The 109658-nt window shown below is 44.4% G+C and overlaps 1 protein-coding gene across 1 annotated transcript; it reads right to left on the bottom strand.

Moving 5' to 3' along the window:
* Positions 1–25882: 25882 nt before the first annotated feature.
* zeb1b (zinc finger E-box binding homeobox 1b) lies at positions 25883–87178 on the bottom strand. The gene is made up of 8 exons (XM_049564879.1): positions 87052–87178; positions 43687–43842; positions 36751–36912; positions 35418–35620; positions 34756–34861; positions 32587–34295; positions 30581–30761; positions 25883–29820 (listed from the first exon to the last, which is right to left on the bottom strand). The coding sequence occupies exons 1-8, from the start codon at positions 87107–87109 to the stop codon at positions 29084–29086; spliced, it is 3312 nt and encodes a 1103-aa protein (XP_049420836.1). The 5' UTR covers positions 87110–87178; the 3' UTR covers positions 25883–29083.
* Positions 87179–109658: the final 22480 nt, after the last annotated feature.

Below are 109658 nucleotides of genomic sequence, written 5' to 3'. Positions count from 1 at the left end.
AGAGCTTTTTTTTGCTGCCTATAGAGAAATTGATAGAGACCGAACCAAAGCGGTGCAGTTGCAGGCTGTGAAAGAAAAAAAATTAGCCAAAAGGGGCTAATTCTGGGTGGGTTTGTCACTCCAAAAAGTGGCTATTTTGGCAGCAATTTTAGAATTAGTCTTTATGGAAATGCTGATTAGTTTTAGTGAAATTTTAGTCTTTTTTTTAATCATAGTTTTAGTCTTGTTTAAATCAACAAAAAATTTAGTTAAGTTTTAGTCATTACTTTTAGTCAGCATGCTTTTTTCTCTTTAAACTAGTCCAGTTGGGCTAATACAGGTATAAGAAGATAGCGTCAGGCTACATTAGTGATGGCCAAATGAAGCCTCATGAAGCATTTTCTTTATTTTCTGAGCCCACTAGATGGCAGCTTTTTCTTCAACAAAAGGTTGAAAGCACACTGAATTGCCATTCTTTGAGCCTCTCTCTTTAAACCATGAGCGCCATCTAGTGGGCTCAGAAAATAAAGAAAATGCTTCATGAGGCTTCATTTGGCCATCACTAGCTATAGTTCCAGCCCTTCCCCACATATCTGGATCTGAAGCTTGACAAAACACATTTCCACCGAGGCCTTGGTGCTTTCAGCTGCCGAATGCTCTAGACTGCTGCTGTAGCCCCAGTGTCAAGAAGCTGGACACCGCACTCAACGCCACCCTACAGAATGTCTGCGGATGTCTACCTAGCCACCCCAACAGACCAACTGCCTGTCGTCGCTGGTATCACTCCAGCAGAGGTCAGATGAGAAGCAGCTTTGAAAGGCACAGACGAGTGAATCCCACCTCCTCCACGAGATCACTACAGAGACACCACAGCGCTTGCTTCTTAAGTCCCGGTGCCCCTTTGCTACACACGCCCAAGATCTGCTTCGTACAGCACCATCTGATACCTCCAAGGCTGCCTGGGTCAAGGCAAGATGGAGGGACCAGTGGAAGTCAGCAGAACCATCAAGGCTCCACCACCACGTTGAAGACCCCAAAGATGTTCCTGGCCAGCACCTGCCCAGAAAGCAATGGACGACCCTCAACCGCCTGAGGACAGGCGTAGCACGCTTCGGGACAGCTGTGCAAACATGGGGTTTGTGGACAGTGCCCATTGTGAATGCGGGGATCCACTACAAACTGGAACACATATAACCAGCTGCCCCAAACACCGGCCACGGAATGGTGATCGTGGCCTGCTTGACCTGGACAATGACACACTGGACTGGCTCGCCTCAACGGAGCTGAAGGTCTAAGGACATATGCGAGAAGAAGAAGGTATAACAAATTGGAATCAAGGTGACGGGTTGTATAAAAATTTCTTTCAGATATCATTTTTTTTAACACCTACAATTAATTTCTACACACTGCCAAATTGTATGTCTCCAACAGTTTTAGTCAGGTTGAAGGGGTCATTTTTCAAGATGCACCACAGAGCGCCACAGGAAGTCATTCTTGCCAGTGGCCATTAACCTGTGCAGCTGCTCCCTCAGAGTGTCAGCTGCTCTGAGTCAGTAGACCGGCTTTTAGACTTTATTAACCCACTGCATTTATAATTCATTATTACCTATAGGATGCAATAATTCAACTGCTGCAATATTCTGTGCAATATTTTTCAGTTTATTCTCACAAACACCTCTTGAATGTATATATTTATTCAGCATACAATGCACATCACTGTACATATGTCATATGTTTACTATTATTCTATTAATGTATATATTGTAGTTAAATTTTCACACTTACAGCCTCAGCACCGTGACGATATATATTTTATTTTGGATTTTTAATATCTTAAGTATTAGTGTTAAACTCTGTTGCATAATGCACATTTTCATTGCTATTGTATTTTTTTTGCTTTATATTTACATACTTCTATTTCATAGTCTTACTTCTTTATAATTCCCTATCCTTTACATTGGAGAGACCTCAGGGAATAATAAAGTATATCTGATTCTTATTTATGAACACATACTTATTGATCATCATTTGAAAAGCTTAAAATATCTCTCTTTATTGTCGCAAAAACTTTGACACCACAAATTACTTATCTACGACAACTAGGATTTGTCCCCAGGTTCAAACTTTGACTGTTAAGAAGCAGAAAAATACCTTCTTTAAAGCCTGAATTCTTTCTTAATCTGCAACATGTTAGTCTGAAAGCTTAAACTTGTGTCCTCTCACAAAGTCGCTGATTAAAACCAAACTTTTTGCTCTGTCAGAGAAAACTGATCTGCATTCAATTTACTTACAGCACAGCTACACACACAGAAAACTGAGCCTCCTACCTGCCTGTCAAACACCATCAAACCATAATCCTTCTTGAGACAGTCCTGATCTGGCTGGTGGCTGCTTGCTCTGCTGCCATTCACCTGCTAAGAAGTGGAGCTAGCTGCTAACAGCCACCACTGCAACAAACAAACTCAACAAACCCATTCAGCAGCTCCACCACTCACAGTCAGACACACAGCTGATTATTTACTGCTGAATTACGGCTCACAACTCGCGCCAACAGCTGACGCTGCTCCCGTGTGAGTGTTTTGCTGTCTAGCTGAACATCCTGGTGCTGACTATTTACTGGAGTTTACAGCCTGTCTGCGCTCTGATCTCATAGTGCTCATACAGCATTAAAGAGATAATTGAAAACACAGCTGTTATCTGCTTTCTAGTTCAAAACATGTGTCTAGGTTGTTTATCATCCAGTTCTCTCCTCACTTTGAATGTCCAATAGTCCATCACAAACATTTTCATCTGATTAGATTTCAAGTTTTTCGTATTAAGATGTAATTTTAGCTAGACAACATCTCGTCTTTGTCATGGAAAAAAAGGTTGGTGATGAATAATTTTCATCATAGTTTTCGTTGACGAAATGAACACTGACTCCAAGTGATACCTTTAATTTGATCCGTTGTTAATAAAACAAATATTCATGAGTGTATTGCTCTGATGAAGGCTGTTGATATTGTGTGCAATATCCAGACAAATGAAGACACTACTCAAGTAATATTAAGCTTTCATTAAGTTGGGAGACTCACAAAAGAGAGAAACAGATGAAGCAATAGCCGAGATATTCTGATTTGTAGAGTTATATTCAAGAAATAATGGATCCTACAATTCCCATAATGCAATTTAAAAGCACTTTCATTCCTGTGTGGTAAAAGCTGATGTATTACTCCATGGCCAGAGACCGTAACAGAAGATATCTTTAAAACAAAAAAGTTGTCAAGCCTAATATGAGATGACCCTGCTGACATCATTGGGGTTATTTCCACAGACACAAAAAAGCTCCTCCACAGATATGGAGGACATTATACAACTGTTTTCACAGGCCGAGTAGCGCTCCTTGTGACAAGTAAGCTGCTCTCCATGAATTAAATTAATGGAGTGGCCCTTCAAACGCTCAAAAACTGTGAGCACTGCAAATGTTAATTCCATTCACCTCCATTGTTTTAGGGTGGAAGTAGGAATCACAGAAACAGACATCTCCAAACGTGGACACATAAAACTACAACTACCCTCATGGCTGCATGCTATTAGCAGTAAGTGATAAAATGTGTCCTTTTATCATTTTTGTGAACTTCTCCTTTAAAACTAACTGCAACACTACCCGGTACAGTGTACCAGTCATGTTAATAAAATGGTGAAACTCCAGGGTAATGAAGCTATTTCTGCAAACACGTAGGAGCCTGCACACTTCCTGCACTCCTCTCCCTGCATGATCAAAGATAGCATGAGCACTTACAAGCACAACGCCATGTGCGAGAAGAAGAACTGACTCCAGTTGCAGAAATAACTCATTTGCCGGCGCGCTTTAATTCAAAGCCATCCTTTTTCCAAATGTGCTGTCATAGCTGCAGCGCATGGCAGACTGCGCTGTGTTCTCGCATGCATGGCAATGCTAAGTAAGCGTGTAAGTATTCCAAATGTCAGCCCGGCTCATCGTTGTTATTAATGAGCTTCAGGCGGCAGGAGTGGATCATTTTCCATGGAAATTCAATGCATTTTAAATAGCAGTGGATCAACATTCCAGGCCAGGATTTACATAAGGTAATTGCAGGATGCTGAAAGTACCTTGTTGCTGGCAATGGATTTTTTTCCCCTCCTTACCTTCAGTAATACAATCAAGTCCATTAAGTAGGCAATAAATACAAGGCAAGACTGTATGACAGATAATGGCCCCTCTCCAGAATATCTATTTATTTACCCTTGGACAGTTACAGCTGCTGTTCTCGCAGACACACGTGCCTCCATAGTCTGAGTTAGCGTCCTTTTCTTCCCCACCTGCTAAAGAAGATTTGACAGCCTCACTCCTATGTGGTATTGTTCCCCGCTGTGATTGAGTATTGAAACGAGCTGGCTGTTAGCAAAGGAGGGCGTGTGGGAGAATTGAGATGAGGCCCCGTGTTACACCTCTCTGAGGTCTACCTGCAGCAGCTGCTATGGGGGTCTGGGGAAATTAACTGTAGATAGAGAGAGAGAACACAAAGACAATAGTGCCATGCTGGATGTATGCAGAGGTGGAGGGGGACTTCAATCAACTCAACACTCCTACTGTTGCTAAGAAAAAAACCAACACATTTTCATCTCTGGCGTTGTCAACTGGTGGTTATAACATCTTCCTCCAGGCTGGAATATTAAACACACTGTCTGCCTTTTTCATGAAGTGCAGCACCATGGGCTTTAGGTGGTAGTTAGCCTCTGTAGGTCTGTGACACGGCCTGCTCAGCAGCTCATTAGAGAAATGGGCTGAGCTGGCTGAGTGCCCCTCCTTCCTCTGCACGCTCTTCCCCCAGAGACCCTGGGATTATGTGTTGGTGGCGTGTATGGGTTTTTGGGGCCGTTAAGTGATGATTACACTCAGAAAGTGCTCTGTGTATTTCTTTTGATTAAGACTGATGGAGGGACGAGGTGCAGCCAACGGAGGAGGCACAGGAGTCCTGTTTGGAAATAAGAGCAGCAGTGAAGTGATCCTGCAGCCTGGATGGAGATGTGAGGTTGAGGTTGGCCGTGATAAGAACTGACAGTGAGACAAGGAGAACTAGGTGCTCTGATTAATGTGAAAAGGGGGGGTGGCTGTCTGTTTTTTTCCTCTCTGTCTCATTAACACTGTTGGCTCTAGAATCTGTTAGCTAACAGCACATGTATTCCCCCGGTGCAGCCTTTCTCCACTGAGGCTGTAATTAGGACATTTCTTCCGCAGCCTTTTCAACACAGCTGTCTGATTGGAGGAAAGGCCCCGCGTAATTACAGAGGCCCTGGGCCCCCGACGCGGCCGGGGGGGACCCTAAACAAATCACAAACAAGAATTTAATTAAAGGATCAACAGCCTCACACGTGGACGTCTGCGTCTGATCAGACAGTTCTCGATCAGGAGCGTTTCTGATCTGAAGTCAAGTAGAAGTTTTCTCTCGCTCACCGCAGGTAGACCTTTCAGAGGGAGGGCCCCGACTACTTTGCCAGCTCTCTCATAAGCTCATTGGATTTGCTCCTGTGCCAACGTCTTACTTAATTAGCCTGCACATTTTTACGGGCATAAATCGCTTTTACATCACTGCCAACGGAGCGCACCGCAAAGTGGGTCGATCATATATTATGTTGATCCTCCTTGGCGCAGTTAAAGCCATACATTACATTTGAATTTGTCGAAGAGCTGAGAGCCCCTGGCATAATTCTTCTTTGTTGTGCTGTCAGCGCTAATCTCTCCCCAGGGGTCTCGGCATCAGCTCCCTCTCCCTCTCTCTCCCGCTCTCTCCCTTGACGCTGCCCCCAGATCGGATGAGTAAAGGGACGCAGGGATTGAGGCGAGCCAGGAGGGCACCCACACATCTCTCCATCACCCCACCGCCCCTCCCGACGCGTAAACCTGCCTCCCACCTCCCCCTCACTCCTTCGTCAGAGAGCTAAAGGCATCGACTCGGAGCGTTTGTGATTCTGCACTCACAGACTGACGATTTGGGAAAGTTTAAAGCTGCACTAATCTTTATGTGGTGCAGGTTTTTTTTATAAACAGACAAAAGATCTGCACACTGTGTAAAAAGCCCCGAGCAATTTTAATTGTGCAGCATTTTGATCTAACAGAGATCTTCGCCAGACACACTCAAGTCTATTGAAATCCATGATTTGACAAGATCTCTGTTGGATCGAAACACAGTTAGAGCTACAGTTGGTAACTTTTACAAAAATAACTTTTTGTCGTGTTTGCTGAAACTGTCACTACATCTACACAGACGTACATGGATAGATCAGATTCAGGTTCCTCCTCCTACTCAGTTTTTTTCAAATGCATTTGCTAGAATCTACCATGGCTCACAGAAAACAACCAATCAGAGCTTAGGACTCTCTAAGCAGCTCTCAATCAATGCATAACCTTTTACCTGGCTGGTGGACGGAGCTTAGTTTTCAGCACAACTGTTTCCAAAATGGCAGTTGGGTCACAAACTTTCTTATTTCACAGCTGCGTTAGAGACTCCTCGGCTCTGATTGGTTGTTTTCCTTCACGTGCCAATAGAGGCGCTGTGAGGCAAAAGAGAAGGCAAAGAAACTGGATTGAAACTGTGTAACTATGGTGACGGTATCAGCAATTATGGTACAAAAGTTATTTTTTATAAAAGTTACCTACCCTTCCATTTTTTCTCCAGTAAGGTACAATATGTAACTGTAATATTTCACTATAAATTACATTATTTTCCCCTCACAGGCTTTTACTGTGATTTTACCAAATTTTATTGTGAAATTCATGCAGGTAAATCCATATATTACTGCTAAATCACAGTAATACATGGAGTTTAACTGTGAGATAATACAGTACTTCCATGGGAGCATATTGCTAATCAAATTCACAACATAAACATAACATAAACTGGGAAATTACAGTTAAATTTAGTAATTTACAGGAACTTACTGTCATATCAGTAATGTAATGTGCTTTAACTGTGAGGTTACAGTTAAATATAGTAATTTTACAGGAGCACACTGCTGAATCACAGTAATATGCAGGCACAGCTACTGTGACATCACAGTATTCAGCTGTCATGTCACAGTAATTTACTGTGAAAAATGAAGAGTAATTTACTGTGAAAGTGATGCAACGAGTGGCCAGTAATTTAATGTTAATGTACAGTCAAATATTTTACAGTGTACATCTATAAAAGTGCTGGGAGCTTTTAATAAAGCACACAGATCTTTTGTCTATTGCCTGAGATTGTGATCCAGCACCTGTGAAAGTTTTGGGATGTGTGTACCCTACACCCTGGGCTGTTTTTCCTATAAACAATGGATTAGCTGACCACCTGTCATGTGGAAGGTGTTGCCCATAGTGACGAGACCACATAGAATTATCACGCAGACCCACAGTCCTCCTCAGCTCTGCAGAGCCTTTTAGTGCCTTTTTCCAGCAGCAGGTCTGAAAACACTGTACACTACCTGCTCAGTACTAAACAGCAGATGTTGAAGGTAAGCAAGCATTTACTCAAGTACTGGACTAATTTTGAAGATCTTGTACTTTGAATATGTACATGTATCCCATATATTTATACGTCTTATCCTCCACATTTCAAAGAGAAATATTTAAATGTTTTTGCCAACCACTTATTTTGCAGATGAACATTTTTACAACAGAACATGTGATGAGTTTAAAGAATATGATGTATGGTTTTAGATTACACTACTCAACAGTTTATAAAATAGTAAAGAGGAACTTCATCTTGATCAGTTACAACATCAAATTGCTGCTTACAAATTAAGGCGTCAATAATGATGCTTATGAAGCATAAGTTCAATCAGGAAGATTCTCTTTTTGCTCCATTCATTCACAATTCCCCCTCTCTATCTTATTTCTCTCTGTGTTTCTTCTAATCAGCTGAGTCTGGGTGATGGCTCTTCCAGTTAAACTAATTGAATTTTGCCACAGGAGTCCCTGCACGGTCACAATGGCTATTAACAGTTCTCATACTTTTGAGCACATGCAAATAAATATTATTTTATTCAGAATGAATCTTTCCTGATTGAAATAATAATCCAGTGACGTAACACCAAAGGGGTTCATTGTGCATTATGAGTAGGTTTCAGTTTTGATGCTTTAGGAACGTGATACCTGTGTATTATAGCTGAAGTACTCTCACTAGTTGTAGCAGAGTGTTTTTACCTTGAGGTATTAGTATTTTTATTTGAGTGAATCTGAGTACTTCTTCCTCCACTTAACAGCAGACAAAATGATCAACTAGCTCAGCAACCTTTACCATCAAAAGAACCATATTTTAATAATTTAATTTATCATCAATACATGTTTGTGCCTTATAGTGACGGCAACACAGCCTATTTAATCTACATTAGCCTGTAAACATTCCTAATAGATCTAAATGTGCATTCATTGATATGTTTTACAAGCAAGTAGCTACACTGCAGTGGCTATTTGGTACTTAAACTTTGCAACATAAGTGGTGAACGCAAACAAATTGGAGGAGACCAAAAACAGAGCCAAAACAAAGTGAATATAGTACCGACATTCATCAGGTGAACACAAACACCTCTCCAAATGAATTATTATGTTACTCTGTGTCTGCTGAGTTTGTAATTAGGCACCTGTTTGCTAACATGTTCCCCATATCAACTTTATCAGGTGATAGTATGTCAGTGTTGTGTTTACAACCTGTGCAGCCCCCCGAGTAGTCTGAAAATCAATTAATGCAAGTTAACAACTGCTACAAAAGACCATTAGGCACTCTGGGCTGAGACGGCTACATGTACATAAAGTGTTCATAACGTCTGCTGCGTCCAAGTGAAGATTTAGTGTCGCAGATTCACATCACAAATGTACCTTAATGTGTTGTACTAACAGGAACTGAAACAAGATGTACTCTGATGCGACTGTGGAAAGATGCTGCTGATGTAGAATCTGGGCAGCACACCGAGACAAAGCAAGATTTAATACTGCGTTTAATACTTCTGTTTTGTTCTCCAAGATGTTCCTGGAGCTGTCATCGCTTCCAGCGTTTTATGTGTTTTTTCCAACTGTGAGTACTTTACCTTTATTTCCTTTGTGCATTGCATTGTGGAAAAACAGTCCATCAACAGCACCTTATAACACAGAGCAGGTTCAGTCTGCATGCCGACATATCTGAGCGTAGCTGAGGTGTGCCTTGGGGTTCACAGAAGTCGACATCTGTTGACACTTGGAGACAATTCTCACATCTGATATTGTGTTTTTAATTTGAATTGATCCTATTTCATGGCATTTATCCTTGTTTTATTGTAAATGTTTATCATTATTTTCTCTCACAGAAGGCATCTGCATGTTACGCATGGATCCTGATATAGAAATTTAATGTACTTTTATTGTTTTCATTACTTTATTTAGTCACTTTTCTTGGTAAAGAGACTCAGTTCTGTTGCATTTTTATAAATCTTGACATTTTACTTGATTTGTTTCAGATGACACATTTGTAAACTCTAACTGAACCTCCCAGTGGTGCTGAAATTTGTTTTAATTTTACTCTGCCGTGAGTGTCGTCTGCACCGCACTCCCGACTCTGTCATCTTGCTCCCTGCCGTGTCCCTCCTCTCCCACTAGGGTGTAGTGAAGAACACGGATTCACCCTCTTCCCCGCGACCCAGATGCGTACCTGCTCCAGGCTGCGCTGTTTATTCTCCTTGGATTAACTTCCCCAAACGTCCACCCTCCTCCTCCTCCTCATCTTCCTCCTCCTCTCCCACCTCCACACAGTGAAGGGAAAACAACTAGAGACACTTGGCTCCTCAGCACATGGCAAATCTGCTCTGACTGAGCTTGTAAACACACACACACACACACACACACACACACACACAGAGTCACAAAATCAAGCTTTTGCCACTGTTCCTCTCCGGTCCCCTCTGCATTAGCATGGAAGTCATCCATATTGATGCTAGGTGATTCATGTGCTGCCAGCCTCTTTGTTTTATCTTTTTTTCTTCTTGCCTCCTCGCCCTCTTTACCCAGGCAAAGCTTTCTGGGGATCAGGGGGTGATTAAGGCGAGGAGAGATGGAGGAGTGGTCGACCGTAGACCCCAGGGTGGTGGGGGTGGAGGCGGGCAGGTTTGTAGCCCCGGTCCCCCCGGTGATGAGGTGGAGCCTAATTGATTTGTCAATGTGGAGCCATCTGGCACAGAAAGATGGGGCTCCAACCTGTTCTCCTTCCTGAGGTGGGGAGCGGGGGGCATCAGGAGAGCTGGGTTGGATTACACACATGACACACACACATGCTCCTTGGGGTTTTATGATATCTCTTTCTCTTATTTTCCCCTCACCTTCGTTGAGGACGAAGTGTGTCCTCCTCTGCTTCTTCTTCTTCTTCTGGATCATTTATCCAGTTGCACCCACAACGCCCCCCCCAGCACACACCCAGTGAGTGATGTCATGGACAGAAGGCATGACAGAGCCCAGAGGGCGGACCCCCAGCCATAAAGGAAGCACACACACATAACCCTCACACGGGGGGCCAGTGGGGATCAAAAGGTCAGGCATGCTGATGGACGCCGGCGCAGAAACGAAGCCTCCGGTGTCTTAATGAAAAGAGCTTGAGGAAATGGGGACAGACAGAGACAGAAGGAGAGAATGGATGCTGCCCGCACTGATTAGGATCCCTCCTCATCATCTCACTTTATTCCCTCCCCCCCTTCTTCACTTCATTTCCCTCTATCACCCGTCCTCTGACTGGGAGCCTCATTTCTAGGGTCATTTTAAAGGTTATGATAAGAAAAGCAAATGAAGTGTGTCTGTGTGGTCGATACTCTGAGTAATGACGGGAATTAGCTTCCATTTCTGTCATTTCGGTGTATTTTAAACACAAAAATCACTGTCACGATCTCCGCTCTCATTGATACTGAGAGAGCGTATCTCCACTGATGTGTGGAAACCTCATAATTCACATTTTGGCACTTTTCGCTTCGTTTTAAGGAACAGGGGCTGAGATGAGACACTTTGGCATCCCCCGGGCGAGATGGTGATGTCTCCAAGTGAGATTTGTACATATATTTCAGGATGTGGTGCATCACTGTAAATCTTCAGATTATTTCTAAAATATACACTTTCAAAAATACAACAGGCTCAAGTTGCCCAAGGTGAGGGGGAAGTGGAGCTGAAGCACAAACTGCTTTGAACACCGACTGACATGCTGCTGCACAACAGGCACTGAAATGTTAGGAACACCTTCGCCTGATGTACAAGACACAGTTTCATAATGTGATTTTTTTAAAAGGCCTCCTGATGCACCGCTCTGTCAGATGAGCTACTTCTCTCTTTTCTGAAACTGGTGGTTCTTTAAAGCTGCACTCATAAATATTTTTACATAATTATTATTATTATTTTAAATGATTATTATTATAAAGTAATTGCGTACTTGCAAAAAAAAAAATGTCTGTGTCACTGCAGTTACACCACCAAAACGCAAATAGGCGGCGGGGGGTGTCTGTGAAGTGCTGTAAAGTTTAGTTGATTAAAAACACATTAAACACACATTAAACATGGCTTAATAGAGACAGTTTCAAACACAAGTACACAAATCAGCTTCACTATAACTCGCAGCATTCACAGACAAACACTTGTCTTTATCTGGACACATTTTCCCCACAAATACAACATGCTAATGTTATTAGCACAAGCCTATGGCATTTTACTTTGTATAAATTAGCCTAGCAGCTAGCAGACTTTTCCTCTACTCATAAAACCAGGGACAACAGCAACATTTAACAAAGGTAATGTTACAAAATTGGGCTCCATTACAGCTCACAAGGTTCACTGACAAAACAACTGTCTTATACTAAACACGTTTTTCTACACAAATATAAGACGCTAACGTTATTAGCACAAGCCTATGGCATTTTATATTGTATAAATCAACCTAGCAGCTAGCAGACTTTTCCTCTACTCATGTAAAACCAGGGACAACAGCAACATTTAACAAAGGTAACGTTACAAAATTCAGCTCCATTACAACTCACAAGGTTCACTGACAAAACAACTGTCTTATACTAAACACGTTTCCAAACAAATATAACATGCTAATGTTACTAGCACAAGCCAATGGCCTTTTACATTGTATAAATTACCCTAGCAGCTAGCGAACTTTTCCTCTTGTATAAAACCAGTGATAACTGGAACATTTAACAAAGGTAACGTTACAAAATTTGGCTCCATTTCAACTCACAAGGTTCACTGACAAAACAACTGTCTTATACTAAAGACGATTTCCAAACAAATGCAACATGCTAATGTTACTAGCTCAAGCCTATGGCATTTAACATTGCATAAATTAGCCTAGCAACAAGCAGAAATTTTCTGCTTTATAGGTCTGTGCAGATATTCATTGATAACAGTTACATCACTGCAGCCTGTCTACAAAAATCTAAACTTTTTAATATAGAGCAGGGTCAGTTTGTAGTTTTATTCATTTTGTACGAATTTATATGTTTTCTTTAACACCGCAAAAACAAAAAGTGATGACTATATACATTAAATAAATACTAATGTTTCCGAGGAGGAAGTGAGTATACTGTCTTGTATACGCCAGTGGCTTTTGGTGGGTGGGTTTACCCCGTATACCTGCGTATACCCTCGTAGTGGTGAATAGTGGTGGAATGTAACGAAGAAATAAAACTTTGTTACAGCACTTAAAAATGTTTTGGGGAGTAACTGTAGTTTATGTGATTTTTATACTTCTGTCAACTTCCACTTTAACTCCGATACAGTTCCCTTGAGCATCTCTGTTACTAATAGGGAAGGAGGGTGAGACAAAAGGAGGAAAAAGGGAGTAAGGAGAGGTGCATCCTCCCCTTGAAGAAATAGAAGAAATAGGAAGGAAAGTAAAAGTGTCATCATTTCAATTGTATTTAATATCTTAATACTTTAATAATTATCTTTGAAGTGAATTTGGTACCAAAAGTAAAATCCTTCTCTTACAATAACACAAGTAATAATAATAATCCAATAATATAATACAGAATAGTATAACAGTCATAGGGGCAGTTTTGAATTAAGTACTTTTACCTTTAATACGTACATTTTCCTGATTACACTTGCATACTTTTACTTAAGTAACCTTTTAATACAGGACTTTAACTTGTAACAGAGTGTTTGTACAGAGGTGTTAGTACTTTCACCAGAATACTTCCCCTACCAGTAGCAATGAACCCACACAGAAGCATTACCCAACCACTCTGCAGTTCCCCTCAGTGCTACGGAGAGTTTTAACACTTTAGCTCATTGTTTTGTGGCCCACGACTTTACTGTTTCTCTCACAGCTTTTATTGTTCCTGTTTCCAGCAGCGAACAGCTGTTTTCAGGTGAGACACTACAGGTGAATAGAGTAAGATTTTAAAATAATAGATATCATCATGAAACTTCCTCAGATGATTACTTACAGTAGTATGAAAAAAAATGTATTACAAGTTTTTTTAAATTTTAATGTTTGATTATGCAAATTAGGCATTATCTCATTAGATATGTACTAATTTGCATATATTTTAGGAAGATAAATCTGAACATCTGATAAAGCCAGGTGCAAAATTCTTTTTTCATTTTGTTTACATATAAGATGAAAAAAAACTAACAAAGAGATTTAAGGATATCTGCTTTTATTACCTAGAAAATCAAAATATACTGTCCATAGCCTTTAAAAAAAATCGATTTTCGCCCTATTTTTGGGAATAAGATGTCACATATAAATCAGGCTAGGAATGATTTATTAACAAATCCCTCTGTAAATATCTTCAGAATATAGCTAGGTGTATAAATGGAAAGTTTGGTGTCCATAGGTGCTACAGAGGCTGAGATGTTCGACTTGGAGTATGACAAAAAACTCACTTTAAGAAAACGGCATTCAAAGATTTACATTGGGGAATTTAATACATTTCTATTGGAAACAATTGTTCACAAACAGAATAAATGTTCAGGCCCTTAGTAATAATAATATAATATATTTCAAGCTCATGAAAACTGATCATTTAATAACATAACAGGCACATAAGACCTACAACTGTAGTAACCCAGCTAATAAACATATTGGGGAGAAACTTGCTGCTGCAAGTCGACAAACTGTAATAAAATAAATGATAAATGTTATCTTTATAGCAGTTTGAAAGAACACATATTCAAGGAGTAAACTAGCCCAAAAATCTCAAAATTGACGCATGAAAAATCGATGTTTTTGCCTGCCATGTCTCACTTTCAGCCAGCAAGCCTAAATGAATCCATTCTACCAGCACCAAACGGCAGATGACCAATGTAAGTGATGAGCTAATGAGCTATTTCTCTTCCTCATGTCTAAGTCAGTGTGGTATCCTCTTGACACTACCTGTTACTTAGATAATATACTGACCTTCCTTGATTATAAATGTCATCGTCATTATCAAAGTCATTTCCATATTTTATTTCAGACAGATTTCATCTTGGTAGCTGATTTTCACTTTGGAAAAAAAAAAAGAATCTTCCTAAGATTTACCTCATCTGATGAGATTACTTCTGCTTTGAAGAAATATTTGTAAATCATAAACTGTAAAATCTGTTGTCTTCAGTTCATTTTAGTCTGTATTAAATCAGGCCTGTGTTCCAGTGGCCCTGAAGTGCTTAAACTAGTAATATACTGTAGTCATATATTTTTAATAACCTCTCTCTTGTTTGTATGCTCCACTGCAGTCTGCTGCTCAAAGTAAATATTGGATGTTTGGGCACACAGAGCAACATTTTTGGCTTCATAACAGGTGGACACAAACAACCTCACAACACAGACTGAGACAATCTGATTGATAACGCTGTAAAACTGGTCCACGTTATTTATTTATTTTATTTTCATTTTAAAGGGATAGTGCACTCAAAAATGAAAATTCAGCCATTATCTACTCACCCATATGCCGAGGGAGGCTCAGGTGAAGTTTAAGAGTCTTCAAATCCCTTGTGGAGATCCAAGGGGAGAGGAGGTAGCAACACAACTCCACCTAATGGAGGCTGACAGCGCCCCAGATTCAAACATCCAAAAACACATAATTGAAACCACAAAATATCTCCATACTGCTCGTCCGTAGTGATCCAAGTGTCCTGAAGCCCTGACTCTAAAACTTCACCTGAGCCTCCCTCGGCATATGGGTGAGTAGATAATGGCTGAATTTTCATTTTTGGGTGCACTATCCCTTTAAGTCACATGTCAGGAATAGAAGCGTTGCATGTTTTGCCTGCAGAGTGGTCTTAATGTGACCGATGGAGTTAGCATCTGTCTGAGATCATTCGCAGGATAAAATTTAAATTGTGGAATAACGGCGAAATAGTCAAGTCAATCAAAAGTAATGATTACCACTACGATAAACCATAATCATAAAAATAATCAGCACCATCAGAGGAGTGAGTCGGTCCAGATCTTATGTTGTTTTTAAATAACATCATCCAGCAATTCAGTGCAGAGTAACAGCTTTAATTCTGTGTTTGTTTTCACTCCAGTGCAAAAACCATGGCACTCTTAACCCCTCATACCCCGTGTTCACTGTTTGAGTATAGTAAAGGATGTGCAACTGATTTCCCACAGGCTAAAATCACCTCTCTCTCTGTGGTTTGTCTTTTGTGTGAGAAAATTCTACCACGTTCTAGTGAGACCAGGAAAACACTTCAAAAAGCCTTTTAAAAATGCATCATCATCAAACAACAAACCCACTGTGCCTCTTTGATTCTGACATTTTCTGTTGGAAGGTATTCACCCAGAAGTGATGATACGAAATTATCACAAACAAGACTCCCTTTCTTAGTTACGGTCTCTAATTAGCAAACAGAGACTCCTTTCATTATTTGCACTTTTTACACCGTTATGTAAAAAGCTCTGGAGCTGCTGTCTTAGACACAACAGCCGGAGCTGTGAGGCCCCGCTGTTAGCAGAGGGGACGGAGACCATAACTGTTGATAATCGCTGGATTCGAAACAACAGGTGCTGTCCAAGCCTCTCGGCCCGACTCGCCGGAGGAGAGGCAGGAAAACCAAATATTTGAGGGGGGATATGTGTGCGAGGAGGAGGAGGAGTGAATGGACAATGGCTGTGAGGGAGAAAGCTGTGTAAGTACAGAGAGGTAAATGGAGGACAGAAGCTCAGGTACTGGTGAAGAAAAGAGGTTGTGCAGTGGTGACCATCCCCTCTTTTAACCTCTGCTCACATGAAACATGCACACACATGGACATCTCCCCGCGGAGTCAGACAAAGGCCAAGGTTAAAGGGCATCTCTACCGAGGCATGTACACCTGGGGAGGAACCAAAGGTCGAGCACAGTGGGGTGGGCGTACTGGACACATTCCTAATAGGAGCCATGGATGACGAGGAGGGAGGGGCGGAGAGAAAACGTCTCAGTGACCTGAACGTGAGAGGGCCGAGAGCTCAGCTGTCGGGGTGCTGAGTGACTCACGGCCCTCACATCTGGATGTTTGCTCCATGACTTTACTCCTCTTTCATTGGTCAGTGCAACACTGCTATCCTCAGGAGCAGGGCTGGAGCAACCATAGAAAAACAGAGGTCACACGCCCAAGTGCCCCCCCCCCCCAAGAGCATTTTATAGAGACCTGAAAATCTTTTTGAAACACTGATGATCAACAAGACAGAGGTAAAAACACAGACTGTATTTCAGGGCTGGAGATCCTGTAAGACAAACACATGATCAGAAACACTAAGCAGGTGTTTGTGGTGCAGAGCTGGGTTCATTCCACAAACATTTGTGTGATCATCAAGCTTTGGCAAATGTAGCCTGGCCTGCCTACAGTGTCTACAAGAGTCTATCAAGAGCTGATAGTACTGCTAGCAGCTCTGTTGGTTTATACTTGCTGCCGATAGACCCTTTGAGGACCGACATCACAATGACGTATTTTTATTCGCTGGACTCTCCACCACAGGGCTGTAGGCTACATAGCAGTCTTAAAATGTTGTCTAGGAATAGAAGAAGTCATGGCTTGAAACCAGCTGCCACTGCCCATCAACAAAAATGAAAACAGCTATGGTTAAATGCGATAAGACGAAAGGACTGGACGGAGGCCATCATCAAAAATGCTCGCGAGTGCGGCACGTTATCCAGAGCACCACACTCTCGGAGCAGCAGAGCACCGAGCAGAGTGACTGTGTGATTAACTTAACCGCTTGTTTATTCGTGTAGAAATATAACGCTCCGTATCTTCCACCAACAGGGCTCTCATTTTAGTGTAGAGCGTCACACTGAATTTACCAATGCACTATGTCAGGTCACTCACTCTCCGGGACCTAGGGTGGCTATACGTCTGGATTTAGGCCGGACAGTCCGGAATTTAAATGCCCAAGCTGGACGCTTATTTGTCCTCCTTTTTGAGTTGCACTTGAACGTAACGCAGCATATCGTCCAGTGCTGTAAGACTTTCGGTCTAACAAAAGGTTGGCAAAAAAAAATGATTGGCTGAAAGCGGTGTCAGTCGACTATCTGATCTATCATTGGTTGAAAATGTAAACAAGCCTCCATGTGCTAGCTGTGTCATATCATCACATTAACGGAATGTTAACATGCCAGAAAGACAGACCTCATTCAATGCCGAATGGTCAAAAGAGCACACATTTGTCAGCAAAAGTAGCAAAGACGGCTTGCATGCGTATTGTACGCTTTGTCGTTTTGATGTGGACGTTGGTACACAAGGAAAGGGGGCCATTGAACGGCATGCTAGCACGGAGAAACATAAAAGCAACAGACGAGCTGCAGGTACCTCTTCCCTAGTGATGGCCAAATGAAGCCTCATGAAGCATTTTCTTTATTTCCTGAGCCCACTAGATGGTGCTTTTTGTTCAACAAAAGGTTGAAAGTTTCATTGAATTGCCATTCTTTGAGCCTCTCTCTTTATTTACGGCTTCATTTGGCCGTCACTGCTCTTCCCTAAAGTTTTTTTTTCTTTTTTCGAGAAGCTACATCGCCTCAAGATGACAAGATATGCGCTGCAGAGCTTTGTAAAGTCTATCATGCAGTCAAGCATCACCAGCCACACGATATATCATAGATCAGATTGTCTTGTGATGAATAGAGTATCTCAGAATCACTGTATCATGATAATGGACAAAACTGTATTGTAGTGGGGAGTACACTAGAGTCCTGTGTTGAGATTTTTCTTGCTTCTCTAGTGTCCTCCTTTTTGGTGTTGTGGAAATGGCCACCCTACCGGCACCGCCAGTGTTACTTGAATAAGTAAACACTGACCAACGGGACCAGACTGGCCGACCCGTATGCTCTCACTCAGTGGATGGATGATGTCACAGGAAGCCAATCTTACAAAGGAGGACCACACTTGTTTGTTTTGCTATGGAAGCTAACGTTAGCTAATGTGCTAAAAAGTTACCAGTGACCAGGCGGAGGAGAATCTCGTTTGGTTACAGCAGAGAGGACGTTTGTCTCGTGTGTTTCCGCAGTCATCGCTGAGTGAACGACACAAAGGCAGTGAGATACAGTCCTTGTAGCACACGGGCCCCGTAAGGACAAAAAGGTGAAGATTTAAGGGAGTGTAAAGAGATGTCGCGCCTTTTTATGGGCTTATCCACTGACCTCCAGCAGCCAATCAGGTGGCAGCTTTGGAGGCACACTTGAAGGTCCAGGCTTCTCTGAGGAGGACAGGACAATGGGATTACACACACGCACACACACACAGCGGAGACACAGGGGAGAGGAGAAATGGATATTTGTGTGTGTGTGTGTGTGTGTGTGTGTGTGTTCATGCATGCTTTCCTGTATGTGTGGGAGGACCAAAGCATACAAGAGTGGGTAGTTGGGTGGAGGTGTGTTACTTATAACATAGTGCAGTGTGTGTGTGTGTGTGTGTGTGTGTGTGTGTGTTTGTGTGCAGGCAGGTGGGTGGTAGCTTTTCAAAGAGCAGACCATTTAATTGAATTCTGTGCAGCTCCTTGTTATTCTAGTCATGACTGAGAGCTGCTCCATGTTGTCCCAGCAGTGTGGGAGGGCCGGCCGTACCTGCAAACACTGGCTGGTTTGCACTCCGTGTGTGTGTGTGTGTGTGTGTGTGTGTGTGTGTGTGTGTGTGTGTAGAGGCAGGGGTTGTGAGGTGATTGTGGTTGCGCTGGTGTTTTTCTAGCGCAATTCGAGTCCCGATGTGGTAACGAGGAGGGGAAGTGGTGAAAGTCAGCCCTGAACCTCACCCTGAAAAGAAAGCACGAAACTGCCAGAACATTAATACTAAATATGTGTGTGTGTGTGTGTGTGTGTGTGTTTACGGTGAGAGAGAGTGAAAGTGAGAGATTTGAGAGTGGGTGCATGTAAAGCTATCAGCTCATTGTCATTACGACAAAGCAGCCCAAAGTGCACAAAAGAGGACAAACTAACACAGTCACTAACACACAGTCACTCCGGCAATAGAGACGATACGCTGTCTAATAAAATGAATAGAGTCTCTAAGCAATTACAAGCTTAAACGATGATGCATAAATTTCATTTATAGATAGATTTCACCAGGGCTTATCTCGGAGAAACACTGTAATAGGATTCAGCTGGAAGGCAAGAGAAGAAAGATGTGTGGACAGAGGTGTGTGTGTGTGAGTGAGAAGTGAAGCTTTATTAGTGATTGAGGTGATTGGTAAAAGGTGACCAGGATCCAGGATAATGACTCCCTGTGAAACAAGGACACCTAAAACCTCAGTGGATCTCGACGTGGTTAACGATTGGTTTCATATTACTGTAGCTGAAGGGTAATTCTCCAGGGAGATGTTTATGGTACGAGCTAAATACAGCACAATGACAATCCAATCAACCCTTTGCTACACAAATACACATAAGGATGTTCTCACTGACCTCCTCGGTTGTTGACCCTGGAGTCCTTTGACCACTGCGATTGGACGCACGCTTGTGTTTTGTGTATGTGGAGCAGGTTGTTTCTTAAAATCAAAGGCAACAGGACGACACAGTACAAAAAGTCGCTACTCCAAAGTGGCTCTAATATCCTTAAAGTGGGTGTAATTTTATTTCAATGTCCTAAATCATGCTGGATGGGTAATATATATATTCCTTCATGCCTTTCATAATGAGCAACTCATGGGGTTGATATGTTTTTTTCTTTCCATCTTATCTTATGCATCCATACATTATGTTAATCATAACATCAACGAGAATTAATTCTCCCATTGTACGTTTCAGCAAACCACAGATTTGTTACATTTGGATGTTATTATAAAGCGGATACGTTGAAACTTGTGGTGTTATGTTTAGGCACAAAAAACACTTGGTTTTGGTAAGGAAGAGATCATCTTTTGGCTTATAATACCTGCTTTTAGTGGCACTATTCTGGCAGAAAATGCAGTGATGTCCCGGTAAAAAAGAAGAGTACTATCCCTGATGGAAACACAGTGTCAGTTAGCTAAAATGCACCCTCGTTGGATGGCTAAAATGCTGCTGGAAACACAGTAATGACTTGCTAAAAAACAAACTGGTTTGTTATTTGTTGGTTTGAACAGTGGTCTGCAGCTTGGCAGGAAAAAATTTTTTTTGGGCTTAAAATCCTCACTGTTGGTGTCACAGTTCAGGCTGGAAATGCAGTGAAATCTTGGTGAAAAATAACTGCTATTCATGGCACTATCCTGATGTAAAACGCAGTGAGAGTTTGCTAAAAACCACCCTCGTTTGTTGGCTTACAAGCTGCAGGAAACACAGTGATGACAGTGGTCTGCAGCTTGGCAGGGAAAAAAAAAATTACTTTTTGGCTTAAAATCCTTTGCTTTTGTTGGCTCAATCTGAGGCCTGAAATTCAGCAATGTCTCCAAAAATAAGCCCATTTTGTGGCACAATCCCTGATGTGAACAAAGTGACCATTTGCTAAAAAACCCCACCCACATTCATTGTCAAAAAGCCGCTGGAAACACAGCAATGACTTGCTGAAAAAAAGGTTTTGTATTGGTTGGTTTTGAACAGTTGTCTGCAGCTCGGCAGGAAAAGATCATTTTTTTGGTTTAAAACACCTGCTTTTGGTGGTCCTATTCTGGCTGGAAATGCAGCGATATCTTGCAGAAAAACAATAGCTCTTTGTTGCGCTATCCTCAGAGGAAATACAGTGAAGGGTTGCTAAAAAAAAAAAAAAGTTTGTAAGCTAAAAAGCTGCTGGAAAAATGTCACAATGTCTTGGAAAAAAAACAATCACTTTTTGTGGCACTATCCCGTGAGAACACAGCGTCAGTTTGCTAAAAAGCAACCTCATCTGCTGGCTAAAAAGCCGCTGGAAACACAGTGATGACTTTCTTAAAAAGTGACTGGTTTTGTATTGGTTGGTTTTTAACAGTGGTCTGCAGCTTGGCAGGAAAAGATCTTTTTTTTCAGGCTGGAAATGCAGCAATATCTTGGTAAAAAATAACAGCTTTTTGTGGCACTATCCCGTGAAAACACAGCGTCAGTGTGCTAAAAAGCACCCTCATCTGCTGGCTAAAAAGCTGCTGGAAACACAGTGATGACTTTCCTAAAAAGCAACTGGTTTTGTATTGGTTGGTTTTGAACAGTGGTCTGCAGCTTGGCAGGAAATATCTTTATTTTTTGGTTTAAAATACCTGCTTTTGATGGCACTATTCCAGCAGGAAATGCAGTGATGACTTTTCAGAGCACTATCCTTGGTGGAAACACAGTGTCAGTTTGCTAAAAAGCATCCTTGTTTGTTGGCTAAAAAGCTGCTAGAAACACAGCGATGACTTGCTGAAAAACAGCTGGTTTCATTTTTGGTTGGTTTTGAACAGCAGTCTGCAGCTTGGCAAGAAAATATCTTTTTTTTCAGGCTGGAAATGCAGCAATATCTTGGTAAAAAACAATAGCTTTTTGTGGCACTATCCCTGCTGGGAACACAGTGACAGGTTGCTAAGAAACAAGCATGTTTGTTGTCTAAAAAGCCACTGGAGACACAGCAATGACTAGCTAAAAACAACCCGTTTGATGTTGATACTACGTCACTTTGGAAACGTTGATATGATGCGCAAGAAATGTGCAGATGTAAAATATCTGCTGTCATTTTCCTCTGCCGACTGAGCTGCATGTTTGGTTTTATGTAATATCATGCTTTGTTTTGCTGTTTAATTATGCTTAATTAAGTCAAGAAACGTATGAGGAAGTTTTGATTTTAAATTGAACGTGTAATTGTTGCTTCGACAAGACTTCTGTAAAGAGCAGCAGTATATTTATAAAATCTTCCTGTGTGTCTCACGGGTTATAAACTGTGGGTAAATAAATAGATTTTCAGATACGTGTGAGCCTTTGCTGACCAGCAGGTTAAATATGGAGCAGCTCTGAAATAGCAATTCGTCACATGAAGTGACAGATTAACCCGCCCCTTTACACATATGCACACAGTTACACAGCTACACACACACACACATAATGTCTGTGTGTTCGTTCTGCTATTTAGTGGTTGAGTAAATGAACATGATATTTAAGTGACTGCTATTTCCTGAGAGCAGGCTTTTCTTTCCTCCTCCTCCTCCCAGCTTTTCTCTAAATTTCCCCGGGGAGCTTCAGCCCCCTGGGTTTGGCTCGGTGTCAGAGTCCCGGCAGCCATGATACTTCATCAGGCTTTTGCACCATTATTGGCAAGAGCACTCCATATCCTCTTAGCAGTTATAGCTTTTCAATTTTCCTTTGAAATGCTGAGCCCAGCAGAACATATGGCAATATCTTGGCTTTAAGTCGCGGATTGGACTGAAAGCCTGTAAAACGGCCCCGCATCCTGAACATGCAGCCACAGGCTACACAATCTTTGACCTTTGTGGAGTTTCAGAGTGGTGCCTCTGCGTTGCTGTGACCACTGTTAAAGACATTTATAATAGGCACAATTACAAGATGCTGTTTGAATGCTTTGACACAGTAATGTTATGGTGTGAGCTGTCCTATAAAGCATTATTCCACCACCAACCCCCTCTTGCAAGTGTCTCTGGGGACCCCTTCAACATGATGACAGAGTCAAACCTTTTCTGTCACACCGTCTTCCCCCAACACACACACACACAAACACGCTCTGCTGCAAGCTCAGGTAGTTACACACTGCTCCCACTCCATCCACAGACAAAGAGGCTGTGGCAGGTTGAATCCCATCCCACTCACAACTGCTTTCCCTTCTTAAAAAGACGTTTCTGAAAATGCCCCCGAAAACCTTCCTTTGGATCGGAGGCAGAGTGAGTCAATGCTTCTGGGAAGACACAACCCATCAGAGAGAAGGAGGCAGCGAACGATCAAATATGGTCACCGGCTATTGTATCATTTTCAACTCCTCAACAGACTATGGATTTTTAGTCCATTCCATTACTAATTAATGCTGGTGGAGGGGCCGGGGGTGAGAGGGGGGCAGGAGGAGGGTCGACCCTCCTGGAAACCTAATCCGGATCAATAGGGTTGACCTTGGGCTGGGCTGCTAACAGGCAGGCTGGACTGAAAGGGGTGTTGTGACTGATAACTGAGGGTTATGTGCAGGTCCTTTATTCATAGAAATAAATATGATTTTGTTAACTTTAAAAGAGAAGCCTGATATTTTGAGATGTGCAGCAGCCTGTCTGCTCACCAGGACTAAACATCGAGAACACGTTACTCTGGTTTTAAAGGCTCGTCATCGGCTTCCCGATCATTTTAAAATGTTGTTTTTAGTTTTTACATCTCTTAACAGACTGGCTCCTGACTATTTATCTGATACGTTGGTCAAACACATTCCCTGCTGATACCTAAGATCCTCCACCTTTGGTTTATTAAATGTCTCCCAGAGTATGATCAAAACATATGGTGATGCTGCGTTCAATGTCATTGGCCATCGTCTCTAGCAGCCTCAAACGAAATCTTAAAACCGATCTTTTTAGACTTCCATTTTTGTAGCTTTTATTTAATTAATTGTCATCAAACCTAATTCGTATGTTTTTTATGTATGTGTGTGATCGAATCTTATCTAATCTATCTTCTTTAGGGTGTGTATTTTCTCATTTTATTATGTAAAGCACTTTGAGTTGCACTTGCTGTATGAACCGTGCCGTACAAATAGATCAATAATTATCAGTCAGTAAATCAGTAAAGTGACACCACTCTCTTGTTTGTATGCAAAATACAAAGCTGCAGCCAGCAGATTTTTTTAAATTCTTTTTATTTTTTTGGTTTGTTTTTTCATCCAAAACATTTAAAGGGAATAATGAGACTATAAAACTGTCAGTATTGTTTTCTTATTGCTGCATACACAAATTCAAGTGTACTTATTAGCAAGAAGTAAAAAAAAATAATAATAAAATTGCAATTTTTGTATCTTTAACTGTTTTCTGTTAAACTACAGTCATTTTATAATCGTTCTGATCATTTCTCGCATTCATGTGAGGTAACACAAAATAATTATTGCATGTCTTTTATGTTTTTAGGAGTATAAGTCCTTCCCTCTTAATAGGAAATGTGTTGATCAAATTAAAAAACAAACAAAAATGTTTGGTTAAAATTTGGGGGGTGAAAGAGTAGCAATCCATTCTACAATAAAATTATATGATTACTGTACATAAACTATAAAACCACAAATTAACTATAAAAAAAATATTTGACTGAAATAAATACTTGGTTATTTATATAGTATTTTTATCATATACAGATTTGTGCTGATGATTGTTGGGTAATATGTATGTTGATGTTGTCCAATGTGAAGTCGTAGCTAGTTTATATGTTTTTAGTTTTGCACTAGTGCCCGTGGAGATAACTTGCACTAGGGCCTGTCCTAACTACTATACACCACTGTGTTACACTGATGCATAAAGATTGTACTGTCCCTTTAAGTGACATCACCCAGAGGAAATGACATCAGCCAAAGTTTGAAGAAGATGGATGCTGGTGAGTTTGATTTTGTTTTGGGATATTTTTTGGCACATTTTTCCTTCATAACCCACTCTGTCAACCATAACCAGCTCAGTGGCCTAGTGGTTGAGTGTCAGCCCTGAGACTGGGAGGTTGTAGGTTTGATTCCCGGCTGGGTCATACCAAAGACTATAAAAATGGGACCCATTGCCTCCCTGCTTGGCACTCAGCATCAGGCGTTGGAATTAGATTAGTTAGATCACCACATGATTCCCAAGCGCAACGCCGCTGCTGCTTACCGGGTCAAATGCGGAGAACAAATTTATCAGTGGAACTTGAACTTGAACTTTACAACATATCCACCCTGCCAGGCAAAAAACTTTGGAGAACAGTTTTTTAAATTAAATTTTAAAAAATGTGTTCATAGTGAACATGATTTTTTAATTTAGCTGCACGGTAAGTGTGGCATTAGGTTTAACAGAGAGAAATTTGAGCGTATTATCTTAACGCCCTGTCACAAGCTGATATCTGGATATAATGGATTTTAAAAAATGTGTGTGAGGAATGTGTGAAATATCTCATGTTTTATATGAGCTGTGTGTGAAGAAATATTCCTTTAGTTCATCAGAAAGTCACAAAGACATCTTAGTTGGATGCCACAGGAACAGTTGTTAAGTGTGTTTTTGGAGTTGGTGAAGACGGCTGAATGTTTCCCTTTTCCTTTTTACTTTGTTGAGTGTTCCCTTAACGCAGTGGTTCCCAACTGGTCCAGATTTCTCCTCAGTCATTAGTTCAAGGTCCACACAGTTTGATGCATTTGGCTTCATATTTGTGTTTGGCCATGTTGTCGAGCTAGTTTGCTGTCAGGAAACGACACTTCAAAACAGAAGCTCTGTGCTGAAAATTCACTGTACTGACGAATTCACTTGCGGTCCACTCTGAATGGACCTGCGACCCACTTTTGGACCGTGACCCACCAGCTGGGAACCACTGCCTCAACTTAAATACTGCAGCTCAAGCAACACCTTCATATTGTGTGACTGTGAAATAACAGCATCATCACAAACCCAGCAGCTTGTAATTGATGTATTTTATTGTGAGATGGGGAGTCATAAAAAAATGAACAAAAAAAAAAGGTAACAAACAAAAAACAATCACTATAAAAAAAAGATGAGGGTGTTAAAGGGGGAGGGGCATATAAAAGTGGGCGAGGTCTTGACACTGACATATAAAGTAACAAATTGGCACAAATAAAAACATAAGAACAAACGTCAATATTATTTTGGCTTGGCAAAAAGGACAGTTTGTGTGGTTAAGGATAATCCTTCAATAAAACAGCACACACTCATGCTATTAGACATACGATTAGTTTTCAAAAGTTCAGTAGCTTCATATTAGAGAGGGGAAAGAAAACTAACATGAGAATGGATGCACAGAGGTCACAGGTTCCAATTTTCAGGCTTGCAGGGTGCGAGTTTTTTTTTTCCCCCTGAGGGGAAAACATCATTTTTATTTGTTCGAAAAACATACTTCAGTATGCTGGAGTCTCATTTTCCAGGCTTGTAGTTATTTGCCTTTGAATCTTTTTTTTTCCATACTAAAATATATTATCGTATTAATACAAACTACAGTATTGTACACTACATAGTGTAATAAATAACCATAAAGAAATATAAAAAATAAGACACATAAATATAAAAGTTCTCTATGACTAAACAGACATACCCATCTCCTTGGCGGTGGGGATAATACTGCCATTGCTGAAAACATACAGTACACACACTGAAACAGAACATAAAACAACATAAGAGACAAAAAAATAATACTGACAGGTAAAAACATGGTTGAATTTAACTCCTGGGATTCATATTTGCCTACATTTTGTTACCTGAAGAGACATCTGAGCGTTACATGGTGTGTTAAACAAGTGCACTGAATAAGCTTTGAGAAGGCAGGACACAGGTAACAGTTAGAAATCATACTTCGTTATCATCTGTTTGAGCACATGTGCATTGTGACTCTTTTAACTGCTCAGATAAGAACTAAAAGCAACTTCTCTAAAATCTAAGCCTACATGAATACGTGGTAGACTGAGCTCTACTCTCTCAGGTGTGGTGGCGAGCCAAAGTCAACAGTATTCCGGCGCGTTGGTTGATCTGGGACCCGGCAATACCTGATCGTAGCTGCTAAGCTTCAACAGCAATATTCAATGGCACTTTTGATATGCATGTTCCTCTTTTTTTAGCTTGATTTTTTTTTGCATATGGCTCGATGCTGGGGGGGGCAGGCATAGGGAGGGCCAGTTTTCTACATGCCCTTTCTGCTCGCTCTGAACTTTTGCAATAGTTTGACATTTTGGAAAATACACTTACTTGCTTTCTAGTCAACATGATCTCACAGAAATGCGTGAAATCACCACAACCTCTGAACACTGCATTACGGGTGGTGGTAGATAATGTATTAAATAACGTCATGGCACGGTTGTGTTTAGCCATCCCAAAACGATCCATGTTTTTGTTTTAAATAACTCTGTTTGTTATATACGGGACGTAAGGACAATGTAAAATGTGTAGTCATGTATCATAATGTGACATAACAACCTAAAGGATGTTAGTAAGTTAAATGAAGTTGAAATTTACTTTTAGTTTCACATGAAACTCCAACGCTGGTCTCCTGGATGAAAGTCCAGTGTTTGTTTGACACTTCCACCACCACGTGGACTTTCTCCCTGATATGCTACCTATGGGGTCTTAACATTAGCTCCTTCCCATTGCGTGTTGTCGTTGAACCAGGGACTTTGAGCGTCCACCATGACAAAGGAAACCTAAGTGCCGACACGTATTTCATGCCACCACCACAAAATTCCTGCATTCAGAGGTCGTGATCATTTAACATATTTTTGTGACACCAGCGATCGGCTATCACTGCTGTATCTGTCCGGTAAATATAAAGCTTCAGGCTGGAGATGATTAGCCTAGTGTAGCATAAATATTAGACACAGAGGAAAACAGCTAGCCTGGCTCTGTGTGGAAGTCACAAATAGTCCGGCATACATTACTGCCACCTGCTGGACTGGAGTGTGGAGCAGTAGGTAAGCAGGAAATAACTGCTAGCATTAGCAGCTTTAGATTTAGATTTAGCTAGCTGTTTCCCTCCAGGGATGCTGCTCAGCCTTGCTTCAAATTTTTTTCCAGTGGCCACTTGCGGTACTGCAGCCAACAAATCCAATGCAAAAAGCTTTTTTCTCCATAGACCACCAATATAAAAGAGACGTCTGTAAAACTGTTGACGGGAACCTTGAACTGCAAACTTTGTCTATCATGAATTTTTGATAAATGGAGGATTTATTTTGTTAAACTTCCCTCGAGACGATAAAGGTGGTTTAAAAATCTAATAATTCCTCCTTGGTTTACCCCTGTTTTGTTCCTCATGCTAACATAAGATAATCTAAGATAACCTAGTTTAGCTTAGCTGTATATTTAGTGGACAGATTTGTAGCGTCAATACTCTCACCAAGAAAAGAACCAAGCATATTTTCTAAAATGTCAAACTGTTACTCTGAAACACTGATTAGTAAAAGAAACTTGACAACAATAAGTTCAAAAGTCTAAAAGGAAGTAACTGACTGAAAAGACCCGTCCACTCTCCTTTGTTTTTCTTCTTAAGGCTCATAATCCAATCGAAAAGAAACGTAATGCTAACATCTGCTAGCGTGATGGCGTGGTATATCTAGTGCGGTAATACTGAAGGGTAGACAACACAACTCAACTGCTCAATCCAAAGGTAAACCAAGCCACTTGTAGTGCACAGGATTTTTCTTATTTTCCTTCCAACTTAATAAAATACTGACTTTTTTTGTTCATTGGCAATAAAAAGGTATAGAAATATCTCCCAACTGTACAGCTTTTTAAAGGTTAAAATATGAGTGATAAAATTAGTAACACTGATAAAAAGAAATGACCCAAGGTGTTTTAGTAATAAAACATTATCTAAAACGTGTCGGCTCTAGCTTCCAAAGTCTGTATAATGCATTTCCTTCGTTTGTTAAAATTTGTGTTCGTCTTCATCTTTTTCTTTACAAATTGATTTTTCTAACAGTGAGAAATCGTTCTCCTGCGGAAAAGTCACTAGTATTTTTTCAGGCACACCTGGATTTCTACACAGTAGTGAACTGAAACAAACTGTCAGAGTGACCAGACATCATCTCCTGCGTTCTTCCTCTGCGCGGGGAGAGGAGGAATCTGATTGTGTCTCATGGAGGAGTCTGATTCCTCTCTCAGTCAGTATCTCCTTCCTCCTGCGGCGTCTGGTTCTGCTCCCCAGAAACCGTGTTCCTGTCTGTTTCGCCTCCGCTCTCCTCTGTGACCTCCCCGTCTACTTTCCCATCTTCCGTCACCCCTTCGTCTGCATCCATTGCTTCTTCTTCCCCCATCTTGACTTCCTCCTCTTCCTGAATGCTCCCGAGCACCTCCTCCTGCCTTGTGTCAGCCTCCGCGTCTACCTCCATCTCTGTCTTCTCCTCCTCTCCTCCTACCTCCACCAATACTCTCTCTATCTCCTTGTCATTCCTCTCTTCCTCCTCCTGCTCCTCCTCCTCATCCCCTCCTTCGTCCCCTATCTGCACCACCTGGATGTCATCCATGTCCACCACACCGTCCTCCTCCTCCTCTTCTTCGCTCTCCTCGTCCTCTCTGGTGCTGCTCCCTCGCTCGTCCAAGTCCAGCTGGGAGTTGGCCAGAAGCTGCTGCACTCGGCTCAGGGCCTCCATCTCGGCCTGTGCCTCGCTGTCCTCCTCGGGGCTCTCCCGGCCTCCGCCTTGGCTCTGCGTCTCCTTCTTGCAGTAGGAATAGCGATGGTTCATGTGCTGGGAGTAGGAGCCTGAGTGCGAGAAGCGCTTGCCGCACTTATCGCACTGGTACGGCTTCTCCCCCGAGTGCAGACGCATGTGTTCGATCAAGTGGTGTTTGTGTTTGAAGGCCTTGCTGCAGATGCCACACTCGTGAGGCCGCTTCCCTGCGGAGAGAGAGAAAATAAATACGAATCAACATTGCTGTTTAAGAAAAATTGAAATGCTGTTGAGTAAAACGGCGCAGACATGGGAGGAAAACAACAAACACTTGCACAACAGTGCAAACGCAGTGAATCCCCCCACATTGTTGCGTGAAAGGTTGAGAGGCCCGTAACAGTATCTATCATCAATGTATCCAAGGAGAACATTTCAAAACAATACAACAAAATCACAACAATTGTGCTCGCAAACCTTCAAGGAAACTTTATCCAGGCAGGGAGCAGCTAGTTTCACCTAGGATGAGGTCATTTGGAGCCGAAAACTGTGGTTGGACGCCAGGTATCAGAGTAATAAAGCAAAAAAATAAAACTAAAACGCCTCTGAGAGCGCTGACCTGTACTTGGCCACAGAATCATCATCTTAGCGCAATCCAAATCACTACCAGAGCTCGCCTCTTGCAACATTTGGTGCTTCACATGAGAAGCTGGCAGTGCAGGGGTGGGGAGTTGGCGGAAAGAAATTCTCAGACCTCTTCTGTGCATGTTGAGTAATACCTGCTGGAATGGAGGTGTCCACCCTGCTTTACGCTGTAGCTCAAAATCCCCCTTCACTCGCATTCTGACTCATCTTTCCCTAGACCCGTCAGTGAGTGGTGGTGAGACAAGTTCCGGTTCTGCGCCTTTTTTTTTTTTACTCAGAGCCCATCTGTGATTTTTGGCTGTGTTCGGGTGTAGGCCTGGGAAACACATGGGAGGTTGTATCTACCTGTGTGTTCGTATTTGTGTCTCAGCAGCGAGCTGCTCTTCTGGAAGATCTTGTCGCACAGGTCGCAGGCGTACATGCCGCTGTCCGTCTTCTTCATCTTCTTCCTCGGCGGGCCCGAGTCAGAGTCGTTCTGCTCCTCCACGGTGGACACACCCTCTGAGCCCGTGTCCTGCTTCTCCTCCTGGAGAATATGAAATCACACATGGTTGAAATTCAAAATGTTTGACAATGAGTGACTCAGAAAAGTACCACTGCTGCTGAACAACTTGTGTGAGTGCTTTGCAGGAAATAATGTCGTGTCATATCCCGCTCATAGCTGTTGTGAAAGCAAAATCACGCACAACTCTAAGGTTATGTGTGAGCAATCTTTTCCTTGGCCTGGAACATAATGATGCTGTTCACTTATGAGCACACCTACAGTGTTCTCTTGTCCCTGTGGTGGTAAAACTCATCTACTGATGCAGTGGAGGAGGATGTGGGGCAATCTTAAGGAGAAGATATATACACAGAGCCCTTTTTTAACAAGGCAGGTCTATGCCAATCCACTTAACACAAAAGTATAATACAACAACAATAAATCAATGAGGCAGGCAGAGGTGTGCCGTTTAAACAGATTCCAGCAGATCAATAGGGGCTCTGCAGTAAAGTGCAGCCTCACGTCCTCTGGGTGACAGCCCAGGAAGATCACTCATACACCCACAGAGATCTACATCCATCATTACGGGCCCATTAGGTGTCTGCACAATGAAGAACTATTAAGGGCTATCATTTTTACAACGAGCTGAATTCTGACATTTCTATATATGACTTATTGATTACATTTTGGATGGATTCACACTATCTATCATGTTCCGCTGGTTTTGAACAATAAGAAGTAATGATCTGGACTCAAGGGTTTGACTGATCGCTCTAAAAAGAGAAAAGCCAAGTTGATTCCAACCCACTTGCTCCTCAAAATGGCCTCCGGATTAGACTCTGAATTCTTTCCTGCACTGTCAGTAAATCCATTGTTTCAGAGTTTCAGAGTCAAACCTGTTTGCTGTGGCTGACCTGATGAGGTCAACACTCCAGCAACACTAGTAGAGAGAACAGTTTTATGGTCGGACCTGTGCCAAAGAAACTAGAGGAACAAAAACTAACTCTAAAATGTTGATGGTAATAAAACCTTGAACATTTAAAAATAACTTCCTCCCTTACAGCTATTGCTTTAGACGGGGGCAGCAGCAAAAAGTATTTTAGCCACCTAAAAAAAGTCCAATCTGAAATAATCAATACCAGTTTACGTGTACAATATATTTGGAATATTTTCACTGCATTATCTTGCCATGACACAGTGATTTCCAATGGGGAAATTAAGCCGTTACGTTGTTCTCTTCAAAGCCAGACTCCATTGAGAAAAACAGTAATTTAACATCAACTGAATGCAGGAGCTGCTGGTCTACTGCTGCCTCGATCGTTTGTGTTACTGTGTGACTGCATTTTCAAAGGATTGACGCAGTGGTGCACCAGCATCTCCCGTGTTTAGCGAGCTAAAATGACTGCTTTTTGCACAGAGTCTGGTGGCTTTGACGAGAGCACAGATGGGGCACCGATGCTGTTAACGACTTCCCCGTTGGAAAGGGCTGTCCGCAGCAAGGAGACTTTTTTAGGTGGCTAAAATGCGGCCTCCGTCCACAGCAGTACATTGATTAGCTTCTGTGGCAGTACTCCTGCCTGCTTCTCTAAACTGGGGGCGTACAAACTGCCATCTACTGTATGTAATACACTGACTGAAAAGGTAGAGGTGTTAGTAGGAGGCTTTTGTTACCTTTGGAAAGAGCCTGGTCAGCTGTTTCCCCCTGTTCCAGTCTTTGTGCTAAGCTAAGCTAAATGGCTGCTGGCTGTAGCTTGATATTTAGCATACAGATATGAGAGTAGCATCAATACTCAAATATTTCCCAACATGCTAAACTATACTTTTAATAAACAGAGTAAAGCTCAACTGTGGGACATAAATAACTGCACACCTTCACTCCGTTGAGGTGGATGGTTTCCTGTGTCTCGGTCCCTGCAGGGCTGTTTGCTGTAGTGGTATAGGTGTAAGCCAGCTGGGGGATCAGGATAGTCTGTTTGTTGTTAGTGGCTAGTGCCCTTAGGCATTGCATTGTGGTCACAATGTCGAGGGGTTTGGCACTTGGCTGGCTGGGGTACAGTGCGATGGGGCTGGCGCCCATGGCTGAGAGTGGCGACGCCTCTTTCTTTGTGCAAGTTAAGTTTAGGGGTTCATCCACATTGGTAGAGCCAGAGGGAGGGGAGGGGTAAACGCAGGCTTTTGTCACCTCTCTCTCTGCTTCCTCTCTGGCGGGCTTTGGCAGCGACAGGTCTAGGGGTCCCTCAGTGCTCTGGGGAGGCTGGGCTGGGACGGGACCGCCAGCTGTCAGGTTTAGTGGTGAGGGAGAGGCCGGCGAGCTGTGAGTGCCGTTGACCTCAGCTGGGGTGGCTTCTGTAGGGCTGTCCTGGGTCACAGAAGGGCTCATGATGGCCGTGTCCTTCCCAGGGACCAGAGACACCACACTGTTAGCTTCACAGGTGTCCTCTTCCTCTGAGGGAGGTGTTGGGGCACCCAGTGATATCTGACCCTCCTGCATTTTGTCAAACCACTTCTTAACCACATGGATCGGCAGGCTGACTGAGTCAGAGATCTTGGCCAGCTCGTCCTTGGTGGGCTCTGCATTTAAGGCAAAGTAGGCCTTGAGCAGGGACAAAAGGTTCTTGGGCTGGTTACAGAGTCCTCCCTCTGACAGCAAGGCAGCAACAGCAGACTCAGACTTATCCAGGCCTGCTCCGTTCAGCCTGAGACCATCCTTCTTGCAGTGCTTGAGGGCATGGAGTGCTTCCAGCCCACCGGGACAGTTATCACACAGGAGACAAGTTTTAGTGGTCTTTTCCTCTTTTTCTTTAGTCTCATTGGGCCTGGTGCCTCTGATGGTGAGATCTTCTGGGAGTTTCTGGGACTTGAAGGTGTCAGTGGTGGTCTGACCTGGTGAGGCCGGCTCAGGCTCTTTCTTCAGGTTATGAGCTGTGAGCTGGCCCTGGTTGGGGTCCAAACTATAGTTTATAATGATTTTTGCATTTCCATCCTGACCCACAATAGGCAGACTGATGGCTGAGATGAGTTGCTGCTGTGCGGGATGGAGCATTCCAGTGGTTAACCCCGAGTTCACCTGCCCCTGGCCTTTGGCATTGCTTTCCAGCACTTGGCGGATAACGTTACCGTCCACCGCCACTTTGAGAGCATTCTGCAGGTCTGCCAGGTTGATGCTGATGGGCGACACCAGCCCCACAGTGGGCAGGACCACGGCCTGCACTGTGCCCTGCAGAGGAGCTGCAGCGCCTCCGTTGAAAACCCCGCCGTTCATGGCGGCCATAGCTGGGGATGTTATCACCGTGGGCTTGTAATCGTAGTCCACGGGCTCAGTTTTGATCTGATTGAGCGGCAGCTGCTCCTGCAGGGGCTTGCTGTGCTCCAGCTTCTCCCTAATCTGGGTGTGGAGGACTGAGGGAGGCGTGGGCAGCACAGGTGATGGACCCTGGGTCTGGGTTTTGGCGTTCCCCAAGCGCGGTCGGCCGTTTACTGAGATGACGCTGATGCACTTCTTACTGCTGATGTGGGAGCTGTATGAGCCTGAGTGGGAGAAGCGCTTCTTGCAGTTGGAGCACTCATAGGGTTTCTCTCCTGAATAAAACCACAATGTGTATAGCAGAGAGAGAAAGGAAGAGAGGCAGGGGGGGAGAGAAACAGATTTCCATTAGTGAATGAAGCTAAATGAGCAAGCTAGGCTATGAGCAGTACGGTAGGAAAAAGCTCTAATGCATTTCAATGATGCTTAAACGCTGATGTAATGGCACCATTGGGAAATGCCCTTCTCTAATTGCTGTCCCATAATGCCAAAAGAAACACAATTATGGCACATTAAGGAAGAGCACACAATAGACTGAAACACAATGACGGATATCTAAACACAGGGAATTGGCAAAAACATAAATAAAACATAAATATTGGTTCAATGGACAGACACTGAAACATCTGTGGCCAGCAGAGAATCACGGCATACAGTAGGCCAGCTCACGTGCACACACACCCATACACACACACACAGAATGCTACCATGGTGACGGGGGGGTTGTCCACTCACCGCTGTGGATGCGTAGGTGCTCCTTCAGATGGTGCTTGTATTTAAATGCTTTGCCACATTCAGTGCACTTGAATTTACGATTGCCTCCGGATTGTGCGATGTGTCTCTGTCAGACGTGGGGAGGGGGGGGGAGAGAGAGGGGGGACGTTCAGTGAGGCACACAATGAAAACACAACCTTTGAACTGCTGCTAATTCATGTCACAATGTCATTAATCAATCGAGGGCAAAAGTTCATGTTTATTTATCGTGTTTGGAAGCGAGCCGCCGAAGAAACGGGACTCAGAATGAGAGTTTGCATAATTCAGAATCACTTTGTCAGTGCGTAATTACTTCAGAGCTACAGAAGTAGAGTGACACTGAAAGTGATCACGAGCAATCCAACTGCACTGATTATTTGTGTAGACTGATATATTTTACATATTTAATATTAAATTGAAGCAGAGAATATCTGTCATACAAAAAATATGAATATATAAAATGACTGGTTTGCGTCAGTGCTGCAACATTACTACCAGAGTAAGTAGTATGCTCTTAAAACAGGAATCAAGGAAAAAATAAAACCAAAATATCTCCCCTGCATTTTCACTCGCAGCCTTAAACATTACGAACAGAAACACTAAATCAAACAGGACGTTATAGGAGTTCGTCGGCCACTTTTTACCTGATCCCGTCCGCCTTTGTGGACTGTCATATGCCTCTCCAGCTGGGCACGGTATGCGAAGCTGTAGCTGCACTCGGGGCAGTTGAAGCTCTCTTCAGTCTTCTCGTGCCGGTACTTGATGTGCTCCTTCAGGGAGCTGTAACGCTTGTAGCCACGCGCGCAGTACGGGCAGGTGAGCAGCTGAGAGAAGGAATCAGGAGTTCCTGGGTGGGGGGAAAGAAAGCACAAGAGGAGAGTGTTTTAATGACATATGTGAGAGTGAGGAGGTGGAGGTGGAGGAGAGGGGGTTAAAAACACATGGTCGGTAGGGAGGGCTCTTTGATGTTACACAAGGTCTGCCACAGTCACACTCCTCTGCTAGTTCACCAATCACTGAGAGATCCTCCCCCACAGGTAAACAGCCCCCAGGTAACCAAATGGATAAAAGCTGATTAGTGATCCATACTAACGCCTTCCTGCCTTTATAAAAATAGCATGCTGGGTTGCCAGTGCGGGACTGGAGTTTATTTTTGCTTTGTACTGACACAAAGCCCGGCGATTATAGCTTTCACATGCCTGAAACTCAATCATTTGATTGCCTATTGTGCATTTGGAACGTTTCAAAAACACCCACGCATGTAAGAAAAAGTGAGCTCTGTAAACAACCGCCGCCTGCCGAGATCCAACAGAGGGTCTCAGTTGGCCGGCTCCCACACAGGTAAAGCATTACTTCGTTAACAGGTGATGTATTAAGTTCCCCCGCGGGACAGGTGAGGGCCTCGGGATGGGAATGCACACACATTATCGCTCAGGTAGCTGTGAGTCACGGCTCGCACAGACGTGACAAATTTGCTCAGGTGTTGCTGTTTCTCTTCCTCCCCTCTCTCTCCGGCGCTCCCCTCCTCCCTCGCTTTTTTCCCCCCCTCTGAGGCAGCAGGTAAAAGCCAAAAGCCCGGGAGCAATAAAGGCCCCCGTGTGCTGCACTTAACAAATAGTGGTGTGTGTAATGATGTCGGAGAGTGGCGTTAATGGGGTGGAGTTAACACCTAAGGTGAGACAGGGAGCAGGTAGATCCATCCCCAGGGGGCGAGTAATTACTGGGTAGGTGCAGTAATAGTGTGAGAGCTCAGCGACTGGGAGCTCTCGAGTGGAAATAGCAGTGTGTGTTTTAGTGTGTGTGTGTGTGGCACACTACACCTTGCTTGTGTGCACTACTAATAGAGATATGAATGACATTTAAAGCAATCAATGCACAAAGGACATTATGTATTTCAGGAGAGGGATGTGTACACAGAAATGATCTTGTTAAGAGTGTTTTTATGTGTAACATGAAGGGACTGGCTGTGTGGTGTACCATTCTCGTCATGGACGCCAGCGTCAGGTGTGCCCTGGCGTTGAGGCTCGTCCTCCGGGGCCTCTGGGTAGATGACAGCCGTGTCTCCTTGCTGGAGCATCTCCTCCACCAGGGCGTCTGTGCTCACATCATCCTCAGCGTCTGACACACAATCCTCCTTCACTGTGAGGAGACAAACACACACTGATTAAAGTCATGCCTGCAGAAAGGTATTATCGATTACCCCGTTCTCTCAAGACGTACATGTTCTTCTGTCTGCGTTGGCTGCACATATGAAACCTTAACCTTTTGTATATGAAATGTGATAATCCAATAATGTCACGGTGAGTGTCATTGTAGCTGAACCGGATCCTACAGTCCGAGCCCTTGATCATGACATGTTCACCAGCCTGGAATGAGGCATGCGGCGCCAGAGGGAAAAAAACAAACATCCTGAATGCTGCTGTTCACAATAGGATGCGAAAACTAATTAGCATCAAAGGCCACAGGCTACTGTATGAGCATCAAGCTCTTTGTAAGAACTGAATGGCAACCCTCTATTTACAATGTTAGGTAAGGTACTTGTTGAGACTGGGACTGATAATTGGGTGATGAATCTTGTCCTGATGTATTGCGGCGTGTAGATATCACACAGGAACGGATGCATGTACACACACACACACACACACACACACACACCATGCTCGGCTCTCTGGAGAGGCTTGGCCTTCAGACTGTGCTTAATATCCCAGCAAATGAGAGTCTGCATGTGGGAGCTGCACACGTTCTTCCTCCACATCACATGAGCCCGTCTAGCTAGTCTAACGAGCACTAATTACCACGCTGCGGCTTATAGGAAGTGTAACCTGAGGATGGAGTTTAGGTGCACGAAAGCTTCCTTCCCTCTTCCCATCTCTGCTCTCCCAGAGCTTCCTGAAGTGGATACCGGAACCAAGTATAGTGTGTCGGCGATTAAACCGAGCATTATTCCTCTATGGATATGTTAGTGTGCCTATGTGTATCATTACAGGGAATAATTACCAGGGTGAGCTATCAGCTAAAAGCAAAGTTAGACTACTGTGGATGCTGCACTGGTGTTTACTGGGCAGATGTTTTACCGACTGATTTAAGCACTTCTCTAGCTTAGAGGAGATTTGAGGATTGTGCTTTGTGAATTGTGTGTGTGCTGAAGGACGGGGCCAGCTGTGTTCTCCTCGGAGATGGGAACAGGTGTAGCGCTTCATGACTCACCGACGCACAGTGAATACCAGTACTCTTACTCTGGCTTCCTCTGGTGCACCTTAACAAAGCCGTGAAACAATGCGAGCGCAGTCATTTGTTGCTAGGGTTATTAAAGACCATTCGCAGAAACCTCCCGCCCCGTTAAAACCCCCAGAGGTAGCAGATAACACAGAGAAACAGACCGTGTGTTGGTGAACATGTGTGTGTATGTAAAGCAGACGCCAACAGCAGGTGCTGAGAAAGTGGAATTGTGAGATTCTCATCATAAAGTGGAGGGTCAGGAAGACTTTAGGGGCTGCTAACCCCCACATATCACACGGCGTGTCTCCCATGACCAACAACACCCCCTCACATGTTTGCTGCATTTCTTCATCTTAAATAAATAGTTCATCATTCTGGGAAATACTCCCACCATTGTTTTTAATGAACTGTCTTATATTTGTCATTGTCCTGTGGGCTGTTGAGAAGACAGGTCACATCCACACTCATTTTAAAACTACATTTTAAAACACTGCACTGGTTTGTTGCTTAGTTACAGAAAATACTACAAAGATGGTGAAAAGCAAGACCAGACATGTCTTTGCTTGGACCGACAACAAGACGGAACTGTTATTGGCAGTCACATAAGTACAAGGTGGTCAAGGAGGTGGAAAACAGACTGGGAGTCATAAGAAAGCAAATATGGTGACATATCAGAGCGTACCAGAAGCAGCATCCATCACTGGAGGAATCTAAAATCTGAAAGAAGTACCCAGAAATGGGACCAAATCATTGTTTTGCAAGTCCCAAGTCCTAAACTTTAATTTTCGAGTCCTCAACAAGTCATAATGTGCTCTTCCTGAAATATAATGCCATGCTAACAACAGGGTAACAATATATTACATTTACAGTAATCATGATTTGATGAATCACGAATCAAGTTAGCTTAGCATTCGCTCGTAGCTAAGTATGCTAATTACCCTCGATTTACTGTTTTACGTGCAACCTCAAATGTTGAACGAAGCTGGAAGTTGTTGCGTCTTAATCCGTAATTTTTTAGCTGCACATTTTAGATGCTGCAATCCGTGTTTTGTCGACACCCGCGTAGTTTTTGAACGCAAACAAAATGATCCTTGGTCTCATTTTTCGGCGCCGTTACTTGCTCACCCTTTTTCCCCTTTAAGGGCGGTGGCCTTGTGGGTAACCTGTGAGTGTGTGACATGTGCTTCATTGTGTGTGTGGAGGGCAGCAGCTCTCTCGGGGCGTCATGGTGAAGACGCTTGCAGCAAATTGTGATGAAAGCAGCAGAGTTAAGTGTCGAGATGAGCTCAGGGTTTCTCTTAAATCTCATGAGACGGCCATGTTTGTTGTTCTGTGGTGAAGACTGCAATAAAGCCATTGTTAGTCAACAGGCACCCGAATGCCACGCCATCCTTTCTTCTGCAGAGTGGTCTGGACCGCTAGAAGCTAGCTACCACCTAATGACAGGCCAAGCTAAAGTTATGCTTAATAAGCCAGCGTGATCCCAACTATGGCTCGGAGCTGGTAGCTGTCACTTAGAGATGGTTCTCTCCTGCAACTTGATTGGATGCTGTCGGATTGGTTCAGGCAAAATAGAAATGGAGGATTAAGTGTTGATTTGCTGGTAATGAACAGTGTTTATGTTAGCTGATTCAGGAAACATAGCACATCTGGGCTTGTGGAAGGGTTTCAAGTATTTTTTAGTCAAAAATCTTCGAGATCAGGTGAAGTCCGAGTTGTTGATGTTCAAGTCTAAGTTGAACTGCAACTCTTTTTTGAATTTGTAAATTCAAGCCTATAGTAATCAAACTTGTGACTTCAGTCTGACTCGAGTCCGAGTCACGTAACTCAAGTCCACACCCCTGGGAGCACCCACAAAACATGGGTAAAATCCCAAAATCCCGCTTTAATGTTTTGGCTCGGTTCGTTGTGACTGATAAGATCCAATCAGGAAGTGAACGTGGGTGTCTGTGTCATCACTTCCAAACGTCTGTGTTTCCACACTCCAAACAAAAACACAACCCAGCAGTTTTCAAACCAAGACTGGGTGAGTAGAGTTTGAAAGGTCTCCATTTTAGGGGTTCCAAAATGCTGCAGTAGTGCAGATGCTCGGCATAAACATAGCAAGACATATTAGTGTGGCTGTGGCCAAACAGTGTTGCATGTGTGAAAGTGCTGATCTGACTGTGTTTAGCTCCCTTTCACTGCTCAAAGGCAGCATCCAAACACCCCAACACACCTCTAGGCTACTAAATGTTGAGCCTATGTGTGAAGTAGAGTCCCAGTCGGGGGTTTGTGCTGCAAAGGTATGACAAGCGGTTGTTTTCACTCCTTGTGTGTGTGTGTGTGTGTGTGTGTGTGTCTGCTCTTTGTTAAGTACAGAGCGAGGCCAGAAGGGTTCACAGCCTGGCTGAGGCGGCTCCGTGTTATCAGGCTGCTCCCCTGACATGAAACATCACACAGGCCATTTATGTGCTGACGCAGGGATGTGAATGCACCACTGCACACGTGGAAAATCAGTTCAAAAACCCCAGAACGACGGCCCCGTGAGGTTGTAGCAGGACATTGTGCTGCAGCTCTGATGTAAAAAAAATCGTTCTTCTTTATTTGTTTTACAGTGTAACCTAGCTATAGAACGTTTTCGAACAAAATCACCAGACCACCCACTCTGTCCTCCTCTCTTTCCCTCACTCCGTTCTCATCCTCCTCTGCCTACATCTCTGCAACATGATACAGCCGTATCCCATGATGCATTTCCTGCCCTGGCCAACCTTTGCCCCCACCGCTTCCTGTAGATGTGCATCCAGACCCGTTTGTAGATTCTATCTCGGATGGGAGAGACATATCAGTGATAAGGATTCGCACAAACAGCTCAAATATTCTACAATCATTAGTAAAGCTGTTCCACTTTATCTCCCATCAACAGGAGGTAAGACGGAGGATGCATGTGAGGTATTTCCAAATTCAGGATGATTTGCTTATCCTTGGCTTAGCGCTATCAAACATTTGTGCTGTGTGTCTCCACTGGACAATCCTCCCAGCTCTCTGGAGAGTCTCCCTTTCCTGTCCAGAGGGGTGGCTCACTTTCAACATCACGCGGTGACATAAGGCACGCAGGAATGTAGGTGTTCCTGTGTGTCCACGCTGATCCAAACGGATCTGTGACCAATTCTAAGAAACATCAAATATCATCACTGCATGTCAGGCCAACAGTGAGGAAATACTAAGTGTCATTGTGCGTGAGAGCCGTGCAGCTTCACTGCAGCACAGCACAAGTGCACCCAACACACTTCACTAACAACCAGCTCATCTTCCAGCAGCCTTAGACTGTATTTCCATGCAATTAAACCCAGCCTTTCGCTGTCATTAAGTGCCATTGCAGCCTCACAATATCAAAGCTCTCCATGTCCACCCTGCCCATTCTCTGAGATGTAATCATGCTCTACAACTCATGAAATATAAAGGACAAGCCCTCCCAGGTCAACGCTCTCTTTACCTTTTGATCCCCTGGAGTTAGTCAGCCTGTTCTTAGAGGAAAACAGGCAGCAGTTTACTGCACCGACACTGGGCTGCTCCACCACTACATAATCATTTAGGAGTGAATGAGTAATGACAGCGAGCAGGGTGCCCATGATACCATATAATCAAGAGGAATGATTCAGAACAAGAGAAACAGTGAGAGAGAGAACAGGAGTGTAAAAAGGGAAAAGGAGGGGAGGAAAGGAGAGACGGCAACGCAGTGAAAAACCACCTTTTGGTTTTGGAGCGCGGCAGTCTCAGGAGAAGGGGTGTCAAGGTTTTAATTTGAAGCAAACTGGGTGACGCTGAAGAGAAGATTAGTGGGTGGTGGTCACTTTTCAAGGCTGCACCAGAGACTCCTCTGTTCTCAGGAGTGAAAGCAACAGAGGGAGGGATGAAGGGATGAGAGACGAGAGAAGAGTGTTTGTTTAAAGGACTGCGGCTTTCCCCATGTTTCATCAGTCTGATCCAGAGCGACAGCAAAGATGTTGCTTGATGTATGATATGAGGGCTATAGACAGTGAGAGAGCAAGACACAGAGGTGTGTGTGTGTGTGTGTGTGTGTGTGTGCTCATGAGTGAGAGCAAAAGAAAATATGCCTGATCAGGCATAACTGTGGAGCGCAGCCAGCTCACTGAGCTGTTTCAGTGTAACTCATGCTTTTGAAGTGTTTAATGTTCACAAGCCCCGGCCAAAACCAATGACATTATTCTTCCTCCAACTTTCCCTTTATGCAAGGAGGTACAGCTGGAGAGCGGTGATGAAAATGACAGCATAGTCTGGGGAATAGGTGGCTACGCTGTGCACAGGTCTGTGCTTCAAGCGTGTTTATGTGCAACCGAAACCTCGCAACTGAAACTCACCGAGCTGAAACTCCTTGGAGAGGAGTTTCTAAAAATCCCTCCCTAAACTGAAAGTGATAGGTCGCTGGACATTTTCGTGTGTGCTAACTTGACCTCTTGCTAAATCAAAGCCCCCCTCGGTCTCACACATCTCTCACCCGAGAAAAATCCAGCCAAAATGTGCAAAGAGCAACACCCTAAAATAAATATTCTTGTGGCTGAATATCTAATTACATTTCATACGGGGCTGTCACAATGTTGCACATACTGTACTTGGCACAGGCCCGAAACTAACAGCTTCACACACGCACACACACACACACACACACACACACACATTTACATAGATTTATAGGCACATACAGTGTGAGGTCAGGAGAGCAGCGCTGAGGCCTTGGGCCCAGGTTGAAACACCGACATCCTTCAGCACCTGCGATTGTTGTTTTGAAAGGGGGAGGGTGGGGGGTGGGGAGTGATGTCAGCCCTTCCTGTGGCAGTGAGCTGCCTCTGATGTCACTTCCACATGGTTTGAGGTAAAAAGAAGTTCACTGCGGCCCCTCCAATGCCCACCAGTGCCATAAAGCTCTCCGCCGGCTCTTCGCCTGCGAGGCTATTTTCTGTGCTTGAAGGTCTCTCCCTCTGTTGGCATTGTCTTTGTTTAATATCGTGCTTCCTGCCTTAGTTGGAAGCCCAGCACGTGTAGTACCTGTTTCCTTGCACTCCGTGTTTCACAATGAGACAAAGCCTGGTGCTTAACTTTGCACAGACGTCAGCGAGACATTTCTTAACTTAGCCCGCTTCACGTCGGCTGAGGTCAAAATGAGACACCAGCAGTCGAACAATTAATGTCGTAACAGTAAATAAAGAGGCTGCGTGACACAACTGCGTTCATGTGCTGGAGGCATTTGAAGTAACGCTCTTATCCTGAGCAGATAGAAGTAAGGTTCAAAGATATTCTGCCAGCCTAACGATGGCAGGACTGACCATGAAAGTAGACACAACGAAAATATACATCTTAGGAAGTCAATTGTTCTTATACAGAAAAATCAGTCAGTGTAATTTGGATGATGATAGCGAAAAACCTTACTGTGCCATGTCTCAATAAACTGGCACTAACCTAAAGACAATTCTGGCAAACTGTGAATCAAGCGCTGTTATCCCCCACTGGCATCATTTTAAAGATTTTAAAGCAGAAAATAAGATTAAATGAGCACTTGTGCTGAACTTTTCCGCAATGCAGAAAAGTGGAACAGAGCAGGAAATGGTGTGTAGGAAGATGAGAAGTGTGTTTGCATGATTCAGCGTGTGATAATAAGAATAATAATGTGCCCTATGAGTGAACGTGTGGTCTCACCTCCGTCCCAGCAGCGCTCCCTGGGGTGCTCCTCGTCTGGCAGGGTGCTGTCGCAGTCGGCCCCATCCGCCAGGCTGCCTTCCTCCTCCACGATGTGCAGCTTGTCCTCATCGTCTGAGTCTGAGCCGGCCTCCACCACATTATTGTAGTTAGTCACTGCGCAAGGAGACACGGAGGATAGAGGTTAGACTGACTGCTCAGATTATGTCTATTTTTTTAATTAGTCTTTAAAGGAGAGGGAGCCGGTTACACACATTTAGTCTTTTTATCCTTGATAAAGATAATAGGAGGCGTACTGTATGTGCTTCTTGATTATGAGCACTCAATGTTAAAGGCCGTGAGTCAGAGAGGTTAAGTATATGTACTATGTCATTTAAATGTCAGAACTATTAAAGGGAATGGTCGAAGGAGGAGGGGGTAACGAGCTGGAAACGCCAATTAAACAGACCACAGCCTAACTTCCATAGATGAAATGAAACTTTAAATGATCCCCATGGGGAAGGTGGGTTGTTAAAGCAGCTTGGGCACTAACAACAGAGTGAATGGAGGGTTGTTAAAAATACTGCGACTGATGATTTGGATGTCTCGATGTGGTAAAAATAGGGATGTCAGGTTTGGTTTATTTTGCTCTTGATAGGCTGACATCCATTAGCTGGCAACTAACAGGTTAATTTTTGAGAATAAATTGCAAAATGACATGAAATACAAGAGACCTTTCCTTTTAGTCCAGCGCTCCATTGACTCAGTGAGCTTCAGTGACATATTTCAGAGTGCTATCCATTCAGAGGAGGTGAGATACAAATGTTTTGTGAATTAAATGTGCTGCAATTTATTTTCTGCTGGCTCTGTTGACAGACAGCCTGTGTTAACATACAGGAACGTAATGCTCACTGCCCATCCTCTGGTCTTCAGTGGTTAGCTTTGGTCGCCCTGGTCACCCTGCACTCATTTGCCATTACTGCTGGTAACTATAGACTGTATATAAAAATGGACGACGTGACAGCTCCCCAAAAGTGAAGCCAAAACATCTTGATCGACTGGCAGCAGTATAGGTCCTAAACCCCGCCCCCTTCATGTCCTGATACGTTATTAGTCAGTGATTTGAAAAAGGTTTTGCTTGTTGTTTGCTTTCAGCGACGCTGCTCTTGATTGGCTGGACAGGTGCATGGACGGGAACTTATACTTACTTATATTTCCGCCTAATTTTTGTGGGTAAGTGGAGACGCATCTACAGCCTATGGTAACGCCGTCCTGGTCGGTTGCCTCATTGTGTAAGTGGCCTCATTTTGAGCCGCAAAACCCCTTTAGCCTTGTAACTAATGTGTGTTAGCACCACTGGCCGTGCTGACATTGCTAACAGTGCTAACGTAAGCCAAGTTAACAATGCTAAAGGGGCTTTGCAGCTCAAAATCTAAGTGCTTATTCACCATGGTGACCTTGGGGAGACCATAAGGTGAGCACAGTCAGTACTGACACAGCATGAACTGTGTCTCCACATCCATCTAAAAATGCACAGCTCTGGATCTAGGTTTTACCATGTTGTTACCGACTTCTTCTTCTGTTATGCATTTAATACGCAGAGCACCTTGATCAGTTTGGGTCCAATTGACTGCATACATACGGATTTCAGTCGGACTAGCATGTTTAAGTGTATTTTAAAAGTCTGGATTTAGTTGGACTAACACACATAATAAAACGATTTTCTCTATGTCATGTAAACGTACTGAATGTTTCCACTGCAATGCTGTTTGGTCAAGAAGGTGGTACTAATTGTAACTGCCGAATGAGTGGCACCACCAGCTAGCTCACGTCAGACCCAGGATGTGTGCCGTGCAGTCAACTAAAGAGTAGTAAATTAACCTGTAGACTGACATGCGTTTCACAGTTTTCATTGTCATTCTCAGAAGTAAAAGTATGCAAATGAAATTTTGAGAAAAGGTATGAATCCGCAGTGAAAACAAACGCGAGGAACAACAGGCTCCGTGTTGCAGAGAAAGAGAAAATTCACACTTTGAAACTTGCAGACACACATACAGTACTAGCGTGTGAGATCATTAGATTGCAGGACTGAAGTGGTGTGTGTGCTGTGTGGGAGTCAGTGTGACCTGGTCGGTTGTGTTATGGGCTGAAGGAGCCAGGAGACACAGAGACAGCCAGCCTACAGAGAGGGTTATTACGGGGAGTAAATTTTCCTGACCGACTGTCTGCCTCAGATGTGTGTGAGTGCGCGAGTGTGTGTTCCAGTGTCTTCTTTTCATTTCCACCCAGTTCCTCCATCTCTCAATTCCACCTGTGTTACTTCCACCCACTCTCCTTCCATTTCTCTCTCCTCCTCCCCCCCCTCCATCCCTCTGTTCCACTGAGAGAGCTACAGATCCTCTTGGAGGCCAAATCAATTCTCCAGTGAGAGCAGCCCAGTCAGCAGAGGGCCCGGGCTGCAGCACTGAAACTACCTCTCCAGCTACTTTATCTCACATCATACACACTGCACACAGTGCTTGCACGTACACACACCACCTGCATTCACTCGCTGAATATGCACTGCCAGTACAAAGCACCTCAACATTTTTTTCTCCCTCTCTATCTTCACTCACCCCAACCCCACTCGCCCACCTCTTTCTGAAGTGGCTGCTAATGTTTTTTGTCGAGAGGAGGCGTATCTGGGAGAATCACGATCCTCCGTTTCAATCAATGAGAATTGTTTTGGTGAGGTCTCTCTGCATTGTGCAGGTCATTACAACCCGTTGGTATTCACACAAACTCGGCAGACGTGCAAGGGTTCAGGCTGAGGGGGAGGCGGGAGGAAGGAGTTGTGGGGGAGGAGGGATGGAAGGTGGAGGAGGAGGAGGAGGAGGAGGAGGAGGAGGGAGAAGCACTGTTATTTGGCGAGTCGTTCATGGGGTCAACACCGCTGTGCCACAGCTGCGAAATCCTATCGGGGTTTATCAGGAGAGCTATTTCATTCTCAACCTCTTTCCTCTCTTCACACTGTTCCTCATATCTTTTTTCCTCTTATATGATGTGATCGCCACCATATTGTAGTTTTCAAAAGATAAACTCACTGGTGTTGCACATCCTTTGCAGTCCAGCCGACTGGACAATTGAAGACCTGGGAGCCACAAAGCTGGGATCCCATTCAAATAAACTGACAATTAATTGAATTTATATGGCATTGTGAGACTGTATAAACTGGTCTGTTCTTGTCCCTCTCTCCCCTCTGCCTTGTCTGCTTACCACCACCTCTCTGTCCCTATCCATACCTCTCCTCTCTGTCAGAGACACTCTGCCAGGTGATGTATTGTCCGTTCAGCAGCCCAAACAGGGTGCAACACTTCATTCTGAAACAGAAGGTGCTTTAGGACGAGTCTGAGAGGCTGTTTAGGGCCACAGCCACTCAGGTGTGGAGCTGAGGTCAGCAATTACAAAGGCAACACTCTCCGCCGGCAGTGTCAAGAGAAAATGATCAAATATAAAGCTGTAGAGAGAAAATCAATGTGCTGGTGTGTGCAGACGGGAGGTGGCAACGGCCACCGGGACAATAAAAGTGGGAGCTGCAAAGTACAGCAAAGGGGGTGAGAGAAAGAGTGAAGGATGGCGGGTGGTGCTGGTGGTGTGGGGGGGTTGAACAGAGACGCTCTTCCTGTGCCAAATGGTTGGCGGTGTTGAAACAAAAATGTGTGTTCCAACAGGAGATGTAACACCTAGCGTCAACAAAGGCTGCAGTCCCTTCTGGCTGACCGGCTGAGCGTTTGGACAGCTGGCCTCATTAGCGCTAACATGCTAGCACACAACAGGAGGACGACTCCTACGCAGCTGAGAGAGAAAGCATTGGTAGGTGGAGGAGGTGAAGCGCTTACTTCTGAAAGTTTGCTTTCCTCCATAGGTTGCAGTGTGGTGAACACCTGAGAAAATAATAGCCTGTAACCATGGCTTTGGCTTTAAGGCAGTCCGTAACCCCTGACCAGAGATCACACCTTTACAATACCCTCCCACACACAGATGGTCTCTGGATCTGGGTAATAGGACGCAATCAACTGAAGCCCCATAGCTTCACTATAACAAGCCTTGATTACAACTATCGTCACTACAAAAAATCATCTTACCTGTAGTGCTGTTTATCAACCCAGATTGTTTTGGTGTGAGTTGTTGGAGATATCAGCCGTAGAGGTGTCTGACTTCTCTCCAGTATAATGGAACTAGATGGCACTCAGCTTGTGGTGCCAAAAAGTGCCAATAACATACAATTGAAAAGTTAAGCCTAGTTCACATTACATGATTTTCACCCGGATTTTACGTCACAGAGACTATGGTAATCTTTTGACTGTTCATACCTGTCAACATGTGTTTCTGTCAGCGGGAGTCTTGCCAACAGCGTTACGACCACAAGATTTCTCCACCGAGCCCTCGTCCACAGAGCCCCAGATAACGCTGAGACGTCACCGAACTACGTTTCCTAACTTGGAGACGACACATCGTAAAGGCATGGATATTCTTCCCAGTGCTGAATCAGATCTGTCTCCAGGGCCTGGGTCCAAACACAACGCGCTCCCCGTGAAGAAGAAGCGACTGGACCTGACAACCCTACGTCCTCCTGCGTGCTGACGTGGGACGTATCCCGCCTCTCATTGGCTGATGCTTTTTGTCAGTCGTGTCAGACTTCTCCAGTTTTCTAGCACGCCAGATATCCAGTCCCAGTCGCAGACGACGGGCGACTTGCTCATAGGCTTGTTTGCACATGAGGACTCGTCGTGGCAGACTACCTGCCGACTCACCTCTGACCCAAGGTGGCTTTTCTGCGACGTCAAAATCATGGTGAAAATTGTGTAATGTGAACTAGGCCGATATCTCCAACACTCTGCAACTCACACCAAAACAATTAAGGTTGATAAACAGCACTACAGGTAAGAGGAAAAATATGTATTTTTGATATTGGAGTGAACAGTCCCTTTAAGCCTTTACCTAAGAAGACCTACTGTATCCTGGTTCCAACTGTTACTGATGGTAGCAGACTAGGTCTCAGTATGTTATTTACTCTTCACCTACACGTCTTTTCAACATGCTACACACACAGGCTGTAGCTGCACTACCCCGCTAACACCTCACTAAATGACTGAAGCCAAAGCTACTTGAATTTCTCCACCTTCACCATCAGTCGTCACCCTCTTTCCCCCTTGCAAAGTTCCCAGAGTCTATTGAAAGACAGTGCCAGACAGTTCATGTCAGCCACACTTAAATATGCCTGCTGGAGAGAGGGCTGTGTTGTTATGACACCTGCCAGGCTGTATCAATTACTGGCAAAGGAATGGGTGACTGGGTGGGTTACTCCCAAAACAGTCCCAGTGTTACCCCGTTGGAGGGGATCACCTTAGCAGGCATATCTTCACTGATCTGTCAGCACACAACATCAAGCGGTATGTGTCCCTTGACGCGGGTTCATTTTGTAGATTCTGTCCTGTAATTATGTAAACTCGCTGGTGCTTATTTCAGGCTCACGCTATTTGATGCCGGCCCGATTGATGAGTAAGAGACATTAGGAACTCAAAATCACTGTGGAGTCGTGTGTGTACGACAGCAGATGGCTTGGTTTGTGCTCTCATACACTGAGGAGTGCCAGATAGGAATGGCAGTATCTCAACCTCTGTGGGAGTGAGCTATCTCTGTGCTTTGAGGCCCTCAAGGTGTGAGTGACTGGCTTAATAACTGAGCTGTACATGAGGACACAGAGAAACATATATAGCCTGTGAACAAACACATTACCGTCTGAAGTGAGCTTTATCTTGATTCATTACCTATAAGGACATCTGTAAACCTATACAGGCTGACAGCACCGTGGCAGAATGTGTAGGAGGTATGTCTGGAATGTCCAACCAAAACACTTTTCCCCGTCTTAAAGAGACAGATCAAAGGGTGTGCTCTTTCCCTGCTGCTAATTTCAGCCGTCTGACTGACACATATTCTGAGGTCTGCTGTTGTTCTGCTTGTGATTAGACATATTGACTCATCACAAGCGGCAGCCACCATTTGTCTGCCCTTCTACCTCTCTTCTGTCTCTATATTTAGCCTTGGTACAGGCTCCCCTCATTGAGGTACGCCACTTATCTCATTCGGTGCTCAGGGCCAGGCAGGCAGCGGTGAAACTACCACAGGCATCCTCAAAGAGTACAGACCCTGTCGTCACAGAGTCTGCCCTTGCGGCTCCGCAATGGCATTTTCTCAGGGAAGCCAACCACTACAAAAAAACCCCAGCTCGAACCAAAGTAAAACAAAGCCGTGCCATTCAAAACCTCAAGTATGCCGTCTCAAGGTGAGGTGCCTCATTCAGCGCTGAGGTAAACGCTGCTGGTTTTGTTAAAACAACAGCCTTCCTCCCACAGAGTCAGGAAGGTCAACTCAAGTGCCTATAACAAAACAAAAGAATTGGGGATTTTTTTTTTCATGGCTGGCTTGTTTGCAGGCTCCTCAAACTTGCTAGGCCAGGGCTATTCAATTACAAATCCAACCGGGCCGGATTTTAAAATCAGAAAATGTCGATGGGCCACATTTTCTGCAAGCGTAGTTGTTGTCAACTTGAGTAATCTTGAAGTTATACTTCCTTCATCTGCACTGCAGCCTCTCTGCTGTTGACTTCACTCTGCTGTGTGTGTGTGTGTGTGTGTGTGTGTGTGTGTGTGCTGTGAGGAGGAGGTCAGCCCTGACACGCAGAGAGCAGGAGAGAGGCTGCGGCACGATCATACATGAAATCAAAACTTTAAAAAGTAACGATAAGAGCTGATTACAGCGGAGCTTGTTATTATTATTATTACAAATTTGGTTAAATTTGCCTCAGGCCGTTTAATACTGGGTCTCAATACCACTCCCTGCCCAGGCCACTCAGAGGTTGCTTCTGGGCCACATGTGGTCCGCGGGCCGCTAATTCAATAGGCCTGTGCTTGGCCCTTGAAGTCAGGCAAAAGCTGTTTGATTCACGTAGTTAAGAGACAGAGCTGTGGACACATTGCAGTGTCCCTTCCCACAGTCAGTTAGCTGAAGAGGGCACTAGGGGTCCCAAGAGACTGTTTCCTAGCAGCTAATGCCAAGTCTCTGCACCACAAGAGTCTGCCAACCGTACCAGAGGAGGCCAGTCACATCTAGACACATCCTGGACAGTTTCTCCATAGATACACAACACAACATTCAGCACCCAAAAACTCCCCAAACAGCATCACATGACTCTTACTCATTGTTCTAAGTTAGGCTGGGCAAAAAGCAGAAGCACTAGTATGGGCGTGAGGTAAAAATAGCACTAAGAAGTCCTGAGAATTAGTCACCTTTAGATGCAGAGTGGACACTTTAGATGCAGCCTGCCGTACTACAAGAGATGTAAAATGTTCCAGGGTTCAACATAAACAATGGCTTGAAGGCCTGTAGCCACAAAAAGTTACTGTGTGGCCACCAAATATTCCCTATAGGTGCCCCCCCTGTGGTCAACAAGTTTTATCAGATCTCCTTTGAGAATGAAACCTCATGTCTCAGTGAGTTTACCTGCCTACATAAAGGTTAAATCAACAAAGTCATCATTCTGTGAGCCTTTGTGAAAGCAACCTTACAGTTCCACATCCTGATTTATTTGCGCCTTTTAGTTAAACGTTCAACAAAAACAGTGAACAGTGATTTGTCACTAGCTAGTTACTGATATCTACTACTAATACTGAAGTACTACTTCAATTACTACTAAGTCTACTCAAACTGCAAACAAAAAAGACAGACCGTTAAAAAACAAAATTACAATACACATTGCTAAATATAAAAAAAAATGTTTGTCCTGTCATCTGACACACTGCCGACCTTCAACATTGAAATGTTGTTTCAACATTGAAACAACATTGAAACAATATTAAATTCTGATGGTTGTAAAAAGGTTAACAGAATTCTCATAAATCAATGTTGAAACTTCAGAACGATCTGTTTCAATGTTGAAACAATTTTTAAATCAATGTTTTAACTATAAGAAACGACACTGCCAAATCGGCGTTGATTCATCAAAACGTATTGGCACCCTTTTTACTCTCTGCCAAATAAATATGTTTCAGTGTGACACATGTTTTCTAAACTTAAGTCATGTTGTGCATTTGTGCCACATTATGGTGTTGGTTAGCCCAATGTTTAAATACTATAGAAAAACATTTAATTAAAATGAGAACCAGAAAACATAAACATTTAAAAGAATATTTTCACATGAATGTCTTTTTTAAATAAAACATTTTTAAGCAATTAATCAGAATGTCTAATTACATTTGCCCTTGGCCTGTCAAAATAATATTAATTAACTTACAATATGAATGTTTTTTTTTAACCTTTCAAAATAGAGTTAGAGTTACAACTCATCATTTTAGAAATGTTTTGCACGTGTGTCAACTGACCCAGCTCACATTTGACCCAATTTTGTGTTCAGATTTTATTAGCCAGCTACCATCGCTCGTTACGGACTTTCAAATCTTGTATCAAAATGTAACCGATTCCTTTGTCTATAAACTATCTCTTACACTATTTTATAACATGTTTAGTCCATAAACCACTAAAACTGAGATGTTAGTCTCACCAAAAAAGTGGGTGACTTTCTGTTTTATGAGTGCAGGTACAGAAAACAAACATTTTTTGTCTCTGTGACCTTCAAAGGATCACAAAATAGCTGTGTGCCAACCAACCCCGGTCTCCCCTACTTTGGAGACCATATTCAGAGGCTTCATTGACCTGTAGGCTTAAAATATTAGTGTGTATCCCTGTGCTCCATTGATAGATTCAGGTATTCAGCTGGGCAAATAACAACACACAGCTAATGCAGACAACTGGTTAAGATTATTCCATCAAAGCACTTAAACAACCTGTGGAGCAGAGCTCTTCATAGGAATCGTTTCAGAGGTGAGCTCGGAGACAATGGGCTCTTGTCTTCCTAATGATGCTGATCAAGGTTTTAGCACGTGAGTTAATGGGCCTCCGCGGGTCACTCATCTCCCATCTGATGAGCACTTTCCATGATAACACTAATGCTAATGGAGCCTATTGTTCTCTTAATCTGCATGATGACACTTCGAAGTGTAAAGGAAGTCAGCGGTTGTTAATGAGTGTTAGGAAAAGCAAAAGAGACTTAACTGCACCTCGGAGATTGTGGAATGCTTTTCAAACAAGAAAATGACTAAACCTTGTCTATTATGTGCTATGCTTATTAGGCCACATGATTTTATTACTCAGGGTTAGTCCTAATAGTGCTGCTGTACCTCAGTGACACCTAGATAATAGACTGCATTTCTACTGAGGGGAAGTCACAGGCTGTTCTGGGCAGGCGATGGTATTTCTCTCCGGGGCTAATGAGCATGGTGATGAGCCACACACATTCTGTAACACTGGGCGTCCTCGGAGAGTTGTTGCATCTGGCTCCTCTCAGCTCTTCTAAATAAGGCCGGTGGGCTGTTAGGAACCCGAGGGTGTGATCACACCACACGCACACAATCCACAGCAATGCCCCGGCCACCAAGTTTACACTTGTCTCCCAACTCGTGTTTATATTGGAGGTGAGACAGCCCCATCAACGGTAATAACAGTGGTACACCTAAGTGAGAGTGAAGAGTGTGTGTGCGTGTGTGTTCTGCATGTTAAGCCGCTGAAGGCATGCTTGGCATGTCGAGGGCTTTCAGTCATTATGGGTGGTCACATGACCTTGTCTGAATATCCATCACAGAAGGCCCTGATGAACTTTTTGAAGATTAACACATTCATTTGATTCAAAAAAGTCCTGGCTACGAAACGTCTGTGCACACACCTAAACACTACAATGCTACCCACTTACAGTATCTCTGCACCATCCCTCCCTCCCTTCATCCACAAGTGAAGAGGCCTGCTCCAGTTCTCTAACACTCAGCAGGTCTGTGGTGAGAGAATGCCCACCCAGTCAACCAGTCCAGCTTCACACAGTACGAGCAGGTGACTGAGAAAGCGGCGACGTAGAAGGTGCGTAAGAAGCGGGTGAGCAGGGGGAGGAAAGAAAGAGAGGTAAAGAGAGGAAACACCTGCTGTAGATTCTGGTAAGCCCAGAGAACATGCAGTCATGCTTCCGTCTGCTCTCTTTAATCTCTCTACTCTTTTATTAAATACAGTTGATCCGTCACTCTTTTCTCCAAATTATCTCAGTGAATGCTATCACCTATTGGGCCTATACACCAAGTAATAACACACTATGTTCCCTGAGCTCTTGATATTATTCGCACATGACTGCACTGGAAATGACCCCGAACACAGAAACAACACCAAAACAGCAACACAAATATTTATCCCACACAGGAAAGCGTCAGCACACACCTGGCAAACAGTTGTTTCCCTTCTGTTGCGGCTGTTTCACGTTAAGTGCAAAGCCTCTGTAATACCAGGCAGGCAACCAAACACAAACCTGGCTAATGTTGCATTAGCCTCCGTCAAACCTCATTGGAGTGTCGCGAGCAACATGAAATGTCCCTGTCACCTCTGCTGTCAGGCTCCATTCAGGCTGCAGTTACAGACTGATAGGTTGTGAAAGGTGCGCAGTGGTATAATGGTCTTCCTCCCCTTTGATTTTGCCAGTTTGTGTCTCAGGCTGACATTTTGAGTGGAGGCTCTGTGAGGATATTATTAGAGCGACTGCCTAAAGGTATTCAGCCCATTTAAATGTAGTCAGTTACATCAGTAGCATCAAACTTCATTACATAGCTCGTTTCCTTTTTCTCTGACCACTTCAGCGCTAATGACAGCAACACAACTGGGCCGGCAGATACTGTCTGAGCCCACATGTGTTAAAATCATCCACCGCCGCATTAAGGCTGGACAATAGGCAGATGTAGTCAGAGGTGTGATAATCATTTGTCAAGTGGCAAGCCAAACTGTTGAGCCTGTTATGTGTTGTCAGACAACAGAATCCAATTTCACAGCTTGATCCAACTCTGTCATAGATACACACGGGTCAGCCGGCTGAGAGCAGCCGAGCTATGGCTAACACGCTGCAAATGCTACCAGTCTTTGCCTACAGTTTCTTACTGTACAGGATCATGCTTTCACTTAAAATAACACGCAGGGGCATAAATACTACTCATCTGTACATACTCTATAAACAGACATAGGTACAACAAACATCTAATACATCCATTAACTATATAATTACAGTATATTACATATTTTAGTTTCCACTCTGTGGCATTGTGGCCTAACCAGTGGCAGAACTTCCTAGGCAACCGCCTAGCTATCCACCCACTCAAAACTCACAAACATGCCGCCATGACACGTCACCGTTTTGTATAAAAGGTACAATTGCGGGATGGGGGGACAGAGTGGTCTTGCCTTTAATCCGGCATTGGAGGTAGCAACAGAGCTGGAACACCGTCTGTATAAAAGAGACAGCTGGCAGGACGGGATAATGGGTGGTAAGGGTTTGATACTTTGACAACCTGTTATGCATGAGACCTACCCTAGCTGATAGCAGTGAGCAGCTAACTCCAAGAAGAAGAACAGCAGCTGAAAATGTCCACAAGTTGAGAAAACAATAAGGTCCAGGAGCTCCTTACCTTTCAAGCAAAGGTAATAACATCTTTGTTTCTGTTTATAACATGCTATCGACGCATATGTTATATGTCACACTAGAGGCTGATGCTGTTGCGTTACATGTCACGCTTATTTTGATTCCAAGATGCCGGCATATGATCTAAAATCACACATCGGAGTGGCACGATGCTGCTGTTGTTTGGTTCTGTGCAAAAATGCAAAGGTGGTGTAAAGAAGGGACTTTGTGGTGGCTCTACAGCGCAATGTTTGTGTAAAAACAGCTACATACTAGAGCGCGGACGGGCCACATTTTCTTCACCAAACCCTACCCGAGTCCGAGACAGTTATAATCAAGCCCTTCCCGACTCTGACAGACAGCAGCGCAGCAACGCACAGCACACACTAACTCAACTGGAGTGGAGCCTGTGTTGCGTTCAGGTGTTGTCACGTAAATAACAAATTCCAGCACTTGAATAGGCCGTAGCACAACACAATAGCATGTCAAGTGGGCCGAACCCAAGCAAAGTATCTGATTTGTTATCACACTCTGCTACACACACACACACACACACACGCTTTTTTCCCATTCAAAAAAATCTATGGGAAAAATGACCCACCGATATAGGTCAGTCTGTTGTCGGTGTACCAACTTTAGTTAGCTGAGTTATTTATTTGTGTTGCTGTCTCATTAGCTATGCTTCTAATAAACACAATAAATATAAGAGTTAATAATATATCTGGGGGGAGGTGGGGGCTAGTCTAGGCTGCTGAATGAGCTGGGTCCGGCACTGGGCCTAACAGCTGAGCTGGGCCACATTGAGGTGTTTAAATATATGCAATGAGCAATAACCGTGTTATCCAACCTGCTTGTGTAGCGCAGGTCTATATTAGGTTAGTGTAGCACAGGGCTGTTGCATTTTAGGAGCAGGTGACTGGACATTCCTGCCTGTATTAGGCTTGACAGTTGACTGTGGGGGAGTACAGAGCAGGGAGAATTACACCAGCCTATGAAGAGGGAGGGAGCTACAAATAATTCTCCGACTGGAACATCTCATTAAATCTCGCTTACCTGTAAGTATACCTTACTGCGCAGATTCATCACTGGCATTGGTGAATTCATCCTCAGTTCATTAAGGAGACTGAACATCGCCGTCATCAACACTGTCACATATTTACACTCGTCAGTTCTTCACTCTAGTTGGGACCGTGTTTGTTATGTAGATTAATACAAAGATTGCCAGTCAGCAGCGTGAGACGTGCACATACCAATACAAAAGAGGGCAGAAAAGGTAAACGGAGGGGAACGATGGCAAGGTGGGAGGAGAGGAACTGCTAATGGCTTAAAAAGACAAAGCTGGCCTGTCACATACGATGCTCATCTGAACTGATGGCTGCCCCAGGGAGGGAGTGTCACAAACTGTCAGAGAGACTGAGAGAAAGAAAGACGGAGGGAACGCAGAGGAGAGATGGAGGCTGGGGAAAGGAGACATAAAAGGTTGAAACGAGGGTGGCTGCTGAAAGAGGAAAATCAAGTGAATAATAAAATGAAGGTAGGAGACAACAAGGAGGCGAGCGAGAGGAATAAAAAGACAGAAACTAAAAGAGTGAGGGACAATATTAGTGTTGGCGTGTGCGCATTCTCTGGTTGCCTGCGCCTCAGTAAAGGTCAATCGTTGACACTGTGGCTCTGCCTGACAGATGTCTCAGTGAGGGGACAGGCCGTGGGGCAACAAGCCCTGCACACACACACATACACACACACGCTTGCACACACATTCACAGACAGGTGGAAGTGCAGAAATAACCCAGAAGTGCCTTTTTGTTTATCGGCTACGTCTAATTTTACAACCGCTCCCCATTTATAGCAATCAGCAGGTCAACACACCTCAGTGAAGCCGTGGCCCGAGATCCATGTTGACAACCTACTGTGGCTTCACTAATTCTGACACTAACACGCAAAAGTGCAGCGAGAGCTCTTCCTTTTTGTAGAAAAACCTCCTCTTTGTGGCATTTTGACAACAGCTGACCACTCTCTCATTTCTCCAGAATGTCAGCTCTGTCACAAGACACCCGAGGCCAAACGTCCTGGACAACCCCTGACACACACACACACACACACACACACACACACACACACACACACACACACACTCACGCACAACGCATAATCAAACACACTGCCCAGGGCTATTGCTCAGTTGTCACAGTGGTTTCTTGTTATTCATGTGAAGCAGGCAGAGAAAGGGGTTAACGCTGTAAACTTACATCCACAAAAGCTCTTTTGTCACCTCAGCCCCCCCCCCCTCCCTTACATCCTTTCCTGTCTCCCCAGGCAAAGTGGCTTTCCCCCGTGTGATCAGGAAGGGTTAGCCCCTTCTCCCCACAACACCAGCCTCCAGGGCGGCTACAGCCGAAGAGCAGTCAATCAGTACTGTTCACACCATTACCTTGCTGGTAGATGACCATGAGGGTGGAGTGCAGGCGACCTGTCGGATGGACAGGGACAAAAATTTGTCTTGCTAAACCAGGCGAGACACAAAGGGTACGTGTGTGTATACATGTTGCAAGACCTCACTTAAAGTGTGTATAAGGGTGTCAGATTAGTCCACTGTGCCCCTCTCCCAGCTCAACACCTCCTCCCTTCACTACTTGCAATGACTAACACGTAAACTATGATTTGTTGAACAGGGGCGGACAGATGAAAAATCACAGGCCGAGCAAGCGGCGCTGTTGTTAATGCACCTTCTCAATGCGGTGCTGATTGGTGAAATGGCTGAGGCAGCAGGTAAACGCGGGCCGTCGTGTATTGATGTATTGATGGGCCCTCTTTTGTCCATTACACCCAGAGGTGCTGGGATGGTGCGTGGGCGTGTGTCTGGTTGCCACCGGCCCGGGAGACCATTAGTTCGCTGTGTCAGAATTCGAAGGGGAGTATCGACAGTCCAGCTGGGGCAATCGATAGGCGCAGATCTCTCACTCCCCTCTGCCATCTATGGTAATGGGCCTACAGTGAGTCAAACACTGCTGCTGTGGGACTCTTGTGTACTCTGTTATATCACCTCGCTTAGTGTATCCCAGCACTGTAAACAAGAGAAAAATGAACTGTTGCTTTTGAGCGTGGAAGGGGAACACAAGTGAGTCAGCCAGACTCCGATGCCGAATTGATTGATTGTGTGAAAACAGTGTGGACAAATACGACTGCTAACCAAACACTGCTGCTACTTTCTGACTGCATGCAAGTTACATACATCTGTCTCTTCCTCCATTCAGCTTAGTCATGTTCTTTTCTGCTCCTCCCTGAGGCTGAGAGAAGGAGGCCAGACCAGGGTTTCTTGTATGCGACAGCCAACAGGGTGGGACCTCGATTACCCAAGCACGCTGCAATCATTGGACTGGACTCGCGGGACTATCCCATGTGATGTCAGCCATACTGTGAAGTCATTCAGCAGGGAACAGCCAGATGTTTTCTGGGATAAAGCCTCGTCTCTTTTTCAAGTATCCCCAAGTAGAAACACTTCAAAATGCGTATCTGATAACAGCTTTGTCCCAGGGGCAAAACCTTCCGGTGGACAAGTGACTTGTGCTTGTAACCACATTTTTTTTAATGTATTATATTACATAACACTACTCCATGTGGGGAAATATCCTTTCTGGTCATCTTCCTCCAGGAAGGACCAAGCGTTTAACTCTGGCGCTGAAAAATAAAGCAGACGCGGAAGTAACAAAAGCTGCAGTTCCTCTAATGGCCACTTGAGGCTGGTTTCAAATGCGAGTCACCTATAACTCACCTATTTAAATGCTATTTAGGATTAAAGTTATGCACAATTAAGGGCGTGGCTGCTTTATGTGATGTTGTGTGAGAAGCATCCCCACAGTTATGAGTGAATCCACCCCTCGCACCTCCACAGTTTCAACCTCTAGTCCAAAATGGTCACTTCTGGCTCCAAAAACCAAGATGGTGACGGTCAATCAGAATGCCAAAACACCAGACTCCAGTTGGTGACGTCCCAGTGGCTACATCCGTTATTTTTATACATATGGGTTGGACTCTACAAGAGCTAAAACAGTTTGGGAAAAAACAGCATAGATAGAAGAGGAGCTTGCTCTTTGTCTCTCTGACACTACGGTGGCTGAACTGGGTCAAACAGAGCTGTGTTTTACCCCTGTGTGCTCCCTGTGGATCAGGGGGAATTCCACTGGGCCGTGCGTGACCCTGAACACTGGCCTTCCTGTTCGACTGTGGTGATGTGCTGCGTAGCCGGGAGGAAGAGGAAAGAAAGACAGATCTGTCCAAGGACTAGCTCTTCTTGTCACACCACCAACATGAGTGTGACTTGTGTTGATGGTTGTGCTGGAGTTGACTGTATATGTGTGTGTGTGTGTGTGTGTGTGTGTGTGTGTGTGCAGCTGTTGTCAGACAGATCAGTGATAACACTCTGGCTTTTAATAAACTCAGCAGGAGTGTGTATGCGTTAGTGTCTTGATGTGTGCGCGCAGCTCGCTGAAAGGTCCTGGGCGTGTGATTGATGGGAGCTTTAGCACAGTAAACACATGCACGAACACATTTACACACACATACAGCGGCGGTGGGTGGAGAGAGGGGTGGTCATATGCAGCAATGCTCAGCTAACATTATTCATCCTGTGTTCATCTGTGTGAGTCGAGGCCGCCGCTCCCCATATTGATGAGCCGGGCAGTGTGTGTTAGTCAATTTATTTACATGGCTACACACACACACACACGCGCGCAGAGAATGGAGGCAATTTGGAGCATTTTGCTTGTTTGTCTTTTGTCTTCTCTCTTATTTCATCTCTTATATCCTGGACTTCTTATACTTGTTATTTGGCTGATGGGGTGATTCAGAGAAAAGAAGGCTGGGAGAGGGCGGCTGAGAGGGAGAGAATGGAGGGAGAGAGCAGGCAGGGAGGAGGAGAGGTTATTTTGGAGTCTCTGAACTGTAATCACCACCTACAGCTGCTTCCTCCCAGGTGCTCCAACTGGACATCAACAGAGAGAGGGCGGGAGGGAGAAAGTAGAGAAGGAAGAACACAGAGAGGAGCCGGCTCTCCAGAGGAACAAGAAACACTCATGTAGTGGAGGTACTGCTGTATGTCTTGTTTATAATTAGCCCACATTTCCATTTATCACTACATAACTAACCTTAACTGCATTCTAATATCTCTATTTTCCATGGTGGAGCGATTGCAGTGTGTTTCCACAGATCTCCCGCTGAGCCCCCGCAGGCAAGGGGAAGTTTTATCTTAGGAGCAGGAGGAAGTTGAAGGGGCTATCACAGAGCTGACACAACACTTCCAGTACCTGCCAGAGGAGACAGGATGGTGACTACTTTCAGAGGAAGCTGGTCTGGCTGTGAATTATGCCAGACAGAGGGTGACTCGCACAAGAACAGCCGATGAGATACAGGTGACACCAAATCACCAGACGCTTCTTGTCTGTGTGATCACCTGGTCTACACGTTGATTCTCATCACACTGATTTGGCCAAATATGAGTGAATACAATTAGTTGATGTCATATAAAGATGGAGGTGTCTCCATTTACCACCACTGTGCATAACTGAAGCTAAAATATCCCAGATACAGCCGCTGCCATATTGCTTTGGTGACGTTATTCAGAGCCAGAGTCTGCACAGTAGTGATCTCTGTGGTATTAAGTTTCCCGCCCATACACCTGTCCGACCAATCCTCTAAATGCCAGGTCACCGATTGGCTTAAACAGTTGTCAATCATGTTGTTAAACCCTTACTTTGTAGTATTAAATAACCAATTAAAACCAAACTTGATGAACACTTGAGGTTTTAGTTTGGCCCACGTTGCATCTGCTAACATGAAGGGGGCGGTCTTTATGACCTATACTGCAGCCAGCCGCCACGGACAATCAAGATGTTTTGGCTTCACTTCTGGGGAGCTGTCATGACATCCATCTTTAGGGTTGATGTATGTAAATATCAACATGTCAACAGTTAACTGTCAGTCAGATAACAACCGCTATATTTTGCTATTCTTGCTAGTGGCACTCCTCATTAGGCGATTACCGCTAGTTACGCCACTCCGACCCAACACCAGTGCTGTGTAAACATTGTGCCCATGCTCTAGTGGCCCCTCTGAGCCAACATTTGAATGTTGGGCCCATGTGTGTAGAAAATGGGCTGAAAAATCGACCCTATATGTGACTGTCCACAGGTCCCACAATAGGTTTACTCAAGTGGGCCCCAGATAAGACGCCCATTTTGGGCCCATACCCACTTGGCACCCAGGTAGCCCTAGCATACCCCATGTAGGGTAAAACCACCCATGTGGGCAACTGGCATGGGACCGATATGGAACCCTTGGACAATCCCATATACGGCCCATTTTTCAGCCCATTTACTACCCACATGGGCCCCACATACAAATGTTGGCTGGGCCCTATGGTCGTCCTGGTAGGTAAGCAGCTCAACTTTGAGCCACAAACCCATTTTAGCATTGTTAACTACATGTATGTTACCACTGTCAGCTCTGTTAGCACAGTTAGCAGTGTCAGCATGGCTAGTGGTGCTAACATAGCTAACAACGCTAAAGGGGTTTTGCGGCTCAAAATGAAGCCACTTACCCACCAGGGTGATATGGGGAGAGACTGGAGTGTGGCTGCCATGATCCCACAGCAATGTCATCACACCCCACAAATGGGGCCAACTAGTTCTCAACCCAAGTGTAATGTGGCCAAGGCTAATGCTAGCTAACCAGTGGAGACTGGAGGGATATTTCTGCATGTTTACACGGCTAGCCAACAGAAAATAAAATAAAAGGAAAGACATTAACATCACAAAACACTGACTTTTCGCCAGCTTTAAACTGAGAGTGCTTTGAAATGAACCAAAGGAAAAGCCTCTTGTGTTTCAAGGCAAACATTCCTGGTTAGCTGCCGGTTAATGGGAGTTGTCAAAAGTAAAGGTAATTGAAACTGACATCCCTAAACTTAGCTACAGTATAGTTAATTCCACGGTGCGGTAATGCCATGGAGGTGCGTGTCCACGTTAATCTGATAACCTAACTCCATTAACTCATTAGCTGGCTCACTTCATCCCAAGACCACATAATGAACTGATGAGGCCTGACTTCTACAGTGGCCGCCTTATTGTCCAACTGAGATGGCTTCAACATCCAGGACATAACCTTAGGTTTTATTCTGATTAGTGGAACTAACATCATAACATCAGATCTGCATGTCCAATTTATATTTTTTCAAGAAATGGGACTTATAAAGCACCATGAAGGCACACAGGGTGTGACCCACAGCGTAAGGACACTCACAAACACAGGTCCAAGTACATGAAAGCATAAAAAGTCACCAATGTTCCACAGTGCCTCACCTATGATGCATGCAAAATCTTCCACTGTGAGGCACAAACACAATCAATCATTCACCCAACACCCACTCACAGTTATAGGTGTTGCTGTGTGAAGCCTCAGAGGCCAGAAAATACATCATACACATGCGCTACGGCAAAACCTTCCACACTCGCGCACCGAGCGTCTTGTGCTCAAATAAAACCCCTCCGTATGGAAGGGTGCGGGTGCGTCCCTGTAAGTCATCCATGGCAGCCTCCCATTATTGTCCAATAAAAGCAGTTGGCGCCATGTGAGCCGTACATGTCACCGCCAACAGCCCCGCTGTCTGCTGCGTTTCCAGCCTGCACACAGTAACAAGGTGATCCAGCGACACATTTGGATTAATAACATCACTATGGTGAATACACAAAGCTCCAGCACTAGATTACAGTGAGGGGTAAAGAGAGGTGGGGGATGGACGAACACCTGAAAGACAAATGAAATCAACAATGTATTCTCATGTATAATGTATCGGAGGCAGCCTGCCATAGTGTTTAACTCTGCATCACCAGCACAAGACAAAACAAACAGCACAGGAAACAGTGGAAATGTTACGAAACCAGGATTTTAAGCCTAAATGAGTCATTACAATAGATTTATTTGAAGTGCGACAAAATTTTATTGTAACTATCCACTAAAAAAAGAACACAAAAACTCCCCAAACTGAAATGCCTTCACACACAAACCCTCAACCATCAACCCATTCATGCATAAATAAAAAAACAGCGGCAATCATGCAAACAGTAGCGCTGAAAAACCACCAAAGGTTAATCGCACAACGTTGTCATCCTGTTAAAACTAGCGCTGCGAGCCTGGTCAAACAAACCTGGCTGATAAGCGCGGCGGTGGCATCAAAGCCTTACAGATTATAGATTACCATCAAATCAGGCCGTGCACTGCTGCGATGGACAGGCACCTGCTACTTTACTGTAATGCCCCTTATCCACAGGGCTGGTGATTAGGGCAGGAAATGTGTGTGTGTGTGTGTGGACCTCTATACACAATAGGTTTTCATTAATGAGAGAGGTCTCTTTGAAACAATGGGATGGCGGGTGATATGTGAAAAAGCCAGACCTGTTTTTTTAAGCTCCCTGATGTTTGCGTGGCCGTGTGTGTGTGTGCGTGTGTGCCAACATGTCCCTGCAGATGCCAGCTTTTTTTTTTTTTTTTTTTTTACACACACACATCTAAGGGGTTAATATACATCTGCCCTGTGGTTATCTATTGCATATATTTGTATTTGTGCAGCTATGTATACCATGTAGCCCGAGTGTCATCCTAACCCACTATAATTAGTTTCTGGAGTATTTTTTTTGATATACAGTGTAACAGTGGCACGGCGCCAGGCTCGAGCCTCCCACAACATACTGTGACAGTAGTGCAGTTTGCTGCCTCTCTGCCCCCGTCACTCTCAGTGTGAGGATTAAAGGAAAATCCTGACCTCCTCATCCACCTCTCTTTAATGCCTCCGCTCATTTTAAACGGCTCCTCCAAAACTAACTGGCTGGATTACTGCACAGGTGCTCGCCCAGTCCCCCCGCCCACCTCTGCTCAGGTTTTGTGCACACAAGTAAAAATGCATACACATGCAAAGATGCACTAAGACATTAAATCATCTTTCTCTTTCTTTAAGTGGTCCCCCCCCCCCTCACCCCCCCACAGGACTCCGACCAATTGTACCATTAACTGACTGAGATGCAGTGACTCCAGTCCAGTGAGGGTTAAGAGAGAAAGAGACTGTGAGGATGACAGTCCATATGATATGCTGATATTCAATTTACCTGCTGCGCACAACACACACCCCTCCCTACACCCTCAAAATTCCACCAGCGGGGCAGAAACGCTCACTCCTGTCTGTCTCCCTGCCGGAGTCGCTGGCGTAGCACTTTTCTCCATTTTCATCGCCATTCTTAACCTTTATCTCGCTCCTCTCCTCCCATCGTCTGCTGGCCTCCTCTCTTTATCTCCCTTTTTTTTTTTCAAACGGGCTCCTCACAGGGAAACAAGGTTGTAAAGGTGGGAGATGCTGATATTGTTTGGCCTGTGTGTGTGTGTGTGTGTGTGTGTGTGTGTGTGCTCTACATGAAGGACTATATAAGAGAGCCAAGGGGTTATAGCGTAAGGAAGGTTTTGGCACACCGCCAGCTAAATGGCACTGCTGGAGGCATTTATGTGCACATGTGTACTCTGAGAGTGTGCGCTGTATTGTTTTTGTGCCTCTGCGCCTGTTTCACAGTATAAATATTTCAAAAATGATTGCGAGCTTCCTCAAATGAGGATTTCAAGGTTTTTGCCACGTTTTCATGCCTCTTTGAAAAGTAGCTTGAGACCAAATTTAATAAACGAGAAAACAATTATCTGAACACGGATCTGAACTGAATACAGAGAGGGCTGGATTCTCATCGGTCTACTGAGAGACATTTTTAATACTCACAGAGCCCAAAAAAATCAATTGCAGTTTTGAAGACATCAGAAAAAGGCGACTCAAGACTCCTGTACACCTGTGTTGTATTTGTGTCTTCCTGCAGCCTCACCATACGCTCTGTCTTGTAACAAACTGGACTCACAGGTATCAGAAGAGCCCCGACATGCATACTTCATCCACCCCCACCCATTAGTTATGTACGGTGGACTAGGTAGATACACTCACTCTGCGGCCGTTTGTCTTTCTAATGGAGGGGGGGACAGCAGCGACTACAGGCAGAGAACAACTCTCATGCTCCTTTAATGGGAATGAATAAAGGATGAGTCGAGGCTCAGACACCAGGTTAAGACGCTGTTTAGCACCTCTGGCCCGGCGCCCAGTATTGGAGGCAGGGAGGAAGAGAGGGAGGGAGACAGAGACGGTAGCAGGAGGACAAAGAGTAGAAGACATCAGGTAGAATACCGGGATGCACCGATGAGCTGGTGACTTGCACAATAGATATATTGTAGGCTTAAGCGTAACATGGTGTGAGAAGAGGACATCGTGACTCAGGCTTGAGTCAGACTTGAGTCACACATTTAATGACTTTAGATTCAACTTAATAAAACAAAAGAAAACTTGACTTGGACCTAAATGCCAGTGACTTGTGACATCACTTAGACTTGAAAATACCTTCACCCAAGGCTTGATGTTTTTATGTGTGTTGTTTACAGTGTGCCACAAATCCATTCATTTCCCTTCATTTCCGGAATCAGCACTAACGTTAATGCTTTTTATTCCCAGGAAGTCGACACTTACTTCCTCACATTTGCTTTGTTTGAGCCAATCCAACAGCATCCAATCACATTGCAGGAGGCAACCATGAAGAACTTAAGTTACGTTACACAGCACTAGTATCTTTAGACTTATGATACCAAAGATAGTTCTAGTAAGTGTACAAAAACTATATGGTGTTCAACCACTGGCGTAATGGGGCAGTTACACACACACACACACACAAACAGATTTTTAGGCATATATATATATATATATATATATATATATATATATATTGCCACTTTAATATATCCGCTATGCAGATGTGCCCAGCTTGTCTGTCTTGAGAGTTTGCCACCTAAACTAGCTGCTTTAAATCGTATCGTCTTGTTACATGATTAAACAGACTTGATTTTGGACACACATCAACATACATGTTACCCAGCAATCATCACTACATACCTGTATATGACAAGAACTACAAAAGAAAATGGGAAATTATTGCTTTAACTTGTTTTTTTTTTATAATTAAATTATAGTTTTCTCATAGATATTATTTTACAAACACAGAAACCATGATGGAGACAGGTTTGCTTTTTTGAGGGCGTGTATAGAAAATCACACCATGTTTGATTTGAGTTCTTCTTTGAACACAGGTGTATTTCCAGGTGGCAATCGGGCCCCCCAGTGCAACCACACTGCCTGCGCTGTCTATATTTACGGCCCTGTGTTCAACAAAAAATAAACTGCAGTATGCAAAACATGTGGGTCTAAAATTGCAGATGGAGACGCAGCTTTCAACGTTTACTGACATGAAAGTGCACATAGTCAAGGCTAATATTAACATAGGCAGCTAATGCTAAGCTTATCTTAGCTTAAGAGCAAAGTAAATTTTAAAAAGCATTAATGATTCTTGTAAATTTTCCATATCATCACTCTGTTGTTAAAATGGCATTACATGTAGTGAAGAGCGCATTATGACTTGTTCAGGTCTTGAAACTCAAAGTTTAGGACTTGAGACTTACTCGTAACTTGCAAAACAATAACTTGGTCCCAGCTCTGATATAAAGCATTCAGAAGTTGTGCAGGCATTTTTTTCCACAGTAAACTCTGGCTAAGTAAGAAGTAGAGAATGCAGAGAAAGCTTGTTGTTGACACTGAGTCTGGTTCCATACGCCTCCACAGACCTCATCTCTTTGATCCACCTTTGGAGAAAATGAAAGGCATTGAGGGAGAGGAAAAAAGCAACACAGGGAAGAACAGGGACCTGAGAACGGTGCATTTAACTGGTGGTTTTGGTGAGAAGGTAGGAAAGGAGTGGAGGTAGTGGGACACTGTGCCATGGCAGCGCAACTTACTCAGCTATGTCAGCAGTCATCCATCGGCAGCCATTGTTGGCTGAGAGAGCAGGACGGGCTGTGGGACGGTGATGGCTAAACCTGCCAGTCTGCTACCTCAAACAGAGTCGTAATGGCTAACACCTGCCCCGGGTTACAGCAACTAGAAAGACCTCGTGGCAGCAGCTGGCAGCACCTGTGCTCAACAGTCAGATCACCACATCAAAACAAGCCTGAAGGATTAGACTATACTGGGAGTGGAGTCGAAGGGCGCCTGAAGAAGCCACAGACAGAGAGACGCTTTTCTTTCCTGCACTGGGATCAGTGGAAAGATTGTTGGCGCTGTGAGGGCCAAACCGTCTCAGAAATGTGAAAAGTAAATCATCTTTAGCACGGTGCCATCAGTGTAAACAGCTTTTCAAGAGCCAATCACGACAACACCTGACAGTCTACAATGCAGCACTGAACATGGAGATAGGTGCAGTGCCAGTACAAAAGTAGTTACTGTTCACATGACAGAAAGTAGTGACAAAGTGTTCAGTCCTGTTCGCTGATAATGACCCCGATGGTGCGCTTTTTTCACACAAAATGGGGACCAGCGGGAAGCAGCCTCCCGCACTTTCAAGCTTTCAGAGTATCTGAGGAGCTGTGGGTGATGTCTGTGGCCATGTGACATGGTGTGAGTGCATCTTATTTTAGAGTGAGAGGTTGAGATAAGGTGTTAAAAGGAGGGGAGGGAGAGGAATGCTGAGCTGTCCTTGTAAGCCTCGATGCACAGTGGATGTTGTCTCCCCTCCCAGGTTCAATTCTTTGATTACAGCCTCTGCCTGCTAATGGTCAAAGAAAATCTCCTTTATTGCATCTGTCCTGATTCAGACCATTTACTCCGAGATACATTCCTCTTCAGACCGCTAAAGATCTCCCCTGTAATAGTCCTTTTCTTTGACTGATCCTGAACTCTTTCTCTCTCCTCCCTCGCTGTCTTCCTCCCTGTCTCTCTTTCTCACCGTGTCCCACAGCAGTTTATTTAGCTGCCATGTTTACATTCCTGTTCAGTCAGCCTCTCCCAGGGGAGGATGGCTGGATCTGAGCACTGTGGTTGACTCTCTTTCTCTCTCATGGCTCATGTCAGTTACATGACGGTTACTACAGATACTTGCGGCCGACTCATACGAGCGTACAGTCGAGACTTTACGAGGAACGTGAAGACACAGAGATGGACCCAGGTTTGAAGGAAGTGCAAGAGACTTGTTGCTCGGAGATGGCGAAGAGAAACACTCAGTAGATGCTTTTCAAAAACAATCAAACCTTAATGTCTGTCTCTGAGCTGTCCTGCATGGTGACTGTGGGGGCGGGGCCGAGGGGACTCTAATTGGATGGAGCTATAGGACGTCCTGAGCGCTCAGGTCCCTGGCACTTCGCTGGCCTCATCATTAGACTGACTGGCTCCTGTGGCCTCCGGCAGAGTGCTGTCTGCACGCCCTAATGACCGCTGACTCACTCAGCACGCAGCAGCGCCGCCACATTAGTCCAGCCCGGAATAGACCCAAATAAAGAGAGATGAGAGGGGAGTTGAGATGCTCGGCGCCCCTACAGTCTTGTAAGACATCACTTTAGGCCATATATGATATTGTTTTCAGTTCTCACCTGTTAGTGTCTTCAGTGTCAGTCTAATTGCATCTAATTTAGTATAATTTAAATGATTTCAGAATAAACTCAGCCACCTCATTGTTGGTTACCTCACAAGATTCTGCCTGTAGAATTTTTATAAGTGATGTTTCACCATTGGCATCAACAAAAATGCCTCTGGACGCATTTGCATAGCACCACAAGCAGTCAGAGCAACAAAACAGGGTGTAGCGCTGATCGAAAGACAAATATAAACAGATTACAGCGTGCAGAAATGAGCTGCGATGGTGTTACAGTTTAGTGTTACAGTTTTTGCCGTGAGAATTTGAAAATAGTGCTAGTTTCCAAAAAGCCTCAACAGCGCTCCTCTTCACTGAACTAGGTTTATGCTACCTGTAGCGCACCTGGCGCAAAGGTGCATGAAAAAATGACATCATCCCGTATTTTGTGTAAAGCGTGAAAGCTGCAAGGTGTCAGTCCTTGTCTTGAACACACCCCATATTTGATAAATGATTGCGATTGTCACGGCCCAGCCCGAGTCAGGTGGAAATCTGTTTGAGGCTTGGACCAGATGCATCTGCCAGAGCAAATTATTCTTATTCTCATTGTAGGGCAGGTGTCTCTCTCCTGACTCACCTATAAACTCACTAGCTGCTGAATTAACTATGAAGTAAGAGCTTCTCCGGATAACTTTCTGCACTTTAACGTCAACGTAGGACAACTGATCGACGACAATAGTGGCATCTCACATCTTATAATCATAACTCTCATTACCTGCACACAAGTTGCAGTAAGTTAACGTTAAATCATGTAGATGCAAAATAATTAACAGAGAAAACAAGACAATCTACTGCACACGTCCTCACGAAAATAGATCTCATCTTACATTATTCTCATTCTTATCTCCAGTAATTGTTACCACAGTAACGACTGCTCTTCCTGGGGTCATGGATTCGTCTTGTTCCCACGCTAAGTGATGCTAAAAACTACTGTTGAATACAGGAAACAACATCTAAGTGTCCATGTCGATAAACCTGTAACCACTCCGGCTGATCTCTGTCATATATTTGTTTTAAAGGCCATGGTGCTACGATGTAGGCGAACACTGCTCAGAGCTGTTTTCACGACAATCACCAAGTAATGAAGTAATGATTTAAAAAACAATAACTTTCAAACACTGAGCGTGATCTATGGACTGAGCTCATTCCCAGTATGAATATGTGTTGATTTTTCAGTGACAAATATTCCAGTCGAGTATTGACTAGAGAGTTGCTTACCTAGTTGATAGGACTCTGGATCGGCTGCACTAAATCATCTACAGTGTGCATTAACTCTGATGGGTTTGGACATAATTCAGTCTACCCATGATGCAGTGGGGTGGTTGTGGAGGTGGTCGGTTTAAGCGGAGAAGCAGGCAAACTTTTAGCTGTCTGTATGACTTCACAATCAGCAATAATGAATCAGCTCATGATGTAATAGATGGATAAAAGTACTGATACTGTACAGTAACTATGGAGCTACAAATAACAGCCTGTTAGCTTAGCTTAGCTTAGCATACAGACGAGATACAGTGATCTCAGCTCAGTCTGAAGGTAGCAAAATCCGCCCACCAGCACCTCTACAGCTCACTAATGAACAATTATAAGTTAATGACCTGACGCAGTGACTTCCTGGAGTCCTGCACATAAACCCTCTTAACACCACAAATTATTGTTTTCACACTCCAGGTTTTGTACCGACTGAACAAACACGAGCTTCAGACATGCTGCTGCACAGATCCTGTTACCTCTGCATGTAGCTTACAGGCTTTACTCGAACACCAGCTCCTAGTCGTAGCTTAGTATTTACCAAACAGACATGAGAGTGGTGTTGATCCTCTCATCTGACTATCAGCAATAAAGCCAATAAGAGTATTTCCCAAGATGTCTAACTCCTCCTGTAAGTGCCGGAGCCAAAATGAGTTGCTGAACTCACTAAATGAAACAGTGTGTGAAACAATATAGAGCCTGGCTCAGCAGATAGCTATGGGTTAACCAGGCTGTAAAACCCACATGATGGCAGGACAGAGGACTGCTCTGTGTTCGAGTGACCGCGGGGGGTGGGAGGAAGCGAGCGAGAGGGAGGGATGGAGACAGGGAGAGGTTTGTTTTGTTGTCCTTCTAATAAGAAGACAGCAGTAGATCTCCTCCAGCGACACAGCTTTCCCGATCTAACAAGTGTTCGATTCATACTGGAGGTGGGGAAATTGCGTTTGGACGGACGGGACGGTCCTGCTGGAAAAAATAAAATAGGCAGTTGTTAATAAAGAGGAAAGATTTTTCCGGATGTTTACCTGTGTGTGAATGTGTAAGACAGAGAGAGGGGGAAAGAGAGCACACATCTGCTAGGGATTTGGGACGGGGCGATTTCACCTTCTGTCAGGAGACAGGAAGAAATAGAGGGGGGGAGTATGAAAGAGACATGGCCTGTCTAAGATACACCAACTGAGTGCAGTATCAGCCAAAAATACTCCTCCTAACAAGTCAATACTGCGTATCGATTACTTCTGCACAGGGCTTATGCAACATCACCACCTCAGTGTACAATTATGGTGAAATCACTGTGTGCACGCAGGGGTTTGCACAGCAACCTGCTCGCCCCTGTAGAGACAGAAAAGTAAACTCTTCATGTGTGCCACAGGGTCCTTAAATCAAACCGCACAATGTGAACTAATGGCCTGGAAACACTGAGAGAACTGTGCTGTCATGGACCCATATATAGAGGCAGGCAGGGAGGGAGTACAAAGGAGGCAGGAGGAGACGGAGGGACACGGGTGTGTTAAATGTTTGCAGGGTTCTGAGAAGGCCTCAACTGTGGAAATGACTCAGTGATGAAGAATATTTTGCATTCATAAATCTAGAGGAGACGCAGAGCGACGTGGAGCCGAGGTGTCCAGTTAAGGAGGACGGAAGCAAAGTGTTGGGGAGACACTTGATGCGATCACCTATACACATCTCTGTCCATCCCTCCTCCCTCCTCACCTGCTACTCCTTTCCCTCCTGCTCTTAGTCCAGCATCACCTCCTCCCTCTCCTGAAACCCAACGCATCACCATTTCCATCGGGACTCTGATGTGAGCTCGGAGACGGCCGCGCTTAATCGATAGTGCCAGGTTGCCAAGACAACCTTGATTTCCTGTCGCCGCTTTTGCCGAGCGCCGGTGATTGCGCCGGGTGTCCATTGCACCTGCCGCCCTCTCCTCCTCCTCCTCCTCCTCTTCCACTGTCTCATCAAGCACTCCTCATCCCTCGCCTCCCTCCCTCCTTCCCTCCGCACACCATATAGGCACCATAGACAAAAGAGGAAGACAGATATACAAAGGCAAAACGGATTAGACCCAAGAGGTTGGCTTTGAACAATCAAAACACACTATTGTGTGTGAGGCCACATGTGCACACACACACACACACAAACACACACACGCATACACATGCATGCAAACACACTTAACACACATGCCCTGTCATCCTTAACAAAAGAGAGCTGTGACGGTTATCATATCTACCTTGGAGGGTGATGTCATTGCACCTGGGGAGCGTTTACTATCAGCCCCCCTCACACACACACACACACACACACACTCCCCCCGCCTCTCTCTGCTACAGGAGGGGTTGGCACCTCCTGTTTTTTTTTTTTTTTTCATTAATGGAGAGCTCATTAATCGTGGCTGATAACGAGGACGTGGGACAGGGACATGATTAAGGGGCTCTCTCTCCTTTAGCTGGGCGCCCTTGGGGATAAACAGCCCAGGGTGTGTGTGTGTGTGTGTGCGTGTTTCTGTGTGGGCCGCATGTTAAAACAGGTAAAGGACACACACCGAGTGCTATCTCGAGGACATCTGTGGGATAGGATACTACACATGTTTTTACTTTTTAGTGATTATAGCCACAGTCAGTTCAGTCACTTGGAGCCCGCTGAGCGTCTCGCTGTCTTTACCTGTGTCTGTGGCATTAATCCATCTCCCCTTAAAGATCTAAGTTTGTCTGGATGAGGATTCCCCTAAGGCTGCAGTTTAATGCTGAGGGAGATGGATCGGGGTTTCTGAGAGAAGAAGCTGGGACTTAAAACAAATCCTTAGCTTCCCAGCACAGAGTCCCCGTCATAACTGGGAACAGCGAGCATAGAAGGAGAGACGTGTTGTGACAGAAGTACAGAATATTAATATTCTCTGATTACTGTTTTAATCAAAGTCTGTGCCTCTAAAGGGGCCTTATTTTTGCGCATTATCTAGTAATTTGTCAATTCAATAGGCAGTCACATTAGTTACTAGAGTGAACAATATGTATGCCAGACTGGGACTAATTTCTCAGTGTCGCACACGCTGCAGACTATGAAATTGTTGATTGTAAGTTAAGGGAGTCATATGATTTTCACTTTGCTAGTTTGTGTGTTTGTGTGTGTTTCCTGTTTTATTTGGGTCTTAATTGATCTGTTTCAGACTCCCGTGTCACTTGATGAGAGTTGGTGGTCTCCTCAACAGCAAAGGGACGTACAGGCACAAAAGGGCAAATTGTAAGAAACCATGTGTTGCGACCTGAAGGGCTGAAAATGAAGCTAATGTGGAAGTGACAAACTGCACTTCTTCTAATGGCCAAGAGCAAATCAATCCCCATGGAGCACCATGTTAAAATGCCCAGCAGCAGAAATAAACATGTTTACAGCCTGGTACAAAAATGGTTTGGGGTCTCTATAGCTAACTCCCCCTGCTCATCATCATCATTCTGCTCATGTGGGGTTGAATTTTCATGTAACTAACCTGTTTAAAGATCATTAAGAGTTAAAGTTACACATAATTAAGTGGCACGGCTGCTTTGAGTGACAGGTGGGTGCCATCTGTTGAGAAGTAGCTCCTGCAGCGACAGCGATACTTAAGGTGCTTGCACATGACCAGCGTTAAAAATCTCGATGCCCCCTGTGCCATTGTTCTCCTATGGAAGCTGGCGTTAATGCTGACATGGGGGTACTTTTCGACTTCGGCGTCGCGTTGTGGGCTTCACCAGTGTTTTGACACGGCGTCGAAAGTTCAGTTTTGTTGAACTTTGACACCGTTTGATGCTGACCTTTCTGTGTAGCACCAATATAGCCTCGCGTCACCAGGCTCTTCACGTACAGTGAAGAGCCTGGTTTACATTCACTCTGAATTTTGTCTGGATTCTGGTTCCGGTCTAGAGAGCGGGACCGGAATTCACCAAATTCACCAAAGTAAAACTTCAAATTCTGGTGCACCATCGATTTACAATAAAAGAAAAAGGTTAACTTAATGGCTTGGGGCTTTTCTTGTGAATTATATTCTTTAAATTAAAAAGTTTCACCGCATTTTTATTAGCTTGGTGCTTTTATTTTGACGGAAAGGCGAATCCATCGAATTCCGGATCCTGTCTCTCTCGCCCTGGTTCCGGTTCCTTACCAAAATGGCCACTAAATGGCCCCAGACTAGCGTCAATATAGTAGAACGCAGGTGGGGGGCGGAGATGGGGCGCAGAAAAATCAGCTAGATGGCGAGCAGTGTGGCGTCGGCAAATCGGCAATCATGTGTAAGCGCCTTCAGGTCGGTGGTTGAGCCAAAATCTCAAGGCACACCTGTATTTACATCTAGCCTCTATAACGTGTGTTATCACTCTCATCATGACATAAATGTTTGTTTTTATTACTTATATCAAATAACTATTGACAACCAACTATTACTCATGAAATATTTATTAACAAAATGATTCAAGACTTAATTTTAAACGTTTTAAAATTACATCAAAGCGCCAATAACACATGCATTTAAATGAGAAATAATGTCAGATAATGTGATGTGTCACTCACTCAAACACGCTCCTCGTGAAGATTTTATAAAATCACATTACATATTTTAGGTTGAGTTTGCAGTTGAATATTGCAACATTAATGTGTGGTTATCACAAATTCCCGCGGCACACCATTTGAGATCCACTGGGTACGGTAATGTAACCATAGCACAGCCATAACTGTCATTATTCAGTGTTTTCAGTGTGTTCATAAACGTTAATTGCAACATTTTGTTTGCTTAAAAAAGTCTGGATGTGCTTAACGACCCTCCAAGGAGTCACATATTTCATTTTTCCTATGAGTACATTTTGTTTTAATGGTTTTAAGTTTGTTTTTCCACAAGTAAAAATTAGCATTAGCATTATCACAGTTTACCATAGCTGTAAATGCACTGTGCTAATGAAGCTAGCAGCTAGCCTTTGAGTTATCTCACCTCTCTCTCTCTCTCTCTCTCTCTCTCTCTCTCTCTCTCTCTCTCTCTCTCATCCAATTAGGTCACCTCTGGCTCCAAACATCAAAGATGGTGACGGGCAAACTAGAGTCTACAAAGCAAGTACATAGCTACTTCTGAGTCTGTGTGAGAGACCAGTTTGATGAGTGCCGCAGATACCAGAACAGGTATTTTTCAGATGCACAGCTATCTGCAAAGCTTTGGAAACACACACACACACAAACAGACATTTATATAAATGATGCACTCAGTATACAGTGTTTCCATGAGTCATTTTTCAGCTGTGACAGGTGGCCGTGCCTATGGGTGACTTGTCGTTGAAAAGTGCTCATTTTGATATGATTTACGATGACCGTTCGGCTATCAAAAAACTTTTATTAAACGTGGGAAATGCTAAGCACTATTACACTAAATACACTTAGGTGTCTGTTTTGTCGAGTCATCACAACAAACCAAATATCAGGAGGGAGCACGAACGCTACGGAGAGGCCGTCAAATTTGTTCCTGCAGAGCTGCATGTTTGGTCGAGCAAACAAGTGTTATATAATACTGAAAATAAGGTTAGCACAGGCTGTGGAGCACAAAAATGTAGCAGATGACTAACTAGCTGGTGTGACACATCAAAATAGAAGATAAATAATAATTCTTTCTTCACATGTCAGAGCTGACACACAGATGTAATGCATGTAAGTGATCCACAAACAGGATGTTAGAACGTCTCAGCCTGAGAGCAGAGATCAGTCTGCGCATACATAAGGGCTTTGTAGTACAGCAATCGTTTAGTCTTATACACACATTAAATCCAATCTGTCTGGACCAGGACCCTAATCCCCTCTCCACGGCCATGGAGACAAGCAGACAGTAATCCTCCATATTTGTATATTAATAGCCGCAGTCTCAGAGGGGGCCTCTCTATATATCGTGATGTATGTTTTATTAGTTGGTTAATCTGCTTGTCGATCAGAGGACCTGCTCCATTTAAACCTGGGTTTTAATAAAAACACAAGCGACCCTGCCTGAGGGATAAGCTCCCCAAGGACACGGGACAGAGCATGACTGGGTTCAATAGACTCATCACCAACAATAAACAGCTTTACATCAGTGTTATCTGTCACGGGGCAATACAATTATTAGGTGGAATTCAGCCCTGGGCCTTTTCCTGAGAGGAGGGTTAGATAAAGCCTGACCCAAACACACGCATGTCACCTTGTTACCATAATGCACGCTTCAGTTGATATTATTTCTGAGGGTGCACTTTAGAATCAATGTGTGTGTGTCCATGATAATCCAAACTGTCCTGAGAAACTCTCCCTGTCTGTCCTCCTGAGGACTTGACCCTGAGACGCTCAGGTGAGACAGATTTGGTTAAAATGCAGTCAGCAGACACGACCGGCCGAGTAAAGGCAAGCGCAGGGATGAGGTCCCTTTGGATCTGAATCACGTTGGAGTCGTCTGCTCACCTCTCAGCCCGTCTAGACGCTGTGTCACTGCCACACCCCGCCGGACATCTGTCCTGATTCATAGATTTATCAGACAGCCATTCGATTAGAAGGGCACTGCTTTAAATTAGCTGGCGAGTCAGGGAATGATGGAGGTGGGCTGGACAACAGGAGGGCCATTACGGTCTGAGGGACACTGTCCCTTTTGCTTACCAATGGTGCACAGTCGCCAGCGATCACAGAGACGTCTGTGATCGCTTCAACCACAAGGGCCGCTGATGCAATTTACCTGCCCGGTTTATACCATTCTCCCTTTAAATGATTTTACTCTAATACAGAGGTATGTGGCATCAGCGTGCCGACACAGTTTTATGGGAGGCATCAATCAAAGTGACTTCCATTGGATAAACAAACAAACAGCCTTTAAACATCTGGTTAGGAGAGATAGAGAGAGAGCGAGAGAGGCACCCTGGGGAGATGTGTGGTTTTCCTCTGAGATCTGTTGATTAGGAGGAAGGATGGAGGGAAGGGCAGAAAATGAAACAAAAAAGTAGAGGAAGAGGCAGTTCACCCTCGGGTCAGGATTCAGGTGGAGGTCAGGAATGCACTCACAAACCGCACTTAACACGCCGAGCCACACACACACACACACACACACACACTCAAAAACATGGCCTTTAAATGCATTGCAGCCAGACCATGTGACTCTCACGGGGTAGTCTCATGGGAGCATCCCCCACCCCTGATCTCCCTGACGGACTATAACAACAGGAAGTCGGCTTGGCCTGCAACATCACACCATGCCACACCTACAGATAACTGCTCCCTCTTTCACACACAGTAACGCAGAGACATCCATGCACGCAGGCATCCCTCATCGTTCATGCGTTACATTAGCGGCAGCCGTTTATCAGTCATCACAGTTAAGTCTAAGTTTAATCTCTCTGAAAGTGTGCTGTGTGATGCAGAAGAATCGATGGCACGGCGCCCACTGCTGCTGGCGTCGGTGGCGAGCGAGACGCGCTGCAGCCTGGCACTGAAACAAGGAGAGACCGAGGCTGGCAGGGGGGCGGGCTTTTCAGTGACTGAATAGCCCTTGTTTATCTAGGCCCCTTTGGGAAGTCAGGACACTGCAGTGAATAGGAGCCAGTTAGCAGCGATGGCATAATAAGACCAGGGGGAGGACGGGGGGTCATTGAAATTCAACGCAGGCTACTGTCAAGACAAACCACCCTTGCCAGCTGTGGCAGCAACTCAAAGGAGCAAGGGAGTGTTTTCTATGGCTGAGGCTTTGGGTTAACAACACAACATTAGGTGACCAACAAGATTTTGATGCTTACTCATCAGAAATACCACATGAGAGGTGGAATCTTGTGTTTATGTGGAGAGGAGGATTGGGCAACTGTTTCACTGAAGCTGAACAATAAAAAAAAAGAAGCACATAAATGCAGCTAATTTAAAGTCTTGAACTTCCTCATAAGAACGACACTGACATGACAGGCAAACAGGAAAGGACTATTTTCTCTTCATGTGTCATACTGAGCCCAGGCACTCTCTGCAAAAGAAACAACAACAACCGACCTTTCGTTCCTCGGCTCACCCTTAAATTCACAGAGCCAAATCTTTTTACTGTGTCTGAAAAGAGATGCTGTTTTTCTTTGCCCTCTGTGGTGTGAAACAGACGGGCCCACAGCTCAGCAATGGCGTGGATTCTTTTCCCAGGCTTTCATGTTTTCGGCCCTGGTTTGTGGTCTCTCCGCAGCCCCTGATGAGGAGCCTTAAATAGGCTGCCACAGGTGCTGGGGGCCGGGTAGGTGAAGGAGGGGGAGGCAGCCTGGATGGGGAGCAGGACCGCAGGAAGCCTCTTGTTTTCACAGAGATAAAGGGGCTTTCAGGTTGCATCCTGGGCCGTAATCTCTCACACACTTCCTGGTTTTGTTCACGGTGAGGCAGGAGAAAATGACAAACTAACCTTCGCCCTGAGTGGCTGATCGATAGCTTCTGATGAGACAGGATGTGTGTCTGGCGTTGTTGGATTTGAAGAGCATAAAACGACAAAGAGACAGCGCGGATTTGATTTTGAGCCGTGTTCATTAATAGTCCTTGATCGGGGCTGATTTATGGGTTCATTTATTCCGAGTGCTGGTTCATTACTGATGATGATTATAAAAGTGTGCATATAATTTCTTTCCTGACCTCTTCATTTGCTTTTAGAGCACAATTAACATTGTTCCAAGCTCTTACATCCTAATTACAGAAAAGATAACGCTCCCTTCCTTCAAATTCAAGTTCCTGCTTAACCAGTCACTTAGCGCTGGCCTTGTGTTTTAAAAGATCCATTTACTGGAAATTTGCATGAAAGAGGTTTATTGAAAAGTTGGCATTGAGGAGGGGCACAAACTTCAGAAGAACAGGAAACACATTCAAACATTTACAGTGAAAGAATGCTCACATTCCTCGTCTTTTCTCTGCGACTCACTCGCATTTTCTCTTTCTGTTCTGTTCTTGAGAAGGCCAGCGTTTGACCGTGAGCCACACCCTGTTCTCCTGCCAGAGGAAACTTTCAATCTCTGCCTCTCACTCTGGCTGTAGCCCTGGCTCTCTCATACTTTTGTCAGGTGTTATTTATGAGCGCTGTATAGCTGAATTGCTGCATGCCTACAGCACCTGCTGGTGTTGGAGAATCAGAGCCAAGGCAGCTGCCAGAGAGGAGCGGGAGGGAAAGAGACAGCAAAAAGGAAAGAATACACAGAGCTGAAGACGGAGCCAAAGAGCGAGACACTTTATGAGAAAAGGAAAATCAGAGGGTCACAGAAGGAAGGTGGAGGCGGGTACCTGATGGAGGGGCAATAGCGTGTGGCTTTGTTGATGCTGTAAGCCCACTGGCATGCAGCTAACAGATCATACGACTAATGATGGGTGTTATGAAGGGAACACTAGCACAAAACAAACAAACAAGTGATGAGCACGGGCTAATTGATAGTGTCGTACAACTCCAAACATGATCAATTAAAGGCCATGCTTCATTGACCTGCAGGCAAAAGCGCCGGCGCCAGTGTAACGAGAGAGGGGAGGACCCTGTCAGCATGAGTAAGAGGACAGATGTATGATTGCCTGGCTGCGGCGATCCGAGGGTACCTACTCCCTTCGATACCTGCTACACACACACATTACACCCACACACATGTATTTATGGAGCGTGCTCGGGGAGGCCCCGGTGTGTTTGGACTGTAAACACCTGAACGCTGAGCCAGGACAGGTGGGCCGAGACAGGTCAAAGGTCACTGGCTTAATTCCAGTTCCCAGAGCTGAAGCTAATGTAAAAACTGCACTGTGTACTTTGCTCTCGGAGGGGGTCGATCGTCTATCACAGGTGCTCGTGGGATAGACGGACTGAATTTAAGGGTTGAATAAGAGCACGGCAACGAATGCAAAAGTTTAAATGTGACACAAACTACATTTTTAAGCAAGGCGTAAGATAACTAGAAGGAATTATGACACTCAGGTGGTAGACGAGGGAATAAACTGTTTTTAAAGCACTGATGTGGATGAATGCATCACACAGTGACAGCTATTGAGTCTCCTTAAGGAGGAACTTAAAGGGACAGTTCACCCCAGAACTGAAAACACATATTCTTCCTCTTACCTTAAGAGCTAGTAATCAGTCTAGATTTTCTTGATGTCAGTTGCTGAGTTTCGGAGATATCATCCGTAGAGATGTCTACCTTCTCTCAAACCTAATGGAACTAAATGGAACTTGACTTGTTGTGCACACAGTGCCAAAAAAATACAGTAAACGTGACCTTTTTGTGAGCTTTTTAATTGTAGGTACTATTTTCTGTCTACCGAACTACACCCTCCGACTGTATCACTGCGCAGAAGGAAGCGTGCATCTACTGCTAGCTCACCTAGCACCACTGAGCTAGCTAATGTTAAACCTCAGCTGAGGAGAACCCCATTAATGTTGACATGTCATGCTGTCACAAGCCTCTCGTTCATGAGTAGATGCACGCTTCCTTCTGCACGGTGATACAGTTGGCAGGTGTAGTTTGGTAGACAGAAAATAGTTCCTACATGAAACTGCTCTCAACAAGGTCTGTGGATTATCTTGAGTAATCAGGCCATGATTTCTGGAAAGAGACATTGCTTTGTGCACCGCAAGCCGAGTGCTATCTAGTTCCCTTACACTACTGAGAAGGCAGAGAGCTTTGATAAACAGCACTACAGGTAAGAGGACAAATATACAACTGACCGAACACACTTAGGACATACAGTCAATGTCTATTTTGAGCTAAGTATAGAATTTTAAAAAACTCTTATTTGTCTTTAATTCTCTCTGATGACACTTTGTGAAACTAGTCCAGGTTGCTGTTTTATATTTTCCATTCACAAACACACACTGTAACTCTTCTCTTACAACAGTCGGCGAGTGTGTCTTGGCTTGGCTGCCTCCTTGGGTTAGGTCACACTAGCGGGGTCATGGGGAGCCCAACAAAACACTCATGAGTTAAATGGGGCGATGCGGATGCTCCATGCCTCCCTCCATTCTGCCCTCCCCTCTGTTTTCAGGCTGACCATTCTCCTCTCATTAATCCTGTGTGGATGTTTATCCATGTTGACATTCAACATAGCAGCCGGCCTTCTCTCTGACTAACAAACAGGGTGACTAAGGTTTTTTTTTTTTTTTTTGCCGGAGCTGTCACGGGGGCTAGCCTAGCCTAGCTAGCTGAATGCACAGAATTGGGGGGACAGAGGGGCACTTGATTTGTCAGTCACATCACAGTCAGGCTGTGCAACTGGAATCAGTATGTGAATATGAATGTGTACCCCCTCAGGAGGGCCATTATCAGTTCTGTGTGCTACGGAGAGGAAAATCAATATGGTCATCATAACAGGCTGGCAAAAAGCCAGCCACTAGGCTGTGTTCAAAGCACAATACATGGCAGCGGATTACTCCTCATCTGATGTCATCTAATTTCATCCCTGTAGACAGAGACACTGTGGGACCATCGTTAGGTCAAGCGCATTTAAAAGGGACTAGATATCCGACGTGTGTGTCAAAAAGACGATGACAAAAGACACAAACTGACAGTCAGGTGGTCTGAAGAGAAGCTACAACAGAGGTTTGCCCTGATGAGTTTATGCCATAAACACAAGCTGGCATAAGAGCCCCTTACCGGGCCCGCCTTCTGCCTATTGTGTCAGTCCAGTCTTTTTCATTAACCGCTCCACTGAGGACCACAAGGGAGGGGAGGGGATGGATGGGCGGGAAGGGAAAGAAGGAGGTGGTGGTGATGATGGAGGGGGGACAAGGAGGGGTTTGCACACAGACCCAAAGGGACTCACTGTGGACCTGAAGAGCCGCCACCAAATACATGATTAAAAACACACATCAGCAAGCAGCGCCGGGCACACCATACACAATATTTACCTCCACCAGGATGGCAATTTAGAGGTAATCTCTCCCTCAAGTATACACACTACCCGAGAATATTATCTCTCACGCCCACACTTGTGAGGAGGGGCTGAGAGGGAGGGAGAGACCAAGAGGGAACGAGGGACAGTTAATGTGAAAGAAATGAAGAAAAGAGCAGAGTTTGTGAGGTTGAAGTCGTCCTGCGAACACACCTGTCTGCCCATGACTCACCGCTCTGGAGTCAGGAGAGGAGAGGAGGGCAGAGGAGGCTTTTCTGCTCAGTTGGTTTACATGATACACTTAACTGAGCTCTCCTCCCTACATTGCACTGCAACAAATACCTTGCCTACACCACTCTCTGTGTCACTATCAGTGTTTAAGGTCGAGGCTGTTGCAGACAACTCACTCAGTAGCAACATGCACGTCACTATGGCTGCCGCTCCACATGTTGTGTCCCATCAAGGCAGCAGTCCTGGTTACTACAGTAGCTAAATGATATTTACGCTGCTATTCTGGGGGGCCGCGTTTTGATCCTGAGCAACGGTTGTGTTTTTGTTCAGTTCACTGAGCTGGCGCGTCGCTACAAGCTCCCACCGCCTCGCCCCTGTATCACCCCCATGCTCAATATTTTTGTCCTATTCAGGGAGAGTGTTGGCGATCTGCGGATGGCTGCGTCAGCGTCAGTTAGGGAGCCTCCAAGGCGTGCGGCCCCATCACATTGTCCTGTCATACAGATGGACCCCTCATGGCCCATGCTGGGGATCTGGGGAAACTCCTGCCTGCTGTGCCAAATTAAGCCTTCACCCTGACATTAAAAATAGCACACCGGGTAGCACATTGCCACTTTAAAATACACGGGACATAAATGCCACGGGGATGCGTCGGCGTTAGCGTTAAAGCAAGCGAGCGTGACGCAAGCGTAAGCTACATTTCCAAGACAAAAATGTCAAACAGAGCACTGCAAAGCAGGCTCTTGAGGGCCCGAGGGCTGCGTGAGAGAGGGATTTGATGAATTCTGCAAACGTTCCGCGGATTCCACCCTCACGGGGACCTTTGGGAAAAGAATGGGTCATATGCAAATGGCATGCACAGTATGGAGGAGAAGTTTCCCACAAGCCGAGTGTGAAAAGGGCTCTCCCTCCCCATGCCGGGCCCGCTGAATGGGCCTTTTCTTCTGCCACTGAAAGTGTATGAGGTAGAGCAGGCAAACTGCAAAGGTAACTAGGCTCTTTCTCCTCAGGCTTTCTCACTAAAGCCCGAACACACAATGGTTCATTTAAGCATTCAGCCACACAAACCCCAATAAAGCACATCCAAGCGCAGTTAAGGGGGTTACTGAAACTGACTCTGGGTTTAAAACTCCTGCTTTACGAAGGGAGAGCACCTTTTTATAGGCTAATGCTCTCAGCCTCCATGGGAGCAGCTAATCATTAAGCTGCCTTAACAGAGGTGGGAGTGTGGTCGTACATCACATAATTTTAATTCCCCCAGAATGGTCAGATGAGGACAGGCCTTTTCCCACCCTGATGGACATGCTTAGGGATGAAGACACTTTTATTCAGTTAAGAAACAAACAAGTAAAAAGTTGGGACTTTTACCTGCGTGAGGTCTAAAATATGCTTTGAGTTATTTTTGCTGATGCTTGTGCAAAACATAGTCTTGACCCTAAAAGCCACACAGCTCTGGGAGATAGCTTCCATGTGTGTCATGCTTTTCATCTGCCAGCACCAGTCCCCTCACTTGTCACCTGTTGTAAAATTCTTTAGTCACCTCGGTCGCTTCTCACCAACTCTCTCCATCCCCCCTCTCGGCTCCACAGGGAACATGGAGCCCACAGTTTAAGGGGTCAGGGAGGAGCGGACGGAGAGAAGGAGGGAGCGGAGAAAAAGCTCCCCCTCCTCCTCCTCCTCCTCCTCCACCTCCTCTCTTCCCCTTTCATTGAACAGACTTTAACACAAACACAATTGGACATGCTGGAAGCCTCACAATGGCACAGGGGGGGAAAGTGAAGTCATACTCTAGGCACGCATGGGTGCCTAGGTCAGGGGGCAATCAACAGCACCCCTGGCTACTGTGTCTTAACCCCCGCGACATAAAGGACGAGCTCTGGAAGGAGGAGTGAGAGGGGAGAGAGCGGAGGCGAGGACGGAGGGAGGAGGGAGGAGGGGATTTTCTTCTTACTTGGCACTTTTAAATGAAGCTGCTGAGGAAGTTGGTGAAAAGCAGTGAGATAAATGAAAAATTTCCTCCTCTGCTCAACTCTTCACACAACAGGGGTGGACCTTTTAAATGTAAACAGATGTCCTTTAAAACACTGAAGTGGCATGTGGAGCCACAGAGCCAATCCCCACCTCCTCCGAAGCCCTCAGCCCAAAACACCACTTGTTTCGCCTAACAAACTGTAGCTGCAGCTATACACCCTTGTTTTTTATTGTTCTCCCACAAACTTACAGCATGTGGTTGTATTCAATAGTTTCTCGACACAGTGAGAGAGTCCAGGGCACTAAGTTTAGTTTAAGTATAGTTTTACCAGGCCAATAAACATGCTCTTCAACATTACATGAGCTGCTGCCAAGCGCCAAGCCCACAACCTCATTTTCCTTATTTGATGGATGATTCATCAAGGTGCAAGTGTGTGTGAGAGCATGCCTCGGAACGAGAGGCAGAGACGGAGGGCTGGAAGATTAAGGGATGAGAGAAATGACCCGTGTAATATTGTCAAATAAATAGAAACCCTAGCTACCTGTGTGCACGCTCATTTAGAAGTGTCTCCGAAAACAGGCCTGAGCGCGGGCACAAAGCTGTCCCAGCACAGCCCTGTTTATTTTTGCAAAGAATGTTAACACCGGGTGCATTCCTCTATTCCCAAATTGCTGTGTTAAATTACCGTTGCAGGGAATGGCTGCTATTCCTTAGGGGAACTGAGCGGGGAGAAGCGACAAAGGAAGCTGTAGTATCCCGCCGATTGCAAACACCTGTCGTCCTGCAGGCTGTTAACACCTCTCTCTGTTTACAGCGGGGAATGGAGCTCACCTTGATCTCAGCTCCCCCCTGCTCGCCAGGGACCTGGCACAGCCGCTGACCATAACAAGCTGGGCACAACTTGAGGGCATGTTTAATTATAAAAGGCCCGAGCTGTGGCTATTGAAACTTTTCTCACTATAAAAAAGTAGTTATAAGGCTGGAGCTGGTTTCAGGAGACTGAAGCGTAACAAAACATGCAACAGCAGCGTCACAGAAGAATCAAAATGCAGAGATGTTGATTTGCATGACAGATCACCAGGAGGTGGGAAGCGAGGACTTAAAAGCAAATGCAAATGAGGCAAAGTAACAACGAGCACATCTGTTTGCTTTAAGATGTGACTTTAAATAGCATCATTTAATAAAACCCTGTTAAGTTAAAAAGAAAGCAGCAGCACATGACAGGTAGAGGTCTCCCCTTCCTCCCATTAGCCTGACACACATCCACACCTTGACAGCAGGGACCGTTATCTAAGGTGTGTCCACACCTTGCACGTACTTGCACGTAAGAGACGGGATGACAGGGGAGAAAAACACGCATCAGTCATCAGGTATCCACTGATAATTCACACGACAGCAAGAAAACACCGTTTGGTCGCGTCTCCTCCCACGGACCACTGTTTATAGCAGCACAGACATAAGAAAGTAGCGCCTGTTACTAAGCGTGTCCATCCATCCATCCCGTAGGTATCTGCTCGGGTTGTTTTGACAAAATAACGTCACCCTGGCGGAACACATGTTGACAAAAACACTTCAGATAATTATAAACAGTGAAAAACGTCGCTTTCATTCACGACAGCTAACGATAAATGCGTTGAAACGGGAAAACAGGCGGCGACAAGTCAAAAAAAGTCGCTTAAATTCACCGTGATATAGCCAAACTCAACATTTATGTTTGTAACACAAACAGGAAATAAATGTAGCGACATCGTTTCCTTAAAAACAATCCCATTGGCTACTTTACAACCATTTAAACAATATTTAACGCCGCGATGAAACGCAAACGGAAACGCACATTAAATACCCCTGTGTATTATTGGTAAAACAAAAAAATATGTGTTGAAATAAAAACAGAATTAAGCAGGAAGACACAGCAGGAGTGTGTTTAAGCTTCGCTCGCGACCACGGTCCTACAAGAATCAGGATTCCCAGCGCGCGACTGCTGAGGATCCGCTGTCCTTATATGGGCAGCGCTCGCCCAGCTCACACAAACAGCGCGTGAGATATCCCTCGTTCCCCGGAACCTCTGTTGCCCAAACCGTGTTCCTGTCCTCACTTTAACATTTGAACATGTATTTATTCATTTAACGTGAAGTGTGCGAGCAGCGCGAGACTAAAAGTAATAAGTTGGTGAATGGAGGAAAAAGAGACCTGCGCGAAAAATTAAAAAACGTGCTCCAGCACAATATTTCGTCCTTTCTCTGCCTTTAAAACACTGTTAATGTGTCGACGGTGGTGTAAAGATAATTACAAGTACACGGCAGGTGGGATTAAACAGGCAAAATGCGGGTTTGTGAGTCCTTAGTGCAGCAACAGTGTCCCTATCGCTACCTGCCATGAGTGAGCAAAAGACAGAAACACACACCAAACTGTTCACTTCATCCTCTTTCACACACATAAAGCACACCCGCTGTAGTTAAGGTGAAAAACACACCTATATTTGATGTTTTTTAACCCAGTTTGTTAAAGACAAGCAGCGTGTCGAGGTCCGCAATAACAATCAGGTAGCCTGCTCCCCTCTGAAACAGGTCCGAGTTTGGTGTTAGGCTCACAAACTCGACAGAACGAGGCAAAATCAATGAATGCAAAGTGTGTAAAGAAGGTGGAAGTGTTTTTAAAACGAGTAAAGAAGAATAAAGTGCAGACAAAAGCGGGTCCACTCATAGAGGTGCGTGTAACGGTCTCCGGTGCAGCGGACCGCTAGGCGGAGGGAGAGACGCGACCCAGGTATAACGGTACACCACATAGGGCTGGAATACAGCGCTCACTTGCTACTTCTCAGCACTTTCTGGTGCTAAAAACCGGACTTGTGTGCTGCCAAAGTTTCCGGTGAAATTACCGGGAGACAGAACAGGCTCTGGACGGTCCCTTTGACAGGAAAGCTCCGCGTAAGGAGTAGTTTAACTCACCGTTGTTCCTCCTCGGGTTCGCCTGCTTTCTGCGCTTACACCTGGGGCCATCCGCCATGATCCTTTCGTTGTGTCTAAATGCTGCCGGAGAGTCACCTCCTCTCTCACCCCCTCTCCCCCCTCCTCCTCCTCCCTCCCCTTCACCTCCCCTTCTCCGCACCTGGTTTACGACACTTTAGCTTTACGACATCACCTTCCCGCACCTCCCCGACCCACGCTGCCAGCACCGTTCAGAGGAAGTACTGGAAGTGAGGGAGATGACTGCTTGCGCGCTGTACCTGCCCTGCCGCGCACTCATGTGTCATGGCTTTAAAGCAGGAGATAACACACGTTTGTTTTCTGTCTCTTTATAGCAGAATGTGAAGGTAGCAGCCCAGGTGACACTAGTTTTTTTAAACTTAATTTTTTTTTTTATCAGATTTTTAAACGGGCAGTGACATCACAGGCAAAGGTGAAATACCCAGAAAATAAGAAGAAGCAAGGCTACACTGTAGAGCCACTGACAACAGGTCCTCCATGTCCATGATCACCTCTTAAGACCACAAATGTCCCCATGATCCCCAACTTTGACCCCTGGATATCCAGAAATCTTCCAGTCATCCATGAGCCACCATCCACCCCACATGTCCCAACACCAAGGGGGACAAAACAAAACTCACCAAACAAAACAGATGACTTCCAAGTCAAATAAGATTCCCATTTTTCCCAATATTGTTCACATTTTTTAGTGACATGTCTTCTGACCAATCAGAGGCTGTTGGAGACTCTTTACTCAACCATTTCCTGGTTATAGCATTTTTAAAACCTGTATTCGTAGCTCAGTTGGCTCATTTCCCAACAACCTAACACATTTTACTTTTGGTTAAATGTTATTAAAACTATTTGAGATGAACAACAACATGTACATCTCTGCTACAAATGAACAGCTGTCGATGTTACAACCATGGGTGAGGTTAGTTCTAACACTTGCAAATATCATACAATTATTTCTATATACTACAGGTCTCCGTCTGCATCAGGGGAAGGACAGGTATCTATCCATCTGTTAGTCTATCATAGATATTCAGTGGGTGGACCGATAGGTGTCTTAAGGCTGCCGTGAAACGACGTCTACATGGGTGAGAAAATCAGTGTTTTTGGAATAATTACATCAATATCTTGGTCAGAAAATGTTATTGTGTTGGCTTTTTTATTTTGTATTTGTTTGTTTGTTTTTAATTCTTATTTATTTTATTTTATTTTTTTAAATTATTTTTTATTTTATTTTATTTTATCTTTTGAATTATTTTTTATTTTATTATTATTTTTTTTTTTTATTTTTTGTATATGGTTGTGTTGTTTATACATTTGTATATGTTCTGCTATCTACATTGGCATTTGAGGATGTTGTGATTAACACAGTACTCATTATCACAGCATCACAGCACTCTTGTTTTTGTGCACGGAAGTCCAATTGGTGTACAGGTATTTTTTCTGCCATCCTCTCTGGACTGATAGATGTACATGAACTGGGTAACCTGGATCCACATGTCAAAATATGAGTACTGAATGTATGAATATTGACAAGACTGTGAAACTGTGTTTCAATAATATACCTGACAAATTAAAATATGGAGTATATGTCATTTAAATAAGAACATTAGCTCAAACTGAACACAAGTTTGAAGTGCAAAAATAGAGAAAATGCAGCTAGTTCACACTACATGATTTTCACTGTGATTTTGACGTCGCAGAGGATCTTGAGAGCCACCTTGGGTCAGAGGTGATTCGGCAGGTGGTCTGCCACGACGAGTCCTCATGTGCGAACAAGCCTATGAGCAAGTCGCCCCCTTGTATGAGACTGGGACTGGATATCTGGCATGCTAGAAAACTGGAGAAGTGTGACACGACTGACAAAGAGCATCAGCCAATGAGAGGCGGGATACGTCCCACGTCAGCACGCAGGAGGACGGAAGAAATGTGAGGAGGACAAGCTGCAAGTGGAGTTGCTTATTGGGCTTGCTCTCTAAACATCACCCTTCTCTATATATATCCATCTAATAAGTTCTTTAAACGCATGATAGTCGCTTCTTTTGGGCTTGTTTCCATAGCCTTGGTTGCTTGTTTCTCTCCCAAGATCTGGCAACACTGACAAGCCGGCAAGCAACAACAACAATGGCGGCGTCCACAGGATCACGGGGAGCGTGTTGTGTTTGGACCCAGGCCCTGGAGACAGATCTGATTCAACACCGGGAAGAATATCCATGCCTTTACGATGTGTCGTTTCCAAGTTTGGTGACGTCACTGCGTTATCTGGGGCTCTGTCGGCGAGGGCTCGGTGGAGAAATCTTATGGCACACACAGGTTGTAACACAGTTGGCGAGACTCCCGCTGACAGAAACACACGTCGCCAGGTATGAACACTCAAACGATTACGATAGTCTCTGCGACGCAAAATCAGGGTGAAAATCGTGTAATGTGAACTAGGCTTAAGTTGTAACACAGCGTTATAGCTAACCCTGCTGGGTGGAAATTTTTATCAAGCCTAGCTAACACTTGCAGGGAGTTGGTTACATAGTTCAAAATGGTGCTATGTTTTAGCCAACAAGACGGTCATCAAAATGACACATGGTTGACTTACGCAGACAGCTGAATAATCAAAAAACAATTATAACAAAGAAATTTACGTAAATCGTCCAAAAAACACTCTTTGTTACGTCAAATCTCTGTGGGATTTTGCAGGTTACTGTTTGGCGGTATTGTGGTCAACTGGCCGCAAACACGAAAACAACGACCCTGTGTAACCACGTTAGGTTTTGCCCCACACTCCCCTATTCATAACATTAAAAAACTACCTTTTGTATTTAATTTGTTTGTTTGTTTTGTCCCACAAAATATCATTTTTGAGAGGGCAGAATATCTGCATTTGGAAATGTATTACTTTCTTTCTATTACACACACACACACACACACACACACACGATTAATTGGTCGAAGATGAATTATTCTGTGACATAATCAGTGCACATTATAACATCACGAGCACCTTCAAGTATGTCATTTTGCTACCCAACTTGACCTACAGACCTGCTGTTTACGTCATGTGTTTGTGTGTGTGTTTGTGTAGCACAGTAGGACAGAAACGCAGCAGACAGAGGGTGTGTGTGTGTGTGTGTGTGTGTGTGTTAGAGAGGAAGAGGTCATGAGACTGTCATCACTGATTCGATCCTCCACCTAAAGAAAAACCCTGCTGTTCTCCTGAGCCACGCTCACTGCAGCGGATGCAGACAATCCTCCGCACACACACACACACACACACACACAAAATCAGGGATCACATGTTTTAGGTGAATTCTCCTGGAAACTTATAGTGACAGGAAAGATGAAGTTTATAAACTCAGCACAGGATGAAATGATGCTTGAGATCCCATGACATGCAATTATAGGTCAGAGGAGCAGCAGTTGCTGCCGGGCTGTGGCTATTCTTGAGGCAGATGACTATAAGGTTTCTGGTGCCTGGGCCTCTGGTATGTGAGATGTTGTCATCAGTCAGTCTATTGTGGCAGCTAGACTGTGTAACCCAGTTTCGCCGCACATTGGGTGTCCTGTGTTACTGTTAAACGAGGACATGACACTTTGTAATCACTGGGAACGCTACCACTTTGACTTCTGTCCGTCTGCAGGGTGTGTCTGGATTTCATAATCATACGCCAGATATAAATCCACATATCAAGTGTTTAGACTCAACGTAACAAACTCCATTGCTGGACAATCAGCTTATCATTCAGCTACATGTGACAGCTTGTATACATAGGATGGCAGATCTGTGGGCTGAATAATTCAGTAGCAGTGGAGCAGTCCAGCTCTCAGGGCAGGCTGCCCAGACAGAGAGTAATAGCTTTAGCATAAACAACACCTCCAAACTTGCTCCAGGTGGCCTCTTCCACCAATAGACAGCCTGCCTGAGAGGGACATGGCGAGGGGAGGGTGCCCACACGCTCCCTTTCTCTTTCTCTCCCTCTCTGCCTTCCCTGATGAAAAAGGCCCCAGAAACAGTCTACATCAGCAAAGATCAATGATGAGACGCTCGGCTAACCGTGCAGCCGTAGCGGTGCTCCCTGCACACCGAGCCTGGAAAAATAGGATGCTTGTTATCCAATGGAAAGTCCGATCTTTCCCATTTTCCTTGGATCGCGCCGCTATTAGCATGAAGTCATTTTTCAGCGTCTGTGGAAAACAAAGAATAACAATTATACGACCACTACTAATGCGGAATAGCCCGGAGACATCTCTGCTGTGTTTCAGAGCAACTGGAGTAAAGCGGGGTGATTTATTTTCTCTGGCAGACCTCTGTGTGTTTTGCACCAGAGCAGATTCGTACACCAATAAATGTGTAGATACACGCAGGCTTCCTGATGACCCCTCTATGATCTGGATGAATGCAGGGTCAGAGAAGGCAATTGCAAGACATTGATTTGAAATCATAAAAACAGCCAAGCTGCTGCTAAATCTAAATGTTTGCTTTGCAAGACAGGCAGGTTTCATTATGAAGGCCTCGCAGGTGATATTTACCTGAATAGTAGAAATCGTCTTAACTAGAGTTTGCCATGAAACAGAATGAAACGCTGCCTTCCTATGGGGAATTGAAACCGAGGCGAGGCGGGGGGAGAGAGTGAGGGATAAGCAGCCATCCTCCACTACATTAAGGGATCATGCTGCTCCCTGAAAATGAGTATTGATCCTCTTAGGTCCAGGATCGTTTAGGAGATTAATGTGAGTAGTGGTTGAGCTCCGTGGTGCTCCACGCAGGACCAGGGGATCAGCTCAGTGGGACAGCCGAGCCAAAGCAGCCTATCGGTGAGTGGGGACAGAGGGGCTGGTGTGCAGCTGAGGGAGGAGGCGCGCGGGCGGGGGGGGGGCAACTCTGTCCCGGACATCCAACCACAGCCCCACTAGCTGTGTGCCATCTGGGCTGTCAGTGAAGAGAATCAGCTGGATGTCTGGGGGTCGGAGGGGCGGCTGGGAAGAAAGAAGGGAGTAGGGTGTAATATAGAAACAGTTGCAGGGAAAGCGAAAGAGCTCAGTGTGTCTGAGGCAGGCAGGATGAATGGAAAGAAAGCGAGCGAGCGGAGGGACAGAGGAAACGAGAGTAGAAGACAGGAACAGAAAGTGCAAAAGGAGGACGACGGAAAAGGTACACCCTGCCCTGCTCCAAATAGAGAGGAGAAGCAGGAGGCGGTGGCAGTGATAGAGAGAGACACAGCAAAGACTAAACTGCTTAATCTCTCCCAAGAGACGGCAGCTAAATGTGAGGTCCTCCTCCTCCTCCTCTTTCCACACACCAGCAACCCCCACTATCACCACCATGGCACTCTGCTCAGCTGCAGTTCTCCAGCTCAAAGACACACACACACATACACACACACCTACACACACACTTAAAGTGCTCAGGTGGAGCCTACATTGCAACTGATACTGTGGAGAAGAGAAAAGATCAATTTCAGTCCAGGAGTGAAGCGCCACTCTGCTGCAGGAGCGAGCCGAGCTTGAAGGGGAACCCTGTTTCTGATTTATAATTTCTGCTGCTTATAACAATCCGGTTCGCAGCAGATAAACAGATCTTATTGCAAGCCTGAGAATTTTTCTCATGTCTCTCCCTCGAGGTCGAGGCGGCCCCTTGGGGAAACTCCTGAAACAAATATCAGCCAAACTATTCAGCAGTAGTTGAATGCATGCTGGAGTCAGAGACCCAACAATGCAATGTTTTGAGGACTAGATGTCAATCTAGTCCTGGTTTTCCTCCACCAAGCCACAGTATTCTCAACTCATTTCCGTCTCCTTCTATGGATTTTTTCTCGAGACAGGAAGTGGCTGACACACTTGTTGGAGGCAGCCACACCCCAAACATCTTAGTTTGAGGGAAAGGTGACTAAGACAGGACCAAAGCACTCATCAGACGTAATTCTCCTCCGCCATCAGAGGGGCGCTCCACAGATTATAATCAGTTCCATTTGCTTGTCATGAGGATCACTAATCAGCTGTTCAATAATGTCTTTTGTGGCTGCGGAGGGAGCGCTCCGATGTCTGGAAAATTATTCCGTTGATGTTATCAGGTTTGGACTTAGAGACTAAACTTTTTAACAGAAAGCCTGCAGTAAGGTAACAAAGTACAGCACTTATAGTACTTAGATTTCAAAGTACAGTCCTTGTACTTTACTTGAGTATTTCCATTTCATGCCACTTCATTCCTCTACTCCATTACACTTCATGATATACATGATATATGTAATCTTTGATGAAACCTCTGTCTGTGTGTCTGTCTGTTCCACGTTTTTCTCCTCACTGACTTGGTCAATCCACATGAAATTTGGCACAGTGGTAGAGGGTCATGGGAGGATGCCAATGAAGCAATATTACATCAATTGGCCAAAGGGGGGCGCTATAGCAACCGACTGAAATGTCAAACTTTGAATGGGCATATCTCATGCCCCGTATGTCGTAGAGACATGAAACTTTGCACAGAGATGCCTCTCCTCATGAGGAACACATTTGCCTCAAGAACCCATAACTTCCGCTTATATAGATTTTCCACCATTTTGAATTTTTTGAAAAACACTTCAGATGGATCTCTTCCTAGGAAGTTTGAGCGATCTGCATGAAACTGGGTGAACATAATCTAGGGAGCAATATCTAAAGTTCCCTCTTGGCAAAAGTTGGAAAACTTCCTAAAACTGAGCTTCTATAAGGCAATGAATATTGCGGAGGGCGTGGCTCATCACATAAAGGTGTAGAACATCTCAAGGGTTTCACCCATCACCACGCAACTTTGTAGGCATATGACCACACATAATCTGAGGGGACCCCTCCATTATTGACCCCATCAAACAAAATGGGGGCGCTAGAGAGCTCATTTCTTATCTAGGCCTAACCGCCATATGGATTTTTACTAAACTTGGTAGATATGTAGAACAGGACGCCTCAAGGTGACTGGAGAAATTTAACTCTAATTGGCAACTGGGTGGCGCTATAACAACAGAAAAATGCTTCAAAATGGCTAAAATGTGACCGATCGCTGTGGCTCCCCCTGTGGACCAATGTTTGTTGTTTTTTCTAATGTTTGGTATGACTAAGTCATGGTATGGTATGCTGTACATAATCACTGAAACTGTCAGTGTGTCATTCTGTCAGTCAGTCATTTTGTCTGTCCCACGTTCTTCTACTCACTGACGTGGTCAATCTATGTGAAACTGCTCATAGGCATTGAGGATCGGCATAGGTAGAAGGTGACGAAACTACCAATGGGTATGGACTAGTATATTATAATATAGTTACAGGGGCCTCACAGCAAGCCCTGCAGGCCGTAGTGTCTCCCTGGTAAACAGCCACGTCTTTTGAATTTGTAACGCTGTAAGACTAAATTGCTATTGCATGACCACTGTGACGTCACAGTGTGACCTCAGAAGTCCAACCTTAGACAACCCTAATGACATCATGAGGGTTAACTTCTCCTCCAGAGCTGCAGAAGACATTACAGAACTGTTTTCACTGGCTGAGTGGGACTTTAGATGACAAAAAAACTCATTTTCATTAGTAAAATCAGTGTAAAGCACCTTTAATCTGAGGCCACAATGGAAGAAACACACTCTTTAAATCTGTTTCCTTTCTCCTTCTTCACTTTATGAGCCAAACATCCAGATTAGATAACAGCTGTAGGAGGACTGATGTATAACGGGGGTGAAGGGGAAGCCCCCTCTGATGCTCAGAGTTACACAAACAAACACAAACTCCCCCACTCCCATGATTCCACAGGGGTGGGTGGCCACGGGGCTGAGAGCTCCTGACCTGTGGGTGAACGTAACACTGCCTGTCTCCACGGCAGGCCAAGATATATACTTGTTTTGGCTAGCCAGACGTGTGTATGAAGTTATCCTAACACATGCGCACACACACACACACACACACACACACACACACACACACACACACACACACACACACACACACACACAACCTCAGTGCTCCAGACAGGCTTGCCCCAGTCTTCTCCCTCCTCTTGTGACTGTCAAAAGGAGACAGCCATCCTCTGGAAAGCTGTGTGTAAATTTATACTGTATTCATTGGAGCGCCTGTTGCATTTTACTGTTCATTTGTCCTTGCGGCTGGAACAGCGTTTGTGTGCTCTGCGAAGACGTCAGACTCGGTCTATCAAGGCGTTATTTTTGGAGGCATCTTCTCTCTCAGTTGAAACCAGTGTGTGGTGAAATAATATGTGTGACCCGAGGTGTACTGCAGTGACAGGATGATTGTTAATCAGGTGATGCAGCGGAGATGCATTTTTCCAACTTTATCCACCTCTAAAAAAAGGTTGCTTTATTTTTACCTGCACAGAAATTAAAGGGACAGTTCACCCCGAATCAAACATACATATGTTACCTCTCACCTGTAGTGCTATTTATCAGCCTAGATTGTTCTGGTGTGAGTTGCTGGAGATATCGGCCACAGTGATGTTTGCCCTTTCTCCAATATAATGGATCCAGAAGGCTCTCAGCTTGTGGTGCTCGAAGCAGAAAAAAGATCTGCTTAATCCACAGGCCTTGTAAGCAGTTTCATGTATGACCTATTTTCTTTTGACTGAGCCACTGCCGGCAAACATATCACCGCACAGAAGGAAGCGTGCATCTACTGCTAGCTCACCTAGCACCACTGAGCTAGCCAGTGTTGCAACTTAGCCGAGAAGGACGCCATTAATGGTTACAGCATGCACTGTAGATTACAATTGGGACACGGTTTCTGTCAAGGGTTGTTGCCGTTGATGCTTTTGGCCACTTGGGGGCAGCAACATAAGATGAAAACACAATACTGACATATTTTCACCTTTAAAGTTTTTTTTTTAAATGCGCTAGCAAACAATTTCATATTTACATATCCATCAGACACAGAGGAAGATTAGCATCCATTCGGTGTTAGGGTTCTCACCAAAGTCTTTTTCCTATGGCAAAGGCATGACCCGCCCCACTTTCCCTCTGACTGGCTTGGACTCATTGCCTTTGTTGGTTGGATTGGTTAGGTTTAATATCAGTAAAAAATCAGGGTAAGCAAATCAGAGACAGAGTAAAAAAAATAAACTTGCCAGTTTCTTCCATGTGGTGAAGATAAAGGCCCAGAAGCGCCATCAAAGAACTAGTTGCAATGAAAGCCAGCTGTTGTGTCGCCTCATGTCCCCTGTGTCTCTGCCACAAAGTTGCACTTAAACACATGACAGAGACAACAGCCAACGGCCAAATAGCACATACATTCTGTGGCTCCATAAGATGAAATAACACCCCAGACAAGCAGGTGGCAATAGTCTTTATCTGTCATTTAAAAGGGGAAACTGGAAGACCGTCATGACACCAGTTAGCCAGTTAGCATATTAACAGCACAATCCGATGCTGAAAGAACAAAGGATATTTACAATGTGCTAGCAAACAATTACAAACCATTTCTGCTAAAGAGCTCAGTGGCTCGAGAAATAATCTTAGCTCATATAATAAATTTGTTTCAATCTCTCGCCCCCTCGACTTAAGCCATTTGTTTACTTTCCTCACTTCTGTTTTTCGTCTCATGCGTGTAGCTGAGCTGCCAATCAGATGGATTTCTCTCACAGACAGGCTGCACCAGGTCTAACATCACTTTAATATTCAGAATGAGCTAAAAAACAGACCAGCAAGTGTCAACCGTGTGGGACACAGTGCCAAAACTAGGGCGACAGACACTAACCGACAGCCAGGCATTGACCAATGGCCAACCGTGGGCTTGGTCTGTCACGTTCCTAAGCCCTGTATTCACTCTTCATCTACTCTGCTTGTGGTCTCTACCAACTCATGTTCATCAGCTGATTGATAGTCAACGTCTGCTGTTTGGTGCTGTGGAAATAGCGTACAGTGGGTTTACCTGAGAACAGTAAGTTTGTGGGCCGTTACGTCAAAACAAGGAGCTAAAAGGAGCAAGAACGCTCTGCAGAAGTGAGGGGCATTGCAGAGCTGGGTAGTAATTCTCTGTGGGTTTGTCACTTCAAGACACCCATTTCACATTACACATATTTATTTGAACCTTTGTCAGAACAAAAAAGCTTTACATGTATTTGTTGTGTTCACCACAAACAAATTTCCAGTCACCCTCTTTGTTCTTGAGCGAAGGCAGAAATCTCAGAGATTAAATCAGCTCCACTTCACAAAAATTACACACAGCAGCTCACAGTATATGATGGAGCGCACTTTCATTGACGAATAATGTGACCTTTTAGACACATTAATAGGTTGCCTTTCCCTATATGAGTGTATTTGTCTGTACATCACATTTCCATTACAAGGAAACACATCTGAGACGGTGTGGCTATACGGGCACAATGGTGAGGCTCTACGAGTGAAAAGTGTGTGGGTGGTTTATGTTTGTGTATGTGCTTATGTTTCATTCTGCGATAGGCCACCGCTGTTTTCACTGGATGAATATGAATACCATACACCTACTCTTTTCCCACACACACTCACAGAACATCAGAACATTTTTCTCTGTACACGAATAGCGGCGGAGCACTATAAATGAACATCCAAAATGCCAGCCAATTACTATGGTGTCCCTTTACTCAACCTCTCCATATTAAGCCCTGGTTGTCAAACAGATTGTCTCCGGTGCTCCGAGCAGCCTGCGCTGTGAAACAGTTTTCATTAAGGGAGGATTGCCATGGGCCTTAGGCTGGCGGCTTAATGTAATTTCACAGCTCAGCGTCCGTGCAGCCACTTCAGGGTCCAACCATGGCCACCCACACCTTTACAAGAGCCAGAGAGAGGTGCTGAAAGGGTGACAGGCTGCTAGTAAGTTTTAGGAGCGAGGAGGGAGCCCCAAAATGAAATTCCAGCACAGGAAATGACTGCAATAATAACATAACAGCCAGTAAGGCTTTGGAAATAAACATGTATAGAGATAGTCTTCATTTAGCGTTTGTAATGAAGTGTTTGAGAAGGGAAAACTCACTCAGCAGTGTGCAGTAATCTGATGGGGAAGGTTGAAAGAAATCAAGTGGGATTCTTGCAGATATATTATGGAAATTATCACTGATGCATTCCAAGATTTGGTTCAAACACTACATTCCTCCAAAGCTTTTCCTGGCTATATTCAAAAGGACAGTATCATATATTGAATATGGCATAAAGCTCATACTGTAGGCCTAAAAAAATCAATGTGTGTGTGATGAAAAAAATATATAAAGATGCTTAGAAAGATCTAACTTATCATGTATAATAGATGCTTATGTGTGGGTATTTGTCTTCCCCTCTGGTGTGCATATGTATGCAGATTTGTACATGTGTATTTCAACTGTTTTCTACTCTGACCACCTCTGGAGTCCTCCCAAAGGTGTACGCAAGCGTGCAGCAAAAGTCCCTGTTAGAAACATATGGAGAGAATCACATATTCAATGTGACATCTGGACAAAACTGAAAGTGAGATACACTAGTGTTTCATTTTCATGTTTTACAACCTTGGAAAGCACGAGAGGGCCTTGACTTCACGGCTTGGAAAGGAGAAGAGGTTCAAAGAGCAACAAAGCCACGCTGCTGGAAACCCCACACACAAATCCCTGCGCGAACGCTCGGACACACACGCTGAACACGAGCAGCTAATCCAACAAGGAGGAGGAAAATATTAAAAGTAATTTGTACCTTCATTTTATTTTGCAGATATTTCAGCTGAGTCTCTTTTTCCATTTTCCTCTGCCCCATGTGCCCTGGGATCAGTCGTTTAAAGGAATATATTTTTTCTCCCTGAGAGTGTTGTGAGTGTCTTGACATGTTTGGGAATATGCTAATTTCTTTCTTATCGAGAGTATGATGAAAAGAGTAAGACCATTCTCATGCCTGTGCTGTAAATTTGAAGCCACAGCCAGGACAGGGTTAACTTGGACTATTTCCTGGACCCGGAGTAGTGTATATACCTGGAGAATTACTGTTACGGTGAGGTTGCCAGACAACCAGCAGACTCCAGTAAAACCAGCATGTAATCCCCAGTAAAACCACAAATAGTATTTTTATACTTCCGTTTTTGTGCGGATTAAACAAACAAGATATTGTGTGCTAATTAGTGAGCTTTAGAGGTGTTGGTAGACACGTGATTTTTTAGACTTTGGACAGAGACATGCAAGATATTTCCCCCTTTTTCCAGTCTTTGTGCTAAGCTAACTGGCTGCTGGATGTACCTTTGTCTAACTGTAAGGCAAGGAATCTTTCTTGAGAACTGTTCATCTGATCTGCTTCTCACTTGGCTGGTGTATTGCTGGGTACCCAAAAGCACGTAGTGTTGTGTCTAGCGTGATATGAACACGAGACACTGGATGATGGATTACACCGAAACTCTTTATCATTTCCCTGGAGTCAATTAGCATGAGCGGATAGCCCACAGAAACAGAGCCACTCTGCCATTGCAACTCAATTTTCTTTATGTTTGAAAAAATAACTTAGAACATTACAGCTGGCAAAATACCTCTGTTGACTAAATCCATTCTCTGTTTTGTAACTGGTATTGACTGCGATAGTTTGGAAGGTTGTAAGCGTTTGTCAGGGCCAGATTTAGTGACATGGGGACCCCAGGTAAACGCTCTCTTTGCCTAGCTTAAGCCTAGTTCACATTACACAATTTTCACCCTGATTTTGCGTCGCAAAGACTATCGTAATCTTTTGAGTGTTCATACCTGGCGACGTGTGTTTCTGTCAGCGGGAGTCTCACCAACTGCGTTACGACCACAAGATTTCTCCACCGAGCCCTCGCCAACAGAGCCCCAGATAACGCAGTGACGTCACCAAACTACGTTTTTTAACTTGGAGACGACACATCGTAAAGGCATGGATATTCTTCCCAGTGTTGAATCAGATCTGCCTCCAGGGCCTGGGTCCAAACACAACGCGCTCCCCGTGATCCTGTGGACCCCGCCATTGTTGTTGTTGCTTGCTGGCTTGTCAGTGTTGCCAGATCTTGGGAGAGAAACAAGCAACCAGAGCTATGGAAACAAGCCCAAAAGAAGTGATGGATATATATAGAGAAAGGTGACATTTAGATAGCAAGCCCAAATAAGCAACTCCACTTTACAAACAAGCCCAAAGTCGCGGCTAATAAGCGGACCTGGCAAGTGGCAACCCTGTGGCTTGTCCTCCTCACATTTCTTCCGTCCTCCTGCATGCTGACGTGGGACGTATCCCGCCTCTCATTGGCTGATGCTCTTTGTCAGTCGTGTCACACTTCTCCAGTTTTCTAGCATGCCAGATATCCAGTCCCAGTCTCAGACGAGGGGGCGACTTGCTCGTAGGCTTGTTCACACATGAGGACTCGTCATGGCAGATAGTCTGCCATGACGAGTCCTCCAATGCTCCAACCCAAGGTGGCTCTCAAGATCCTCTGCTACGTCAAAATCACGGTGAAAATTGTGTAATGTGAACTAGACATTAGCATGAATACTGGAAATAGGGGGGAAGAAGCTCATCTGCTAGCTAGTTGGTTCAAAAACACATTTTATCTTGCTTGCTCAATCCAGGCTAGCTGTTCCCCGTGCCTCTGATCTTTATGCAAATCAAAACTAAAAACATCCTGACTCCAGCTCCGTACTTTAAGGAGTATTAGAACATTTTTGGAAATTTCCTTTTTCATTTTTTTTTTTTACCAGAACACCACTCTCATATCTGTCCGTTCAATATGAAGCGAGACTAGCAGGTTGTTAGCTTAGCATAAAGCTGGAGATGGGGTAGTTACCCTGGCTGCAATCTAGGTAGAGTTGGGTCGATTTCCGGTTTCGCTGGTGCATGATGGTCTGGTGTGTGAGCTTAAACCATCTGAACTGGCATTTGTCATTATCATAAATCCTGGCAATCGCAAATGTGTGTTTTCTGTTTAAAAAGTATCGTTACAAACGTAGGAAGATAGCAAGTAGGCTACTCACCCATCTCCAGTCTGATCTTGAGCGCACGGCTAATAACTACGTGGTTTGTTTATAAGACGTAGGCTAACAGCAGTGCATATTTAAGGGATTCGGAGTGGACAAAGAGCTCCAGTTGCGATAGTCAGATGCTAAATTTAGTCTGGGACATGGTGTCATTATGTCCCTCTCAGGAAAGGTTACTAAGTCAAGTGGGATACCTGTTAAGATTTGGTGTACCTGTCTCGTGTTTGGCTAAGTATCAAACCAGTTTGGAAAATTTCACACTGGCTCAACCCTGGAGTTACGAAAATGCCTACAAGCACCTCTACAGCCAGTAATCAACATGTAATATCTTTGTTTTAGCTTCTTCCTTTCCAGTCTTAATGCTAAGCTAAGCTAACTGGCCTCATTTTTCTCTGAGGATGGCAAAGACATGACTTGCCGTACTCTCCCTCCAACTGGCTAGTACTTGTTGCTTGTATGGTTGGACTAGTTAGGACAGGTCATGCCTTTGCCATCTTAGGGAAAAAAACTCACAGCGCATATGAGTGATATTGATCTTCTCACGTCACTTTCATTTTGAGTATTTCCCCAAATGTTGACATATTCCTCGATAAGGCCCCTTTGAAAGTACACACAGCCTGGCCTGCTGATTCATCTCATGACCATAAAGCCACACACAGACAGGAATGTGACTTTCATGATGTTAGACAAATTACACCTCAGGCACCTTGACCATCTGCTCTTAATCCAGAGCACTAACTCATTGCATCACTGTTGGAGTAAGGTTATTCTAAATCAAAGAACAAAGAGTACAGGTATATTCTTTTGTCTCTACGACAAGAACAAAGTCTCGACTCAAACAACAGATGACGCAGTAAATGAGTAAAAAACCTACAATCAGCCCAACCTTCACATTATGAGTCACGAACAAGAGACGCTCATGCTTATTCAGTGTGTCCACTGAGGTGTGCAGCCTCTTCATTTAATATTTCCATAAGGTTGCATATGAGTGTACGCCAGGCAGTCCCTGTAATAAGGAGGTAATGTATTCTATGCCAATGGCAAAAAGGTACGCTTGAAACATCCCTCACAGGAGCAGGAGTTTTCAACTTGACAGTGGACACATACATAATTAAGCCAACTAAAGAAAAAAAAATGAATATTTCATCTCAAAGCATTTTCATCTCCAAACATCAAAACACCTCAACGTCTCACATAATGAGCAAGGTAAATTACTTCTATTCACAGAGGGAATACACAACAAGGAATGCTCACTCAAAGTACCTTGCTTAAAAAATATATCAGCTTGAAAAGAAGACGGAGAACTTGCACCACCTCTTTTTGTGTATTGCCAGAATATTTTTTTGTCCTTGGAGGAAGCGGCTGTTTCAACATGCAAAGAGAGCTAATTCTTTCCGAGGATTGTTTGCCTAACCATTTTTTTCAGAGCTGTAATTGTGTTATTATGTTATATTACAGTGTCAGCCCTAATGCTTTGTAGCCTGATCTGACCATAACTCATACTGACCTGTAATTCATGACATGTCATCCATGAGTCGCCTGAGGACTTTTGGGTTTACAGATATGTAGGCACATGCCAATGGAGCGGATAAATTATTCCAAAACCTTGCAGTAGTTGGATTTTACTAGTGTGGTCTATGTGTAGCTTACGCCAAATTCTCTCCGTTTCTGTGATGGCATAGAGGCTCTCAGATGTCTGAGTTTCCAAAGAATAGGTTGTAAATTATATTGCAGCAGCTTCAAATGGCTGCGTGGTACACGGGGAGAGAAGGTGCCGTGCATACAGCAGCACTGCCACGCTGGAGAGAATTACTTTGACCGTCAAACCTGACTCAGACTGGCTCCCTGAACACCTTCATAGATGGGAATTAACCTGCCACAGCTTGAAACGCTTTACTGAGCGCTGGTCGATACTGTCATTATCCTAAAGCAATTCTTAATTCTATTTGGCCCTGAGCTAAAGATCCTTGTATTGATCACGAAGTAGGGATGCCACAACTACTTTTTTCTGTAGTTAAGACCTTTATGTGTTGTTAAAGGGGTAGATCAGATTTTTTGAAGTGGGGTTGTATGGGGTGCTTATCCACAGTCAATGTATTAACTACAGTAGTGGGCAGTCTGAACGCCCCCAGCTTGGAGAAACAGGCAGGAGTGGAAGCTAAGCAATGTACTGCTGTGGAGATGGGCAGCAGCAAACGAATTTTAGCCGCCTAATAAAAACAAATATCAGTTTAAGTGTACGCTATGTTGAGAGTATTTTTAACCTCAACCTTCCCGTCAGACTTACCATCTCGCTGCTCTTGTTAAAGCCACCAGACTCCACAGTGAAAAATGGTCACTGAACACAGGAGCTGCTGGTCTACTGCTGCTTTGATCATTTGTGTTATTGTGTGACTTTGGTGAATCCGTACTAACCTTCTGACCTGCCCTGTTTGGTTCGGTTCAGTCGAACTCAAGTTTGTTTGCCCCCTCAGTGCGGTTCGTTTGGGCAGGTGTGAACACAGCAATCACACTTGGGTGCTCACCAAAACCACTGGACCAAGACCTTCTTGAAGAGGTGGTCTCGGTCCAGAACTCTGATGCGGTGAGAACACGTTCCGACCTCGATCTGAACCAACTGCAGTCACATGACACTATAGCCCTTTTTAAACAGGAATTGTGCAAATTTGCAAGAAAGCTCAATCAGTCTTCTTTCAGCATTGGCAGTATAAAAACAAAATTGGGGAGTGCAGCGAAATGCCACCTACCTACTTTTGTTCATACAGAATGCGCCTTTTTCGAGGCAATGGGGGGCGTGAGCAAGTAACAAAACGTGTAGCTCAGCGTGTGACGTAAACAGTGACGTGGGACACTGTTTACGTCACACACCTTCGGCGATTCTCTCGTAAGTCAGCCCGTTCTTCAGCGTCCCCATCATCTGACGGTTAATGGCCTCTTCGTTTGCGAGGACAAGGAGGGCGCGCAATTCCTTGTCTCCCCAGTTGCTCATCTTTACAGTGTCTGTCAGGTTTGTGTTTCCCTCTTGCTACTAGCTGCTCGCTAATTACTGCTATCAGCTGTTTCCTGTTTATCCACCGCCAGTGGCTCGCACATGCGGCGTCATCAACAGCTCCTCCCACAAGTCTTCAACAGCCCCTCCCGTTGCGGAAGGCCGCCTCATCCTTTTTAAACCAAAAAGGTTTCGCCAATTTGTCTACACTACGAGGCGGAAAATTGGGCACCTTGGATCAACTCGCCAATCCGGCTCTGCGTGTCTAAACGCTCGCAGCTTGGCAGTGTAAAAGGGACTTATGTTTGGGTTAAACATGAGCATGTTACAGTCCTGGAGGATTATTAATGTGCACCTCCTCCTGTACTGCCTTAATATGCACATTCAGCACATCCAATGCATCAAAACATTGTTTTCTAGTTGGAGCCGCGTTTGCCTCGTTTTCAAACTGTATGCTTTGACTAAAATGAACAATGACAGCAATATAGTCCACGATGAGCAGCGCTAAAATCAACCTGCGTAGTTGTCCCTCCATTGTGACATTAGAAAGTGTCACATTTATCTTGCAAGTGTACTCTTCTTCAACGTTTGCTTTACTTCCTGGATTTTTCCCACATGGAAATTCTGACCAATCAAGAGCAGCTTTCTCACACAAGGCATTTGATCTGGTCCGCTTGTAAATGCTGCCGTGAGAACACGAACCAACTCTCGGCAAGTCAGGTGGCCTAATAAGTTTTGTTGCTGAGCCCTCTGCTTCCATGTCAGACTCCAGCCTGCTCCTCCAAACTGGGGGTATACCGACTGACATCTACTGTATACAATATACTGTCTATGGATAAACCCCCACAAACCCACTTAAAAATTCCCTAAAAATCCCCCTTAAAAAACTCTTAGCTCATATAGTCCAGAGCTCAATACACAGCCGCACATTACTGAAGCACAGAGTATGGTTTTGAATGTATAAACACATGTTTCAGAGTGATACCTGAGGATTTAATCAAGTGTTACAGTCATAAGGCACACATGCTGGTGAGTGGTACTTCAGTGTTTCATCAAGGGTAACAGAAAGAGGCAACTCTCTTTCATATCCTGTTTTGGGAGATGAGAAATATTGATATTACTCGCCGAGCACTATCAGCATGAAACAGAGCCTTTTCAGAAACGCAGCAGTGACAACACCTGTACTGAAGTTCCTGATTACACGTCTTTGTTCTCAGGGTTCCTGTCACTGCTGCCTCCTCTCAGCCTGTGTGTGAGAGACACTAACAGAAAAAGACACAGAGAAAGCCTAAGTAGCATGAAACTGAATACATCTTTTTCTGTCTGTCTGTCATCCACACACACACACACACACACACACACACACACACACAAACAAACAGTCACAGGCGGAAAGCATCGCCACCTGCCACAGACTATACGCCGAGGCCTGTGACAGTGGTTAACAGAACAGGACATGTGTAGCCCCAGGTGACTCAAATTGCAAAACTAACAACACCATGCTTCATTGCACCAAGAACGTGGTGTGAAATACCAGCAGAAAGGGCGTGTGTGTATGCGTGTGTGTCAATTCACATGCATGTCTGAGTGTGTGTTTAGGTGTATGCACTTGTGTCATAACAGATCCTAAAATATATCACAATAATTTATATTGATTGGGATTATAAAAGCTGACTGAACAAAAACAAAAAACTACTATTACTTCTTTTTATTACTGCAGTGAGAATAAAATATGCATTGCAACAATAATGCAGTGTTAGTAGGAAGAGTAGTAACAGTAGTAACAGAAGTAATGCTGTTGTTGGTCACTCTGACCTCCACCAACACCCTCTTCTGCAAACCACGGATACGTTACATTTGTACATTTCATAAGTGTCACACAACATTTCTAAACTGACAGTGTGTGAGCTGACTTTGTCATTCGGAGGTGGAGGTGGAGGTGGAGGGGATAGTGGGTGGTGTGACATCTAGGCAAGATGCCTGCTAAGCTGCAGACTACTGCAGATGACAGTTCAAGAGACACAAACAACACAACCAGTTGTTTTTTAGCAGTTCATTGCTGTGTTTCCACCGGGGATAATGCCACGTGAGGCCGTTGTTTTCTTCAGAGACATTGCTGTGTTTCCTGCAAAAATAGTGCCACAAAAAGGCGTTGTTGTTAAAGAGACGTCATTGCATCTCCTGCCGTGATAGTGCCATGAAAAGCGGCTGTTTTTTTACTGAGACATTGCTGTGTGTCCAGCCAGGATCACGCCAGAGGTTGCCACTTCATAATAGCATACAAATGTAATGTACACATGGGCTGCAGAAATGTACAATGCCAACATTTATTCTGGCGATTTGGTTGTAATACATATGTACCCTACAGGACTTACACTAATGTAGTATGTGTGCAGAAATGAAGGCTGGGAGTTTTATCCCTTCTACTGTAGCAGCATTACATAAAATACCCTGTTGAATACTATATATAGATGTGTGTTTACGTGTTTGTTCCTGTGTATGTGGGGATACATGTAGCGGCATGAATGTACAGCATGTGTATATACATGACCATATATCCAACATATGTCTGAAGTGTATCTGTGCGCTTTTCATGTGAGACATGAAAATGTGACTTTGAAATCAACCTTTCTCTCTTGTTCCCTGGGACAAGATAGATCATCTATCGAGGTAATAAATGAAATACTGCCTGAGCTGATATTACATTAAATACAGTAACATGTCATTATGATATTTACTGTTTCCTCTATTCAGTTATGTGGTTAACCAGCTCAGTTTTTAGGACCACAGCAGCTCTCACATAAAATGATGCCATTGGATTCTCTACAGTGAAGTACACAGAGTTTAAATCTGTGACAAAGAGAGATCAGTGATATCTGATATATTGATACTTGATATTTAAATCAGTATCAGGGAGGAATTCAGGCCATCTGGACTTGTCTTTATAACACACACTCAACTGTCTTCTATTATGAAGCAGAAATGTAAAGAGGGAGCTGCACCAGCCTCATGCTTGGAGAGGGATCAGCTGTTAAAGAAGGCAACACTGCATGAGGCGTGGTCTCAGATATCTATAACTTAATGTCCAGGGCTGTCCCTAATGCATATTGTTCTGTCCAGCTGTTCTTTCCCAGTATGTCCTACAGCATGCCTGCTGGGCCTGAAACCAGACAATGATGTTGGCGTCACTGTCGATCACCTGTGGACTCTGGGTGGCATATCTACTACAGGACGAAAGGTGTGTTCCGAATCCCATACTTTTTACTTTTAGGTTTAGTAGGTGCTGCAGCTGCCCCTTGAAAAGTACGTACTGTTGCATGCAGCATGCACACAAGGGCATACTACTTCCTCATAACATTACGCCCTGAACTTTGACCCTCTTCCTAATATATTTGTTACCATAGAGATAAAACAAAATGTCGGTCACTAAGCTCGCCAGAGATGGAGGTCAGCCTGCAGAGCTCTGATGTTGTTATGTTGCTATAACTTTTTCTGGCATACTATATAGTATGTAAGCATGGGGACTGGAAACTGGAAGGAGCATAAAGCAGGGTTCTCTAGGGGCTCATGGCTGCAGGGATACCTGGACTTGCTGAACATGGAACAGGCAGTCCGACTTTGATAAAAGCGTGAAAGACTACTGGGACGTGTCTTTTTTGATTTTCCTTTGTTGAATGTGCGGAGAAAGCCAAAATAAAACTCTTAATTTGAAAAAGTATCAGGAGAGTTTGATCCCTGCTAAAAATGAGCTCCACCTTGTCCAGCATCATTCAGCTCAACTCACTTTAATAGAACTTTATTTATCCTGAAGGAAATTCTTGTGCCAGAGAATGTTTCAAATTACAGTAACAACAATTAAACGTTCACAACCAGTAACGACCAGAACAACCAGTGGGTTCCCCGGGTCAGGTCACTCACTGGGCCCAGTTATAAAGAACAATAGAGTATTAAATATCTGGCAGAATATTCAAATATACAAGATAAGAAGTGTTTTCAAGGAGCAAAAGCAAAACCAGTGCCTGATAGCGTAACAGTAGGAGTGAGACAGGGGTGTCCAAACTTTTTTTTGAAAGAGGTCCAGATAAAATAATGTGAAAATACCCGGGGGGCCAACTGATTCTCGCATCAAATGGGTTTAAAAAAATAAGTGAGACAAATGCAACCATTTTTATCTTTTAATGATTTATTACTACTTGATGCCTGTCTACAAACTGTATGATAGTCCTGTCATTGTGAGGTGAAAGGTAAAAATACAAAGTGATCTTGCTCGATTAACCATTATTGTGTAAAGAACCACATATGGTATATTTTGAAAGTCAAGCTAAGGGGCCAATTAAAATTGGTCTGCGGGCCAGACTTTGGACATGCCTGGAGTAAGATAAGTACAAGAGTTAGTAGAAATAGACTAAAATGACGGAAAAAAAGCAGACTGTGCAGACCTGATAATCAATGTTATATTGTATATGATATAACAAAGAGTATTATTGCACCATCAATTGAAAGCAAAAAGGGTCGGAGCCTATCCCAGCTGACATCGGGCGAGGGGCGGGGTACACCCTGGACAGGTCGCCAGACACATAGAGACACACTGTCCTTCGGCCAATAATTTAGAGTCACCAATTAAACTGTGTAACTATTGTTCAGTCTCCTTCAGTCTGTGTTGTGTTGTGTGAAGTATGGGCCGACACACTTTTGACCGTTTATTGCCTGAATACAGCATGAAAATCCACTGGTCAGTCACGTAGGCACAGCAATGTTAAGGCACAGCTCTATAGAAAAGTTAGCATATGTTAGCTTAGCTTAGGAGCTAAGGAAGCTAACTACAGTATAAACACTGACAAAATATAGACAATTTGATACATTCAAGTGAGTACAATGCAGTTGCCACTTTCTGTAATATAGTCGGACATTATATCATGGTAGCTGTGTCACTGAATTATGTTATTTTGACAGATTTAATGTAACACTGTGCTTCGTATAACCTACCATGGGCACAATCCTCTCATAATGGCACTGTCCAGAATTTATGGACTGAGGAGAGGCCCACCAACCAATGGGAATTCACAGTACAGGTACAAACTAAAATGTGAATCAAAAACAAACAACAAAACTCTGTTACACCTGCATGTCTTTGGACTGTTGGGAGGAAGCTGGAGCACCTGGAGGAAACCCACTCCAGGTTTATATGTATTATATGGTAATGCATCAGTAGAATAAATAAATGAACAAATAAAAAGCCATCAATATGTAGAATAATATGACACCAACAGAGGCCATTTTGCCTGCAAAGTAAATAGTTTTACTTTCTTCATTCATTTACTTTACATTCTGTATTTTCTTGTAGGCGCAGTCCAGTAAAGTTGGGGGACTTCTGAGAGACAGAGGGAAAAGACAGTGTGAAGTCGGTGGAGTGTCCCTTTAATTCATAATGTAAACACAGAATAGTTTCATTTACACTGTGGCATTGCTACTTATGCTGAATAAAGAACATTGATCATTTTTTCCACCATTTTGTTTGTCTGTATTTCTCTAATAAAATCACTGATGTGGTAGATAATGTCACAGTTACATTATAGTGGCAACATCCTGATTTAACCATTCAGTTAACTGTTGATATTTCGCCATGTTGCCAGCTGTCTGACAGTGACAGCAGCTCAGTGCAGTGCTGAGACA

This window comes from Epinephelus fuscoguttatus, linkage group LG21 (assembly GCF_011397635.1).
Source record: "Epinephelus fuscoguttatus linkage group LG21, E.fuscoguttatus.final_Chr_v1".
NCBI classification, from domain to species: domain Eukaryota; kingdom Metazoa; phylum Chordata; class Actinopteri; order Perciformes; family Serranidae; genus Epinephelus; species Epinephelus fuscoguttatus.
Note: the sequence above shows the minus strand (reverse complement) of the source record. Positions and strands in the feature narration are given on the sequence as shown.

What these genes read in the sequence shown, in the direction of transcription:
- zeb1b (XM_049564879.1), bottom strand. Translation starts at nt 87,109, where the DNA reads ATGGCGGATGGCCCCAGGTGTAAGCGCAGAAAGCAGGCGAACCCGAGG. An exon ending in TGGCGTCCATGACGAGAATG is followed by an intron (nt 35,621 to 36,750) that starts GTACACCACACA and finishes CCCCCCACCCAG; the next exon opens with GAACTCCTGATTCCTTCTCT. An exon ending in TCCACCTCAACGGAGTGAAG is followed by an intron (nt 30,762 to 32,586) that starts GTGTGCAGTTAT and finishes CATATTCTCCAG; the next exon opens with GAGGAGAAGCAGGACACGGG.